This window comes from Onychomys torridus, chromosome 6 (assembly GCF_903995425.1).
Source record: "Onychomys torridus chromosome 6, mOncTor1.1, whole genome shotgun sequence".
Classification (NCBI taxonomy): Eukaryota; Metazoa; Chordata; class Mammalia; order Rodentia; family Cricetidae; genus Onychomys; species Onychomys torridus.
Window position 1 is genome coordinate 70,383,985 of NC_050448.1, and position 141,923 is coordinate 70,525,907.

Below are 141,923 nucleotides of genomic sequence, written 5' to 3' on the forward strand. Positions count from 1 at the left end.
CACACACCACACACACACACACATACACACACCACACACACACACACACACACACACACACACACACCACACATACACACACACCACACATACACACACACCACACACACACACACACACACACACCACACATCACACCACACACTCACACACACCACACATACACACACACCACACACACACATACATACACATACACACATACACACCACACACACACATACATACACATACACACATACACTCATACACACACACATACACACACACCACACACACACACACAGACCACACACACACACACACACACACATACACACACCACACACACACACTACACACACATATACCACACACACACATATACACCACACACACACACATACACACACACACACACACACAAAATTCACATAAACATAGGCAAAACACTCATAAAATTCTTTTTTTAAAAAGTCAAGCACAGAAGCTGGAGAGATGGCTCAGAGGTTAAGAACAATTCCCAGCACCCACATGGTGGCTCACAACCATCTGTAATGAGATCTGGCGCCCTCTTCTGTGTACATAATAAATAAATCTTTAAAAAGAAAAAAAAAGGCAAGCTGTTTTTGAACACCTTTTTTTTGGGGGGGGGGGTGGAGCTGAGGATCCAACCCAGGGCCTTGTGCTTGCTAGGCAAGCACTCTACCACTGAGCTAAATCCCCAACCCCTTAAACATACCTTTGAAAATGTGGAGCAAAAGGAACACTCCTCCACTGTTGGTGGGAATGCAAACATGTACAACCACTATGGAAATCAGTATGGCGGTTTCTCAGAAAATTGGGAATTGATCTACCTCAAGACCCAGCCATACCACTCTTGGGCATATACCCAAGGAATGCTCAATCACACCACAAGGACACATGCTCAACTATGTTCATAGCAACATTATTTGTAATAGTCAGAACCTGGAAACAACCTAGATGCCTGCCAATTGAAGAATGGATTAAGAAAATGTGGTTCGTATACACAATGGAGTACTACTCAGCAATAAAAAACAATGACATCATGAAATTTGCAGGCAAATGGATGGAACTAGAAAATATCATCCTGAGTGAGGTAACCCAGACTCAGAAGGACAAACATGGTATGTACTCACTCATAAGCATAAAGGTGGGGTCTATTGACTGAGAATGCAGAGAACATGGGACCTCTTTCATGAGGATGGGTTCTGCTGACTGAGAGACAATGTTCAGGATTTTTGGGGATTCAGGTAAAGGCTGGCTCCATAGGACTACGAAAGATCACCAGGTGCTTAGACAGCATCCACTCCAGTCTTCCTGGTTAACAGGTATCATTTTCTTCCTTTGAGGAAGAAAGCCTGCCTGTTTAACAATTCTGGTTTCCCTGGTTCTTTCTGTCAACTGTGCCCTCTACACTCACCAGCCCTGGAGTCTGTTCCCAGTGCTCTGTAAACTGGGGGTTGAAGGATGACTTGCTTGCTAGTCAGTTCCCTCAATATGCCAGGCTATAATGGAAAGTTAATATGCCATGTTTTGGTGGTATAGTGATCCCTCTGCCCACACTGATATTTCTTCTGATCTTGGGAAAACCAATTTTGCCTAAGTCTATTTTCTCAACTTAAACAATTTAAACAGCAACAACAACAATGCTTAACACCAGAAAAAGAGAGAGGTGAAGATGGGGAGGGGGAGAGAGAATGCAGGAAGGGATGGTATCTGTCTCTCTCCCAAGGTTCTTAGAGAAGCGATGAAAATTCTTGGGAAAAACAATTTTTTTGTTGTTTTTTGAGACAGGGATTCTCTGTAGCTTTAGAGCCTGTCCTGGACTAGCTCTGTAGCCCAGGCTGGCCTCGAACTCACAGAGATCCACCTGCCTCTGCCTCCTGAGTGCTGGGATTACAGGTGTGCACCACCACCGCCCAGTGGAAATTTTTTAATGTGAGGAAGAAAAAACAAACATGGTAAACATTAGAGTAAGATTTTCAACATTTTGATCCTGAAAACAAGATCCTAGTCCTCATTATTCCTCATACTGAACTGTGTATGTGTGTGTGTGTGGGGGGTCTCTGAGACCACCAAGGCCAGCAGAGTGTTGTCCGAGAGAGGAAAGGAGACAGTTCAGTCCAACAGGACTCAGTAGCTGGTGTTGGTTCAAACTTCCCGAGTCTGACACCAGGTAGTCTATTTTAGGCATATTTAAGTACAGCACGGTGATTTGGAGCAACGTTTTCTGGTGATACTCAATCCCGTGTACACAATAAAGCTTAAGACATGACAACATCAAAACTCTTTGTAAGGTACAAGTGACATCTTCCATAAAGAGACTAACTAAGGAAAAGGGCTCAAGATAACAGACTCATGATAAGTGTCTGGGGAGGATAACAGTACAGATTAACTGAGACAAACTCGTGATAAGTGTCTGGGGAGGATAACACTACAGATTAACTGAGACAAACTCGTGATAAGTGTCTGGGGAGGATAACAGTACAGATTAACTGAGACAAACTCGTGATAAGGGTCTGGGGGAGCTAGTGTGGCCTAGCCACACAAATAGTGAAAAGGTCACCTCATCTGTCCCCAGCCTTCTGGGTGGAAAACAGCAGGTACACATTGCTCCTTAGAAAAGACAGCCCTGTGTTCTTTTTTTTTGAGCTGGGGATCGAACCCAGGGCCTTGCATTTGCTAGGCGAGTGCTCTACCACTGAGCTAAATCCCCAACCCCAAGCCCTGTGTTCTTACTGTTTCTGTTTTCCTTAGTGCTTAACTGTGAGCACCAGGACCTACATGCCTCCTGCACTGGGCAGACCTTTTCCTATCTGTGGCGTACATTTTCGCTTGTTGAAAATATATCAAAGTCTATGAGACAGTACAAAGTAAGAGAAGAAGCTTGCACTACCCCACAATCTCCACCTACCCTTCATCCTATTTTTTCCCCCATGGTTAAAACTACTCTATTGAGGTCTGGAGAGAGAGATGGTTCACTGGTTAACTCACAGGGCACTGGGGTTCATTTCCCGAAACCCTCACGGTGACTCACACACAATCATCTGTAATCCTGGTCCAGGGGATCCAATGCTCTCTTCTGACTTCCAAGACCACCAGTCACATACCTGGTGCACATACATAGATGCAGATGCTTATACACACAAAATAATAAATGCAAACTTTGAAGTTTGTTTATAGATGGCAGTTAACACTAGTTAGTAAGTGCTAATCCCCCCCCAAAATGCTCAATGACAGAGATTGCTGGTCCACAGAGAATAATAAACCTGAACAAAGCCAGGACTGTGATGACTAAAGCCTGTCCTCCTCCTTGCAGAATGAAATGGCGATTGACTGATACATGGCATATGCTGTCCCACCAACTGTGAGAACCAGAGTCTCCATATCCAGCATCCCACCCACAGATGCATCGGGTTCCATTAATCTTCTCCATGGTGTTGCCTTCCTAATGTTTATTTGTTTGTTTATTTATTTATTATTTTTATTTTATTTTTTTGGAGATGAGGATCGAACCCAGGGCATAATGTTTATTTATTAATTTGCCTCTGTGGGCACACATGCTAAGGTGCACATGTGGAAAGCAGGGAACAAGTCACAGAATCAGTTCTCTTCTCCCACTTGGTGGGTTCCAGGAATACTTAACAATTCATCACACTTGGTAGAACGTGCCTTTATGCACTGGGAACTGTGTTTTGAAAACAGTTGTGTGAAGCAGTGATGACGGTGCTCTGGGCTGCCTGAGAAAGGACCAGCACTTCGGCAACCACCCACAAACTTGAAAGCCAGTACTGAAAATCACCGCTCCAAAAATAGAACTTAAACTTTTTCCTAAACGAGACATAAATTGTTTTCAAAGCTACCTACCCTCTGTGCCCTGTTGGATTAGTACAAATATCTAAGTAAAGTAAGATGCTGGCCTATGCCCGTACATCTAGTATGGGGAGGGGTAAAAGCAGGGAGATGGCCATTCAAGACTAACTTCGGCTAAACAGGGAGAATTAAGTCTCAAAAACAAAAGTACTGGTGAGATGGCTCAGCAGTCTAAGCGCCTGCTGCCAAGCCTGACAGCGGAGTTAGATGCCTGGGACCCACATGCTGGAAGTGGGGGCTGACTTCAAGTTAGCCTGATTACCCCACCTGCTGCGGTGTGAGCATGCCCACACATTGTCCTCTGAAGGAACGCCACAGGGCGCACACACGCGAATAACACTAAAAATTAAAGCTACACAGAGAAACCCTGTCTCGAAAAACCAAAACAAACAAAAACAACAACAACTTATTAGGGTTGGGGATGTCGCTCAGTGGTAGAGCGCATGCCTAGCAAGCGCAAGGCCCTGGGTTCGATCCTCAGTTCAAAAAAAAACAAAACCAAAAACCAAAAACAAACAAACAAAAACCCCGAGGGGCTGGAGAGATGGCTCAGCGGTTAAGAGCACCGACTGCTCTTCCAGAGGTCCTGAGTTCAATTCCCAGCAACCACATGGTGGCTCACAGCCATCTGTAATGAGATCTGGCGCCCTCTTCTGTGTACATAATAAATAAATCTAAAAAAAAAAAATAATAGTAATAACCAACAGAAAACAAACCCAACATTTAAAAAAAGAAAAGAAAAGAAAAAAAAAACTTATCAGCAGAAATCAAAGTCATCAGCCTGGTAGCGCAACGGACTTCCTCGAAGACACCGCGGTCTGTCCGGCGGGAGTGTGCAGCAGACGGAAGGTCCGCCAACAAAGACCCGAAGCCAGAAAACCACGCACACGGGGAGCAAGCGCGCCTGGGGGCGGGGCGCCGGCAAGGCTTCCGGTTCACGACCTTTGACGTGAGCCCTGCTCGCCGCGCGGCACGCAGGGCTCCCGGCAGGCCTTGCGCGGCTTTAGGCGGGAACGGCGATCCCGCCGGAAGTCAAGGGGCGCTGCACGTGCCGGCGACGGTTGGCGCGCGTGCGCGCTGCGCCTGTGCTGCCGCGAGGGCCGCCCGCCGCGCCGCTTCTTCCCTGTGGCTGCCGCCTGCGTCTCTGAGGCGTCGCGTAATACCTGTTTGCTTTGGGGTGGGGTCTGGGGAACGTGTGGGCCGCCGTCCCCGCCGCGGGGCCCTCGCCCTCCCCCAGAAGGCTGGCTCGGGCGGCCGGAAGGACGGGGGCCACACGGAAATGGGCCGCCCGGCGTAGTGGGGTTCGGGGTCGACCGACAGGCCCAGGCTGGCCAGAGCCGCACGGAGACCGCGCCTGGGAGTCCAGAGGACGCGGGGCCTGGGGGTGGGGCGGGAGCGGCATCTCTGTGAGTTCGAGGCCAGCCTGGGCTACATAGGCAGCCTCTGTTTCATTCTTGGCTGCCTAGAGTTGGAGTCAGCCTGGGCAACATGAAGGTCTATTTTGTTTGTTTGTTTTGAGACAGGGTTTCTCTGTGTAGCTTGGGTGTCCGTCCTGGGACTCGCTCTGTAGCCCAGGCTGGCCTCGAACTCACAGAGATCCGCCTGCCTCTGCCTCCCGAGTGCGGGGTTGAAGGTGTGTGCGCCACCCCCGCCCGGCCATCTCAAGAATTTTTCAAAACCTGTTTCTGAAAAAAAAAAAAAAAAAAAAAAAATTCTGTTTATTTCTGTTACCTTAAAAACGTCTAAGTCACGTTTTATGGGAGGTGGTAGCATACACATCTGCTCTGACAAGTGTGGACGTCCGAGGACTTGTGGGAATCTGTCTTCTCCTTCCACCATGTTGGTCCTACCAACTCAGAGCATCGGGACAGTGGCAAGTTCCTTTACCAGCTAAGCCTTCTTGTGGCCTCCCTGCTTTGCCGTTTTATAGTTCCAAAGTAGACAATATATACTGAGCCCTGATGAAGGAGTCACCTGATTTGAATTTTTTTATATAAGTATATTTTAAATTATCAGGCAGAATCTGCCCCCCTAAACAAAACAAACAAACAAAAAACCACAGGGTCTCAGGTAGCCTCGTCTGGTCTGCAACTCTCTAACTAGCCAAGGCTAAACTTGAACTCCTGATCTTCTTGCCCCCAGCCTACCAAGTTTTATTCTAGGAATGCACTATAGTACTGGGGCTATACATTGTCTTTTTGTTGAGGGGGGGGGGGCGGGTTTCGAGACAGGGTTTCTCTGTGTAGCTTTGCACCTTTCCTGGATCTTGCTCTGTAGACCAGGCTGGCCTCGAACTCACAGAGATCCACCTGGCTCTGCCTCCCAAGTGCTGGGATTAAAGGCATGAGCCTCGTCATTTTTAAAGGTTCTATTTTAAGTAAAATTCTGAAATTTATTAAGATGAAAACCTCATGTAATAGAGTTTTAGAGATAAAAAATTAAATCTGAAATTAAAATTTGTATTTGTGTTGTGTTACATGGTTGAAGAAAACATTTTATTGGAAGATGGCTACTATGCAGTTGCGGAGGACAGCTTCCATGGTATGATTTCTTATGACTTAGTATGTATTAATTTAGCTGGGTTTCTTCTTTTTCTTTTCTTTCTTTTTTTTTTGGCTTTTTGAGACTGGGTTTCCTTGAGTAGCCCTGGCTATCCTAGGACTCGCTCTGTAGCCCAGGCTGGCCTCGAATTCACAGAGATCTACCTGCTTCTGCCTCCTGAGTGCTGGGATTAAAGGCATGTGCCTCCAGGGCCCACCTTAACTGAGTTTCTTGTTTCTTGAAGCCATAAATATTTTACTGTTTAAAAGAATCAAATATTTGCAGCTTTAATGATATCAGGACACCTTGTACTTTAAGGGAAAAAGGAATGTAGAATTCTTTTGGACATTTGGTATGTTACCATAAACTGTTCGTTCAGTGGCATCTCCTTTTTCCTTGGAGCTCTCACCAGCTGAATGTGACATTTGTAAAGTACAAGTAAGGTTGAGTCCTGTTTGCTTCCGCTCTACCATCTGTGTATGAACCCAGTGCTGGTGTTTTGTTTTAGGGGATTTTTTTTCTTAATGAGTTTAGTCACTGTTCATGAAAAGAGTAAATACTTAGAACTGTGCCAATAATTAGAGGAAATCCTATCTAAGAAAGTGCATTTCTCTGTTATTACTATTTTTTTGTTTTTGTTTTTGTTTTTCAAGACAGGGTTTCTCTGTGTAGCTTTGCTCCTTTCCTGGAACTCACTTGATAGCCCAGGCTGGCCTTGAACTCACAGAGATTCCCCTGACTCTGCCTCCTGAGTGCTGGGATTAAAGGCATGCGCCACCACCGCCCGGCTATTTTTGTTGATATTATTATTATTATTATTATTATTATATTTAAAGATTTATTATGTATACAGTATTCTGCCTGCATGTATGCCTGTGTGCCAGAAGAGGGCACCAGATCTCATTACATATGGTTGTGAGCCATGTGGTTGCTGGGAATTGAACTCAGGACCTTTGGAGGAGCAGCTAGCTAGTGCTCTTATTAACCTCTGAGTCATCTCTCCAGCTCTGCTATTATCATTTTCGACAATATCTCACTATGTAGCCCTGGCCGTCCTGGAACTCTCTATGTAGACCCAGGCTCTGCTCACAGAGATCCACCTGTCTCTGCCTCTTAACTGGGATTGAAAATGGATATGATACCACATCTGGCTCAAATGTATTTCTTTTCTACTTATTTATAATGTACAGTGGTTTGTCTTAATATATGTCTGTGCACTATGTTGGTACAGTGCTAGCAGATCCCCTGGAGCTAATGTTAGACAGTTTTTAGCCACCATGTGGATGCAGGGAATCAAACCAATGCTCTTGACTGCTGAGCCATCTCTCCAGCCCCGAAAGTGCATTTCTTTACATAGTCTATCATACCATCCTTTGGATCCTTGGCTTGAAAAGTTGAATCAAGTCTCAAATAATGCCTCTTCACTTGTATCCTGAGTACTCTAGCTGTGGGCCAGCACTGTTATACCTCTGGATGTAAAATAGATACACCTGGAATTACATAAGCTATAGTGACCATGCTTTGTTAGAGCTGCTTTTAACCTTAGGGGAGCTTTGTTTTCAACAAATGTCGATTAAGATGCTTTAATTTCCCTTGAATTTCAGAGTGCATTGGTATTTCCCAATAAGATCTCTACTGAGCATCAGTCTTTGATGTTTGTAAAGAGGCTCCTAGCAGTTTCAGTATCCTGCATCACCTATTTGAGAGGAATATTTCCAGAACGTGCTTATGGGACAAGATATCTGGATGGTAATTTATAATATTTAAGATTCTCTTTGTTTTTTACTTAGAGTGATTTTTATTTATTTTATGTGGTTGTTTTGCCTGTATGTATGTATATGTACCATGTGTGTACCTGGTGCTCTTGGAGACCAGAAAGGTCATCAGATCCCCTGAAACTAGAGTTACCATGAACTGCCACTTCGGTGCTAGGAATCTAACCTAGGTTGGGTCCTCTGAAACGGCAGACAGTGCTCTTAGTACTGAGCTATTTATTCTGCCACTCCCCACCCCCTTTTTTTTCAGACAGTCTTATTTAGGTAGTCCAGCTGGCCTTGCACTGGTTATATAGCTGAGACTGGCCTCAAACTCTAGGTTCCTACTTCCTCTACCTTCTTCTGAGTGCTGGGATTGTAGGCATGCACCACTACACCCAGTTTATGTGGTGCTTGGGATTCAACCTAGAATTTGCTAATGTGAGGCAAGCACTTACAAACTACTTACCAACTAAATCACAGAAATAGGAGAAGTTTTATCCATTAACTTAAATTCTTAATCATAATGATAGAATTTTATAATGAGTACCAATTATTTCAAAGCTGCCACTAATAATATGCATAAATGAGCCAGGTGGGTGGCAAACACTTGGGTAATCCCAATATTGGACAGGCTAAAGCAGGGGAACTGTTGACTTCAAGACCAGCCTGGGTTATACATAGTGAGACCCTGTCTCAAAAAATAATATACCTATCATTTATAGCTAAAGAAAGTAAATATAATTTAAAATTTACTGTTGAGGCTGACAAAATGGCTTAGCTGTTAAAGACACTTGCCACCTAACCTGATGATCTGATTTGGATCCCCATAACCCACATGGTAGAAGGAGAGAACCAGCTCCCCAAAGTCTCTGACTGCCACACATATGTGTTTTGACACATGTGTACTCATACACATTTGCATGTAACACAAATAAATACAAGTAATTCATTAAACCAACTGTTTATAAGTACTTCTATATTTATTTCATTTTTCATTTAGATCTTTGTGTCAAAATTTTGAAAGAAGATAAAAATTGTCCAGGTTCTTCACAGTTAGTGAAGTGGTAAGTAAAAGAATGCCTAAAGGCAGAAAATTATTACTTATCCTTTTTTGTCGTTTTGTTTTGTTTTGTTTGTTTGTTTGGGTTTTTTTTTTGTTTTGTTTTTTGATCTGAGGATTGAACCCAAGTCCTTATGCTTGCTAGGCAAGCGCTCTACCACTGAGCTAAATCCCCAACCCTTGTTTTGTTTTTTGAGACAGGGTTTCTCTGTGTTACCCTGTCTGTCCTGGAACTAGTTCTGTAGACCAGGCTGGCCTCCAAGTCATAGAGATCCGCCTGCCTCTGCCTCCCAAGTGCTGGGATTAAAGGCATGTGCCATTAAACTTGGCCTCCCCACCATCCCCAGCCCCCTCTGCCCCCCCCATTTTACTTTTTGTTTTTTGTTTTTGTTTTTCCAGACTGGGTTTCTCTGTGTAGCTTTGAGCCTTTCCTGGAACTCACTCTGTAGCCCAGGCTGGCCTCAAACTCACAGAGATCCACCTGGCTCTGCCTCCTGAGTGCTGGGATCAAAGGCGCGTGGAACCACTGCCCGGCAGTATTACTCTTTTAATCATACTTTTTGTACCTTTCAATGTATAACCAGATTTTAGTGACTAACCCCTTTAGCCCTGGGTACCATGCTTTTAGGTCTTTGGATTTATATTAATTTTTTTATTTCATGTTCCATGTAAATAGGATTCATTTTACTATTATAACTCTACAAATAGCTATTTGATATTTTATACTTTTCCTTCTGTCCTCCCATCTTCATATTTATGGTCTGTCTTTCTTTCTTTTTGCTTTTTGTTTTGTTTTGTTTTTCGAGAAAGAGTTTCTCTGTGTAGTCCTGGCTGTCCTGGGACTCATCCTGTATCCCAGGCTGGGCTTGAACTCACAGAAATCCACCTGGCTCTGCCTCCCAAGTGCTGGGATTAAAGGCATGCACCACCACCCGGCTGGTTTTTCTTTTTTGAAGATTAAAAAAAAAAAAGTGTATGTGCCTGAACATATGTATGTGCACCATGTGAGTTCAGAAGCCCAAGAACAGCAAAAGAGAATATATATATAAGACCTTGCAACTGTAGTTACAGGCAGTTGTTAACTGCCTTGTAGGTGCTGGGATCAAAACCCAGGTCTTCTACAAGAGCAGTAAGCACTGTTAACCACTGGGTCATCTCTCCAGCCCCTGTTTCATTATGTTTTATTTTGTTGGGTTTTAATCTAGTTAATAAGAAAAAAATGCGGGCTGGAGAGATGGCTCAGCCATTAAAGGCTAGGCTCACAACCAAAAATATAAGAAAAAATGCTTTAATTTAATCATTAGCTTTATTTTGTAAGGATAAATACAGAGATTTATGAAAACTATTTTCTGAATATGCATTAAATATAAAAGTGAACCTTTGACTTTTTTTAGGATGCTAGGATGCTACGATGCTTTACAGAAGAAATACGTAAGTTTTTGCCATCTCTTCTTCCCTTCCCTATAGCTACAACAGGAGTTATCATGTTGTAAGAGTAATTTAAACTATCTTGATATAGATCAGTCTCAATTACTGAAAAAAACTGAGCATTGGAATAATTTAAAGAATTACTTTTAGCCAGGCGGTGGTGGCGCACAACTTTGATCCCAGCACTTGGGAGGCAAAGGCAGGTGGATCTCTGTGAGTTTGAGGCCATCCTGGGCTACCAAGTGAGTTCCAGGAAAGGCGCCAAAACTACACAGAGAAACCCTATCTCGAAAAACCAAAGAAAAAAAATTTTATTTATTTATATGCATTTGTATGTGTGTGTTCCTGTCTGATTGTTCCCATGAAGGTCAGAAAAGGGTGTTAGATCTCATGGAGATACAGGTGGCTGTGAGCCACCCATTATGGCTGCTGGGAACCAAACTCTGGTCTCGAGAACAGCAAATACTGTTTTGGGGTTTTTTTTGTTGTTGTTGTTGGGGTCTTGCTATGTTGCCCAGGCTGGAGTGCAGTGGCTATTCACAGGCGCGATCCCACTACTGATCAGCATGGGAGTTTTGACCAGCTCTGTTTCCAACCTGGGCCAGTTCACCCCTCCTTAGGCAACCTGGTGGTCCCTTCGTCCCCCACACCGCTCCCAGGAGGTTGCCCTGTTGATGCCAAACTTGGTGCATAGCTCACAACAGCCCAGAACTCCTGGACTCAAGTGATCCTCCTGTCTCAGCCTCCTGAGTAGCTGGGACTACAGGTGTGTGCTATTGTGCCCCGCCAACAAGCACTCTTAACTGCTCTTGACTACTGAACCATCTTTCCAGTCCCACATTTGAATTTTTTTTTATTTTTGCAACAATATCTCACTATATAGTTCTGGTTGGCCTTGAATTTGCTATGTAGATCAGACTGGCCTTGAACTCACAAGAGATCAACCTACCTTTGCCTTCCCACTGCTAGTATTAAAGACATAGGTCACCATGCCTGGCTGCATTTGAATATTTTAAAATCCAGTCTTCAATTCATTTAAACTAATGCAGTTAATACTAAATAAATTTTGCCAAGCTGGGTTTAACAAATTAGCACTCACTTATTAGCATTAATAGCACATATTAACTTACAAAAATGAATTTAAATGTTTTAAAATATTGTATTAGTTTTACATGTATTCTGCAACCATGCTTATACTAGTATTTTAATAATTTGTTCTGGTTTTTTGTTTGTTTGTTTGTTTGTTTGTTTGTTTTTTGCCAGAGCTGAGAATCGAACCCAGGGCCTGGGTTTTGTTTTTGTTTTTGTTTTTGTTTTTTGTTTTTTTGAGACAGAAGAAAACAAAAAGAAAAAAAATGTACATGCACACTCTTACTTCTAGCACTCTGGAGGCAGAAGTAGACAGATGTCTGAGTTCAAGGCCTGTCAGGGATACACTGTGAGACCCTCTCTCACTTATTAATAATAAGTATTGTTACTTACTGCTAGCCATGATGGCACATGCCTACAGACCTAGAACTTGAGGGACAGAGATGAGAGGATCAGTAGTTCAAGGCTGTTTTCTACCATGTAGTTAACATAGCAATATTTACTTCTTTTACTGACTGTTAACCATTGCTCACTTACCAGTGCTCCTATGTGCCAGAATGTATATGGTGTTCCATATTTACTGTCTTAATGGAAAAGTTAAGGACTAGGGATAAAAATTCACCTTCAGAATTCTGCTAGAACTGGACTTCTCTCTCTCTCTCTCTCTCTCTCTATATATATATATATATATATATATATTGCTTAAAATGATACTATGTAAAAGGCTTGTAGTCTATTGTAAAATCTTAATTAAAATTTCACTATTTCGGGGTCATGGTGGTGTATACCTTTAATCCCAGCACCAGGGAGGCAGAGACAGGCAAATCACTGTTTGAGGCCAGCTTGATGTAGACAGTGATTTCCAAAACAGCCAGGGCTACACAGAGAAATCCTGTCTTGAAAAAAGTCCCATAAATTTCACTATTTTCACATACACAATGAGTTCAAATCCAGCCTAGGCTATGTAATGAGTTCAGGCTAGCTCTGGCACAGAGTGAGACCCTGACTCAAAACTTGAAACAAGGGAGGCGGTGGCACACATTATTAATCCCAGCACTCAGGAGGCAGAGGCAGGCAGATCTCTGTGAGTTCAAGGCCAGCCTGGTCTACAGAGCAAAACCTGAAACAAATATAAATTTAACCATTTCAGAATTTGTGCCAACTTAACTTGAACTGCATGGGAACATTTATTTTTGATGTGCTTAGAACTGAATTCAGGGCCTTGTACATGTTAGATAAGTACTCTGCCACTGATCTACAGCCTCAGCACAAGGAAACTTATTTTAAGATTCTAATTAAGAAATATTACTGGGTAGTGGTGGCACAGGCTTTTAATCCCAGCATTCGGGAGGCAGGGGCATGCAGATCTCTGTAAGTTTAAGACCAGTTTGGTCTACAGAGTAAGTTCCAGGACAGCTAAGGCTACACATAGAGACCCTGCCTTGAAAAACAACAAAAAGAAGCAAATTCTTTCCAATAGTGTTAAATGCCATTATAATTTTTAGGAAAGCTATAGGGAATTGGAATAACTTTAATTATTTCTTTTTTGAGTCAGGGTCCCACTCTGTAGCTCCGACAGCCTGGAACTAACTATATAGACCAGGCTGGCCTCAAACTCACAGTGTTCTGCCTTCCTCTGCCTCTTGAGTGCTGGGATTAAAGTGTGTGCTACCATACCTTGTAACTAATTCTATTTTATTAAGTCAGTGAAATAAAATGCTGACATGAATTTTAGCCATTAGAAAGCCAAGTGAAAAGAAATAATTTGGGAGAATAGACATGATATCTTCTACAATGGTTACTTGCTTTTAGAAATACATGTTGAATTCTGGGTGTGCTGGTACTGACCTTTTTTATTTCCAGCACTCAAGGGGCAGAAGCAGGTGGATCTCTTAAGTTCAAGGCTAGCCTGGTCTATATAGCATGTTTCAGGACAGCCATCAAAAAGTGCCACACACACACCCAAACCCCCTCCTCCACCACACACACATGAAAGAAATGTTGAGATAGAACAAAAATTCTTCCTTGGGGATGGTGAAGCACTAAAGAGTAAACTCACAGTCATGTGCAAAATGGTTGCTCTACTGCTAACCTATGCCCCAAACCCCTGAATGAGTGCAAAGAATTTTTATGATCCATCATAAAAACGCATTTTACAGAATACAATTAAGATTTGTTCTCTTGTATTTCAGCTAAGGATGATCATTCTAGCTGTAAGTACTTTTAAATTGTATCTTTTAACACTGTCAAATTTTTCCCTTTATTAAGTGACACTGAAATTGTCAGATGATTTGTGTCACTTTATTCAATCTGCTGATGTATCCAATGGGGAAAAATAAGTTAACTTTTTAAAGATTTATTTTATGTGCATTGATGTTTTGTCTGTATCTATGTCTATGTGAGGGTGCCAGATCCCCTGGAAGTGGAGTTAGAGACAGTTGTGAGCTGTCAAGTGGGTGCTGGGAACTGAACCTGAGAACTCTAGAACAGCCAGCACTCCTAACCACTGAGCCATCTTTTCAGCCCTAGAGAAAAGGAAGTAAACTTCTTATTGGGAGGGTCATTTTGTTTTTTGTTTTGTTTCATTGAACAACTCAATACTATAATGTCCAATTTTATTCTTTCTGAATACTTAGTTTCACTTTACTTAATTGTAATGCATTTTTCCATAGGTATACACCAATCCAGAAGATCCTCGGGTAAGTGTGCTTGAGTTAGAAGTGTTAGAAATGTAATGCTTCTGATATCTAAACACAAATTCTTTTAATAGTTAATGCTTCTTGGGTTTTTGTTTGTTTGTTTTTCTTTGTTTTTTGAGACAGAGTTTCTTTGTGTAGCTCTGGCAGTCCTGGAACTCACTCTGTATACCAGGCTGACCTCAAATTCACAGAGATCCACCTGCCTTTGCCTCCCAAGTGCTGGACTTTAAGGTGTGTACCACAACTGCCTGGCATGCTTTCATATTTTAATCAATATACTTCTATATTTTTTTCATGTTTAAACCTTGTAAAACTTCTGCGGTAAGGCATGGTTTGTATTGTTATATTTTAAGAGATTAATATACTCATTACAAGAGATTTTGTAACTGAGTTTAGCCCATGAATCTAATAAACTATTTGAAATAGCCTATGTTACTTGATTTCTGACTCCATACAGTATTTTTTTGTGGTTGAGACAAGGTCTCCCTATGTAACCTAAGAAGGCCTCAAACTTGCTGAATAGCTGAGGTTATCTTGAACTTCTGATCCTCATACCTCCTGAGTTCTGGGATTTAGAGACTTGTGCTACCAAGCCAGGTTTCCTGTATGGTAGGCAAGCCCTCTACCAATGAACTATAACTTCAGTACCTTCCTCATCTTTATTAAGACAGAGACCTCTTCCTTAGCATAGGCTTGCCTGAAACCCAGTATGAAGCCCACACTGCCCATGAACTCCCAGTGATACTAGTGCCTCCACCTCCTTGGGTTGCAGGCATAGGTGACCACACACAGTTTGGGGAGGTTTGTTTGTATTCATTTTTTTAATTGTTTTATTTGGGTTGAACCTAGGGCCTAGAACGTGGTAGGCAAGCTCTCTACCACAAACCACGCCCCTAGCCTTCAGAAGATCTTGTGTGCTTATTCTATAATAGGCTTACTTTGGGTCTTTATGGGCATTATCCCTCAATTATTCACCATAACCTAATTAGAATTATCATCACCACTTTACAGATTAGGAATGTGTGTTTTGTATATCTGTGGTGCATATACACAAAGGTTGTATGTACATGTTGGGTGTTCTGCTTTATCAGTCTCCTTATTCGTTTGAGATAAGTTCTTTCTCTGAACCAAGAGCTAGGCTGTTGGCCAGCAAGTCCCAGTAAACCTCCTGTCCTGCTTCCTCACAGTGTTAGGATTGCTAGTTCATGCAACCACACTCAGCAGTTTTTACATGGGTTCTGGGAATTAGGAATCTGTTGCTCATACTTGTATACCAAGTTCTTTTATAAGCTGAGCCATTTCTCTGGATTCAAGGTTTCTTACCTAAGTTTGTGTGGCAGAGAAAACAAAATCAAAGTTTGGCCAGGCAGCGGTGGCGTGCGCGCGCACACACGCGCGCGTGCGCGCGCGCGCACACACACACACACACACACACACACACACACACACACACACACACAGGCCTTTGATCCCAGCCACTTGGGAGGCAGAGGCAGGCGGATCTCTGTGAGTTCAAGGCCAGCCTGGTCTACAAAGTGAGCTCCAGGAAAGGTGCAAAGCTACACAGAAAAACTCTGTTTTGAAAAAAAAAAAAGAAAGAAAAGAAAGAGAGAAAGAAGGAAAGAAAAAGACTTAAAACAGCAGCATTTAATATACTAAGAGAATTGATACTATCATGTCTTCTTTTTTCTTTTTTTCTTCTTTTTGGGACAAGGGCTCTCTGTGTAGCTGTGGGTGTACTGGAACTCACAGAGATCCACCTCTACCTCTTGAGTACTGGGGTTCAAGGCAGACACCACCATAGGTGCCTTCTCTTTTTTCCCTTTACTTTTCCCACTTTTTTTTTTTTTTTGATAGTCTTATGTATTCCAGGCTGGCCCCAGACTGATATGTAGCTGAGAATGAACTTTTGATCCACTCAGGTGCAGGGATTACAGAGTTACACAATTATACTGGGTTTATTTGGTTTTTTTCTTCAGAGTGGGTCTTTCTATATAGCCCTGGCTATCTTAGAACTCACAATGTAGACTAGGCTGGCCTCAAACCCACAGAGATCTGCCTTCCTCTGTCTTCCAAGTGCTGAGATTAAAGGCATGTGCCACCATGCCCAGCTTTATTACCATATTTTTATGGTTATGCATTTTTCCATTAGCAAGTAAACTGCCTTACTGTGCACCTGAGTGGTACTTATTAGTTATTGTGTGCTATCAACTTTGTTAAGGGCTCTATAAAATAGCTGTTTGATAATAACATGGAATTATTAATAAGACTCCTTTCTTAGGTAGGGAAATAGAAAGCTTAAATGGTTTGCATGTGGTTATAGTATAGCCAGAGTTTTTTTAAAAAAAAAAAACAAAACTGGGTGTGGTGGCACAGGCCTCATATCTTTGATCCCCACACTCAGGAGGCAGAGGCAGGCAGATCTCTGTGAGTTCAAAGCTAGCCTGGTCTACACAACCACTGCCAGGCCAGTCAGGGCTATATAGTGAGAACCTATCTTTTAAAAAGTTTTTTTTAAATCTGTTTTTACTGGTTGTGGTGGTGCATGGCTGTCATCATAGTATTTAGGAGGTAGAGCCAAGAGAGTTGAAGGTCAATCCTTGGTTACATAGTTCAAGGCAAACCCGGATTCATGACAAAAAATAATAATGTAAATTATAATAAGCAGGGTGCTGGTGTCTCACGCCTTTAATACCAGCACTAGGGAAGCAGAGGCAGACTGATCTGTGTGAGTTCAAGGCCAGCCTGGTCTACAGAGTGAGTTCTAGGACAGGCAGGCCTCTTACACAGAGAAACCCTGTCTTGAAAAACCAAAATAATAATAATAATAATAACAACAACAACAACGAAATAAATCCTATGCTTAGTATCTGTCTTAGTTCCTTTTATAGAGATTTAGTAATTTATAAAGAATAAAAGTTTATTCCATTTATGATTCTGGAGGCTGGGATCTAAGGTTTAGAATTTATTTCTTAGTTGTAGAGTCTGGGAACAAAATATAGTCCAAACAAAATTTAGTAATGACCTTCTTTCTCTGTCTCTGTCTGTCTCTGTCTCTTTCTCTGTCTCTGCCTCTCTCTGTCTCTGTCTCTCTCTCTCTCTCTCTCTCTCTCACACACACACACACACACACACACACACACACACACACGGAAGAGAAAAACATCTTTTTATAAGGAACACACTTGCACAACATTTGACCCACTTCTGTGATAACCAAATTATTTAATTAACTCATGAGGACAGGATCATTTTAACCCAGTGGTTCTCAACCTGTGGGTCAAGACCCCTTTGGAATCAAATGACTTTTCATAGGGGTTGCCTAAGACCATTGGAAAACACAGATATTTATATTATGATTCATAATAGTAGAAAATTTATAGTTATGAAGTAGCAATGAAAATGATTTTATGGTTAGGGGATCACCACAACATGAAGAACTGTACTGAGAAGGTTGAGAACCACTGCCTTAACCTAATTATTTCTTTAAGATCATGTTCCTTTCCCCTGGATAGTCAATTATAATCTAACTGTGTCAACTCAAAGCAGCAACTTTTCTATTTGATTGCCCTGTATAGTGGGTTCATTTAGGCTAATAACAAAAATGCTATCGATTTGATGGGTGTCTACCCAGTGCAGTCTTTTTGCTTTTGTTTAGCACTAGTTGATCAAACTGGCTTCAACTGCTTTTTCTGATAGAAGCAGCATCCTAGATACTGTGCAAAATCGGTGTCAAGCATCTTGACTTCAATTAAAACAGTCAACATTTTTTTGCTTCCAGAAAAAAAAAAAAAATCCCGTTCCTCAAATTATTGCACTGGGGTCATGTATTTCCACTTTTTTTTTTGGAGCTGAGGATCGAACCCAGGGCCTTGCGCTTGCTAGGCAAGCACTCTACCACTGAGCTAAATCCCCAACCCCATGTATTCCCAATACATAAACTTTGCAGGCAGTTCACACCACAGCCCTTACCAACTCTGCTGAGGTGTGGTTCCTTTGCAACTTGCCTGCTGAAGCATTCCTACCATTTAGTATCTATAACAGACATAGTAGTGAGTCAGAGACAGCCTCCCTCCCTCTCTCTCTCTCCAAAACTGAAGTACCAAATCCCATTCCATCAACATTAACTATGAGAATTGAAAACTCCAGTGGACCAATAGGGGTTAACACATTAGAGAAAACTACTGACTGAATGTTTGAAGTCATATGAAAACCATGGCAGTCAGAACTATGCATCACTTACATAACTGCAATGTTTTCTATTTAAGACAATCTCAGAATGTTACCAGTTTAAGTTCAAGTACACCAAAAATGGACCAGTCATGGACTTTATAAGGTATTGTTTTATAGTTTTATTTTTGCATTATCATTTATCATTTTTATTGCTATTTAGCTAGACTCCAAGGTTATTTCTGAAACTTCTCAAACTCCCAGTTAGCAATTTGGCTTTACAAAATAGAGTAGTAGGATGTGAGGTCGATATGGCTGTGACATCTGTCAACTGTTGTTGATCCCCAGGATTAATTTGACTGTTATGGGTGCCTCACTTGGTGCTTCCTTCCTTTATCACCTGTCAGGTGATTCCTTCCCAATGCCTCACACTCAGTCAAAGAGGGCGACCTTCCCTGATAGTGGAGGATTGTTCTTCATTCAGGGTTTATGAGTAGCTGTGATTTTTCTGCTAGAACCCCCAGACAAGTTCTCAAAATGGAACAAAAGTTAGAATGCCACAAGATTATGTGTTATGTACTATTTTAATTACAAAAAAGGGATTTGAGTGGTTAGAAATATAATTAAAATCCATCGTTCATTTCCTTTACACACCATATATAAACTGTATTTGTTATACTTATGTAAAATTTGTATTTAGTTTATAAAATGATGTTAATAATACTAAATTTTTATAATAGTGACATGAAAATATTTTTGTGATAACTTTCAATCTAGTAACAATGTTTTAAAAGAATAATCTCAAATTGTTAAAGTGTGAGATAATATTAGAAGTCATAAGTCTTATGAAAGAAATTTATTTCTGATTCTTTTCTAGCAAAAATCAAAACAATACATCTAGTACAACATCTGCTGACACCAAGAAAGCAAGTATTCTTCTCATTCGGAAGATTTATGTCCTCATGCAAAATCTAGGACCTTTGCCTAATGATGTTTGTCTGACCATGAAACTTTTTTACTATGATGAAGGTACTACTACTTGCAGTATGGCTTGATTTAGTTTTATATTTCAAAAATTGGTTTCTGCTTATAATGTTTTGTCACCTAAATTGTTACAGAGTCTTGGAAATTAGAAAGCTTGCATTTAATATGAGTATTTGAAAATGAAACCCTGGAGGCTGGGGAGACAATTCAGAGGTGAAGAGCACTTGCTGCTCTTACAGAAGACTAGGGTATGGTTCCCAGCACCAATTGTGGTAGGGGACAGAATTGCCTGTAACTCCATGTCCAGGGCAATCCAGTGCCCTCTTCTGGCCTTCTCAGGTACCTGTGGACAAAGACAGGCAGTCACACATACAAAATGAATAAAAATAAAATAAATATTGAAAAACAAAATTGTTGCTGGGTGGTGGCAGCACATATCTTTAATCCCAGCGCTTGGGAGGCAGAGGCAGGTGGATCTCTGGCAAAAGTGGATTTAAAATGCATTTGTTTGGGCTGGAGAGATAGTTCAGTAGTTAACAGCAACCATGTGATGGCTTACAACCCATCTATAGTGGGACCTGATGCCCTCTTCTGGCTTAAAGTCAGTAGAGCACTCATATACATAAGATAAACCTTTTTTTAAAAATGCATTTCTCTAGAATTAGAAACATCTATAGGAAATGCAACTTACTCACAATTAAAGAAATAGAATAGTAAAATGTTACTTTTTATTTACCAGATTGATAAAACTTGTGAACCCGTAATTGAGAAAATATGTGCTCTTAAACGTTCTTGAGTGAATGCATACAGGAGCAAAATTTTCAGAAGACACTTTGTCAGTGTTTTTAAAAATGTTGGCTTTTTGGGGGGTGCTGGAGAGATGGCTCAGTAGCTAAGAGCACCACTTGCTCTTCTAGAGGACCCCGATTCAATTCCCAGCACCCACATGGCAGCTCACAACTGTCTATAACTCTAGTTCCAGGGGATCCAACACCCATGGCAAAACACCAATGCACATAAAGTTAAATAAATTTTTTTTAAATGTTGGTTTTCAACATTGCACTAAAGAGCTGGGCAAGTCAGCCAGGCTACATTCAGTGTGACATTGAGCTGCCACATTCTAAAGTACTAAGTACCAGCCACCCTTGTTTTGTTCTCCTCTCCATTAGTCATGCAGGAACACCTGAGCTTGTTAACCACACAGTGGATTACCATGATGTAGAAGCCAGATGTTTCAGGGAATTATTCTTTTTTTCTGAAGTAGTTGGGTTTATCTGTGGATAGGTGGCTGAACAGTTTGAATGGCCTGTCTATAAAGTTATAGGCAGATTTGCTTTCTCATGTTTGCTGACACTTCCTCTGTGGCCCTATCTTACAAACATCCCCAAATGTTTACCATGGGCTTAAACTGCCAAGTTTGAGACAGGATCCCTTTATGTAGTTCAAGCAGTACTCAAACTCTCTATATAGACCAGACTGGCCTCAAACTCACAGGGATCCTCCTAAGTGCAGAAATTAAAAGCATGCACCACCACCATGCCCAGCACCACCTATGTTCTTACAGACAGCTTTGTAAAGGTTTAGTTGTCTGTGTTTCATTTCTAATCTGGTTGTGTTTTAATTTTAAAATTATTTTATATCATATTTTCATATTTTTCTAGATAACAGAAAAATAAGTATGCAGTATTTCTTTCAGGTATACATAATGAATAAACACTTCATAACTGGGGAAAAAAGGTTTTGGTTTTATGGTACTGGGGCTTGAACTTAAGGTCTTATGCATACTAGGCAAGCATTCTACCATGAAGCCATATCTCTCGCTCCAAAATATAATATTTTAACTTACAAGTGATATACCTAGAAAAATATTTTGAGACTAGCTTGCACAAATATTCAAGATTATGTATTTATAAGAATTTTCATTATAACAGTGGTTAAAATAGGAATGAAGTGTAAACAAATAGAGTATCTTCCTTGGAGACTGGAGTAAGTAAGTTATGTTGCATCTATATAAAAAAATATATATTAGGGTTGGGGATTTAGCTCAGTGGTAGAGCGCTTGCCTACCAAGCACAAGGCCCTGGGTTTGGTCCTCAGCTCCAGAAAAAAAAAAAAAGTTTATGAATGTTAAAATCACAGAGGGCTGCAGCAGTGCTCTTTTTACCGACCAGCCCCTCGCACTTGCAGAGTACTGAAAAAAGAAGAGCGAGGCATGATCCTCCTGAATTTTTTTGTTGTTGTTTTTTGTTTTTTTGTTGTTGTTTCTAGAGACAGGATTTCTCTGTGTAGCTTTGCACCTTTCCTGTGACTCACTTGGTTGCCCAGGCTGGCCTTGAACTCACAGAGATCCACCTGGCTTTGCCTCCTGAGTGCTGGGATCAAAGGCTTGCTCCACCACCGCCCAGCCTCCCTGAATTTTTAAATGATGTTTAAGGATATATAGTTCATAGAAAGTATGCAAACATGAAATATTACTGTTACATGTATAATATTTTCTATGTAAACATAAAGCATTCTTTTTATTATATGCATGATATTTTTTAGAACATAAGGCAACAACAATAACACCTTTTAACAATTACTTGTTGTGTGCCTGTTCAGTTCTGAACATTTTACACTTTACTATTTTATATCCACAGCGACCTCTTATGGGTAGGTATTGTTATTTTCTCCATTTGACAAAGAAAATAAACCAAGAATGATAAATAATTTGCTCACAGCCATGCAGCCAGTCAAGAAAACGAATGTTACCCTTAAAGAATGAGGACTTATATATAGGAGGTGGATCTCTACATTTTTAGCTTAGGTTTTTCTGTCTGAATTTAATCTTGTTGTGTTTCTATATGACTATTTCAGCTTCTTCAGTTTTATAAATGGTACAGTTTATACTTCCTTTTTTGTAGTTACACCCCCAGATTACCAACCTCCAGGTTTTAAGGATGGTGATTGTGAAGGAGTAATATTTGATGGGGACCCTACATACTTAAATGTGGGAGAAGTCCCGACACCTTTTCACACCTTCAGATTAAAAGTGACAACTGAGAAAGAACGAATGGAAAATATTGATTCAACCATATTAACACCAAAACAATCAAAAATACCATTTCGAAAATTCATAATGGACAAAGATGATGTAGAAGATGACAATCATGTAAGTGGAACATAGTTAATTATAAAGTGCAATAGCAGCAAACGTTAACTTTGAGGACTTTGATAGATCTTACTGTTTCTATAAATACTGCAGTAAAATCTTCATTCTGTAGAAGAACTTCATTCTGAGACAGGATCAGATGGCTGGTTACACAGGAGATCAGATTCTGACTGCTAGGCCTGCTCCTTGAGCCCTTTGTCTGCTGCACTATCTCACAGACTTTTCTCTTTAAAAGACAGTGTTCAGGCTAGCTGCTAACTTGCTGTGTAGCTGAGGCTATCCTTGAACTTCTAATCCTCCTGCCTCCACCTCCTAAATGTTGAGATTGCAGATGTGAACCGCCATGCCAGCTAGGAATTTTGTAGCATTCTTTAAAATATTTGAGTCTCAGGATGAGAGATAAAGTTCTTGCTGCACAAGCATAAAGATGTGTATGATCAGTTTCCTAGAACCCATGGAAAAGCTGCAAATCACTGTGCAAATCTGTAACTCTTGCACTGGGGAGGGTAGGGACTAGAAGCAGGATTCTAGGAGTTTGCTGTCCAAAACACTCAGCTCCAGGTTCAGTTAGTGATAGACTGTCTCAAAACACGTAAATTAGGTTAGCATGGTAGTGCACACCTTTAAATCCCAGCACTCAGGAGACAGACATATACAGATCTCTGTGAGTTCGAGGCCAGGCCGGTCTACAAAGCAAGTTCCAGGACAGCCAAGACTTTTACACAGGTGAATTCTGCTTCAAAAATAAATAAATTAATTTAATTTAATAAAAAACAAAGTTGCCTTGTGGTAGTAATTCTAGCATCATTTGTATTTCTAACAAACTTAAGATACTTGTAGTTAACCTTTACATAAAGCAAATGTGTTCATTAATATTCATACCTAATGTTTTCATTTATCCTTAAAATGTATTCAATTTTTCTTCATATTTATATAGAATAATTTTGACATTAAAACTAAAATGGATGAACAGAAAGAAAACTTGGAAGCTTCTGAAATTAAAGGTAAGAATCTAAACAAAAATGTTTATTAACTGCCAATTCAATTTTATACCATTTTAACTTTATTTTTTCTTAACAGAACCAAATTTAGATTATAAGGAAGAAGAAATTATGCAGTTCCAAAAAACCACAAGTCCTTCAATTTCTCATTGTCAGGTATAAATTTGGTAGTTCCATCTGCCTTTCAATTTTTATTTTGTCTTGTTTTACTTTACCTGTTTGTTTGAGACAGATTCTTGGTGCTGGTGGCACACATGCCTTTCTGGAGCTCTCTGAATTCAAGGTCAGCCTGGTCTACAGAGGGAATTCCAGGACAGCCAAGACTGTTACACAGAAAAACCCTGTTTTCAAAAGAGGGGGGAGGGGGAGAAAGAGAAAGAGATAGATCTTACAATGTAGCTCTAGTTAGCCTAGAACTCACTATGTAGGACACACTGGCCCCAAACCTGCAACCATGTTCCTACCTCTGCTTCTTGAGTGCTGGGATTATAAATGTAAACTATCACATCTGGCCTTAAATTATTTTATGTGCATGAATATTTTGCATATATATATATTGTACATCAATGTCTGGTGCCCATGGAGGGTAGATGAGGACATCAGATCCCTTGGGACTAGAGTTACAGCCAGTTGTGAACCACCATGGAGGTGCTAGGATCCCTTGTCTTCTGTAAGAGCAGCCAGTGTTCTTTGCTATTGAGCCATCCAGCCTGTTTTAATTTTTTTTAAAAGATGATTGCTTATATGCTTATTTCATTATTGCTCAGGTTTTCTTATCTTTTGTGTTATAGAATAAAAGTAGGTATTTAGATAAATTACTATATAAAATTATTAAGAAGGTTTTTTAGTATATCATTGTGAATTTATTTAATAATAAACCTTAAGAAGTTTGTAGAGGGCTGGTGAGATGGCTCAGAAGATAAAAGGAATTGCTACCAAAACTGATGACCTCTGATTCCCAGAACCCACGTGATGGAAGGAAAAAAGCCAGTTCCTTCAAGATGTCTTCTGATCTCTAACATGTGTACTATGGTGTACATGCTTCTTTCCCCAATAAATAAATGTAAAATAAAATTAATGTTCATAGATTCTAAGAATTTCAGAGCTAGATAAAATTTTACACATTGTTTGTTGGTTTGTTTGAGGGATTGAGAGATGGTCCTAGTATGTAACCTTAGCTAGCCTGGAACTCACTAGACTAAGCTGGCATCAAATTTATGGCAATCTTCCTTCTGCCTCTTGAGTGTTGTGACTAGAAGGGTGGGCCACGCAAGTCAGTGGTGGCACACACCTTTAATCCCAGCACTCGGGAGGCAGAGGCAGGCAGGTCTCTGTGAGTTTGAGGCCAGCCTGGTCTACAGAGTGAGTTCCAGGACAGACAGGGATACACAGAGACACCCTGACCTGAAAAAAAAAAGAAGTGTGAGCCACTATCCAGCACAAGATACTAAACTTTATATGATTAATATTTTGGATCCCACTTATTATGGTATGCTATATCATTTTGTGAAATATCTTTTCTAGGTTGAACAGTTAGTCAGTAAAACATCTGAACTTGATGTGTCTGAAAGCAAAACAAGAAGTGGGAAAATCTTTCAGAGTAAAATGGTAAATATAATTCCACCTTCATGTGTGAATTTATTTTTCTGTATTTTTGGGTTTTTTTTTTTTTTTTTGGTTTTTTTTTTTTTTTTTTGGTTTTTCCAGACAGGGTTTCTCCGTATAGTTTTGGTGCCTGTCCTGGATCTCTCTCTATAGACCAGGCTGGGCTCGAACTCACAGAGATCCGCCTGGCTATGCCTCCCCAGTGCTTAGATTATAAAGGCCTGTGCTTCTGGGTGCTGATCTCCCACTTCTGGCTATTTTCTAGTGTTTCTCTTTTTAATGATTTTTTAAATTAATTAATTAATTAATTAATTAATTATTATGTATATGGAAGAGGGTGCCAGATATCATAACAGATGGTTGTGAGCCACCATGTGGTTGCTGGGAATTGAACTCAGGACCTCTGGAAGAGCAGCCAGTGCTCTTAACAGCTGAGCCATCTCTCCAGCCCCATATTCTCAAGTATTTCTTAAGTAGCTGTTTATTGTGTGTCACACACACACACACACATATATACACATTTAGAAGGATGGATGGATAGATGAAAGAGAGAGAAATAGAACAATGGCATAAGGTCATTATAGAAGTTTTAATAGCTTACATGGAGGTGCAAAGGAAAGAATAGAAATTTTAACCAAATACATCAGCATGAAGAATCTGAAAAAAGTTTTGAGAAATATTCTAGAATACCAGAAAGTTCCCATGTTCTATTTTGTAAATTGGTTATTTATAAAATTGATTACATTACAAATTAATCTTTTGTAGATATCTTGCCTAAAACAAATATTATTAAGAAAAAATCAGTTTCAGCTTTCATAACTAATTTTACTAAATAGAAGTTTAGATTTTATTTGCTTTTTCAAGACAAGGTATGAGGTCACCCAAACTGGTGTTGAACTCACTGTGTAGCTGAGGATGGCCTTAAATTCTTGCCCCTCCTGTTTCTGCCTTTAGTGCACAGTGACTATAGCTGCATCCTCCATGCCTAGCTCATATTTTATTTTAGACATAAAATACTCTCAAAGATTTAGTTCTATGCTAGAACATAGCTTCCTAACATCTTGCTCAGTGACATCATAATGGCAGTTTGAAATTGGACATTAGGAATATTCACAGCATGGAAATCAACAGATGTCTCAGGATTTCTCCCATAGAGCTAATGTAAAACATCTCCCAGAGTCGCAGTAATTATGCTACCTTGTTTATGTGTCTTTCTTCCCCACATTCTCAGTAGGAAGTTAGTACTAGCCGAAGGCAATATTCAAGCTAGTATACTGATGGAAGCAAGAAACAAAGAAATGTAAGCTGGGTGTGGTGGTACACACTTGTTATCCCAGCCTTTGAGAAGGGGGATGTAGAAGATAGCTGTGAGTTTGAGGCCCTCCTGGGTTACATGGCACATTGCAGGCCAGCATGAGCTACAGGGTAAAACTTTGTGGAGTGGAAGGGCTCCCAGAAATTAGAGATGTCAAGAATTATCACTTCAGCAACACAATTCTTTCTAGCCAGTTTCAGTTTAGGATGACTGTCTTTCCCTAGGATATAAGAAGAGAGGCAGAAGTTGGGCAGTGGTGGTGGCCCTTGTTTTTAATCCCAGCACTTGGGAGGAAGAGACGGATCTCTATGAGTTCAAGGCCAGCCTGGTCTACAGAGTTCTAGGACAGCCAAGGGCTGTTACACAGAGAAACCCTGTCTCAAAAAACCAAAAGAAGGAAGAAATGAAGAAAGTGAGAAAGGAAGGAAGGAAGGTAGGTAGGCAGGCAGGCAGACAGACAAATGGATTTTAGCAGTGTTGAGAATCCAGGGCCTCACATATGCAAGATACTGAGCCATGCCTCCTGCTGAAAGGGCAATTTCAAGCATAAAAAAGATGTATCAAGTATGGTACCAGACACCTATAGTCTCAGCACTCAGGAGGCAGAGACAAGAAGATTGTAAATTTTCAGCCAGCCTGGGCTACATGGCAGATTTGTGTTGACATAGTAAGACACAGTCTCCAGAAATTTTGTGAAAAAATTCTGTTAAATAATGTAAAACAAGAAGTATGTCTTTTTTAAGAAAAGTAAGGTTGACAACAATTTTTTTACTTTCCAACATTTATCTTAATAACTATGCATATGACATTACTCACTATTGTCAAGAAGTAGAAAAAAAGTAATGTCCGTCAACAGATTGGGTAAATAGTTATATATAAACAGAATTATTCCACCATAAAAGGAACAAAACATCTATATACATGCAACAACTAATTGAAAGAAGTCAACCACAGAGGCCACATACCATGATTCTGTTCATATGACAGTCATAAATTGCTCAGAGAAATATTGTCTCAAACAAATTAAAAAAAAAAGTAAGTCAGAATTTGAGGCTGGACAAAATGACATGTCTTTAGTTCCAGTACTAGGGAGGCAGAGGCAGGCAAATTTCTAAGTTTTTAGGATAGCTAGTACTACATAGAAAAACCAATCTACTCTGAAAAACAAACAGAAAAGTCAGAATTTGGAAAGCTATTGAAACAAAGTATTAGGAATGGCAGGAGATTAAAGGATAGGAGACTGATAGCTGAAGATGGGCCGGCCTTCTATAGGGCTTCCAGAGTGATGAAATGTTCTAATACTGACTATAATAGTAAATTCTACTCTGAATACTCTTAAAATTATTGAACTGTACACTTAAAATAGAAAAATCATACAGCATCTGACATGTGGCAGTGCATAGGGTTGAAAAACATTGTTCTTTGAGAAATAATGAAATAGTAATTTTTCTATCTTTGGGAGGTAAATGGAAATCAAGGACAAACTTCTAAAGAAAATCGAAAGAGAAGTCTTCGTCAGCCTGGGAAAACAGTAAGTCTAATGATAGTGTATGGATTGAATAAAATGGCAGATATCTGAATGTCATGACTATAGATTAAGATAACAGATTTAATATTCCTGAACATACTTCAAAGCTCTGATACTCAAAACTTGTTCAAATATCTGAGGCTGATGGGTGTGGTAGATCTTTCCTGTAATCCTAGTTCTTAGGAGACTAAAGAAGGATTACCAACAGTTCAAGTTCAACCTGGCCTACATAGTAAGTTCCAATCCAATTTGAGCTATAGTGTGAGACACTGTCTCAAACAAATGAATAAAATGTTTTCTAAATGTAAGTAGCTCCTGTCCATCCCATGAGCAATTCAGTTATTAAAGAAATTTATAAAATAGAAATCTGTATCTGGAAAAATATAAGTAGAATGATACAGTGACCTAAGAATATTCATGACATTTGGGCTACATAATTGAACAGCGCTTTCCGGAGATCAAAACTAAGAGAAATAACAAAGTTGCCATATCCACATGTTTCTTAAAAATATAGTACCTCAGGAGAAAGGAAACTACTTACCTAAACTCTGTAGTTTTATTTTTGGAAACTTATTTTGCTGAATCAGATAATACATTTGTCCTTTTAAAAAATGTTTATATTTTAACTAAGGTTTGAATAATATTATTAAAATTAGACAATTGAAGGACTGGGATGTTAGGAGTAGAGTCCTTGCTTAGTATTTGTGAGGCATTGAATTTGATTTCCAAGAACACAAAGAATTTAGACACCTGAAGTCTTAAAACTATTTGAAAGGTTTAAAAGAATCTACATTATATCGGTGGCTAATTAATGTTCTTTCGATTTAGAAACAGGTCTATGTAGTCCAGGTTGTCCGACACTGAACTATTACTCCTTCTTCTCCTGAGGGGTGGGCTACAGGCATGCACCACCACACCCAGTTTATGCAGTGATGGGGATAGAACCCAGAGCTTCCTGCATGTTGGGCAAGCATTCTACTGACTGAGCTACATCCCTAACTGGTATTTAAAAACAAAACAAAAAAGATTTTATTACATTTAATTATGCATTTACTCATTCATTCTGCATATGTGGCTAGGCTTGCGTATATGTGTGTTCACTTGCCACAGTACCCATGTGGAGGTCAGAGTACAACTAACTTGCCAGAGTTGGTTTCCTTCTTCTACCACATGGGTCCCAGGGATCAGACTTAGGTCATCATGCTTAGTGGCAAGTACTTTTACCTACTGAGTCATTTCACCCCCCACCCCTACCCCCAGTTAGTGTTCTTTTTTTAAAAAACTTTGTGTGTGTGTGTGTGTGTGTGTGTGTGTGTGTGTGTGTGTGTGTACTTCATTTGAGTATATGACTATACACCACATATATGAAGTACCCATGGAGGCCTGAAGAGGGCTTCAGATCTCCTGGAACTGGAGTGAGCACTAGAAGTCAAACCAGGGTCCTCTAGAAGTGCATCCTATGTTCTTAACCACTGAACCATTTGTCTGTATCCCTTGTCTTAAGGTTTCTGTTGCGGCGATGAAACGCCATAACCAAAAAGCAAGTTGAGGATTAAAGGGTTTATATTGTCTTACACTTAGCATTGTTCACCATCAAAGAAGTCAGGTCAGGATATCAAACAGGGCAGAATCTTTGAGGCAGGAGCTGATGCAGACACCATGGAGAAGTGCTACTTACTAGTTTGCTTCCCCTAACTTGCTCTGCCTGCTTTCTTATAGAACCACCAACCCAGGGATGGCACCCCCACAGTGGGCTGGGCCCTCCCCCATTGACCACTAATTGAGAAAATGCTTTACAGCTGAATCTCATGGAGGCATCAACGGAGGCTCCTTCCTCTCTAATGATTCTATTTGTGTCAAGTTGACACACAAAACCAGCCAATACACCCTGCCAGTCAGTATTTTTAGTACACATAATTTCAGAAGGGAATGAATGGAGCAGGATGAAGTGACATACTCCTGAATTTCTCAGCAGTTGAGAAGATGAATCAGGATGATCATGAATTTGGGGCCAGTTTAGATTTCAGAGTGAGTTCCATGCCCTGGGCTGCCCAGTGAAAAAGAATAACTTGATATCCCACTAAAGATGGTAGGTTTCAGGGCTAGAGGGATGGCTCAGAGGTTCAGAGCACTGACTGCTCTTCCAGAGGTCCTGAGTTCAATTCCCAGCAACCACATGGTGGCTCACAACCATCTGTAATGAGTTCTGACGCCCTCTTCTGTATACATAATAAATAAATCTTTTTAAAAAAAGATGTTAGGTTTCTTTCATTTCTCCATTTTTAAAGAAGATTTATATGGCAAGGTGGTAGTGGTGCACACCTTTAAGGGAAGCAGAGGCAGGTAGATCTCAGTGAGTTCAAGGCCAGCCTGGTCTCCTGGTCTACAAAGGAATTTCAGAACAGCCAGGGCTGTTACACAGAGAAACCCTGTCTTGAAAAGAAAAAAAAAAAAGATATGTGGAGTTTTGCCTCTGGGTATATATATGCACTGCATGCATGCCTGGTGCTTCTGGAAGTCAGAAGAGGGTGTTGAATTCCCTGGAATGGGAGTTATGGATGGTTATGAGCCATGTGGGTGCTGGGAACTGAAATGCTCTTAGCTACTTAACATCTCTCTAGCCTCCCAAAGATTTATTTTTTGTTAAACATATATGTATGTGTGTATGTTTGACCAGGCACAGTGGTCCATGCCTTTATTTCCAGCACTCAGGAGGCAGAAGAAGAACCCTTGAGTTTGAGGCCAGGCCAGTTTATATAGCGAGTCTCAGCCCAGACTGGTTTATATAGCAAGTTCCATGACAGTGAGGGCTATATAGTAGACCCTGTCTCAAAAAAGAAAAAATAAAAAGGATGGCTGGACATGGTGGCACATGCCTTTAATTCCAGCACTCAGGAGGCAGAGGCAGGTGGATCTCTGTGAGTTCAAGGCCAGCCTGGTCTGCATAGTGAATTCCAGGACAGCCAGAGCTATGTAGAGAAACCTTGTCTCACAAATAAAATAAAATATCCCCCTTCTCTCTTCCCTCTGCTCAGTCTCTCTTTCTTCATCTCTCTCTCTCTCTCTCTTTCTCTCTCCCTCCCCCTCTCCTCCTCTCCCTCTCCCTTCTCTCTGACCTCCACTCAGTCTCTCTGTCTCTCTTCCTCTCTGTCTCTCTCTCTCCCTGTCTCCCCCTCTCTCTAGAAAGGTAAAATAAATAAATAGATAGATTTATTAATCAATTAATTAATTAATTTAAAAGGATGTTTATGTGTTTGTGTCTCTGCATAGATAAATGCACATAAGTGCTGGTACCAAAAAACCAGATGTCCTGTACCTGTAGTTACAGGTGGTTGTGAGCCACCTGACAGGGGTGCTGGAATGGAACTTAGGTCCTGGAGGAGCAACCTCTTAACCACTAAGCCATATCTCCAGCCTTAATTTTTCTCAATGTTTTAAACCTTGATACTTGATGCTTTCTTAGGAACCACAATCCAATTTGTCATTATACTTTAACTTTTCCAGAAAATGAAAGTCCAATAAAGAAATTTTGTTAGTTCTCTAATTCATTATTTCATTTATTCAAACTTACACTCTGAAACTAAGGATATTGTACTTAACCCTTCATTTGGGAGGGTTTAGGTTTTTATCTTTAGCACTGCAAGAGAAAAAGAAGTCAAGAAAATAGGTTCACTGAATGTCTAATTTTTATCAAGACATGATGGGGAGTTAAGTGAGATCATGTAGCTGAGGCTGGTCTTAGATTTGTGATCTTCCTGCCTTTGCCTACCAATTGCTGCAGTTATAGGTGTGAGCTACCCTATCTGCCTTAAAATATGATTTAAATCGTACATGGTCCCAAAGTAAAATGTTTTCCTGTTATGGTTAAAATCTTTATTCCCTTTTCATTTCTCCAATTTTTTTACTATTCATTCAAATTTATGAATAATGGATGTCACCATTGATTCTGCTCATTATCCACTGAATTCAATCTGCCTTCCATTTTATGGAACTATGAACACTATGTATTCAAAGATACAATGTTATAATTATTTTTCCTTCTAACTCTCTTCAACAACTCAAATGAATATCTTACCTTTTGTGAGTATATACTGTTAGCAGATATTCATAGGTAAGTTATAGGTCAATAATAAATTGTGCTCTACTTAAAAAATACCCTGGGTATCCTATTTTAGTAGAAAATACCTATGCTGGGCTGGAGATGTAGCTCATTTAGTAGAGTGCTTGCTTGGCATGCATAGAGCCCTGTGTCAGACCTTCTGCACCACATCAACCCATATGTAGGAGCACATCACTGTGATCCCAGCGCTGAGTATATCATGAGAGATGAGAAATTCAAACCAACCTCTGCTACATAGGGGATAGAAGCAATCCTGGACCATGGGAGACTCTTATCTCAAAAATAAGATCAGGGTATTGGTGGTGTATGCCTGTAATCCCAGCACTCGGAGGGCAGAGGCAGGCAGAGCTCTGAGTTCAAGGCCAACCTGGTCTACAGAGAGAGTTCCAGGACAGCCAGGACTACACAGAGAAACCCTGTCTCAGGGGAAAAAAGGAAAGAAGGAAGAAAGGAAGGAAAGAAAATTAAACTGGAAAGTCTCTAAGTAGTTGTTTTCTTTTGACAGGTCCTTCATCTCTTGGAATCTTCTAGTCAAGAGTCAGTGACAAAAAGAAAGAGAGTTAGTGAACCAAAGGAACAGACCTAAAAATTATTTTTCTTACGCAGATTTGTAGTTCTCCACATTTAAACTAAAATATACTGTATTATTATTTGAAGGTGTGCTTTCTGTACCTCTGAAAATTATTTTGTGGCTCACACAGTTGTTACACTAATGAAAGTTTTAGCTATTATATTGTTTACCTGAGCTAAATGCAAGGGAACTTTTGATTAAACCAAAGTATAAATGTCACCATTGATTCTTCTCATTATCCACTGAATTCAATCTACCTTCCATTTTAAAGAAAGCTTTTTAAAAATATGTATTAACTTTTAAGGCTCTCTAGAACCATTTCTGAAATGTTTATTCTAGCATTAAAATTTTGTAAGGATTCACTTTTTATATATGTTAAAACTGTACCATTTAATTGGTGTTATTAAAATAATGTTTGATATTTTGATATAGTGTGTTATTAATATAATATACAACATTCAACTTTTAAACATGTATTTACGGCAAAAAGATGCCTGAAAGCAATGGCTAATAAAAAGACTGGCGTTTTACTAGTGTGTTAAGATATTTAGTGTGCAGGCTCTTTCATGACTTCTAATTTTGTTTAATTAACACAAAGTGTTTAGCTATTAATTTTGAGAGAATTTAGGTAAGCATTATCTTGCAAGAGTTGAACACGCTTGGAACTTTTGAGTGGTAGCATGAGCGATTTCTTTGATGAGAGCTGGGACCTAGTTACAACCTTGCCATTTATTTCCTTTGCTTCAGAAAAGGAAGACCTAAAACTTTAACTGTTTGTGTCTTGTAGTTTCAGCAGCCATATTCCATACACACAGCAGCACAGTATTATCAAAGTGCTCCATAGGGGTATTGTGTGGGTGATGGTAGGAATGTACCCATCCGTTCAGTGTAAACCGGATAATGTCCACAAACTGGACAGATCAGGTTTTTCTAGAGTCAGAGTTAGGATATGGGGGAGGAGGGTATTTGATTTTAGCCTTATTTTGCTTGAATGCCAACATTTCGTTGTGCCAATACTCAAAGCTACAGAAACACACCTGCTACACTGAAATTGGCCAACAATCCTTTCGTGATTGGCAGCATTTGTTGTCTCGCGGGATACTTGGATTGGGTAATTTCATTGGGGTGGGGCGCAGCCTTTTCCTGGCTTTCACGGAGGTTTCTTCATTGGATTGACCAGCTGTCAGGTTGGACCCAAACCTGCCTCCTTCTGGTGATGTTTGTCTGGATCGCAACACAATAGCCGGGAGGGCCTCCCCTCGTAAGCCCCGATTGGCCAGACTCAACCTTGGGGGATTCTGATTGGCTCAGTGAAGAAACACCAAGGTAGGTTGCCTAGTGATCCTGAGGAAGCTGATGTGTTATTCCCTCTCTGCATCGAAGGATCAGGAAGTTTGTGCTCTCTGCGTGGCTGAGAAGTTTTTCACCTACTAGTACCGGGCTGGGGTAAGGGAAACAGGTGCCCTCCGAAAAGAGAGTGCGAACTGCAGCCTACGTCCCACTGCAGCCCCAGAGCAACGTCAGGTAAGGAACAGAAAATAACACTTCTTAACGTCCCACAGAGCTGCTCAATATTTTACTTTAGAGAGAAAGGGTGTTTTTTACCACTCATTGTTGGTCATCATGTCTTCAGATGAGCTGTTTTAAGTAGTAGGTGTCCACGGGGAAATGATCATTCCGCAAAGAGAATTGCCTCCATTCCCTCGAGGGTGTAAAGTTTCTTGGATTGGGTTTGGAAATAACCCCATTCAATGCCAAATAGAATTAGTACCCTAAGGCATTATTCCGTGTTCTGTTCCTTCTTCACTTTTCTTATTTCCCACCAAAAATTATATTTGAAATGTACCCTTGTACATTTATTTGTAAGACACTTAGTGCGTATTTCTATTTTTAATGTCCACATGCCTTTCTGAGTATCCATTTTACTGAGTATATATTTATTGAGCAGTTACAACATTAACGATATTGTGCTAGTTGCTATGGAAAATATAAAAGCTCAAGATGACAATATCTCAGCCCTCAAGAAGTTTAGTTAACATACAGCCGTAACAAAAGAGGGACTATAATAAATATGGAAAGAGAGTAAGTATGAATAAATTTCTGTACAGCTGAGAGAGAAACCAGTTCTAGCCGTGGGACATATGCATAATGGAGAGGTAGAAATTCACCTTAGGGCCTCACAGTGAGTCTTTGGTAGGCCTTCAAAGACTGGGCAACATTTAGGGAGAAAAGGAAAAGGGAAAAAACCCCAGAATAACAAGGATCAGAGGCAGAAAGAAAACAAGAAAAGCTTGATAAAATTGTTATAAGGTAGAACGAGGTGCAGCCATAGCATCTTTCTCTTTCTTTTTAGCTGAGGATCGAACCCAGGGACTTGTGCTTGCTAGGCAAGCACTCTACCACTAAGCTAAATCCCCAACCTTCATAGCATCTTTTAAATACTATTTATTCTTTTGATCTCAAAAGTATATCATTGCTGATATGAAGTACTTGTTTTTAAGGATAAAAACTGACATTCAAATTTGTAGGAGATGTGCTAACTTTAAGCTTTATCGCAGGTGATTTAGAGTGTAATGTTGAATAAAAAGGGTGTCTACTCTGATTTTCTCACCATTGCTGGGAATGGCACTTAGGACCTTACACACGCTAACACATGCTGTAACACTGAGCCACATCCCATCCTCGTTTTCTTTTGAGAATTTGATAAGCTTTTCACAATCTTGCTGGATTTTTTTTTTTGTAGCTATTTGTGTATTCACAAGATAGCCAGATGGAACAAGGATGCTAAGTTATTATACTTGATATTCACTTAAGTATTATACTCTAGTGATTTCCAAAATGAGTGCATGAAATGATTTGTTGCGATAGAAAAAAGAAAATATTGGAGAGTTGGCTTAGTGGTTAAGAGCACTTGTTCTTACAAAGGACCCGGGTTTGATTCCCAGAATCCACATGGAGGCTTACCACTTCCTCAGGCACCAAGCATGCATGCAGTAATACAGACATACCTGCAGGCAAAAAACTCATTTACTCAAAATAAAATACCTCTTTTAAAAAAGAAAGAAAATATTAAAACTTGGGCATGGAGAGATAGCTCCGTGGGCAAAGGAAATTACTGCACAAATGGAGCAACCTGAGTTCAATCCCCAAAAAAAGTAAAGGTAGGAGAGAGGGCTCCAAAAAATTGTCCTCTGACCTCCATATGTACACATGGCACAAGCACCCACAAATATTATGCATATACAATAATTTTAAAGTATTGAAATGTAGTTTTGTTAGGTTTATTTTTGTATGTTTCATAATGTGCCAATAACTGTTTACAGAAATTATAAATTATGTGTACTCAAGGCCACATGTTCATGAAGTTTTGCTATTCCATCTTATTTAACTTGGGGACTCATTTTAGGAAAGAGGGGTAATAGTGGTAGAAATTCACTCCTGGGTTGTAGGTGAAATATGCATACTGAAAAGATGGTCATTTCTTTTTGTTTGGTTGGTTTTTGGTTTTTCAAGACAGGGTTTCTCTGTGTAGCTTTGCGCCTTTCCTGGAACTCACTTTGGAGACTTGCTTTTGAACTCACAGAGATCCACATGCCTCTGCCTCCCGAGTGCTGGGATTAAAGGAGTGCGCCACCGCCGCCTGGCTAAGATGGTCATTTCTAATGGACTTTCAAATTACTGTTGATCACTTTTCATTGCTTTCTGGAATTTAAGCTGCTATGCTTTGAAAAAGAGAGCATGTTATCCCGTGTTCCTATTTACTACATCTTTCTGTATTTGCACTTATATATTTTCCTGTGTGTATAGTGTGTGGGTAGGTCTTCTGTGGACTTACATTTGTTCATTTGCTAAAACACAGATGCTTTCGCACCTCTCCTGTCCAGGTGAGAATGACCACATTAACTCACCGTGCCCGTCGAACTGAAGTCAGTAAGAGCGCTGAAAAGAAGGTAGAAAGTGAAGAAGACACAAATCAAGAAAGGAGTCCAGATAGTGAAGACCCTGGAGACTCTAAGGACATCCGCCTAACTCTTATGGAAGAAGTATTGCTCCTGGGACTAAAAGATAAAGAGGTAATGCAGTAAGTTTGCTAAGTTTAGCTCAAAGACACAAATCTTAGACTGTTTTAGGAAATAGGGTTGGGGATTTAGCTCAGTGGTAGAGCGCTTGTCTAGCAAGCGCAAGGCTCTGGGTTCAATCCTCAGCTCAAAAAAAAAAAAAAGAATGTTTTAAGAAATAAACTTTAGCCACGTTGAATTTGGAGGAACATGGGAAAGAGAATATCTGCAAGGTAAAATTCAAAAATGTAATTATTTGAAGTATAATTTAATTGAAAAATTATGGAGGACAGAGATGGATAACAGTGTTAGCACTTTTAGTTTCCCAGCTCAGTTTAATGGTTAATGGTGGAGTAATGATTTCTTATTAAAGCAAGAAAAAGAGGCCCATTCAGTCAAGTCTTCTTAAGCCTGGAAGAGAATTCTTTCATTGTTTTGTTGAGACAAGGTTTCTCTTTTGTAACCTTGGCTGTCCTGGATCTCACTCTGTAGACCAGGCTGGCCTGGAACTCAGAGATCCACCTGCCTCTGCTTCCCAAGTGCTGCGTTTAAAGGTGTGAGCCAAAACTGCCTGTTGAGGAATCTTAAAAGACAAGAAGAACAACAGCAGGTAGCATAGGCTTGTGAGCTTAGTATTCAGGAGATAGGGGCAAGACCATGAGTTCAAAGCCAACCTGATATACCTAATAAGTTATAGGCTAATCAGGGCTATATAGCAAGACCCTATCTCAAAATTAAATAAGCAAATAAAAATAACAGAAAATATATGTGACTGTCTGTTTTATGGAAACAAATAATGATTGAGTTTCTTATAGTAAAAATAGTATTTTTCAGCCTAAGATTGATGATACAGATCTATAATTCCAGCACTGGGGAGGTGGAGGCAGGAGGACCAGGAGTTCAAAGTTATCTCACCCACTGAGTTGAACTGAGGTACCTGACAGTTTGAAACCCTGTCTCATAAAACCAGAGGGGATCTGGGTGTGGTGGTGACACACACCTTTAACCCCAGCACTCAGGAGACAGAGGGAAGCAGATCTCTGAGAATTCTAGGCCAGCCTAATGCCCATATTGAGTTCCAGGTTAGCCAGGGCTATGTAGAGAGTCCCTGTCCCCCACAAAAAAGGGGGTTAGGGGAAGGAGAACAGTATGTTTTATTTTGTTTTCTTGTTTTTTCATTTTCTTTTATGGATCTTTAAAAATAACAATTGATTAAGGGCTTGTTTTTGTTTTTGTTTCTCATTTGTGTATACATTTATGTGATTATATTCTATTTGTGTGTCAATGCCTGCAGAGACCAGAAGAGGGGTCAGATTCCCCTAGAGCTGGAGTTATAGACATTTGTGGGCTGCCTAATGTACATGCTGGGAACTGAGCTCAGGTTGTCTGGAAGAGCAGAAAACAGTCCTGTTGTAACTATTGAGTCATTTTACCAGCCTCAGTGGAGATTAATTTTAAAAAATCATTTTTCAACAACAACCCCCATTTAAAAAAAAGTAATGCCTATTATCCCAATACGTGGAAGGGTTGTTAGAGAGTCCAAGGCTACCCTGTACTACATACATAATGAGGCCAAGACCACCTACGTGACATGTCAAGACCCTGTCTCAAAAGCAAAACAAAATAATAATTTCATTTCTCTATTTGTAAATTTTTCCTTACTCATAGAAAATTTAGGCCAAGTGTCATGGTGCAGTTCTGGCATTCAGGAATCTTAAGGCAGTATAATCAAGGATTCAGTATCAGCCTGGGCTACATAGCAAGTTTGGGGACAGCCTAGATTACTTGGTGAAACTTTGTTTCAAAGAAAAAAAGAACAATTTTATTTTTTTTATTATTTTTATTTGAGTCTCATGTAACCCAGACTGTCCAAAGACTCACCATATAGAAGGTGGCTTTGATGATCCTCCTGTCTTCACCTGCAGAGTTCTGGGATTAAGGCATGTGTCACTGTAATTCTGGGAATTGAACCCCGGGCTTCTTACAAGCTAGACAAGTACCTTATCAAATGAGTGACATTCACCAGTCCAACAATTTTCTTACATTGTTTTTTATTGGAGACAGGTTTTGCTATGTATTCTTTTTTTATTAATTTGATGATGATGATGATGATGATGATGTATACATGTATGCCTGTAGGCCAGAGACGGCCCCAGATGTCATTGTAGATGATTGTGAACCACCATGTGCTTGCTGGGATTTGAACTCAGGATCTTTGGAAGAGCAGCCAGTGTTCTTAACCTCTGAGCCATCTCTCCAGCTCCCAAAAGGTCTCTCAGAGCACACATTTTTTTTTCTTTTTTTCTTTTTCTTTTTTTTTTTTTTTTTGGAGACAGGGTTTCTCTGTGTAGCTTTATACCTTTCCTGGAGCTCACTCTGTAGCCCAGGCTGGCCTCGAACTTACAGAGATCTGCCTGCCTCTGCCTCCCAAGTGCTGGGATTAAAGGCGTGTGCCACCACCACCTGGCTTTGCTATGTATTTTTTCTTTTAAGTTTTTTTTTTTTTAAGTTTATTTATTTATTTTGTACACAGAAGAGGGTGCCAGATCTCATTACAGATGGTTGTGAGCCACCATGTCGTTGCTGGGAATTGAACTCAGGACCTCTGGAAGAGCAGTCGGTGCTCTTCACCTCTAAGCCATCTCTCCAGCCCCCACTATGTATTCTTAACTGTCCTAGAACTCACTAGCTATATCAGACCCTCAAACCCACAGCAATCCTCCTGTTTCTTCCTAGAGAGAACACTTACTTGTATTAGATTGGTCTTGAGATAGTTTTCCAAGTGTTGGGGTTAAAGACATGTGCCACCACTGTCTGGCTGAGAGTGTTGATATCTATGAGAGTCCCAGCACTTAGGAGGCAGCACTAAGTAGGCAGAGGCAGGAGATTTCTGTGAGGCCAGCCTGGGCTACAGATCAAGTTCCAAGACTGCCAAGGCTACTCAGAGAAACCCTGCCTCAGAAAAAAACAAAAGCAAAACACCTGTAAGAGAAGCGAGCCTATTAGTTTTAACTTGGTAATAATTTTTAATTTTTTTTACAATTGTTTGTGTGAGTGGTGTGTATATTGTGTGTGTGTGTGTATGTGTGAGTATGTGAGCATGCCACAGTGTACAGAGGTCAGAGGACAATTTGTGACAGTTGGTTCTCTTATTCTCCAATGATAAATTGTTTTTACATTTATTTAGAGTGTGTGTAGTTGTCTCCTTCCACTGTGTGGGTCCCAGGGATGAAATCTAATTTGTCAGCCTTCATGGCAAGCACCTTTACCTGCTGAACCATCTCACCACCCCTTTGGTGGCCATTTTTTAAACTTAGGTTTCCAGAGTCAGGTGTGGTGCTCATGCCTATAATTTCAGCACATAGGAGACTAAGGCAGTGCTACATAGTATGGCCCTGTCTCACTCAACCACAACTTGAGCCAGGAATGCAGCTCACTTGATAAAGTGCCTGCTTACTATACAGGAAGCCCTTGGTTTGACCCTAAGTACTGAAACCCCAGACCATTCAAGAAGTGGAGTAAGGAAGATCAGAAATTTAGGGGTATCCTGTTCTACAGAGGGAGTCTGAGGGCCGCATAAGCTACATGAGAACCTGTTTCAAAAAAAAATTTTAATGAAAAATTTAAAAAATTGAAAGTCTGCTGGGCAGTAGTAGTGCACGCCTTTAATCCCAGCACTTGGGAGGCAGTGGCAGGTCAATCTCTGTGAGTTCGAGGCCGGCCTGGTCTTCAGAGTGCATTTCAGGACAGCTAAGGCTGTTACACAGAAAAACTCTGTCTCAATTTTTTGAAAGTCTAATTTAGGTCACTACCTGCATTTTCCTTTTAGTTTCCTGATTGTGTAGAATAAACACTGAGTCTCGCCAGTAGTTATTGCTCATTGTGAATAGTGCAAGTATATTAGAAGGGCCATTTGCCTTTGTGTGTGCACTTTACATGGGCTATTAAAAAAGTACTTTGTCTTGCTCATTATTATATCCAGTTTTAAAGCCCAAAGAAATGAGCCAAAGATCAAAGTTCTATTTTGACAGTAGGAGAATAAAGCTTAAGCTACTTCCTTCCTGGTTCCTCCCAGTTCTAAAATGCACACTGTTCTAAAATATATGATACCAAAATTAAGATAAATCCACCTACCATTTAAAATTGGGCCTTTGGCTATAACCACTGAGCCTGTAAATTTACTGTGAGCCTTTCATCTTTTTCATAGTCTGATTATCTTGAGCGCTTTTTAAATGCTTTACGTGCTTGACCCTGCAAGGTAGGGAATATTCTCTCTTTATGAGGGTCGAAGCAAAATGATCATCTGGGAGTTTATTGTTGGGGTTTACATTTAAATTTACTCTAAGGTTGACAAAGGAGCTTGAAAACAAATATCATACAAACACATATTTAAAGATTTATTTTTATGAGTATGAGTGTTTGTCTGCATGTATGTGTATTACCATATGTGTGCAGAACCTGCAGAGGCCAGAAGAAGGCACTGGGTCCCCTGGAACTGGAGTTACAGATGATTAGCTGCCATATGGTGTAAAAACAGCCAATGCTGTCTGAGCGAGATAGGAGAGAACTGACTCCACAAAGTTGACCTTTTGCCTCCATACATGCACATGGTATGACTGCCTGCACATACATCATGCACACTCACAATAATAAATTGTTTATGTGAAGAATTGTAATGTTGACTCTTCAGAATAGAAAGGGGGGACAGTGGTTCTGCTCTGGAATTATTGCTGTTAAAATGGCTGCTTTGTTTCCTTTACTGTGGCTGTGATAAAATACCCTGACCAAAGCAACTTAAAGGAGACAAGTTTATAATTCCAGGTTATATTCCATTCTGTCAAGGATAGGAACTTGAAGCAACTTGTCACATCATATCCAGTCGAGAGCAGAGAAAAATTAATACATGCATTCTAGTGTTTAGCTTCCTTTCTCAAAAGAGTTCAGAATTTCCTTCCTAAGTAATAGTACCACTCAAGGTGGGTTCTTCACAGGTGATTCTAGATTGTGTCAAATTGACAATTAAAACTAATCATCAGAGATGGAGAGATGGTTCATCCGTTTAGAGCACATACTGCTTTTCCACGTGACTTGAGTTCTGTTCTCAGCATCTTTTTTGGGAACTCACAGCAGAGGTCAATGTCACAGACCTGTAGTCCCCGCTGTCTGAATGTTAAAGGCTAGCCTGTTTTACATAGTAAGTTCAGACCAAACAGGAGTTACATAGCCAAACCCTGTATCAGGATTTAAAAAAAAAAAAAAAAAAAAAAAACAAAAAAAAAAAAAAACAGAAGGGAATCATGGTTTAAAGTAGAGAGGATTGAATTACATTACATTCCCAGCATTTTTTATTCAACATAAGCATTTTCTAAGATTTGGGGTAGGGAGTTAAAAATATTCTTCTTTATTTTTAATGTATGTATATGGGTGTTTTGTCTGCATATTATGTCTCTATACCAAGTGTGTGCAGTGTCTATGGAGGCCAGAAGAGGGTGTTGGATCCCTGGAGACTGGAGTTACAGACTTGTGAACTGCCATGTGGGTGCTGGAAATCGAACCAGGTCCTCTTAACTACTGAGCCATCTCTCTCTCCAGGCCCAGTTGGTTTTGGGTTTTTTGTTTTTGTTTTTGTTTTGTTGTTGTTGTTGTTGTTTTGGTTTTTTGAGACAGGGTTTCTCTGTAGCTTTGGAGCCTGTCCTGGACTAGCTCTGTAGACCAGGCTGGCCTCGAACTCACAGAGATCCACCTGCCTCTGCCTCCCGAGTGCTGGGATTACAGGCAAGCACCACCACCACCCGGCTGGTTTTGGGTTTTTTAAATGGTCTCACTGTGTTGGAAATCACCATGTAACTCAGGATGGCCTCTGGTGTTTGGGGTAGTTGGTTTTGAGACAGGGTCTCTTGTAGTTTAGGTTGGTCTTGATTTCTGTAGTCATGGATGACCTTGAACTCCTGACCATTCTGCCTCCACTTCTCCAGTGCTGGGGTTATAGACCAGCAGCGGCACCATTCTCAGCTGGATGCCTGGTTTTTAATGATGCTTTTTTTTTTCTTTCCTTCCTCATTTCCGTTTGCCACCCTCAGCTGCCAACTCTAAGGTATTTAACATTCATGGTTGTTTTAAGGTGTGTCTTCCAGGATGTTTGACTAAGGAAGGGCACTTTGAATACTTGACTAATTGGAAATTCCGTATAAAGTGTTGACTCTTTGTATGTCATGAACTCCTATTGTTCAGGCTTTTTACAGTATCAAAATTATCATAATTATGTATAATCTTTAACTAAAATGTTTCTTTTAGGAGTTTATTTAGAAATACACTGACAAAAGAATATTTCTTTTCTTTTCTTTTCTTTTTCTTTTTTTTTTTGCCAGAGCTGAGGACCGAACCCAGGGCCTTGAGCTTGCTAGGCAAGCACTCTACCACTGAGCTAAATCCCCAAGTCCTTATTTTTTTATTTTAAAGACAGGTTTTCATTTACACCAGGCTGGTCTCAAAGTCACAGTGTAAATGACCTTGACTTTCCTTGAAATTCTTACTAGAATTTCAGGTAAGAACCACTAGACCCAGTTTGGTTTTGTTTTTATTTTTTATGCAGAGCTGGGGTTCAAACCCATATTTCTTCCAATCTAGACAAGAACCCTACCAACTAAGCTACATGCCTAGCCCTCCTTTTTTTTTGTATTCAAATAAATATGTGTTAAATTAGAAAAATTACCCACTAAACTAGTTATAATAGTCACCTGAAGGAGGTTTTTTGTTTTTTGTTTTTCTTGGCTTTTCAAGACAGGGTTTTCCTGTATAGCCCTCCCTGGCTGTCTGGTTGGCCTGGAACTCACCATGTAGAGCTGGCTGACCTCTAACTTAGAGATCTATTTGTCTCTACCTCCAAAGTACTGGGATTAAAGTTGTGGGCCACCATGCCTGGTTTAGGCTTTCACTTTTTAAATTAAGTGTTTTCATGTGGGCTTTTTTTCTTTTTAAAAGTTACCTATTTTTATAATCAGTACAAAACAAAATCACTATCCAAAGACCTCATTCTGACCGGGTACTGTGTTGCATGCCTGTGATTACAACACTGGGGCGTAGAAGTAGCAGGATAGCTGATCTACACGGTAAATTCAAGGCTAGCCTGGGCTAATAAGTAAGACCCTCTCTCAACCCTTCACCCAAAACAGGAGTTTTTTAGTGGTGGTGGTGTGGTTTTAAAGCTGTCAGCCTGCAAGTGTCCTGGGACAGTCCCCAACTGGTACTGGGGTAGTATGCAGTTTCGTCTATCTCTTTCTCACAAGCCCCAAAATGTTTTCTTTTTTCTTCCTCATATATGTAGCTTTTGGTAATATATTTTAGTGATTCAGTGATGACCTTTGTGTGTGGTAGTTCTTCCTGCTCGGGCATTCCAAAGCATTGGCCCTTTAGCATAGCATCTTAGCTGTGTATGCATAGTATGGGTAGTTTGAGATTTCACCAAACTATGTACATGAAGAGAAAATAACCTTGGAAAGGTAAGGAACAATGTGTTCCTTTCTCCCAGGCTACTCTACATCTAATTATGACACGGGATTTAGCTCAGTGGTAGAGCGCTTGGCCCTGGGTTCGGTCCTTGGCTCAGAAAAAAAAAAAAAAAAAGATTTTACCCTAGTAAATGATATGATGGTCTGTATTGTCATCTGTGGTCTTCATAGCTGGGACATATGCCTACTGCTTTTTTTTCCCTCAGTCATTATCTTTTCTAAATTGATGTTATAGTTCCACAAGTGCTTTTAATTTTTAAGCTAAGTGTTTTTACACTTTTTTTCTATTGCGTATTAATTAGTTTAATGACTCATTTGGAGAGTTTCACATGTTTTGAGATGCTGTAATGGGACAGAGTAATATTTAAAGAGTTCCTATGAGCCTGGAGTATAGCTCAGTTGGTAAAAGTCCTTGCTGAATGTTCACAAAGCCCCAAGTCCAATCACCAGTAAATAGTGGTGCACACCTACAGTTTAACATTCCAGAGGTAGAAGTAGCAGTAGGTTCCATTCAGAGTTATCCTCAACTAACCATAGTGAATTCAAGGCTAACCTGGACTATATGAGACCCTGTCTCAAAACAAAAATAAAAAATCTACATCCTGGTTGCCATTGTGTCCTTATTTACAGTGCTTCTCTTCTATACTTCTGTTGACAATCTGAATTGTCCTTGAAACAGACGCTACATGTGGCAAGGAAGAAATGGAAAAGGAAAAATTCTCTCCAGTTAATTCTAGCTATGATATTTGCACACCTGTTGAGGATATATATGCTGTGCTTGAATCAACTGTTCTGAAGTAAATTATAGTTTAACAATCTAATTGAGCAGCTAAATTGTATAAAAATCAAATATTAAGCTAAAAAAAATCTCAATGCTTTCCTTAAAGAGGAATCTAGTGTGTCCCTGGAGTGGCCATGGCTTGGGCAGGAGAGAAAAGTAACCCTGCCTTGGGTCAAAGATCTCAGGCCCTCCGGAAATACAGAGATGTCTCATGAATGTTTAGGACCATAGCTGAGGTTTTTGCAAGCTAACATATTTGCTTACTTGCTTTTTCCTACTTTAGATTTTTGAGACAGCATCTCATGTAGCCCAGGCTGGCCTTCAATTCCTGATCTTTCCACCTTCCAAGTACATGTGCCACTGTGCCTAGCCCTAACAAATATTTCTTGAATTCATAAATTTATAATTGAAAGTTTGTGCCTTAGGTTTTATCCCCACCACTACAGGAAAAAATAATTTATTGAGCAGATAATATATGTAATATCATAATAGATATTATAATAGATAATATCATAAAGGATATCATTCTCGTTCTTTTTTGAGTCAAGGACTGGCTTTGTGCTCATGGAGATCCACTTAAGTGGATTAAAGGCAAACATCACCATGCCCAGCAAAGATATTGTATTCTTAAGGTATAGTAAAGACAAACAAGCTAGCTGTGATATAATGTAACAGAGACTTAGAAAAGAAGTGTGTGTACAGGCACATTCAAGCATAACCCAGATGATGGAGTGGAGAGAAAAACGGCTTTAGAAAATGTTACATAGATGTGATCCCTGCAAGAAGGGCGAAGGGCTAGGTGTGATACAGTTCAGTGTCTAGAGTACTCATGAGCATGCATGAACCTCTTTGGTTCAATCCCCAGCAATACAGACACCAAGAGAATCAGAAGTTCAAAGTTATCCTCAGTTACATATTGAATTCCAGGACAACATAGGCTACCTGAAACCCAGTCTTATTAAAAAATAAAGAAATAAGGGTTGAGGATTTAGCTCAGTGGTAAAGCACTTGCCTAGCAAGCGCAAGGCCCTGTGTTCGATCCCCAGCTGAAAAAAAAAAAAAACCAAAAAACAAAAAATAAAGAAAGAAATAAGAAAGAAAAGAATACTGGGTGGTGGTGGTGCATGCCTTTTTTGTTTTTTGTTTGTTTTTGTTTATTTTTTTAGACAGGGTTTCTCTGTAGCTTTGGAGCCTGTCCTGGGACTAGCTCTGTAGACCAGGCTGGCCTCGAACTCACAGAGATCCACCTGCCTCTGCCTTCTGAGTGGTGGGAATACAGTCGTGCGCCGCCGCCACCACCACCACCTGGCATCCTCTTTTGTTTTTTGTTTTTGTTTTTCAAGACAGGGTTTCTCTATGTAGCTTTTGGAGCCTGTCCTGGAACTCTCTCTGTAGCCCAGGCTGGCCTTGAACTCACAGAGATCTGCCTGCCTCTGCCTCCCGAGTGCTGGAATTAAAGGTGTGCGCCACCACTGCCCAGCCATGGTACGCACCTTTAATCCCAACACTCGGGAGGCAGAGGCAGGCAGATCTTTGTGAGTTTGAGGCCAGCCTATTCTATGGATCAAGTTCCAGTACAGGCTCCAAAGCTACACAGAGAAACCCTATCTTGAAAACAAACAAACAGAAAAGACAAAGAAGAAAGAAAAGAAAGGAAAACATCCAGAGCACTCAATAGAAAGTGGAGTTTGCGAGAGTGGGTAGGTAGCTTAAGTGCTAGAGGGCTTGCATACATGAAGCTCTGGGTTTGATTCCCAGCACTACATATACTTATATCATGCTGAATGCCTGTAATCCCAGCAGTTGTGAGGCAGGAGAATTGTCATGAGTTCAAGGCTAGCTTGGTCTGTATAGCATGACCCTTTAAGGGAAAAAAAAGTCAATTGATATAAATAAAATTGTTAAAAATATATAACAAAAATATGGGGTTGGAGAGATGGCTCAGCACTTAAGAGCACTGACTGCTCTTCCAGAGGTCCTGAGTTCAATTCCCAGCACCTATATGGTAGCTCACAACAATCCAATTCCAGGAGACCCAACACCCTCTTCTGGCCTCTGTGGGCAGCAGACATGCACATGGTACCCAGACATACATGTAGGAAAACCACTCACATACATGAATAAATATAAACAAAAACACTTAAAGTAACTGGTGATAGTTGAAATATAATGATCCAGAAGAGGGAGACCTGAGAGCAGCTGGTCTCTTTCTATAGCTCTGTTGATAAAAATGAAGCCCTGGCTAGATCCGCAGGGCTGCATAAACTGCATAAAGCTAGTGTGGTGGCACATGTCTCTGGACATGGAAGTAGGAAGAAAAAAAAATTTTTTTGAGACAGGATTTCTCTGTGTAGATAAAATTAAAGGTGTGTGCTATCATGCCCCCTATAGGAAGAAACGTTTAAGCTATATAGTTTGAGGCCAGCCTGGGCTGCATTAGACCCTGTCTCATAAAATATAACTAAGTAGATGCTAGAGAGATGGTTCAGTTGTTAAGAGCACTTGTTGGTCTTACAGAGGACTCAGGTTCAGTTCTCAGTACCCACCTCCCAATCATCCATAGCTCCAGTTCCAGGAGGTCTGACGCCCTCTTCTGACTTCTGTAGGCACCAGGCATGCACATAGTACACATGCATACAAACAAGCAAAACGCTAAGACACATAAATAAATATTTGTTTGTTTGGTGGGGGTTCCTTGTTTATAATTTTATTTTATGTGCATTGGTGTTTTGCCTGCATATATGTCTTGTTGTGAGGGGTCAGATCCCTTGGAACTAGAGTTTAAGACAATTGTAAGCTCCTATGTGGGTGCTGGGAATTGAACCTGGGTTCTCTGGGAGGGCAGTCAGTGCTCTTAAAGGCTGAGCCATCTCCCCAGCCCCATTTTTTGGTTGTATAGGGTTTTTTGTTTTTTGTTTTTGTTTTTGTTTTGAGACAGGGTTTCTCTGTGTATCTTTGACTGAGCTGCAACTGGCTCTGTAGACCAGGCTGTCCTCAAACTCAGAGATCTGCCTGCCTCTGCCTCCTGAGTGCTGGGATTAAAGGAATGCACTACTACTGCCCAGCTTTTCACATAAATAAATCTTTTGTTGTTTGTTTGGTTGGGTTTTTGTTTTGTTTTGTTTTGTGGGGGTGTATTTTTGAGATAGGATTTTTCAAGATAGGGTTTTTCTGTGTAACAGCACTAGCTGTCTTGGAACTAGCTCTGTAGATCAGGCTGGCCTCGAACTCACAGAGATCCACCTGTCTCTGCCTCCCAAATTCTGGGATTAAAGGTGTGCACCACCACCACCTGACATTTTTGAGACTTTTTAATTTATATGTATTGGTTACAAACTAAACTTTTATCAGCTGTTTAAGCCTATTTCTTCCACTCTTTCAGTTCAGCTTTTATTTAAGTTTCCAGCTAGATTCTTGGCTCCTTTTGGTAGTGGCTGTCTTACATCTTGTTTTGTTTTGTTTTGTTTTGGAGACAGGGTTTCTCTGTGTAGCTTTGCGCATTTCCTGGAACTCGCTTTGGAGACCAGGCTGGCCTCGAACTCACAAAGATCCGCCTGCCTCTGCCCCCCACCCCAGTGCTGAGATTAAAGGTGTGCGCCACCAACGCTGTCTTACATCTTTGTGTATGAACTAATGTGTATTTTTTGTAGTCCATGCCTTATGCTCAACCCTTCCTCATATAGTTCATTTTATTGAGTCCTCACAACAAATTATAAAAATAGGTATTAATAGCCAGGCAGTGGTGGCGCACGCCTTTAATCCCAGCACTCGGGAGGCAGGGCCAGATGGATCTCTGTGAGTTGGAGGCTAGCCTGGGCTACCAAGTGAGTTCCAGGAAAAGGCGCAAAGCTACACAGAGAAACCCTGTCTTGGGAAAAAAAAAAAAAAAAGGGCATTAGTGTCCCATTTTATCAAAAAAGACATTGAGCTTCAGAAAGGTTAAGTAACATACCCAAGGCCCTTAACTAATTAGTGGGTTTGTCCAGTGCCTATATCACAGTAGTTTGTTCAGATGGCGATGTAACTTAGCATGTACACAGCCCTGAGCTCAGTCACAGTACACACACACACACACACACACACACACACACACAAAGGGACAGGGAAAGTTTGCAAATAATACATACCTAAATGTGGGATATTTGTATACTGTGTGAATATGTACTTGCTGTGATTGGTGTGGTAAAAAGCTGACGAACCAATAGCTAGGCAGGAGGCATAAGCAAGATTTCCAGGGAGAGAATGGAAGAGGAGGAGAATCTAGGGCACAGAACACCAGGAGACATGGAGAGGAAACAAGAGGTGCAAGATGGAAGAGAGGTAATGTCACATGATAGAACGTAGATTAATATAAATGGGTTTAAGAGCTAGTTAAGAACAAGCCTGGGGGCTGGAGAGATGGCTCAGAGGTTAAGAGCACCGACTGCTCTTCCAGAGGTCCTGAGTTCAATTCCCAGCACCCACATGGTGGCTCACAACCATCTGTAATAAGATCTGGTGGCCTCTTCTGTGTACATAATAAATTAATTAATTAATTTTTAAAAAAGAACAAGCCTAACAGATGGAGATATCTGAGCAGAGAGTAGCCATGAGAGCTGGCATTCCATGGAGCAGGAAGGATTATTTTGGAGGAGATTGGTAGATGCCTTCATGCCTTACGTTTCCAGGTGCAGCATTCGAACAAGTGTATGGCTTTGGGGAACCTCAGCACTTGCTCCACTCATTACAAACTGGTCTGAAGCCATAGAGTCAGGCTGATATTGGAGGTGATACCTATTAAAGCTATGGTCTTGTGTTAAAAAAAAAAAAAAATGCCTAAGTGAAGTTTCCGTGTCATTATTTGGGAATTGGCTGGTAGGACAGAGAAAGACTCGTTACACCTAGGAAGAGCAACAACAACAAAACAATAGACTTAGCTTATGCTTTCATTTCTACCTTTCCTGTGCACTGCTCTGCAATTCAGAGCATCCTGCAAACCTTTCCAAACGAAAGCTCCTGCCATGGAGATGGCTCAGTGTGGAAAGGCAACTTAGTACCAAGCCACATGATCCTCAGGACCCACATGGTGAAAGGAGAGTCAACTTTTGTAGAGAGTCAACTTTCAGCCCCTGAAAGTTGTCCTCAGACCTCTGCATGTCCCTACCTCACCCCATAAATAGATAAATGTAAGAAAAATGTGTTTCAAACCAGAATTCAACTGCAATCAAAATCTGACATGCCAGTTGTCCACTTATATCAAGTCATAGGAAATGTAATCAGATGCTTCCTGTCCCAATTGACCAGTCCCAAATAACCTACTCAGAGGCCGAATATGAATAATAAATGTTTGGCCTATAGCTCAGGCTTGTTACTAGCTAACTCACAGCTTTAAATTAACCAATATTTCTATTTATTCTTTGCCATATGGTGGTACCTTTATTAGCATGGCAAGTTCATCTCTTGCTCCCTCTGCATTTGGCTGGTGACCCCTCACTCCACTCTTCTCCTTCCCATCCTTAGTTTGGTCACCCCACCTGTATACTTCGTGCCTGGCTACTGGCTAATCAGTATTTTATTAAACCAATTCAATAAGTTTTTACAGTGTACAAGAGGATTGTTCCACAGCATTTCCCCCTTTTGTCTAATTAAAAAGGAAGGTTTTGGGGTTGGGGATTTAGCTCAGTGGTAGAGCACTTGCCTTGCAAGCACAAGGCCCTGGGTAACATAGTAAGATTATATACAACAAAAAGTTATCAAGTAAGAATTACAGTTATAATATCTAGTCTATTTGTATTTTGCAAAATTGGAGAAAATACTCTATTATCTAATCTTTGTGAGTCCAAAGTTTTGTTCCTAATTTATCTTTTATCATAACTAAAGAAAACTATATCTAGTCTTCAACTCCATCAAAGACCCCAGAAGGGTGAAATATTACCTAATGACAGAGACATCAGGCTGCCTGGAAAGTTACCCAAGGTTCCTCTGCAACGTTGGGGTATCCATCTTTGGCCTACAGGCCTAGCATATCTGATAGACTCCTCTGTGAAGCAGGACTTTCTAAAGAGCCTTCCTACCTTGTCTTGGCAAGGATTGGCAGTCCTTTTGTGCCCTGCTTGTCCATTTTGGACAGGAAACTGTCAGCAGTCAAGGTAAGGACACTTTCTTGCCCAGTGGCTAACTTTTGCGACACAAAAAAGTAAACTCTATGAAGTTTCTTCAGTGCCCGTCATCTTCTCTGAAGTAGATTGGTGCTGCCAGGAGCAGTCATGTCTCATAGTCATAAGAAAAGGAAAAAAATCTATGTTATTAAAACATCTTAAATGCCATATTCTATAGATCTCTGAAATATTTGAAGATGACCTGTATATCTAAGATATATCTATTTGATCTTGAAAACATACCTAACATAACTACAAGTTTGATTGTAATGACTAACTACTTTCATTTCTTTATATCCTAATTAGTTGGTAATAATAACTTTCAAGGACTAGCAATTTGCATTACATTGTTAAATGAACTGTATAAGTACAATACCTTGAACAGATTAGAAATATATATACAGTATTTTCTAACAAAATCAATCTCAAATTTGCATCAATATATATAATTTGTATACAATATACAAAAATCCAATCCAATGTAAAATATTTAAAATAGTAGTTGCCTTTTAAAAGTAGATTCAATAATCTACCTTTTTATCTTACCAGAAAGTCATTAAATAACTCAAAAGTCCAACAGAAAATAGTATTTTGGATATTTAGATTAAGGCAATTAGAGCTGGTTAAATGGTTCAACAGAGAAAGGCACTTGCTGCCAAACCTAATGACCTGAGTTCTATCCCCAAGGCCCACATGGTAGAAGGAGAGAACTAACTCTCAAATTGTCCTCTGACCTCTATAGGCTCACCCTGGCACTAATGTAGAATAAACAAAATAAATATAATAAAAATTAGATTTCAGTGACTAATGAAATATTCTAGTGGTCCCATATAGAGCACTTGTTAGTATGTGTAAGGCCCTATGTTCGGTCCCAAGCACTGCTCAAACAATAGCACAACATGCCCTCATCTTACTCTGTACCTTGCTTTGAGTTCATGCAGTGTGATGTGAAGGGAATCACAAAAATATCACACCTTATTCTTAAGTTACTGGCTGGAAGTCAGTATTACTTTCAGAATATTCTTTATTTTCTTTTCCCTCTCCTAGGGCTATACATCTTTCTGGAACGATTGTATATCCTCTGGGCTTCGAGGAGGCATCCTGATAGAGCTGGCCATGCGGGGTCGAATCTATCTGGAACCTCCCACCATGCGTAAGAAGCGACTCCTAGACAGAAAGGTACAATATCCTCTGAATTGTGGAGAGTCAAATAACAACAGTACATTTCAGAAGAATAAGAATATTTGAGAGCTGAAGAGATGGTTCAGCAGTTAAAAGCATTTGTTGTTGTTACAGAAGACCCAGGTTTGGTTCCCAGCACCCACATGGTGGCTAACAGCTGTCTCTAACTCCAATTCCAGGGGTCTTAGTCTCTTCTGGCCTCCGCAGGCATTGCACACCTGTAGTGTACAGAGTACATACATACAGGCAAAATACTCATACATAAAAGAAAATGAAAATTTGAATACTTAGACAAGATAAACACTAATTTTGCTGTCCCATTGTCCGCTTGGTTTAGTTATCTTATAGGGAAAAAAAAAACCGATATCCTTAAAGAGTCATGGAAGCATAGTTTTGTCTTTTTTTAGCACAGAAAAGTCACATTTTAGGGTGCTGTTGATTATCTTTCCCCTCTCTATGTATGAAATAAAATATTAACCTAGATTGAGGAAATTATGAGTCAGGCCTATCTTAGTTATCCCAGGATATTCTCTGATAACCATTCAAATCTGTTACATTTACTGAAAATCCCTGTGCCAGGCTGAGGTGATGCATGCCTTTAATCCTAGTACTCAGGAGGCAGAGGCGGGAGTCAGAGGCAGGTGGATCTCTGAGTTCGAGGTCAGCCTGTTCTACAGGGTGAGTTCCAGGGCAGCCAGATAAACCCTGTCTCAAAAAAACAAAAAAAAAGAAAGAAAAAAGAAAATCCCCTGCAGCAGATGAGTTGTCTCTTAGACACATAATACATAATTCTTTTTTTAAAATAATTTATTTAAATTTATTTCATGTGCACTATATAAAGGTGTTAGGCCCCTGGAACTGGGGTTACAGACAATCATGTGCTGTCATGTGGGTGCTGGGAATTGAACCCCCTTCCTCTGGAAGAGCAGTAGGTGCTCTTAACCACTGAGCCATCCCTCCAGCCCCAGCACGTATTTCTTAGTCGTTTCTTTTCCACTCACAATGCCTGTCATTCCAAGTACTCTGCTGAAATTACATTCTTTGTCCTATCTCCTTTTTTTTTCTTTTTTTGAGCTGAGGATTGAACCCAGGGCCTTGTGCTTGCTAGGCAACCGCTCTACCACTGAGCTAAATCCCCAACCCTGAATTTACATTCTTAAATAGAACCATCTTTTTTTTCAGTCTTAATCTTTTTCTTTTAAAGTACATACTATATTTGGCACTTGAGTTTGAGATAGGCTCTCACTATGTAGCTGTCCTGGAACTCACTCTGTAGCCCAGGCTGGCCCTGAACTCTCACAGATCCGCCTTCCTCTGCCTCCCAAGTGCTATAGTCAAAGGCATGTGTCATTACACCCAGTACATTGGGCACTTTTTACCACTCCCTACTTGACATTCTTGGCCTTTTTCAGATTTTTTTTTTTCTCTGACTCTACCTTGTTTCCTTTACTTCTCCATTCCCTGATAGCCAAGTATCCTGTTAGGTAATTTTTCTAGCCTTTTGGAAATGCCATTCACCTTTTCAGTTGTATCTGTTACCTCCCGGAAATTCACTTCCAAATTTGTAGACATTTCTTTAGCTTTAGCTTCCAGGAACATATTAACTATTGACTAGACATTTTAACTTGGCTCTCCCAAAGCGTCAAAGACCAGGCTTGACAATGTTCCCCCAAATTAACTTACTTTTCCTATCTTCTTTCCTTTATTAGTGGTTTCACAAAGTGGTTTTCCAAACTCAGAAAGATACTATGGAATCTTTTGTCCATTTTATTTATAGCATTTGCTACTAGGTCCCAGTTCAAATGTAGTTTTGTCTTCCTCCTATGAAGTCATACTACATATTAAACTCTTCATGACATGGGCAGTATGTTCTGCTTCCTGACACCACCTAACCAGCAGTGTGTATATTGTACACAGAAGGATTTTCATCTGAGTAAAGGAGTGTCCTCTGTTTCTTTCTTTAAGGTCCTGCTAAAGTCAGACAGCCCAACGGGTGATGTTTTGCTGGATGAAACTCTCAAACATATCAAAGCAACTGAGCCAACAGAAACTGTCCAGACATGGATAGAGCTACTCACTGGTGAGCTGACTGAAAGCCACGCCCCAGCCCCGCCCTTGGTCATCTTAGCCTACACTAGTGAAGTCAGAGGGGAATAGACAAGAGCAGCAGCTAGGTAAGGAGAGTGGCTAACCAGCACCTGAAGCCTTCACAAGCATGGCAGCTTAGCATCTGCGATCCTACTCTGAAAAGGTTTTGTTGTCTGACAGGATCTCAGCCCATGCTTTCCTTGAACTTGCTGTGCAGCCAAGGATGTTCCAGAACTTATCCAGCCAAGGAACTCTTTTTTTTTTTTTTTTTTTTTGAGACAGTAACTCCTATGTCCCAGATTGCCTCAAACTTGCTATGTAGCCAAGGATGACCCTGAAGTTCTAATCCTATTGCCTTCGCTTCCTAAGTGTGGGATTATAAGCATAAACCATCACTCTACTTCCTTATAGTGCTAAGGATCAAACCCAGGACTTCAAGGATGCTAGGAAAGCACTGGACTGACTGAGTTTTATTTCCAGACCTTCCCAAGAAGCTTTGTATTTATATATTTTTTATGATTGTGTATGTGTGTACTGACCTGTGGGAGTGCACACGCCAAGGTCAGAGGATAACTGTTTAGAGGTGGCTCTCCTGCCACCTTTATGTGGTATCCCAGTATTAACTCCAGTTGTGAGGCTTTATGCTAAGTGTTTTTACTTGCCAAACTTACTTCACCAGCCGTTTTTAAAATAAACATTTGTAGTTAGAGTTTTCCTGCCTGGCCACAGTCTACGACAAATCTCTCTTACCCGCCAGTCCCACAGTCGCTCAGACCCAACCAAGTAAACACACAGAGACTTATATTGCTTACAAACTGTATGGCCGTGGCAGGCTTCTTGTCATCTACTTCTTCTATCTTAAATTAACCCGTTTCTGTTAGTCTATACTTTGCCACATGGCCTGTGGCTTACCAGTGTCTTTACATGTTGCTTCTCATGGCAGTGGTGGCAGTGTCTCTCCCCAGCCTTCTACTTCCCAGAATTCTCTTCTCTCTTGTCCCGCCTATACTTCCTGCCTGGCCACTGGCCAATCAGAACTTTATTTACACACAGCGATATCCACAACACTTCCCCTTTTCTTTTTTTTTTTTAAAGGATGGTTTTAACTTTTACATAGTAAAATTACATATAACAAAATTATCAAGCAAGAATTACAGTTACAATATTAAAGAAGATATCCTATCTATCTTATATTTGTGAGTCTAAGGTTTTATATCTAACTTATCTTTTATCATAACTGAGGAAATTATAACTATCTAGCCTTCAACCACATCAAAGACCTCAGAAGGATATAATATTACCTGAGAAATGGGAGAAGGATGCAAGCAACTTTCGGGAGTCTTGCAGGGTTGACAGAGACAGCTGGCAGCCTGGACAGTCACCTAATGTTCCTTTGTAAAGTTGGGACATTTGTCTTCAGCCCACAGGGCTAGAGTCTCTCAGTCACTTCTCTCAGTGTCCTGTAGAATTTCTGGCAGCTTCCTCTGCGAAGCAGGAACCTGAAGGACCATTTTGTCAAGCAAAGTTCAGTGGTCACCTTTCTATGGGTCCTGCATGTCCAGTCGATCAAGCAGTCCAGGCAAGAACAGTTTCTTGCCCAAATGGCTATTTTTGCCAAGGTGAAGATAAACTCCATATGAAGTGTCTTCAATGCCCATCCTCCTCTCTGAAGTAAATCGGTGCTGCCAGGAGCAGACATGTCTCACTGTCCAGAAAGTCTAAATTTTAAAAATATTTTAAATGCCATATTCTGTAGACCTTTGAAGTGTTTGAAGATTACCTGTCTATCTGAAATATCTCTGTGTATACCTAGAAGACTTAACTAACATGGCTATGAGTATGATTATCATAGATGACCAGTTATTAATCTATTTTTAATTATCCATTACAATTTTAAATGAGCTATACAAACATAATACCTTAAACATGAGTAGAAATATGCACACAGTATAACAAAATTAACTTTAAGTTTGTATCAATAGACTAAAATCTATACCAATGTAAAACATTTTAAACAAGTTGTTGTTCTTTAGAAGTAAGTTCATTAATCTACCCTTCATCCTATTATATCTATATCATATCCCCTCTTTTTCTTTAGAAAGAGATCACATTTATAATCAACCTGCTTTAAATAAAAATATTGGTTTTTCTCTGTCCCACACCAGAGGGCTCTTCTGATTTGGGACACAAGAATCTCTTAACCTTTTCTTTTAGCAATATGTCTGGGTTTAGAGAAGGAGTGAGCCAATTCCATCTCCAAAGCCAGCTTGATAATTTTGGGAATGTGGGCGTAGTTTTTCTTACTACTTCCTGCTGGACGGGGGCGCTGTATCTTATGGGGACACAAAGAAAATTTTAGGATTATGGAGTAGTCCATTAGGGTGAACCTCTGAGCCAGTTGCCTTGAAACCATTCTGGATGTCAGATCATCTGGGCCATGGTGTCATCGGAGACCTTTCAGGTGGTCTTGGCTGATCAAACCTGATGTATCTTAATCTGGAACAAATCCATAGCCTCTGGCTTTCTGTGGAAACAAAAGCAGAGACTCTTTTCCAAAGCAACATATTCTTATATCCAAATTTTGAAGTCAAGTTACCTTTAAAATTTACATATTTGTTTAACTCAACAGTTTTTATGATCAGATCTTTTTTTGTGGTTAAAAATCCCAAAGACAAGACAAACCAGATTCTCTGTGTAATATCCATCTTTATAAGACTGAAACACCGCTGTGGCTGCTGGCTCCGCCCACCTCAGCTTCCCAACATGGCGGTGGTACAGTTTACTGCCAGCTCTGGGTCTGGAGCCATATATACCATCAACTATCAGAAGCAGTTCTATCAAAGCAGTTCATAGCCCAGAAACCTTTTGTTGTTGTTGTTTTTAACTAGCAAAGGCTAAATCTACCACACAGCAGAGTAAAGTGCCGCTTGTAGACTCCTCATTCCCGCCACACTGCAGGTCAGACGCACACGCCAGGAACCCGCCATAGTAGCTCAAACTGGCAGGCTGCCACTAACTTGAGGAAGACAACTAGGAAGCTGTTTTTAGCTCCATTTAGAATCTTTTTTCTCAGGTTCTAGGTGGAAACTCTTGCTAACATGTTGGACGCCATTTGTAGTTAGAGTTTTCCTGCCTGGCCCAGTCAGGACAAATCTCTCTTACCCGCCAATCCCACAGTCGCTCAGACCCAACCAAGAAAGCACACAGAAATTTACATTGTTTACAAACTGTATGGCCGTGGCAGGCTTCTTGTCATCTACTTCTTCTATCTTAAATTAACCCGTTTCTGTTAGTCTATACTTTGCCACATGGCCTGTGGCTTACCAGTGTCTTTACATGTTACTTCTCATGGCAGTGGCGGCAGTGTCTCTCCCCAGCCTTCTACTTCCCAGAATTCTCTTCTCTCTTGTCCCGCCTATACTTCCTGCCTGGCCACTGGCCAATCAGAACTTTATTTACACAGAGCGATATCCACAACAAACATTAGTAAAGCTTAGTAAACTTTTTTGTTTGTTTGTTTTTGAGCTGAGGATTGAACCCAGGGCCTTGCGCTTGTTAGGCAAGTGCTCTACCACTGAGCTAAATGCCCAACCCTAAACTTTTTAAAAAAGCATTATTAGCCAGGAATGGTGGTATATACCTGTAACCCTAATACTTGTAGAATTACTGATAGTTCAAGGCCAATCTGGGTTACATTTGGAAACACTGTTTAAAAAACACCAAAAAATGGGTTCAATTCTCAATACCCTCCCCAAAAAAGCATGTGCATAAAAACTAAAGTAAAAATTGGAGTCTGGAGAGATGGTTCAACAGTTAGAATGAACACTACTCTAAGAGGATTCGAATTCAGTTCCTGAACCCATGTCTGGAGACTTACGACTCCTGTAACTCTAGCTGTCCTCTCTGGCCCCTTGGGAATGCACATGCTTATAAGTGTGTGTGCGTGCGTGCGCGCGCGCGCGCGCGCGCGCACACACACACACACACACACGCACACGCACAAGATAAATTTATTTTAAAAAGAGTTAAGCCAGCTGTAGTAGCAAAAGCTCGTAACCTCACAATGTGGGAGACTAACCAGAGAGTTTCAAGATCAGCCTGGTATTCATAGTAAAACCCTATCAAAATAATAATAATATTTATTAGATGATAGCCAGGACATTGACATAGTAAGATCTTTCCATCTTGAATATCCCAGAATTATCTGTGGGGTTTTTTTGGTTTGTTTATGTTTTTTGGTTTTTTTGTTTGTTTGTTTGTTTTTTCGAGACAGGGTTTCTCTGTAGCTTTGGAGCCTTTCCTGGAACTCACTCTGTAGACCAGGCTGGCCTCGAACTCACAGAGATCCACCTGCCTCTGCCTCCCGAGTGCTGGGATTACAGGCGTGCGCCACCACCACCTGGCTGAATTATCTGTTTTTACAGCTAATATTTCATTAATTTATGTGCCACATTTGTTTGGTCATTTAGCTGATGGATATTTGAATATTTGAGTTACACTGCTTTTTTCTTTTCTTTTTTTTTTTTAAACACTACTTTTTAGCTATCGGGACCAAGGCTACGGTAAACATTTGTGAACAATTAAAAAAATTTTTTCCAGCTGGCTGTAGTGTAGCATGCCTTTAATCCCAGCTATCAGAAGGCAGAGACAGGCAGATCTCTGTGAGTTCAAGGCCAGCCTAGTCTACAAAGTTGAGTTCCAGGACAGCCAAGGAAGGCTGTTACAGAGAGAAACTCTGTCTAGGGAAAAAATTTTTTCTTGCTTTGCTTTTTATGCATGTACATGCCCCTTCCCCCAACCCCCACCAACATACAACATAGTGCACATGTGGAGGTTAGGGGACAACTCTGAGGAGTCAGTTGTCACATTTTACCTTCTGGGTCCAGGGATTAAACTGAGGTAGTCAGGCTTGGTTGGCAAGAGCCTTTGCCCATTGAGCTATCTCACTGGCCCCATTTGTGGACAACCTTCTAAAACCTTGTATCAAAATCAAGGTTTTGTTGTGGTGGCACACACACACACCCCCCCCCACCCCACCCCCCCACCCCCCACCCCCCCGAGACAGGGTTTCTCTGTGTAGCTTTGCGCCTTTCCTGGATCTCGCTCTGTAGCCCAGGCTGGCCTCGAACTCACAGAGATCCACCTGCCTCTGCCTCCCGAGTGCTGAAATCAAAGGCGTGCACCACCACTGCCCAGCAAGTGGCACATTTTTAATCTTAGTACTTGGGAGATGGAGGTTAGTTTCAGGACAGCCAGGTCTACGTAGAGAAACCTGTGTAAAGAAAGAAAAGGCTTTGGGCTGACAGTTTTGTTAGTCAGTGCTTTGAACTAATCATTTTACTTTTTGGACCCCATTTCTTCTGACTCTGAGTCAGCTGTTGACCTCACTGCAGCTCTGATGTGACAAGTCGTTTTTATCAGCCCGCCTTCCAAGACTGCCTCTTAGTACCTGGCATTAGATATAATTCTCTCTACATGTACCCTATGTGGGGTTCATTGAGGTCAAAATGTTTAGGAAAGTGTTTTCCATGGAATATGGGATTTATTATTCCGCCATTTTTATTTCCTCTCCCTTTCTTTCCATTTCTTTCTCTGTACTTTTTACACAGGTGCCAGTCCTGAGGGCACTTCACATTTCTCTGACTACATAATCTCATTTTGTATTGTTAAACAGGATTTCACATAGCCTGGGGTGGCCTCAGACTTACTCTGTAGCAGAATATAACCATGAACTCCTGATTCTCCTGCTCAGGAGCTTTACAGGCATTCTTCACAATGCCCAGCTCAAACTACATAATCTCTGTTGTCTCTAAGACTGCTGATTCTTTTGCTAGCTCAATTTTGTTGTTGACCTCTTAAGTAAATTTTTTATTTTGCTTAAAATAAAAACTCCAGAATTTCTGTACGGTTGTATAGCTTCTGATATCACTGTTGAGATTTTTTTCTCTAATTTTTATTTTAGTTATGAGTCTGTGTCTGTATGTGGAAATGTTCGTGTGAGTGCTGATGCCTACAAAGGCCAGAAGAGAGTGTAAGCCCCCCGCCCCGCCCCGCCGCTGTCATATAGGTAGTCATGAGACACTTGACATGGGTGCTGGGATCCTCTGCAAGAGCAGTATTCATTCCTAACTGCTGAAACATCTCTCCAATGCTCTCAGTCTCTATCTCTCTCCCTCCCTCCCCCTCTTTTTCCCTCCCTCCCTATCTCTTTCCCCCTCTCATTTCATCTTACCTTTAAGTCTTAAGGGTTAGAATAAGCCACTGTTAGTCAAAGGTTTTGCCAAAGACCCTGTATTACTTTTCTTTTCTTTCTTTCTTTTTCTTTCTTTCTTTCTTTCTTTCCTTCTTTCTTTCTTTCTTTCTTTCTTTCTTTCTTTCTTTCCTTCTTTCTTGTGTGTGTGTGTGTGTGTGTGTGTGTGTGTGTGTGTGTTTGGTTTTTTGGAGACAGGGTTTCTCTGTGTAGCTTTGTGCCTGTCCTGAAACTCACTTTGTAGCCTAGGCTGGCCTCGAACTCACAGAGATCCACAAGGCTCTGCCTCCTGAGTGCTGGGATCAAAGGTGTGTGCCACCACCACCCGGCTACTTTTCTTATTGCTGTGACCAAGAAGCAGTTTAAGAGAGGAGAATTTATTTTGACATAAACATTGGGAGGCAGGAATCAGAGATATGAATGCTGGTGCTCAAAAGGCTTTCCTTTGTCTCCTTTTACTCAGTCTAGGTACACATCCAATGTCTAGGATGGGTCTCTCCTTTCAGCTAAACCTCTTGGGTATGCCCTCACAGACAGGCCAGCAGTGTGCCTTCTAGGCAATCCTTTTTATTGTTACTAAATTTCTGTTTATATAGTTGGTGTGTGGGATGTGCACAAGCATGCACCACAACACACATCTGGAGTCCAAGGACAACTTATAGGAGTCAGTTTTCTTCCGCCATTCAGGTCAGAGTCCATATCAGTTTGTCAAGCCAGGCAGCAAGTGCCTGGACCTACTAAGCTATCTCAATGGTCACTCCTTATGAGAGAGAGAGAGAGAGAGTGTGTGTGTGTGCGCGCGCGCGACTGTACTCACGGGGAGGTGAGAGGACAGCTTTCGGGAGTTGATTCTCTCCTTCCACCATAGGTTCCAGGGATCAGCCCCAGGTCACCAGGCTCTCCCAGCAAGCACTTTTTACCTGCTGTACCTTCTGGCCAGCCCTCTCCTGGGATTCCAAATCAAGTCAACAATGAAGAGTAACTGTCGCCGGGCAGTGGTGGTGCACACCTTTGATCCCAGCATTCTGGAGGCAGAGCCAGGCAGATCTCTGTGAGTTCGAGGCCAGCCTGGTCTCCAAAGTGAGTTCCAGGAAAGGCGCAAAGCTACACAGAGAAACCCTGTCTCAAAAAAAAAAAAAAAAAAAAAAAAAGAGTAGCTATAGTACCCCCTTTAGCCAATTATATTTTGGTTTTTAATGTGTATGAGTGTTTGCTTACATGTAATTAGTATGTACTACATGTGTGCAGCGCCTTTGGAAGTGAAAAGAGGGTGTCAGATTCCCTGGAACTGGAGTTACACACAGTTGTGAACTGCCATTGTGGGTGCTGGGAACCAAACCTAAGTCAGAGCAACAAGTTCTCTCAGCTCCTGAGCCATCTCTCCAGCCCCACTTTTTGGAGTTTTGTTATTACTGTAATTGTTGTTTACTGATACAGGGTCTCATGTAGCCTAGGCTGACCTTGAAACTCATTTTATAGCTGAAAATGACCCTGAAGTCTTCATGTTCCTGCTCTGCCTCCCAAGTGCTGGGATTGCAGACATAGGTACCATACCTGTCCCAGTTAAATGTTACTGTTCTTTTCTTTTGGGGATTCATTTTAAGGCCTCACACATGCTAAACTACTGAGCTGGACTCAAGCCCCACTCATTAGATTTTCTTACCCTTTTACTGTTGAATATGTATGATATGTGATTTTGACACAGGTAACATAATTCAGAAAGTTTACCTTTTTTTGCCCCATACAAGAATAAGGGCTAGTAGCTTGGAAATTCCTTTTCTGTTTTCTTCTGAGGAAGACTAGTGTTTTGATTATGAACACAGCTTGTCCCTTCCAGTACAGAATGTCTCCTCAAAGTTAGAAGGGGACAATTAGGGTCCCAATGTTGCCAGCCTACCATATCAGGAGGACGGCGTCTGTCCTTTAAGCAGAGACAGCACACCTCAGTCTTCTCAGCTTCACCAGTCAAGTAGAGCTTCTGCATTATAGAAAATCAACCTTCCAAGGGAGCCTGGAAGAGTCTACCAGAGCCGCAGGATTTTTTTTTTTTTTTCCAAAGCTGAGGACCAAACTGAGGGCCTTACGCTTGCTAGGCAAGTGCTCTACCACTGAGCTAAATCCCCAACCCCTGCATGATTATATTTTAAGCCTAGTGTCTTAGAGTTACAGCAACTTATTATCTGGGCATGGAAATGCCCACCTGTAATCCTAGCACTTGAGAAGCTGAGGCAGGAGGATCACTAGTTTGAGGCCAGCCTGAACTACATAAGGAAATCAAAGCCACCCAATATATACTGAGATGCTGTCTCTGGAAGGATATTTGGTGGTAAGTAACTACAGCTTACTGTTATGTGTTCTGTCAGAGGTTATGCTTAAACCCCTGGTGTCAGTGACATCCTCTAATCAAGCCCCAGATCCTGTTCCAATTGCTCCTGAGTGTGTGCATCTAGTATAGGTACATACCCTTGCACCCACCAGGGCCGACCATGATTCCAGCAGGGTTCTCCTGCTTTTTCCTCTGGCTACTGTTAAATTCCAGGAGGCTTTGCCAGTTGATATTTGCTCTCAGCATCCTGACAATTATTCTGCACCAAGAAGATGTCTGCGGTTTTCAGCAGCACCTTTAGATTTAGGATTCTCTACACTTGATCAAATGGACTTCTTGGATACAGCTGTGGAACCCTTCCTCCTTTAGGCTTTTAGTCTGTTTCTCCTAGTGTGACACCCTCTTGCTATGTTAGTAGTGGAATGGTGGCCTCTCGTCCTCTTGGCTTTCATTTTCTAATCTAGGACCTCAACTCTTCAAAGAAGATAGAATGGGGTAGTTTGAGCCCCAACATTGCTAGTTCACCATTCCTGGGTAGGCCTTCCACCCAAGAGACGCTGTCTGAAAGAAAGGGAAGGAGGTAAGGAAGGGCTGGAGGACACCTGAGGCTGTTCTCTGACATCCATGTCCACACACACACACATCCAAGAACAATTAGCAACATCACAGAGAAGTCATATATGAACTGAAATAAGGGGCCAGAGAGATGGCTCAGTTGTTAAGAGTGCTTCCTGCTCTTTCCAGAGGACCTGAATGCAGTTCCCAGAACCCATGTCAGGTGGCTCACAACAACCTATAACTCCAGCTCCAGGGGATTCAACACCTTCTTTGGACTCTGGACACGTGCATACATACATAAGTACAAATAACAACAAAAAAACTATAATGACAAAAATAAAAATCCAGAAGACTGTCAAGATGGTTTTATCAAGTAAAGGTACTTACTTGCTGCCAAGTTTCACAACCTGGGTTTGATCCCTAGAAGCCACAAGGTGGAAGGAGAGAATCAGTTCTGACCCCCACACAGGTACCATAGCACACATGCTTTCATGAACACTAAATAATAAATGAGTACAAGCATGATATGTGTGCTCTTGCGTGCACATGTGTGTGTGCAGATATTGTTATCTGTGTGTACACATGTATATGTGTATTGTACATGTGTGTGCATGTGCATCCATGTATGTGTGAGGACAATTTTTGAAGGTCGTTTAATGTAAAATACATTTGGAGTCAAACCAATACATAAAGCACGAAGGATGGTTTTAAAAAAAGTTGACATTGTTCCGCCACGGATGGGGATTGTGCTTTTAAATTTTTAGACAAGGTTCAAATAACAAACTGGCCTTTTCTTTTTGTTTTTCTCTGTCTGTTTCCCAAAGGTGAGACATGGAACCCCTTCAAATTACAGTACCAGCTAAGAAATGTGCGAGAGCGAATTGCCAAGAATCTAGTCGAGAAGGGTATTCTAACCACGGAGAAGCAGAACTTCCTGCTGTTCGACATGACCACTCATCCAGTGACCAATACAACAGAGAAACAGCGGCTGGTGAAAAAGCTTCAGGACAGTGTGCTAGAGCGGTGGGTGAACGACCCTCAGCGCATGGACAGGCGAACACTGGCACTGCTCGTGCTGGCCCACTCCTCCGACGTGCTGGAGAACGTCTTCTCCTGTCTGGCGGATGACAAGTATGATGTGGCAATGAATCGCACCAAGGACCTCGTAGAACTGGACCCCGAAGTGGAAGGGGCAAAGCACAGTGCCACAGAGATGATCTGGGCTGTGCTGGCGGCCTTCAACAAATCCTAAAGCCAGCAGGCGGGTCTCCTCCGGTGGCTGTCAGAGACCCCATCACTGAGCTTTGTGTAGTGAGGTATTGTCGTCATCCTTTTCCTCTTTTTTGAATCAGACTCGTGACTTGAGGAGGACCGCCTCAGGGCTCTTCATGGCCACGACCGTTCTGAGCAGACTCTTTCTCCTCTACTTCCATTCTATGTCCAGATGAAAGCGGGGAGCCCATGCACATCCAATAAATCTCTCCCATTTCTGGGCTTAGTTTTAACCAATGTGCTTTTGGATCAACAGGAGTATCTATGTGGGGTTTAGAGTTTTCCAGCAACAAAATGTGAAGATGAAGAGCAAACTGTATATCCATTTTTTGCTCCCTTGTTCAGGTTTTCTCAGCCTTTGTCTCTTTGACTCTGCTAAACAACGATGCTTACTGACATCACTGTCTCTTTGAATGAGGGGCAATAGAAATAAGACTAATTTTTGGCCCTTGAGATTGTACCTCCTGCCCGTGCTTCTCTCATCTTTATCTAATGAAAATACTCCAAGTTTGATGACTTGACACCCATAGTTCTAGAAGCAGAAATGTATCCCATGCTCCTTTTTAGCACTATCCTGCTTCCACAATCCTTAAGACAAAGTCTGAATTTAAAGAGCAGTGTGCCTCCCCACCTCCTTCATGCAGCCAGCATTAGAGCCTGTAGAGAAGGGAGACCACAGGAGAATTCACATCATTGAAGCCAGGTGTAGAGGGAGTGGGGAGAAGGTGCCAGAAGGGTCTGGAGCTGAAGGTCAGTCTCAGCTAGACTAGTGAGTTCAGGGCTAGCCAGGGCTCTGTGATGCCACCTCTCACTCAAGTGTCAGGACTTTTCTTGGGACTGTCTCGTTTGCTCCAGACTACTTTAAATGTCTCTACTCTGGTCAAGAGAATTCTAAGTTTCAATTCCTAAATTACAGCACCGAGTCCAGACAATGCAACCAAACTCCATGTCTTCATAATCCCTGTTTTTATCTCCTATTTAAATTAGTAAATTCTCCCATATTTAAGGGCTTTGATAGTAATTCTGTCTATATTTAATCTATAGACACCCTCCAAATTGTGTCTCCTTTCAACACAGTCCTCATTCTGGCAGAATCTCTTTAAATGTTTTTGCTTCAGTAGTGAAGGTGAAGAGGGACTTCGTTTAGAGGAGATGCTATTTAGATGGGTAGTTGAGTGTCAATGGTAGCTGATACAAAGCCTAGGTTTAGGAGCTCTGAAGAGGCCAGCACTTGGTTGTGCTGATTTCAAGCACCCTGTCAACTGCTGGGGAGAAACAGACTGCCACACAGCCAATAAAGATCACTTGAACTCATACCAAATCCCCCAATCAGAAGTAAATTGCTCTAACTTCATCTGCTCCCCTGAACTACCTAGATCCATGAAACTTCTCTAATTCATTGTTATTGTTTTCATTTCATATGTCTCTTAGATTAGTTGAGCTATAAATTGTAATTTGAGAAGCAAGTAGAGCCTTAGTCTGGCTCGCTAGAAATATGAAAGTCAGCCCATGTGATATCCAGCGGCTTAGCTTGTCTTCCCATTAGAACAATTCGGCATGAATTGAAACCAGGTTTTCCTGTGGAAAGCTTCAGCTTGGTTGGGGGATAAAAGTTGAGTTCTTTCTTGCAACTCTCAGTGTTTATTTTTATATGTCCATAAAATGAGGATGTCGTCACTTCAAATCTGTGTAATGTTCACTGCCAAACACTCATTTAGTGTATGATTGCCACCACATTTCTGTATAATAAAGATCAATAGTTATGCCCCTGGTCTCTCTGTACATGGTTTATAACTTCATTAATTGTGGTATGTATTGACAGGGCACAGGAGTGCTGACTTGGGCTCCAGCTAACATCCCAGTAGGGACTCCATCTCAGTCAAAGTAAGTTACCCAGTAATACCATATTACCACTGAAGAGAATGAGGATGACTTCTGTGAACACATTGCAAATGGCCCAAGTATGTCTAAAGATGAACCTAACAATGTTAGGATAGCTAATGGAACTGCTTCTGATTGCCTTCTTACTCCTTCCCTCCCTTAGGATGTCTACAGCACAAGGAACAGGAAGAAATGTCCTTATGTGGACTGGCTATACTTTGCTATGTAAAATGAGCCATGTGAGAACTGATTCTCCACTAATACCTTGGGAGTCCCTGGGATTGAACTCCTACCATCAGGCTGAGCCATTTCTCTGTCCTGGTTCCTTGTTTTTAATTTACTGCTTCTACAGATAGTCGGTTGGAGAAACACAGCTTTCTCACCCCTTGTATTCAATCCATTGCTAAACTAAGAAATCACACGCACACATGCAGCCATTGATTCCCAGACCCTCTTTATTATTTTAAAATCTTTTTTAAAAGATTTATTTTGGCTGGGAGGATGGTGGCACAAGCCTTTAATCCCAGCAGGTTGATCACTGTGAGTTCAAGGCTAGCCTGTTCTACAAAGTAAATTCCAGGACAGCCAGGGATATACTGAGAAACCCTGTTTCAAAAACAAAACAAAACAAAAAAAGACTTATTTTCTGTGTATGGATATTTTGCCTACATGTTTGTATACCATATTGGTGTAATTACAATGGAGACCAGAAGAGGGCCTCAGATCCCCAAGAACTGGAGTTACAGATGGCAGTACATCTTGTGGATGCTGAGAACCGAACCAGTATCCTCTGTGAGAGCTGCCAGTACTCTTTAACTCCAGGCCTCTCCCATTGTTATTATTTTTTAAAATCTTAAAGATAGGGTTTAATTTTCCCAGGCTTGCCTTGGATTTGTAATTCTGTGTCAGCCCCCTGAACTGCTGACATTAGAAGCCTACTGCACCAGGTCCAGCTTCTCACATACTGTTGATAGGGTTAGTTTTGTATTTTCTTGTCTCCCTTAATTTCTCTTTTTTTAAGTCTATTTATTTATTTATTTGTTTATTTTGAGCTGAGGATCGAACCCAGGCAAGCGCGCTCTACCACTGAGCTAAATCCCCAACCCAATTTCTCTTTCTTTTTCTCTTCTTCTCTGCACCCTCTCCCACTCCCCCCCCCCCCCCCCACCCCCACCCCTGTGCGGTACTGAGGATTGAACTCATGGTTTCATGCATGCTGGGCAAGTGCTCTACCACTGAGCTGAGCTGTATACATACAATGCAGTTCTGCTTTGCTCTTAACGACCACATTTCTGGGTTAATTCTAATTATCTTTTAACTAATGATGGCAAGAGACTTGGGCTAGACGGACCATCTCTAGTGCCTTTCTGCCTAAATTTCTGAACATTTGTATTCATCACCACCAAATTAACCTTCCTGAAGGTCAGTTCTGCTTCTCATTCAATTAAAGCCTTTTACTGATTTGTCCTGGTATTTCTAAATGACCTTTGTTAGGAATACTTTTTTTTTCCTTTTTAGAGCTTTATTGGGAAAGAAGGAGAGAGAGAGAGAGAGAGAAACAGACCACGTGGAGGGAAGAGAGCGGAAAGAGAAAAAAAGCTACCTTTTTTTTTACCCTTACACTGCCTATGGGTCGTTTTAAAATTCCTATAGAGCTTTATAAACATTTTTATTATGCTTATCTTTGCCTTGTATGATAACCTATGTTTCAGTATTTCTCAGGTTGTCCCATGAGAAGTAAACCTAATGCAATTAGAATTGAACATGTAGCTCCCAAGCCCATCTGTCACAAGTCGTTGCCAAAAACAGTTTGTTGTTGCATGCCTTTAATCCCAGCACTTGGGAATCAGAGGCAGGTGAGTCTCTAGGAGTTCAAAGCCAGCCTGTCTACAGAGTGAGTTATAGGTCAGCCAGAGCTACACAGTGAGACCCAGTTTCAGAAAAAGAAAAAGTAGGGCTGGTTAGTGGTGGCACACACCTGTAATCCCAGCACTCGGGAGGCAGAGGCAGGTGGATCTCTTGAGTTTGAGGCCAGCCTGGTCTACAGAGTGAGTTCCAGGACAGCCAGAGCTACACAGAGAAACCCTATCTGGGGGAAAAGGGGGGTAACAGGGTGGGGGGCTGGAGGAGGGGAAGAAAAAGTGAAGCTGGCAGTGTTGTTGACTAGATATACTTTGTTTTTGTTTTGGAAAATTTAGTATACCACAAGAGAACAGTGGGTTGTTACAGTGCCTATATCCATTATTCCTTGTTTTTTTCTTTTTCTGTTTTGTGGCAGGGTCTGGGTTTGAATTCACTATGTAGCCAAAGATGGCCTTGAACTCCTGATCTTCCTGCCTATGCCTCTCAAGTGCAAGAATCACAGGTGTGGTCTAATGCCCAGCTGTTAGTGTAAGTAAGCATTGCAGCTCTGATGGAAAGGGATCCTGACAGTTGGGAGCCAAGAAATACCACAACGTCACCTAAGGTAGCAGCCCTGCTCCAGTGAAAGGTGTCCTTGATATCACAGCCTGCTCTGCTCCCCTTGGACTCCAGCGAAAGTTGTTACTCCTCTGCTTCACTCCACTCCTATGAAAGAAGGTCATCACTCAAACCTCCTTCAAGAAATTTATTGGGAGGAAAGAACCCAGGAGCGTAGCTGCCTCTAGAATGAGGAAGCAGCAAACTGAACAGAGTACAGAGTTTATATAGGGATTGTTGGGGTCAGTGGAACTTTCCAGGGTGTCTTGGGATTGGTGGGATTTCAATCCCTGTTCTCAAGTCAGGGTCAAGGTGTTTTTCCTTGACCCTTTTCTCCCTACAATTAGACCAATTATTCAGAATATAAATATGTAATACTTTTGGACTAACACTCTTAGAAGACTTAATCTTGAGAATTAAAATGCTTTGAAGGGCAGAGGCTGCCTTATGTATATATTCCTATAAAAGTAATACAGTACTATCTACTGACAGATACTAAAGAACTATTCTATTTCTTTGGTAATTTTTGGTTTTTGAGACAAGGTCACACTGTGTAGCCTAAGTTAGCCTCGAACTCAAGAGATCTCCCTGCTTCAGTGTCCTTTGTGCGAGTATTACAAGCAAGAACCACTACACAGGTTAAGAACTACTGTGATTCTATTTACATTAATAGGAATTTAATATATGTGCTAAATGTTTATCATGTACCTAGACTGCACTCCTAACTCCAAGGATTTAGGTCTCCACAGAATGACTTTTTTTTTTTCTTTGTTTTGTTTTTACGAGACAGAATTTCTCTGTGTAACAGTCCTGGCTGTCCTGGAACTCACTTGTAGACCATACTGGCCTCAAACTCCCAGTGATCCACCTGCCTCTGCCTCCCAAGTGCTGGGATTAAAGGCAGGCACCACCACCTGGCCACAGAATCACTCTTAATAATTATAATGCCTACCTAAAGACTAAAGTGTGGAACGAAAGCCATACAAAGAAAGCTGGTACAAGCTAGCACCTAGTCCCTGAAAAAGAAATTTGTCCTCCAATTTTATTTCTGGACGTCAGAAAATTTCTTTGTAACACCGCTCAAAGCTTAATCCTTTGCACCAGGGTTCCCATGTTGGCCCTCTGGTTTGACATTCGAAAGCCTGCCCAAGACCTGATGAACTGAAGGAAGATTCTTCCCACACAAGAAGCAAAAATACCAAAGCCAGCTGTCCTGCCCCTAAGCTCCAATTGGCTTCTAATTGGCTCTTGTGGCTTGTACTCTTTCTCAGTTGGTGTTCTGGCTTGCCTGTCAGCTCTGATTCCGCCCCCCCTCCAACCAAAGCTTATTGGTGTGTCGTTACGTCATTGCCCCACCAAGTCATCTTTGATTGGCTCCCATAGGAGGGGGCGGTCTCAACGTCACGCACTCGGGCCGCCATTTTGACTGAGCAACCATAGTGACAGGAGCCGAAGCAGCAGCTCAGGTTTTCCCCGTTTCCCCTCCCCCTCCCCTTTTCCGGCTGACTTCCCGGGCCCTGAATTGCACAGTCCCGGTCCTGCCATGTCACAGAAACAAGAAGAAGAGAACCCTGCGGAGGAGACTGGCGAGGAGAAGCAGGTGAGAGGAGGGGGAGACGGGGAGAGCCGCGCGGGCAGAGTCCGCCCCCGCCGCCGCTGATTGGCCGCCTCTGCCTCGAGCCTCACAGGGGTTGGCCACTGCTTATGTCGCACAGGCTGTATTTCGGCGCGGCCGGGTACCCTGATGTCGATTAGTCAAGCCGATTGTCATTCTGTGCGATGCCCTTCCTAATTGGCCAGTAAGCCTTCTAGTCAGGCCGTGGAAGCTGTTCTATAATTGGCCGAGCTCTGGCGGGGGCGGGTGTTTGGAAAGATGAGGCGAATGAAAGGGGGGTGGCTGGTGGTCCTAGGGTATAAATGGGCTGTTTGATTAGTAGAGGTAAGTGACCCCACCATCAGACTGGAACTCATCCTCAGCCAAAGAAAGATGCAGGTCAAGGTGAAGACGGTTAAAATAAACCAGAATTGGGGCAGGGGAGAGGAGTAACTATTACCTTGGCTAAGTTCAGGTGGCAACTTCCTCAGACCTGTTTTGATAGGGATGGTTTGTTCACCGTCAGTGCCTTGGAGATCCCCTCGAATTCCTCCTTAGTGGATGTAGTCCACCCACCATCGCATGATGAAAACGAGAATGCCAACAAAAACCCTTCTTGGGCTCTATATTTGAGTCCTTAACACTGAACTTGAGGACGCATTAAATACACTTTTGTTATATCAGTATCTGAGTTGTCAAGAGAAAAATCCACTAGCCGGGCAATGGTGGGTGGTGCATGCCTTTAACTCGGGAGGCAGAAGCAGGTGGATCTCTGAGTTCAAGGCCAGCTTAGTCTACAGAGTGAGTTCCAGGACAACCAGGGATACATAGAGGAACCCTGTCTGGAAAACAAACAAACAAAAACCCAAATCATTAAAGTGCAAGAAAGGAAGCTGGAACTGTAAGTAAATGGTGGACTGTTCAGTTAGCATAGCGAGGCCTTTTCACTCAGTACCGGAAAAAGCAAGCGTCAAGTGAGGTACACCCAGCACTCCAGAGGCTGAGGCAGAAGGAGCCTTGGGCGTCAGAGTGAGACCCTATCCCCCAAAAAATAATAATTAAATGGATAAACTAATAGACGTGCCCACAAGAAGCAAAAGACCAGCCAGGAGTAGTGGCATACATTTTTAATCCAGCACTAGGGAGGCAGAGACAGGGAAATCTGTGAGTTAAGACCAGCCTGGTCTACATAGAGAGTTCCAGGATAGCCAGGGCTACACAGGAGAGGAGGGAGACAGTGACGAGAACCTCTGTAAACAATTTGAGCTTTGGTGTTTCCCTAGACTTCTATCACCTACCTCACTCGGGTAAGCATTAATCTTTATATTTATTTATTTTTATGAGACTGATATATGAATACCACAGTGAAAATAGTTTCTTATTTTCTTGAGGTTAAAACTAATGTCACATTAACTCTGTTTACCTCTTGTCTGCCTACATTTATGGAAGTGGATTACTCAGGGGGATATCTTTGGAATAGGCCACATGCCTATCGCCCTCTACAGTGAGAACAGATGGCTTCTTAGAGTCTGAATGAGGACGGAGCCTCTCAGAAGACTCAGCTTCTTTGACCTGTAGGACGACCAGAAACTCTCCCACTTACCTGGTATTGCTAAAAGGGCTGGCCAGTTCCTTTTGTGTCTTTCCTGCTATTGGTGCTGAGTGAGCTCTAAGATTCAGGTACCATGTTTAGATATTGCCTGTAGCCTTGTGCTCACAGGTCATTGGGTGGTTCCCTGGGTGTAGTGTAAGAACTAGCTTGTCTTTTTCTTCACTAGATACAGTTATCTTGAACCTTGGGGATTTGAACAAGGGTCTAAATTTAAGATCAGAGGCGCTGGAAAGATGGCTCAGTAGTTAAGAGCAGTTGTAGTTTGTTTGAGACAGGGTTTCTCTGTGTAGCCCTAGCTGCCCTGGTACTTGCTCTGAAGCCCAGAGCAGGATTAAAGGTGTGCCCCACCACTGTCTGGCTGCACTTGTTGCTCTGCAAAGGATCTGGGTTTGGTTCCCAGCACCCACATGGTGGCTCGCAACCATCTGTAAATCCAGTTCTAGAAGATTTGATATCTTCTTTGGAACCCTGAGGGCACCATGCATACATGTAATACACATACATGCATGCAAACACATACATGTAAAAGAAATAAATCTTTAAAACATACACTCTCTAAAAAGAGCAGAGTGGAGATGGCATGATTACAAGCCGATCGGTCTTCAGGAGAAAGTTGATAATATAAAGGTTATCAGATATTAGAAGTCATTGTTTTTCAGTCTTTAATTTCAGTTGGTTTGTTTTCTTCAGGACACCCAGGAGAAAGAAGGTATTCTCCCTGAGAGAGCTGAGGAGGCAAAGCTAAAGGCCAAATATCCAAGCCTAGGACAAAAGCCTGGAGGCTCCGATTTCCTCATGAAGAGACTCCAGAAAGGGGTATGGGGCACCCTTTTACTGTGGCACCTTGGATGAAGTCTGTAGAGGTTCTGCGCATGTTTTTCTGTATGCGTGGTTATTGGGCAGTAGTAGGATGAATTAGAAACTTGGAAAGAGGAAAACAGACTATTGTGCATCCCTGCAATGATGTCAGTTCCCTTCTGACTACAGGGAATGAAGGCTTAGTGTTGGGCATTCGGGTGGGTGGGAGGTGGGGACTGCAGAGAGGGTGGAAGTGAGTCTTGTGCCATGCGTTTGCCTTGTTGAGTGAGTGGTGGTGGGGTTAAGGGCGTGTCCTTATTAAGTCTTAGAGACAAATTTTTAGAGTGAATCGTGTCAGAAGATTCACAGAACTTGAGCTTGAGCACTAGCTTTCTTCAGACTATTGATACTAGCACCAGACATTAACTATACTCCCCCAAGAAACTTACTGTAGCTGGGTGGAGCTCAGCACCTGAGCTGACGTAGGAAGATTACCACAGATTCAAGAACAGCTTGGTCTACAGAGTAAGTTTAGGCTAGCCTAGGCTAAAACGAAACCCTGCCTTTCAAAAGAAAAGGAAACCAAACAGAAAAAGAGAGGGGCTGAGGATGGCTCAGTGGTGAAGGACACCGACTGTTCTTCTAGAGGATCAGGTTCCATTTCCAGCATTCACATGGCACCTCATGACAATCTATAATTCCAAGATCTGACATCCTCACACACATACCTGTAGGCAAACACCAATGCACATAAAATAAAAGTAATTGAAAAAACAAACCAAAGCGCGCGGGGGGGGGGGGGGACACGACACGGACGACACAGAAAAAGAGGGCTGGGTCAGCAGTTGGAGAGCGGGGCTGCTGCTCTTCCAGAGAGCTAAAGCTTTGTTCCCAGCACCCACATCAGGCAGCTGACAATTGCCTGTGACTTCAGCTCCAGGAGGATCTGACCCCCTCTCTGGCTTCCATAGACACATGTACACAAATAAATAAAACAAATTTTAAATCTTAAAAAATAGAAAAGTACACGCCTTTAATCCCAACACTGGAGAAGTAGAGATAGGCAGATCTCTGGGAGATTGAGGCCAGCCTGGTCTACATAGTAAGTTCTAGGACAGCTGAGGCTACATAATGAGACTCTGTCTTTCAGGAGGAAAAAAGTAAATAAATAAAATGATAAACAAAACACGCAGACAGTTCTTTTTCATGTACAGAATGATAAGGGATGTAGCCCCAAGGGAAAGCACCTGTTCAGCCAGGATTCAACCTATTAGACCACAGAAATTTATAAAACCAACCAGTCAACCAGAATGGCCTTCCCGTCTGCCTCTAAGTCAGGTGTCTATCAGAGCTGACAGGCAGACTGAGGATTAAGCTGGAGTGTATGGGAGGAAGTGGCTGCCTCCGGAGAATCCCAGGTGCCCGTCTTAGTCACAGATGATGGCGTGGTGCAGATTTGCCACTTATCTCGTCTCCGGCAAGCCGGGCGTGGGCAGACTGTCTCACCATAGAACATGCGTGGGAGTGGTAGGAGTCCAGAAAGCACATTGCCTTAGGAGCAAGCCCAGTTCCTATTTCTGGTCTGAGAATCATTCTAACTCGGAGTTGGTTCAGGTTGGTTTCTGGTGCTGGTAGCCCCAGATTGACCCCTCTTTGAATCTTACTCATTTGTTTCCCAACACCAAGGTATTGCTTTGCCACCTAGTAAGGCCCTCCGTAAGCTGTTATTAATGAAGTAAGTGGTTCTGATTGAATGCATCCTGTGCCGAGTAAGATACAGAAAGGTGTAGGAGCTGTCACCAGGTTTAGGGATAGAACAGCTGCCCCTGAAACTATGAAGATAGACGTTTCTTCTAGGACAGGGTCAGAGCATGCTAGGAGAGAATGTCAGTACAGGTGAGCAGTGTGGGCCGTGTGCATGAGGAACTTGGATACCTGGGTTGTGTGAGAGCCTTGCTGGTGGACTGGAGTCTCTTGAAGACCACCGGAGTGGCCCGTTCATCTAAGTCTCCTTCCTGTCTCCTAGCAAAAGTACTTTGACTCAGGAGACTACAACATGGCCAAAGCCAAGATGAAGAACAAGCAGCTGCCGAGCGCAGGACCGGACAAGAACCTGGTGACCGGAGACCACATCCCCACCCCACAGGACCTGCCCCAGAGAAAGTCCTCGCTCGTCACCAGCAAGCTTGCGGGGTAACCTGGGCCCCTCTCTTCCCCTTCCTCACCCACTGGACTTTTATATATTATAGGCAGGGAATGGGCACCTAGTCAGAGCTCAGCTGGCCGTCCAGGAAGTCATCCTGCTGGGGCTTAGGTTGAAGAGGGGCTCTGAGTTCATTCCTTTGGGTAAATTGAAACTTCTACACCCTCACTGTAGCCCAGTAGAGACCCTAAAGTAGGAAAGGCTAGGACTGTACAGTGCTGCGGCTACTCCTGTGCTGAGAAAAGTGGAGGATGTGAGGTCTCCCTTTGGGAGGCCAAGTCCTGGCACAGGCTGACCTTGGAGCAGTGTGGCAGGTTCAGTGTCCCAAGGCTGAACTGACTGACACGTTGGGAAAGGTAGAGTGAAGGAGACGCTCTCTGTGCTTCTGAGTGTGTTGTCCTGAGGCCTCTGTGCTTTGTGTTCCCATTGTGGGTGTCAGGGAACCTTCGAAGCGGAGAAGGGCTTGGCTTGCCTAGAACCACAGTGCCCACCTAACCTCCAACTGTTGTCCTGCTGCTCAAGGAATGCAAAGTTTGATGGAAGTTACTCATGGAAAATTGGGATCTTTCCTTTGTTGTTTTTGAAAGTATTATGGGATAGGGGGCAGAGTTTAGGAGTCGAAATACCTGGGCTGTAGTGTTGCTCAGCAGCACCTGTGTATGAGCTTGGCCAGGTCACGTAACTGGATTCTGCTCCTCATCTCTAAAGAGAAGGGAAACGTGTGTAGGCTAATTCTGACTCTACATCCTACCCCTGCTGGAACTGCTGGTCTCATAAAACCACAACTGAGGCAGGCCTGTTGCCGCCTTCAGCTCTGTAAAGCCGGAGTACAGGGGGACAGGAGGGTGTCACCTGGGAAGAGAGGAAGTTTGAGATTGAAGGGCCAGACCTTCAGACTACAGAATCCCATAGGTATCACAGCCTTCTTGAGAGGGGGAGAGCGAGGGCAAACCTGAAGAAGCTAGCCCTGGAAGTTTTTTGACTCTACCCATTTTCCTGGGACTACAGTTGACCCTAGCTGCTACAAACCCGCTCTGGCAGCAGATTGGATGGCCTGAGAAGTAGGCTGTCAGTGGCATTCAGGCTTCAGATCTAATCAGATGCTGGTGTGTGTGAGGCATGGAAGAAGAAAGGGGATGAGCGGAGCTGGCCCAGGAGTTAGTGCTCCTGCCAGCTGGAGCAGCTGGTCCTTAGCCGACGATTCACTGGTGGAGGCTGGAGAGAGGGTGTGGGGAAGGAGACAGCAGCCTGGCTTGCTGTGTCATCGCTGGTTTGGCCTGGATCTTACTGAATGCCACCTGCTTGTTAACAGCAGAGTGGGCCCAATTGAGAACTGCTCAGAAGAGCAGGATGATGCAGCTGTCTCCTGTCACAAAGTCCAGTGTGCCCATAGAATGTCCGGCGAGTTTGTTCTGTGTGTGTCAGGGGAAGTGTGTAAATATGCTCTCCTCCTGACTGGCCGCTCTGGTCTCTGGCTGTCATTCAGATTGGGTAGGAGTAGGTTGGTGAGGAAGGAGTGGAGAGAGCAGGACCCCGGTCTCCCTGGCCCCCAAACTCCTTGACTCTCATTTGTAATTGTATATAATTTTTGTGTTTTTGCTCCATTTTCTCATGCTGTCATCCTTAATCTGAAGTCCATGTGGGAAGGGGACAATGCTGAACGTCATTGTACAGTTTCTTCAATGTCCCAGCCATGTTGTACATAGCTATGTCGTGTTATTATATATATAAATATATATATAATTTTGTACGTTTTCTTCATCTCCGATCTTCTCGAGTTCTGCACCTTTTCTGTCTGAGCTGCCTTCTCTATTGGTCAGTTTTGTGTCTTCAAGGCTGGTGTTCACGGTGAGTCTGGTTTTTAGGAAGGGACAAGAGGAATAAGAAAATCAAGCTCGCTTGTAATCCTAGCTGTTAAGAAAGCTGAGGCACAATGATTTAGTACTTCAAGGCTAGCCTGGGCTACAGAGTGTGTTCAAAGCTGGCCTTGGGAGTTTAGTCAGACCCTGTCTCAAATAAAAAGCAAAGAGGGCTAGAGAATGAAGTTTAGATGTACAGTGCTTTCCTGTCTTGCAGGTGCCCTGGTTTCCACCTCCAGTAATCCACACAGTAGCAAGTGGGTACACACGTGCGTGCACACACTCACTCATGAGCACAAGTGAGGACAGGAAAGGCAAAGAAATCAGAATCAAACTTAGTCTCACGCTTCCATGCTAAGGAAGCGGGTAAACTTTGCTTCTCAGGCTACTTTCTTAGCAAGGAAGGGTAATTGCATTTGATTAAACCCAGGCTGTTTAGCCCGCTCCGAACAAGTGTGCAGCCTGACCCTGGTGTCTGCGGTCAGCACGTCACTGCTGTGACTCCTTCTCCACAGCTGCTGGTGGCTGTGCCTGACTCCACTGGAGACTTCCAGTTACCTGATGTCTCAAGAGTCGTTTTTCTGTTGTCCATGAGTATACCAAAAAGACAGAAAACATTGTTTGTGAATTGGAAAAGACTAAGGTTTTGGGGTTTTTGTTTTTTCGACTTCCTTATGATGAATGTCCAGGCATGTGTCGGGTAGCCTAATGAAGTATTTGGAGAAGCCATGGGGTTGAGCCTGGGATGGAATTCAAGAGGGTCTCCCCTTTACTTGACAGCGTTTTTTGTGTGTGTGTTTGTTTGTTGTTTCTTGTGTTCATCCACAGCGGCCAAGGTGAATGATGCTGCCTGGGGCTCCACCAGATCGGGAGACGCCGCCCACTTGGGGTCCTGTGCTGGCTCCTGCCCCCACCCTGCTTTTGCAGCCAGGGGTCAGGAGGTGGCCTGGGTGCAGGCTAGAGAGGCAGAGATCCCTGCCCACTGGTGTCCCAGCACATGGAGCCCCTTGGGCTGAGCACCAAGACCTTGAACTTTTTTTTTTTTTCTTCCTTTTTTTCCAAATACTTGTTGGGAGAAATTTCATTGAAATCCCAAGGGTGGGGTTGAGGGGGTGGAAGATGTAGGGGGAATGAATTAGGATTTGTAGCTGATAAAAAAGAAAATTTCCTATCATTTCTCCTTAACCACAGGTTTGGGACGGTTGTAAGGTGAAGGGTTATCAGCAGACTGATGATAAGGCTTCTTGGTGCAACTCTGAAGTATAGTACATTATTTGAATGTGGCTGGTGAGCTGGAGTCAGAGAAAAGGAATTATGCTCTTCACAGTACACATAGTCTCTCTGGTTCTGCAGAGCCAGCTGAGGGTTCAGTGTTAATTGTTCCTTAAAAAAAGAGTACTGTCCCTTGAAACAGGTTTGCTCTGGGGAGAAGGGCAGTGAGTGGGGAGCCCCACAGACCCCTGGGGGATTTTTTTTCAGTATTTGAAATAAAACAAGAATAACAAAAAACACCCATGGAAAAAACCAAACCCAGAAATACTCTGAAGCAGTTGGTGTGTTTTATTGGGGTTTGGGAGGGTGAAAGTGTGATTGCGGGGAGATTGGTGTGGTCCCTGAGTTTGTAGGGAACAGAGGGCTCTCTTGGGGTAGACAATTTGACCTCCTGACTGTGTCACGGGAGAGGGAGCGGGAGTGTTGGTGTGCAGATCAGGCCTGTGCTAGCCACTGTCCATCCTCTAGCTAATACAGAAGGTGCATCATCCAAAATGAGAGGTTCAGGGTACTTGATTAAGTGGTATACTGATACCCACAGCTTAGTGCAGGCTCAGCAAAACTGGGACCCGTTCTTCCTCCTCCCCTTCAGTTTCTTTTCCTGCGTTCTGAGTCTGTGTGGGAGAAATTCAAGTTCTTAGTAAGAAGCAAAAGAAACTGGCCTTTCTGTTCCTGGCTGGCAGGAAGCAAGTGACTTATCCCCATGTGATGTCCAAACCTGCCTTCCTGAAATCCCGCCACTGAAATCATTTAAGGGAAGCACAAGAGACAGCTGAGTGAAATCCCCAGTATTCTGGGGTGGGTGGCTCTGCACTGGAGAAGAAACCTCACTCTCAGTGTCCATGACATTGTTTTTCTTCGTCAAGCTTGGCAAGTAAATTTGTAACTGCTTGAGATGTTCCTGGCTTTCTCTCTTCTGGGTTAGCCAGGGATTATGATACATCCTTAAAGTTTGTCCTGAACAGTGAGCCCGGTTGAATGAAAGAGCGTTAAAAAGAAGTGTGCTGACCTGCTATACTGGACATGCCTGAAATCCGCCATTGGGAGGTGCAGGCTGGAGGATCAGGAGTGCAAGGTCATCATCAGCTGCCTAAACATGAAACCCTGTTTTGAAAAACAACACCTGGACATGGTAGTGCTTGCTTGTAAACCTAGTACTCCAGAAGTAGACGCAAAGGATCGTAAGTTCAAGGCCAGCCTGCTCTATGTGGTGAGTTACAGGTCAGGGCTATGTGGTAGGACTCTGTCTCAAAACAAAACATGTTTGGTTAAGGGGACCTGCACCCAAGCCTAAGTTTGATTCCTGGAACCCACAACTGGGAAGTTATTCTCAGCACCCAGTAGAGGGCACTGTCACATGCACAATGACATGTATACACCCAACAACAAAAACACGTGCAAAAAAAGTTTATTATGTAGCTGAAAGAATAACAGGTGAGAAGGTTCAGTACTTTGACAGGAATAAACCAAAGGCTCTGTATTCCTGGTGTGAGCAGGGCTGCTGCTGCTGCTGCTGCATGGAGCCCATGAGATCTCTTAGTTCCCCCGCCTTTCCCCAAACAGGTGCATATGTCTGGGGAGTGGGAAAGTGTGTCAGAGCATCCAGTAGTGCAAGTTCATTTCCATACAAGTGAGGAAGTTGAGGTATGGAAATAAGTTGCTTGGAAAGCAGCAGGCCCAGGAAGAGCTTGCATTAGACCTGTGGTCTTATAACCTCTCTGCTCTTCTGGAGTCCTTGGACCTTAGGTTTAAGCTGCAACTTTGAAAATCCCTGGGTACCAAGAAATGTTTTTGAATACTTATGTATCAGTTTTAAATTTGCTATTTGGAGCTGGGCAATGGCGGTGCACACATTTAATCCCAGCACTTGGGAGACAGAGGTAGGTGGATCTCTTATGAGTTCAAGGACAGCCTGGTCTACAGAGTGAGTTCCAGGACAGCGAGGGCTACACAGAGACCCTGTCTACAAAAAATCAAAAACCCTAAAAATTTGCTATTTGGGGCTGAGGAGATGGCTCCGCAGGTGATGTACTTGCCACACAAGCCTGACAACCTGGTCAACACCCAGAACCCACATAAAAGTGGGGGCAAAGAGCTGGCTCCTCAGAGTATAGGTGCACACGTAGTAAAAAAAGTTGTTTTAAAATAGGGATGGACTTTGGCCTGGTGGCGCATGCCTTTAATCTCAGCACTTGGGAAGTAGAAGCAGATGGAGCGCTTATGAGGTTGAGGCCAGCCAAGTACTACATAGTGAGACCTGTCTCTAAATAAATGAATGAATAAATACGGGGCCCAAAGTAGTTGTGTAGGCTTTTGACTCAGCGCTTGGGAGGCAGAGGCAGGTAGACCTTAGAGTTCAAGGTCAACCTGGTCTACATAGTTCCAAGAGAGCCAGTGAGACTTTGTCACAATTTAATTATTGCCATTTATTCTTTATTCATACAAAGACCCAAGCCACCAAGGTAAACAAATTCTATAACTACCTTTTTTTTTTCAAAAACATTTCCTGTGTCACATAGGCTGGCCCCAAACTTGACTCCTGCCTCCTCCTGTGTGCTGAGGTTGAAGGCAGATCGCCACAGCTACACTTAGCCCTGCTGATTCTCTCAGCCAGCTGTTTTCTGGAGTCTTTATCTCAGAAGAGTTGGACGAAGGCTATTCCACTGCTGGAACACAGCGGCTGATGATTGTGACAACAGACCTGTCAGAGCCTTTGTACGTATGCACAGTGGCAGGAATCAAGTCACTGGCCCACCAGTATTGACTTAACTAGTGTGCCTACACATAGAGAAGATAGTCATAAGCCAGACAAGGTGGCACACACCTGTAACCCTAGTACTCAAGAGGATTGCCACATGTTCAAAGCTAGCCTGGGGTACCTAGTGAGACCGTCTCAAAAAAAAAAAAAGCGTAATGGTACACCCGTGATCTTAGCACTGAGGAGGCAGAGGTAGAAAAATCATGTCTTCAAGGCCCACAACATGCTAGTAACCCAGTTCTCAAAGGTAAAGGTAAGAGAACAGTTTACCAGCCAGGTCTACCTAGCAAGCTGCACCTGCCAATCAACTGCCTTGGAGGAAGCCAGAAGGGAAGGGGAGGTCTCTCTAGTAGGATGCTGTGTGGTGTAAAGTGGGACCCAACAGTGGGAAGTAAACTTGGGAAGACAGCATAAGCTTCACAGGAACCCCTACGTATAAGGTCAGGCAGGCAGGCTTGGCAGTACAGCCCTGAGGAAAACATCCAGCTTGAGAACACATGCTGACATACAAGCCTAAGCCTTGAAAAGGAGGGAGGGTTTCAGTGGTCCAGCTCAATGGCCATTTAGTAGTGCTCAGAATATGCCAGGCACCATGCTAAAATACAAGGTGGATGGTCCATGCCACTACTGTCAAGGAGATGACATTGAGGGGGGGCGGTGCAAGAAAATAATAAATGACATGGCAATGTTACATTGTAGCAGTGGTGGTCCATCTACACAGGGGATAGAAAAAAACATTATTTCCTATACTAGGCTTTCTTGGACTGGCACCCCCCAAATCATGACATGGAGACTTACAGTTATGAATGCTTGGCCTTAGCTTAGGCTTGTTTCTAGCTAGCTTTTTTTTTTTTTTTTTAAACTTAAATTAACCCATTTGTATTAATCTATGTGCTACCTCATGGCGTGTTTACTTTATCTACATATTGTCCATTCTGCTTTCCTGCTTTCCTCCATGTCTGCCTGGTCTCCAGCTGGTTGCCCTTTTCTCTCTGCCCTCTAGCCTTACCTATCCTTTCTCTGCCTAGCTGTTGGCCATTCAGCTTTTTATCAGACCAATCAGGTGCCTTAGGAGGCAAGGCAAAACAGCAACACATCTTTACATAGTTAAATACTCTGCAACACACCTTTACATAGTTTTTTTTAAAAAACATCCTATTCTAGGGCTGGAGCGATAGCTCAGAAGTTAAGAACACTGGCTGCTCTTCCAAAGGACCCAGGTTCAATTCCCAGCACCCATATGGCAGTTCACAACTGTAACTCCAATTCCAGGGGGTCTAGCATCCTCACACAGACATACATTCAGGCAAAACTCCAATGTACATAATGAGTAAATTTTTTTTTTTAAGTTTAAAAAAAATTACAGCCGGGCAGCAGTGGCACACTCCTTTAATCCCAGCACTCGGGAGGCACAGCCAGGCTGATCTCTGTGACTAGCCTGGTCTACAGAGCAAGATCCAGGACAGGCACCAAAACTACACAGTGAAACCCTGTCTCAAAAAACAAAACAAACAAAAAATCCTATTCCACAACAGTTTCCCAAATAGTTTGAGCAGTGTTGTCAAGCAGATAATTAGGATCAACTCATTTAATTCTAGTTCTGTAATATAGGTTCTTTTGCCTTGTTTTGGAGCATCTCCTGTGTCCCGGTCTGCAATTCCAGTTCCAGGGGATCCTACCACGTTCTGGCTTCTGTAAGGATCAGGCACCCATACATTGCACTCACATGTACAGACAAAACACTGTACACATTAAATAAACAAAGGAATGGGGAGTACAGGCATGGGGTGTGTCCTTGTCATCCTAGCACTTAGGAGGCTAAGGCAGGAGGGTTGGAAGTCCACTCAAGCTACAGTGTAACAAGGTCCTGTCTCAAACCACGTGTGGTAGCAAATGCCTGTATCCTAGCACACAGGTCACAGAGGCAGGAGGACCACAGGTTTGAGGTCAGCCTGGTCAACATAGCAAGTTCAAAGACAGTTAGGTCTACACATGTGTCAAAAGTGAAAAGGGGAAACTGAGCTCCAGGCACATGTGTCCGAGAGCAGAGGAAAACTACTGGGTTGATGACGGAGGAAGTGCCGACAGATGGGACAGCTCCAGGAGACAGAGAGGAGGAAGACACTGGTGGAGGCACAACCCTAGACGTGTGCAACAGCCTGGACAGAATCAAGGCCTGCAGACTCAGGGTCAGGCCAGGGTCAGGCCAGGGGTAGAAAAGGAGGCGGCAACCCCAGAGGATAATCTTCAGCGGGTGTGGGAGCCACCAAGGGATTGCAAGCAGGGATCTGCTCTGGTCTGTTTTAGATGGGCCCATGCCAAATTGTGGGGAACAGGAATTTATCTTTCGTTAATTTGATTGAGATGCACTTACATGTGTGTGCTGGTGCACTCACCTGTGTGTGTGCGTGCGTGTGGAGGGCAGAGGTCAATTGCAGTTGAATCAGCCAGCTAGATTTTTTGATTACATTGTATTTACTTAGTGGGGGATGGTAGGAGGAAGCAATACCACAGTACTAGCAGAGGTCAGAGGACAGCCGTGGGAGTTGGCTCCCCTTCTGCTTAGCTGGCCTGGAATTTGCTAGGTAGAACAAGTTGGCCTTGAACTTTCTAGATCCTGTGCCTCCCAAGTGCTGGAATTAACCGGCATGTGCCATCGTGCCTGGCTAAAGAATGGATTTAATGGCAGTGTGGCTGCTTAGTTTTAAATCCTGGTTTTGGTATTTTGATTTAGGGGTGGTCATGATGTGTGTGAATATGCAGGTGTGCATGTGGGTGGCAGAAACCAACCTCAGGTATCAGCCTCTGTCAGGTACATGCCAACACACCCAGCACTCACATGGGTTCTGGGAATCTGAACTCAGGTCCTCATGCTTGAGTAGCAAACACTTTATGCACCATGGGCCTGACTGGATTTTTTTTTTAAAACAAATTATTTTTATGTGTATGGGTGTTTTTCCTGCACATATGTATGTGCACCACCTTTATACCTGATGCCTGGGGAGGCCAGGAGGGGGCATTGGATTCCCCGAAACTGGAGTTACAGCCAGTTATGAGCCACAGAGTGGGTGCTGGGAACCCTGATTTTCTTTCTTTTTTTTTTTTTTTTTTAATACAATTTATTTATTTGTGGGGAGGGGTGTGTACATGAGTACCACAGCATATGTATGAAGGTCAGAGAAGAACCTTTGGGAGTTGGTTCTCCCCTCTACCATGTGGATAGCAGGGATTGCACTTAGGTAGTAAAGCTTGTCGACAAGGGCCTTTACCATCTCGCTGGCCCAGTCTTTTGCTTTCCTTTTGTTTTCTATTACTCTAGACAAGTTTCTTAAGCTTCCTCAATTGTGTATAGTGATGTGTGTATCTGTACAGAAGATACGATTAAGTTATATAAGACAAAGCATGTAAGACCCTTCAAGAGCCATAGCAGTGTACAAATGTGGCTCATATCCTCAAGGAGTTCACTGCCTGTGGGAATGTCATAGACAGATCTGAGCTAGGGATATAACTCAATGGTAAGGCACTCATCTAGCATACACAAAGTCCTAGGTTCAATCCCCAGTACCACATGCACACAGGTAGGTACGTAGGTAGGTAGGTATGTAGGTAGGTAGAATAAATACAGGGATTCTGGACTAGAGAGATGCTCAGTGGTTAAGAACACTTGTACTGCAAGCGTGAGAACTTTGGAGTTCAAATCCCCAAGTATGGCTGTGTCTCAGCATTGGAAGGATGAAATTGGCAGTCCCCAGGAACTCACTGTCCAACCCAGCTGAGCAGAAATACAACCCACTGTTCTAAGTGAGAGACCTCGTGTCGGCCCAGTAGGCAAAGATTGATAGAGGATCCAGCCTCCTGCTCCAGTCCCCATATGCACATGCACCATGTACACACACACGTCCAAAAGGACACAGAGCCTCCATGCTAAACCTGGAATAAAACAGCTTGCTCTGAGCATGTGCAGGGGCAGGCGCCCTCTCAATCTGAGGTGGTGTGGGGAGGAGCAGAAAAATGTTTTCAAAAAGGCAGGTCTTTAAGCACTCAGGCTGGGTGCTGAGCTTACAGGCTCCAACCATGTGCAGACTAGAAACTTAAATCCAGTTATTGAAGAGCTGAGGCAGTGAAGATTCAGCCTGCCTGTGGTGACTGCACATCGTCGGGAGCTAAGCAGATTAGGAGTCCTGGATGGGAAGGGGCATGTCACAGTAGACCCTCAGAGCTTCTTGGAAGAGAGAGCATTTGAGCCACTTGAAGAATGAACAGGAGATGAGGTGTGGAGAAGGTGTTTCATGGAGGTTGTAATTAAAGTGTCACACTTGAAGGGATCTCTGTAAGTGTCAGCACATACTAAGTGAGGTGAGATTAGTCAGGGAGGGTCACAGGATGGAGGGTACATGACAGACTTTTATGTAGTGCATGCTCACTAAGAACTCACTGGCTGGCCCTGGCTGAGCTCCTAATCCTTCGCCGTCTCTGCTTCCTGGTCCTGAGATTACAGGTGTTCACCTCCACTTCTGGGTCAGGAAAATCCTTGCACATAAGGTCTGTTGCAGCTGTGGGGGTGTCACTCAGTGAGTAGAGTGCTTGCCTAGCCCAGAACCTGAGTCCGATCTCAGAAGTCCAGTTCTCCCGTGACTACACAGCGGGTTCAAGTTCAAGGAAGGCTTAGACTACATGAGACCCGTCTTTTAAAAATGTTTTTCTAAGATGGGATGTGATGGCAAAGTAGGAGTGAAGCTTATGTAGATGCAGACGTTAGACCAGGGAAGTGTCACACGTAAAATGACTCAGAGATACTACCTTCTGCAAACTAGAAACAATTCATACAAGGGTGAGGCCAGAGATGGGAAGAAGGAGGCAAAAGAGAGATCATCAATGGACCTTTGAACTTCATCCTGGAAGCAGGGAGAACCTGTCTAAAGATTTTGTGCCAGGTGTGGGACACGCCTGTAATCGCAGCACCCTGGAAGGAGAGCTGTGAATGTGAGGCAGCCTTCACTAGACATAGTGAGTTTCCAGACCAGCCTGGGATGCAGAGACCTTCTCTCAAAAAACCAAAACAACACAATAAACGAACTTGAAATGGGCATGGAGGTTGAAACAAGAGGCTACAGTTGCAGGGCTGGAGAGATGCTCAGTGTAATGGCACTGGCCACTCTTGCAGAGGACCTGAGTTTGGTTCCCAGCACCCGTGTCAGGCAGCTCACAGCTGCCATAACTTCTAGATCCAGGGATGTGGCTTCTCTGGCCTCCCAAGGGCACATACAGACATACACGCCTCCACATAATAAAACTCTTTTAAATAAAGAACACTTAAAAGTTGTTTTAACAGGTTGGGGATTTAGCTCAGTGGTAGAGCACTTGCCTAGCAAGCGCAAGGCCCTAGGTTCGATCCTCAGCTCAAAAAAAAAAGTTTTAAAGAGGCTAGCCTGGGCTACATAGTGAAACTGTGCCGATACAGCTTACTTGGTAGAGTCTACACAAAGCCTTAGATTCATTTTCCAGTACCATCTAAAACCCTGTGTGGTGGCACATGGCCAGCATTTGGGAGGTAGACTCAGAGGATCAGAAGTTCAAAGCTACATAATATGTTCAAGACATGGGATACAGAGACCCTGTCTCAAAAAAAGAAAGAAAAAGAAAAATTGTAGCACCTAGGCATGGTGGTCCACATGTGGAATCTCAGGATATTCAAAGGTGAGATAGAATGATAAAGAGTTAAAGGTTAGCCTGGGCTACATACTAAGGGGGTTAAGGATGTAGCTCAATAGTGAGCACTTAGCTAATATGCACCAGCCCCTTGGTTTAATTCCTTTTGTGTGTGTGTGTGTGTGTGTGTATACAGATTTCTTTTCCTTTCTCTCTCTGTTTGATTTTTCAAGACAGGCTTTCTCTGTAATAGCCCTGGCTGTCCTGGAACTCACCTTTTAGACCTAGCTAGCCCCAAACTCATAGAGATCCGCCTGCCTGCCTCACAAGTGCTGAGATTAAAGGTGTGCGCCACCACACCTGGCTCAGATTTACATTTTTATATGATCCTACTCAAAACTCTTAAAAAATGCAAAAATAGTGATAGTATTTAAAGGGTAACCATGCAGGCCAGAGTGGTGGTGTACACCTGAAATCCCAGTGCTCAGACTGAGGAAGGACAGACCATTGCTGCACATTTGAGGCACTCTGATCTACAGTGAGTTCTAGGCCAACCCGGGCTACAGAAAACCTTTTCTGTACATCCATACATATGTACATACACAATGTGTATTTTGAATTTACTATACAATGTAGTTTGCTTGTTTTATTTTCTTATTTTTTTTATTTTTCAGAGCTGAAGACCGAACCCAGGGCTCTACCTCTGAACTAAATCCCCAACCCCTGTTTGTTTTACTTTAGTTTTTATTTTTTTAAAGATTTATTTATTTATTATTATGTATACAGCATAAATGACTGCAGGCCAGAAGAGGGCACCAGATCTCATTACAGATGGTTGTGAGCCACCATGTGGTTGCTGGGAATTGAATTCAGGACCTCTGGAAGAGCAGTCAGTGCTCTTAACCTCTGAGCGCCATCTCTCCAGCCCCTACTTTAGTTTTTAATTACATGGGGGAGTGGTGAGTCTATGCATGTGAATGTAAGTGCCAGTGTGGGTGAGGGGTCAGATCCTCCGGAGCTAGGGGAGCTGGGGTCACAGGCTGCCGGGAGCCTCCCGATATGGGTCCTGGGAATGAACTCGGGTCTTCTACAAGAATAGTATGTACTCACTGAGCCAGCTCCTGTCTGGGGATGGTATCTTACGTATTGCAAGCTGGCTTTGGATAGGAGCCATCCCTCACTCTGCCTTCCAAGGATTATCAGCCTTCACTAAAACCCCTGGTAAATTTATACCTGAGGCACAAATTAGGGGAAATTTAAGCTATTAAATACTTTCATAGCCAGTTCAAGTTGTTAAAACTGCTTTTTTGTTTATTTAGTTCATTGTATTTATTATTGTGGAGTGAACTTAGGCAGACACATGTCATAGTACGTGTGCGGAAGTCAGCAAACAGCTTTCAGAAGTCGCTCATTTCCTTCCTCCTTTCTGGGTTTCGGGGATCAAGCTCAAGTCATCAGGTTTGGCAGCAAGGGCTTTTCCCAATGAGCCATCTTGCCAGCCCAAGTTATTAAATGCTATTGTATTTATTTAATTAATTATTTTTTTTAAGACCTCAAACTTGCTGGCCTGGATCTCACTCTGTAGACCAGACTGTCCTCGAACTCACAGAGATCCACCTGGCTCTGCCTTCCAAGTGCTGGGATTAAAGGTGTGCTTCACTATGCCTGGCTTTTTCATGATTTTTTTAAAATTTATATGGGTTTGTGTGTGCATAGCACATGCATTGCAGGGCCCGAGGAGGCTAAAAGATGGTGTTGGATCATCTGGAACTGGAGTTAGAGGTGGTTGTGATCCATTGGGCATTTGTGTTAGGAACTGAACTCAGGTCTTCGGGAAGAGCAGCAAATTCTCTTAATCACTGAGCCATCTCTCCAGCCCTTAAATGATTTTGAAAGTAATGAAGATGAGGTCAAGGACACCTTGGGCTGCCTGAGACCCTGTCTCAAAAAAAGCAATGAAGATGAGCCGGTGGGGCGGCAACCGTTGTAATCACAGGACTTGGGGCGCTGAGGTAAGAAGCTAGTGAATTTACATAACATGACTACACAGTGAATTGGGGTCAGGGTGGACTTAATAGGGTGACTCTGCCCAGCGTATAGATAAATTATTTAAGTCAGATTTAAAAGATGAAATACTTAAGAGCATTGCTCCTCTTGCAGAGGACTTGGGTGTACTTCCCACCATGTCCAGCTGCCCAATCTTTTTTAACTACCAAATCGTCCTAGACCATCCAGTTCTACATGCAGGAGGACTTCACCTCTACCAAACTATTGGAACTGGTCTTAGGAAAGCTAGAAGGTACAGATCCGGTAGATACTCAGTCCAGGAGGCTGGTGCAAGGAGATCTCAAACGGAAAGCCAATCCGACCACTCAGCGAGTTCGAAGCCTGCCCAGTATATATAGGAAGAGAGTGGGGGTAGACACATTTGAGGATTGCGTGGAAAGGATAAGTAGACTTTGAGGCTTGTTCCGCAACGATAGTAACTCTAAACCTGGGCTCTAGAAAGCGAGAGTGTGGCTGTGAGTGCCCAGGCGCATGTGTTCAGTTACATAACAGCCTCGTTGAGCAGACTCTATTGAGCTCACTGTGTGCCAGCCTCTCCCAGATGCTCAATTTAGTCTGGGTGGGAAGCCAGTTGAGTGAGAAATTGGTTTTAACGAGAGGGTGTGACCCTCATCCTGTCTGGACTGACAGCAGTTCATGGTTGGAGGTAGGCAACCGATGGCCATTCTTCTCTGGCCATCTACACTTTTCTTCATAAAGAAGGCTGCAGACTGAACCCAGGGCCTCACTTCACCAGGCAAGTACTTTACTACTGAGCTAACAACTCCCGGCCCTGTGAAGTCAAATGTTCAAGATACTAGTTGAATTGTGGTAGAAGCTGGGAGTGTGAAAAAAACAGCCAGAGAAGGATGCGGAAGAGAGATGGGAGAAAAGGGAACGGAAAAAAAGCCAAGCAAAAACTAGGTGAAAAGGACAGGAAACCAGGGCGATGTGTGAGCGGCTGAGCCTGCTCGTGGAGGCTGTCTGAATTGAACAACCAAGGGCAGGAACAGGCTGGAAACGAGGAATGTGCGAGAGTGCCACAGGTAGGTTCTCTTCAGCAGTGCCCAGCTGCCTGGGCACAGGCGTGAAGCACGAGTGTGTGAGACCTGAGTCACAAGCTGTGGACACATAGAGTGGACTGGCGAGAGAGCAGAGGGGTAAAGGTCCTCATGACAGACGCTTTGTTCCTGGTAGATAAACCTAGAAGTGATGTCAATGGGCTAAAGACTAAATGATTCAGAGGGGACGGAAGTGGGTGGCCTGGAAGCCCCGACTGTGTCACCCAAGGGTTGTTGGAATCTCAGACTTGGGAGTTGCATGAGCTGGGTGTGGGAGGTGCAAGAGAGGTTCAGTTACTCAGGAACTTCTCACGTAAGGCTGTGACACTGAGGATTGTATACCTGCGGTCTGTTCTGTCAGTTTTGGAAGATGGGGTTTTTTGTTTTGAGAAGGGGTGTTGAAGCTGAGTCGGGCCCGGGTCTCCTTAAATAGTTTTGACCTTAAATGTCTCCTCACCCCCTACTCCCACCTCTGCTGGGACATAGGCTTCCAACCACAGCAGTTAAAATGCTTAATGGGGGTGGAGGGGCTGGAGAGATGCTCAGCAGTTAAGAGCATTGGCTGCTCTTCCCGAGGACCCGAGTTCAATTCCCAGCACCCACATGGCAGATCACAACTGTCTGTAACACAGACGTGCATGTGGGCAAAACACCAGTGAACATGGAATAAATAAATAAATCATTAAAAAATGCCTAACTAATACAGACTTTTTTTTTTCCCAAGACAGGGTTTCTCTGTATAACAGCCATGGCTATCCTAGGACTCACTTTGTAGACTAGGCTGGCCTTGAACTCACAGAGATCCACCTGCCTCCACCTCCAGACTACTGGGGTTAAAGGTGTGCGCCACCACAGACTTAGTCCAGACACTTTTAAAAAGAAGAGTTAATGGACTGGAGAGATAGCTCTTGCGAAGAACCCCGGTTCAGTTCCCAGCATGCACATGGAAGCTCACATCTGTGTGTAACTATAGTTCTAGGGGATCTAACATTGTCCTCCGGCCCCTGCAGGCACCAGGCACATGTGGTGCTCAGACAGACATGTAAACACACACATAAAATCAGGGTCTCTCTGTAGCTTTGGAGCCTGTCCTGGACTAGCTTTATAGACCAGGCTGGCCTCGAAGTCACAGAGATCCACCTGCCTCTGCCTCCCGAGTGCTGGGATTACAGGCTTGCGCCACCACCGCCCTGCTAATACTTTTTTTAAAATTTTTTTTAAATTTTTATTTTCTGAACCCAGGGCCTTGTGCTTGCTAGGCAAGCACTCTACCACTGAGCTAAATCCCCAACCCCTAATATTTTTTTAAAAGTTAAAATATTCACAGATACATCTAAAAAGGAGAAAAAAACTACATCTGCCTGATAGTCATTGGCCAGATCGTCATCTGGGTTGTTGAGTAGTTTTCAAGGTAGAATCTTAATCTCACTACATTGTTCTTATTAATATGTTAATGATATGTAATGATTTTGTTATGACACTTTATACATGTATGTTAATTCTGAATTTGAGAGAGAGAAACCAGTTCCACAATTTTGAGCCAAATTTGAAGCAAGCTTTAATTAAATACTGGCCAGGTTGATGGACTCTGGCCAGGACTATCCCTGGATTCCCAGGGAATGGCCACGAGTCACATTTTGCAGGGGCTTAAAAGGACAAACCTCACAATTCAACACATTTCCCATGGGGCAAGCATACATCCTGATACACAGTTTCCTCCCTCTGTATCTCCCACCTGCATGTGACCGCTCACATTCGGTGGTATAGCTGGTTCTAACAGTCTTGTTTAGGGGAGTGAAACGTGGCTTGTCATTTCCCAAGAACTACAGCTCCCAGCATTCCAGGAAGTTATCTTATCATTGGGCAAGTGGGACTTGCAGGTTAACTTTGGCTCTTGTGTATACATTTGGTTATCATATTGATCCCATTGCATCCCTCATCCCCTTATCCTGATCATTTCACTGATCCCGAGTTTAATTAGAGATGCTTTTCTTTTTACTTTTTATTTTACTTTGTTCTTGTTGAGACAGGGTGTCCTGTAGCCCAGGCTAGTCCATGTATCTGAGAATGACCTTGATCTCCTGCCTCTACCTCCTAAGTGACGATAGATGTAAGTAAGCCAAATCATGGGGGTTTATCTGATGGACCTGGAGCTGCATGCTTGCACCCTTAACTGAGTCTACCTCCCGACACAAATGTACTTTTTGCAAAGTGAAAATTAAAAAATCTAATTCAGAAAAAATGAAAGGACTTGGAGAACTGAGTCGGTGAGATATTGTGTGAGCTTGGGAGGAAGGGATGAAGCTGAGGGTCTGTCCTAGTGTCGGACAGGACAGAACATGTAGAGGAGCTTTGCCTGATGGAATCACCTCTGAAGCAGGAAGGGCTGGGTGCAAATGTCCAAGTGCAGCGAGCTACCTCAGCAGCAGCAGCCTTTACCAGGAAGGCCCTGAGTCCAGGCTCCAGGCTTTCAATAAATAAGAGTGTGTTGGAAGAGCCGCAGGGCGGCACATTCCTGCATCCAGATGAGGTAGAAGGGCCAGCAGTTCAGGGTCATCCTTAGCCACATGTGAGGTTCCAGTCATCTGGGTCACATGACACCCATCTAAAAAGACAAAATCAGTGGAAATCCAAGTGACTGGGCCAGAGCTTACAGGGACAGGAACAGATTGAGCCATGAATTAGCCTAAATTTTCCCGAATTTGTAAGACTGTCTCAAACAGAAAGAGAAGCAGAAGCCAGGGGCAGGGTGGGCTTGGGGAAAGTCCTGGACACCGGGGAACTGAACCCTGACAGAGTAAAGCTGCAACTTCCTCCTGCTGGAGCCACTGATGACCTTGGCCCCACCCACATGAAAATTCTAGACCTCACTGACAGGCTTCCCTAAGGGAAGCCTTGGCTTGGAGCCAACTGTAATAACAAGCTCTGAGTCGGGTGCTGTGGTGGGTGTGACTCATCCCAGCTACTACAACAGTTGAGGCAGGAGTGGGGGCATTCATAAAAGTCCTCTTAGTACTGACCACAGAGCCTTTGGTGGTTGCCTCTTAGCGTGCTGAGTGTAACGTTAAGTCCCACCTCTAAGAAGATGCTGGAAAAAAAGAAAACAGAAGTTTTGGGGGGAAAAGAGACGAAAAAAGCAAAACCAATGGAAGAGAACTTTTATTCCGTATTCAACAAACACAAAATTATTTTATTTATTTGTTTATTTATTTTAGATTTACTTATTTTGTGTGTCTGAGTGTTTTGCCTGCAGGTGTTCATGAGTACCACACGTGTGCCTGGTGCCTGAGGAGTCAGATTGTGACCCACATGTGAGTGCTGGGAACCAAACCCGAGTCCTCCTAACAGCTGAGCTATCCCTCCAGCTCTGAACACTTAATCTCTTTTGGTTTGTTTATTTGGTTGGTTTTTTTAAAAAATGATTTTATTTTATGTGCATTGATATTTTGCCTGCATGTATATCTTATGAGTGTCAGATCTCAGAGTTACAGACAGCTGTGAGCTGCCGTATGGGTGCTGAGAATTGAACCTGGGTCCTCCGGAAGAGCAGCCAGTGCTCTTAACTGCTGAGCCATCTCTCCAGCTCCCAAACACTAAACGATTTTGTGTGGCTTTGAAAGGCTTTATCATTCTAGGTTCTTCTCTCCCTAGGTTTGGTGTCTGTCTAAATACTAACATGCAACTTTGTGTCTCAAGCGACTGTGTTCCATATTCTCAGTGGCTTTTGGTTTTTAGATAGGGTCTCTTGTAGCTCAGGCTGGTCCCAATTCTCCAAGTAGCTAAAGCTGACCTTGAACTCCTAGAGTTAGAACAGGAGGCTTCCTTTAGGCCAGTCCCCCCCCCCTCCCTCCCCTCATATCCCCCCCTCCCCCTGGCATGAACCAAGGCTTGCTTCCCACAGCTGTCTCTGGGTCAGGGAATTAAGAAACTGTCTTGTGATGAGCCAGTGTCCTGACTTATGACCCTTTGTCATATCTGCTGTGCTGAACTAAATCACATGAAGTAGAACTTCCCACCATTCCTAAAAGGTTTAAAAAGCTCAGGTCTTTCCTTTGTTCTGGGGATTTTGGTTTGGAGACACTTTAGGGGGATTTTGCTTAGGGAGGTACTCTGAAAGCCTCTCTCTGAAGAGGCCCTCTGCTCTCTACCCATCCCCATGCTAACCCCCATGGTGGTGTGCTCTCTCTCCTCCCCTCCTCCTCTCCCTCCCTCCCCTCCCTCCTCCTCCCTCCCTCCCTCCTCCTCCTCCTCCCTCCCTCCCTCCCTCCCTCCTCCTCCTCTCCCTCCCTCCCTCCCTCCTCCTCCTCTCCCTCCCTCCCTCCCCCTCTCTCTCCCTCCCTCCCTCCTCCTCCTCTCCCTCCCTCCTCCCCCTCTCTCTCCCTCCCTCCCTCCCTCCCCCTCTCTCTCCCTCCCTCCCTCCCTCCCCCTCTCTCTCCCTCCCTCCCTCCCCCTCTCCCTCCCTCCTCTCCCTCCCTCCTCCCTCCCCCTCTCCCTCCCTCCCTCCCTCCCCCTCTCCCTCCCTCCGTCCCTCCCCCTCTCCCTCCCTCCGTCCCTCCCCCTCTCCCCTCTCTCTCCCCCTCTCTCTCATTCTCACTTTCTTTTTCTTTCCGGGACAGAATCCTGGCCTGCCTGGAACTTGCTCTGTAGACCAGGCTGACCTATGTAGACCAGGCTAGCATATGTAGATCGTCAACCTCTGCCTCCCCTGCTTGGATTACAGTCATGTGCCACTGTGCCAAGCCTTCATTCTCATCTTTTTTATTAGTTATTTGAGAACTTCACATAATATATTTCAGTCCCATTCACCCCACCTCCCTCCCCTAACTCCTCCTGGATCCATGTCCTCAACCCCCTTACTTTGTGTCCTTGTTAATTTACTTCATATTATTGTGTCGTATGGGTGTGGTGTTTTGTCTGTGTGTCTGTGCACCATTTGTGTGCCGGTGTCAACAGACGCCAGAAGAGGATATCAGAACTCCTAAAACTGGAGTTAGATGTGGGCGCTGAGAATCAAACCCAGGTCCTCTGGAAGAACAGCAAGAGTTCTTGAGCACTGAACCACCTCTCCAGCCTCTTTCTTATTTTTAATGACCTGTCAACTCTACTTTGTGCTGTCCAGTTATTCCTGGTGTGGGGCCATCCATGAGAGCATGGTCAACCCACAGGGGCACTTAAAGAAAACGTCACCCACCCCACCCCACCTCAGAAGCCATCAGTTTTCCACGTAGCTCTTCATTCAGGGGTGGAGTCCCTTCCCACTCCTTGCTGGGTTATTAACTGGCTTGACCTTATGAAGGCAAGCACATCTGCATTCATGAGTGCAGTGGGCCTGTCCACAAGACGCATTTTGCTCTGGTCCTCCCTGACCTATGACTCATACAGTCTTCCCCTAAGCCTCGGGAAGGGGTGTGATACGGATGTCCCATTGTGGCTGACAACTCCACAGTCACTTACTACCTACCTACACTTGGGCCACATGTGAGTTTGTGTGTTAACCACCACCCAGCACACAGAGGTCTCCAATGAGACCTGCACTTACCTGTGGGTAAAAGACACGATTCTGGAGAGCAGTTGGACGCTGCTAATAACAGTCCTGTGTTCACCCTGGGGCATGGGTTCTTGGCCGAGTTTCCTCTTGCGAAGGAGGCCTTCAATCCAATCAGAAAGTGGTGGGTCACCCCGTGACATTCATGCCGCTCTTGTGCCCACCTTGCCACACTTGCCTTCATTGCAGCTCACAAAGGTCAGGCTGTTGACCTTTCCCCAAAGCCTGAACATGCTAATGCCAATAAAAATATGTTCCTTAAAAGGCCCATAAATAACTGTTTCTGATCTTGCAAACAGTAGCCTTCCACATGGCCCCAGGGTCGAAACATGGCGCTACTTGTGGAAATGTCACATATGTACTTGTGGAAATGTCACATATGTAATTGTGGAAATGCCACATGTACTTGTGGAAATGCCACATATGTAGTTGTGGAAATGCCACATGTACTTGTGGAAATGTCACATATGTAGTGGAAATGCCACATGTACTTGTGGAAATGTCACATATGTAGTTGTGGAAATGCCACATGTACTTGTGGAAATGTCACATATGTAGTTGTGGAAATGCCACATGTTGCTCACTCACCTTTGAAAACCTCCAACAATGACGCTGGGCAGTGGTGGCGCACTCCAGCACCCGGGAGGCAGAGCCAGGTGGGTCTCTGTGAGTTCAAGACCAGCCTGGGCAACAGAGTGAGTTCCAGGAAAGGCGCAAAGCTACACAGAAAAGCCCTATCTCAAAAAACAAAAACAAAAAAAATCCAATAAAGAAAAGAAAGCCTCCAATGACAAAGTGTGAGCTCTCTGAGGAGGCTAGCTGTCAATCATGGCGCTACAGCACTCGCCTTCCAAGCAAGACTGGATACTGGGTCTGGGAGCATGAGATGGAGAGATGATAAACTGTCCATAGGAATGGATGTTTGTGTGGTCCAGCTGCGTGCTCCTGCACACGCATCCACAGACACCTGCTCAGCCATGTACTGCTGCACTAATCACAACAGCCAGGGAGTGGGAACAGCCCAGATGAATGCATAAAGAATGGAGTGTAAGCCGGGTGGTGGCGGCGCGTGCCTGTCATCCCAGCACTCGAGAGGCAGAGGCAGGTGGATCTCTGTGAGTTCGAGGCCAGCCTGGGCTACAGCTCGAGTTCCAGGACAGCCTCCAAAGCTACACAGAGAAACCCTGTCTCAAAAAAGAAGAAAGAGAAGGAGGAGGAGGAGGAGGAGTGTATATACATATAGTGGAGTTGATTCAGCCATAAGCAAGAATGAAATCATGCCAAGAAAGACAAATTTTACATTTTCTCTCATAATCAAAATCAACCGCACACAAGTACTTGATGTGAAAGTAGAAGGGAGCTGCTGGAGAAGAGGAAGGGCCAGCAGGAGGGGAGGGGATGTGTGCAAAGTACATGCATAACATACATATAGAAAAAATCCCACAATGCAACCCAGTGTTTTGTGCAATGAATCTATGCTAATCATTTTATTTTATTATTTATTTTTTTGAGACAGGTTTCTCTGTGCTAATCATTTAAAAAGAAGAAAAAATGGCCTTTTTTTTTTTTTTGAGGCAGGGTCTCATGTGTTCTTGTCTGGCTTAGAACTCACTATGTAGCCAGGATAACCTTCAACGTCTGATCCACCCGCCTCTGCTTCTCAAGAGCTAGGATTACAGAGGTGAAGTACCATACCGAGTATATACAGTACCTGGACACAAGCGCAGGGCTTGTGCATGCTAGGCCAGCTAGAGTAGCATTCTCTATTAGGTTATTATTAAATCTATTAAATTTATTAAAATCTAACCCTTGGCCAGGTGGTGATGGCACACCTCTTTAATCCCAGCACTCAGGAGGCAGAGCCAGGCAGATCTCTGTGAGTTCAAGGCCAGCCTGGTCTACAGAGCGAGATCCAGGACAGGCACCAAAACTACACAGAGAAACCCTGTCTCGAAAAACAAAAAATAAAAATAAAATAAAAAAATCTAACTTTTATTAAACCTATTAGAAGATTTAGCTGGGAAAGACCTAAGATGAATAGAATTTACATACTACATCAATTTTTCTCAACTCATTCCTGGATCCCTCCTTGGATCACACACTGGGCATCCTTTGGTGTATTTGAAACAAAATTTCAATACTAGCTCAGGCTGGCCTGGAACTTCCTGTCCTCCCACCTCAGCCTGATGAATGCTGGGAGGGTCATGTCTATGCATCAGTAGACAGCACACACTATTTTCAAAATAGCGTTTACTTATAAAATTACTTTTCATCTTTATGTGTTAGTTTGTGGGGAGGGGCACATTCATGTGCATGCAGAGGCCCTGGAAAGCCCAAAGACGGCCACTACAGGCTGTTCCGAGTTACCTGACAGATGTGCTGGGAACTGGGATTGTGTCCTCTGGAAGAGCAGCGAGTGTTCTTTTTTTACTTTTTTTATTTTTTATTTTATTTTATTTATTTATTTTGGTTTTTCGAGACAGGGTTTCTCTGTGTAGCTTTGTTATTTTTTTTATTTTTTATTTTATTTTATTTTTTGAGCTGGGGATCAAACCTAAGGCCTTGCATTTGTTAGGCAAGCACTCTACCACAGAGCTAAATCCCCAACCCTTTTATTTTATTTTTTATTTTTTGCAGTGAGTGTTCTTAACGGCTAAGCCACGTCTCCAGCCCCTACAACAAAACCGTATTACATTTTTGGTGTGTGTGTGTGTGTGTGTGTGTGTGTGTGTGTGTGTGTGTGCACTTCCACACATGTGGCTGGGGGGGGGGGGGGAGGGCATCGGTTCCCTCCCTCTACCATGGTTGGTCCCAGAGGCTTCAAGCTTCAGGCTTGAAGAGGCTCCAGTCTTCAAGCTGGACGGAGGTGACCTCACCCTGAGCTGTGTTGACCTACAGGACTCAAACATCAAAGTGGGGTGTAGTACCGCACACCTGTAATCTAGCACATGGGAGGTGGAGGTGTGAGCAGGAAGCTCAAGAGCCATCCTTGGCTACAGGGAGTTTGAAGCCAGCCTGGGCTACATGAAACCCTGGAGAGGAAGAGAGAGTTTTTTTGTTTTTTTGTTTTGTTTTGTTTTGTTTTTTTGGCTGAGACAAGCTGTGACTAAAGTCACCCCATGTGAATACTAACTCAGCTGTGTAAAGGAAAGTCCTGGCGATATTCAATTGTCATGAGTCTTACTTGACATTAAGGGTCATGTCAAAATGCTTTTTATGACGAGGAAAACCTGAGTCATTGTCCAGCTTCCTCTATTGGATTTCTGAGTCACTTCCTCTTCTATTGACCCAAACTTACAAGAAACACCCACGATGGGTGTGGTGGGACATGTCGTAGGGGCAGCTACTTAGAAGCTGGAGGCAGGGGAATGACTGGAACCCAGTGCAAGGTCGGCCCGGGCAACACAGTGAGATCTGCAAAGAGAACAGGGAGGGGAGGGGAGGGGAGGCCAGGAGAAGGGGAGCTCCTGGGGGCTCAGTGACAGTGCTTGCCTGTCGTGCATGAGTCCCAAGGTTCAATGCCACAGCCAGGGAGCGCAGAGGATGGGTCTGCGTTGGTAAAGTGCTTTCCTAGCATACAGAAAGCCCTAAATGCAACTCCACCTACATGGAGGTGGTGGCCCATGACCATAATCTCGAACTCAGAGGGTGGGTGCAACTGAACTCAGAAGTTTAGCTACATTGCAAGTTCTAGGCCTGCCTGAACTATTGAGACTCTGCCTAATAAAATAAACGAGAGAGAAAGTATGTCAAAAGTACAGGGTTTTCAGAACTTGGTCACTAGGAGGGCACTAGAGATGATGTAAACAAGGTTAGGACATCACTCCACTTTTCTGGCTGCATGGCCCCTGTCACGTAGCTCATCCTAACCAGAGCCTCCCCCCTACAACAGCTGACTTTTAAAAATATTTTTATTATTTTAATTATGTGTATGCATGTGTGTCTATTGAGGGATGCGCACATAAGTGCAGGAGCCCTTGGAGGCCAGAAGAGGGCATCGGACCCCAGGAGCCTGAGTTGCAGGTGGTTGGGAGACACCAGACATCCATGCTTCGAACCAAACTCAAGTCCTCTAGATAGAGCAGGAAGTACTCTTATCCACTGAGTTAGCTCTCCACCTCTGACTAACTGACTGATTTTTGGTTTTGGGGACAGGATCTTGCCCTGGCCTTGCAGCGGCCTTCCTGCCTCAGGCTCCAGGTGCTAGAATCACAGGTGTCCACTACTGTACCCCAGCTCTGAGTGAGTGGATCCGAGGCAAAGGTGGACCCCATTCGATTGTTGTTTTATGTTGGGAACTGACTCTGGAATTCCTCACTTGACCACACGCTGTACCCCAGGCTCCAGTGTGGACTATTTTATGAGAAGTAAATTACACACTACTCAAAATGCTGAGGCAGGAGGACCACAAGGTCAGCTTAGGGTTCCTGTCTTAAAAAAAAAAAAAAAAGACGGGGAAAAGAGAAAAAGAGGGGGAAGAAAAGAGACCACACGGGAGGGAGCATCTCTTACTGAGCCCAGCTGGGGTTTGTCAGTCTTGAGTTCTGAGGACTGCCCTGTGCCTTTCAAGGTGTTTACTAACATTACTAGCCAAGTGTGACTGTGACGTGGCTCACACCTGTAACCTCAGTACTCTGGAGGCAGAGGCAGGAGGATTACTGAGTTTGGGGTTAGCCTAGACTACCGTAGTACCAAGCCAGCCAGGGCTACAGGACAAGAGCCTATCTCAAAAAGGGGAAAACCACAGAACTTACCAAGCATTGTCAAATGCCCCTTGGAGTCCGTCGGCCTGTGTGGACTCCGGTGCTGGCTTGTGGAGGAGAGCCTGTCTTCACCCTGCTCTGTGCCCGCCCGCCTCTCTTCCCGCTTCCCCAGGGGCTACCACGCCAGCAGATGGGAATGTCCCGAGGCTTCGGAAATGCCTTCCTGGTCAAGAGCACTGACTGCTATGCTACAGGGTCAGGGGTTAATCCCCAGCACCCACAGAGCAGCTCATGTGCGACTCTAGTCCCAGGGGACACAATGCCCTTTTCTGGCTGCTGCAGCGCACATTCCAGACAAACACCCTTACAGAGGAAAACAGTGCGATGGAAGTCTCCCCTCTCGCTCCCCTCAGTGGGTGGCACCTGGGGTGAAATCCGGAAGCCGCAGCTTCTGCCCTTCCTCTTGCTCATGACGGGGATCCCCCAATTGGATAAAAGTTTACATAATTGGTAAAAATAACACAGAATATTTGCAAAGCTTAGCTTACCTGTGAGTGCTATAAATCAAGACCAGGGTTTGAGTCCCTTCTGGGCCGGGTACGGAGGTCATAGGTCAGCAAACAGTGCTTGCTTAAGTCAGGAGTCAGAACTCAGGACACAGAAGAAGGATGACCAGGAGAAGTTCAAGGCTGCTTAGACTGCATGAGACCCATCTCCCACCCCCACCCCCCAAAAAAGACAAAGAATGAAAGGGTGTCTTCCTGAGGCCCTGGGTTTGATCCTCAGAACCAGCAAATTCAAAACAAAGTCCTTGCTGTGGCGGTGGTGGCACACTCCTGTAATCCCAGCACTCTGAGGCAGAGGCAAGAGGTTCTCTGTGAGTTCGAGGCCAGCCTGGCCTACAGAGCCAGTTCCAGGGCAGCCAGGGCTTTGTAGAGAGACCCTGTCTCAAAATAAACAAACCCAAAACAAACAAAAAGTCCCTCTCTTACCACGAGAGGCAGTAAGGATAGACCAAGGAAACTGCCTTAGATTGGGAAGTTATATGGAGATATATATGTATACATCTTTCTTTTTGAGACGATGTGTCAAGATTTTTGTTTTGTTTTGTTGTTGAGATAGGATCTCACTTTGAAGCCCTAGCAAGCCTCAGACTCACAGAGATCCACCTGCCCTGTCTCCCAAGTACTAGGATTAAAGGTGCCACCACCATGCGTGGCTCCCTCAAGGTATGGTTTTTGTTTTGTTTTGTTTTGTTTGTTTTTGTTTTTTTTGAGACAGGGTTTCTCTGTGCAGCTTTGCACCTTTCCTGGATCTCGCTTTGGGACCAGGCTAGCTTCAAACTCACAGAGATCCACCTGGCTCTGCCCCCTTCTCCCCCACCCCCCCCAGGGCTGGGATTAAGTTTGAAGGTTGAGATAGGAGGAAAGGCGCCAGAAGAAAGTGAGGCTGGCAGGGAGCACAAGGTAGGCTCCTCTGAGGAGCAAACACTGGTTTTCCGGCCGTCTTCCTCACTCGGGGACCACGTACTTGCCCTAGCCTATGCTTATTTAGGTCCTTAGCCACACTTAAGCAATTCAAGCTGTGTAGTCATAGGAAGACAGGAAACAGATGGTTGCTATAGAAACTCGTCTCAATACACACTGAAACATGCACCAGGCTGAAGAGCAGTTTTGGTTTTTGCTCAGACTTACTTTTTTCCCTCTTAGCTTGCTATTTTTCTGTCTCATCTCTCTTTTGGTTTTTGGGTTTTTTTGTTTGTTTGTTGTTTTTTGTTTTTTGAGACAGTTTCTCTCTGTAGCTCTGGCTGTCCTGGAACTCTCTCTGTAGCCCAGGCTGGCCTCGAACTCACAGAGATCTTCCTGACTCTGCCTCCCGAGTGCTGGGATTAGAGGCGTGCGCCACCACTGCCCGGCTTTTATTCACATTTTTATGCTTGTGCTCCTGCTTCCCTGTGCTGGCCCCGACTTGCTGGCTCCAATCTGAAGCACCTCTTTTCCTTCGGGAATTCATAGTTTCAGCAGAATGACTGGGGGTCCGGGGAGGGAGATGAGTGACAGTGAAGAACAGTGAAATACATCTATGGAAATAACAAATCCATTGCATGCTAATTAAAAAACAACATTTGGAAGCTGGGGCGGTGGCACACACCTTAATCCCAGCCCTTGAGAGGCAGAAGCAGGTGGATCTCTGTGAGTTCTAGGACAATCAGAGCTGTACAGAGAGACTCAGGATTGGGGATTTAGCTCAGTGGTAGAGTGCTTGCCTAGCAAGCGCAAGGCCCTGGGTTCGATCCTCAGCTCAAAAAAAAATAAAATAAAATAAAATAAAAAGAGAGATACTCTGTCTCAAAAAACCTTGGGCTAGCTATGACGGCACCTTTAATCCCAGCACCACAGAGGCGGTCTGCATAGCAAGCCTCAGGCCAGCCAAGACTATATAGTGAACCCTGTTTTGTTTTGTTTAAAAAAACAAAAACATTAATTAGCCAATAGTTGTGGTGCACACTTTCAATCTCAGCACTCCAGAGGCAAAGGCAGGCAGATCTCTGTGAGTTGGAGACCACAAAGGGAGTTCCAGTCTAGCCAGGGCTACATGGTGAAGCCCTGACTCAAAAAGCACACATTAGGGAAGTAGGAAGCCTTCCCTAACAGTGGTTTGGAAGCCTCTGACGAATGTAATTCACAGCCATTGTCTGGGAATCCCAGATGGACCTGGCCAGTGTCCATCATCCTGGCCACTATTTACTAAAGTTGGCTGCTTCAGCTCTGGCTAAACAACAAAAACATTAATTACCTGGACATGGTGGCTTACTTATCCTACAGTCCCAACCCTCAGAGGTAGAGGCAAAGGATCATAAATTCAAGGTCCAGGCAGTAAGATCTCTCAGCACGCAGAGGCACTTGCTGCCAAGCCTGAGGAGTTCAAACTCCAGGACCCACAGGGTAGAATGAGGACCCCCAGATGGCGTCCTCTGAGCACACACACACTCAATGGTACACTCACTCACTCCTGCACACATGTGAATAAAAGAGACTAATATGGGGACAGCCTGAGCTACATAGTGAGTTCGAGGCTAGTTCGAGGCTAGTTCGGGCTAAATGATCTTGTCTGAAAACAGTCATAATAGCATGATATCATATCATACTTGCCTGCCTGTGGAAGAGGAGGAAGGAAGCAGCATTCTGCTGGGTTTTGGCTTTTACACTGCGCAAGCCCTATTCAGGAGGCCCGCTGCATACACAGCATGCAGAATCCGTGTGACCTCTATGGAAGGTTTTAGAAAGTCAAACACTTTTGTAGTTTCTTTCTTTGGGGGATGGGGTGAGCAGGGATGTTTGTCCCTGTTTGACAGGGTCCCACATAGGCTAAGCTGGTCACAAACTGGGGTGACCTGGAGCTTCTGAACCCGGTGTCCCCATCTCAACAGTCCTGGGATTACAGGCATAAGCTTCCACACCTCATCTGTGAGACACTACAGCTCAAACCCAAGGCTTTCTGGATGCTAAGGGAGTACTCCACCTGGTGAACTGCACCTCACCCAGCCCTTGTCTTTCATAATCCCAGATGACAGCCTTTTTATTTATGTATTCATTTTTATTTTATGTACATTGATGTTTTTCCTTGCATGTATGTCTGTGTGAGGGTGTTGGATCCCTTGCAACTGGAGTTACAGACAGCCGATATGTGGGTGCTGAGAACTGAACCCGGTCCTCTGGAAGAGCAGCCAGTGCTCTTAACTGCTGAGCCCCTGCCCAGATGACAGTCTTTTTTTTTTTTTTTTTTTTGCTGGAGCTGAGGACCGAACCCAGGGCCTTGTGCTTGCTAAGCAAGTGCTCTACCACTGAGCTAAATCCCCAACCCCCAGATGACAGTCTTAACCACCCAGAAGTAGGTCAGATTTTCTCTTCTTCAATTTGATGACCAGTGTATGACCTGGCCTGTAAAGCATATGGACACCAGACAGGGAACAGGGAAGGACGGGAGGTCGACTTTGATAAGGGAGACTATGTTTTACATGTAAAGTGTTCACCTGGAGCCAGTGGGGTGGCTTAGCATGTTCAAGCACTTGCTGCCAAGACTAACAACCTGGGTTTGAGCCCTCAGACCCACATGGTAGACATGGAGAAGCACGGTCCACAAGTTCTCCTCTGTGCACAGCCCCATACATTTATACATAGTGTAATACACTGTTAAAAGTTAAACTGGTTGTTTCAGCTGTGATACCAAGACATGCAGATCTGAATTCCAGTGGGAAACACTAACAGCAATGGAGATTTTTTAAGACAAATTGTCAAGGACTAGTTCCATGGGGCTGGAGAGATGGCTCAGTGGTTAAGAGCACTGACTGCTCTTCCAGAGGTCCAGAGTTCAATTCCCAGCAACCTCATGGTGGCTCACAACCATCTCTAGTGGGATCTGATGTCCTTCACTGGCATAAAGGCTTACATACAGATAGAGCACTCATGTACATAAAATAAACAAATCTTAAAAAAAAAAAAAAAATGAACTCGTTCCATAACTCCTGAGCCCTTTCATCCATTTCAAGGGTAGAAAAAGTAACTTTCTTTTTGTTTTTTTCTCTGAGACTGCATCTCATTCTGCGTCCAGGCTGACATGGAACTCACAATGTATCCCAGGCTGGCCTTGAACATTCCATAATCCTCTCGCTCCAGGCTGCTGAGTGCTGAGATTATAGACAAGTCACCAAGCTTGGGTCTTGTGTTACAAGCCTATAACACTGACTCTTCTGAGACCAAGGCAAAGGTCAGGACCAGCCTGTGCCACACAACAGCCAGATCCTATCTAGAAACAAAACAAAACAGTTCAAGGGTTGAGGTAGAGCTTAGAGGTGGAGCTCTTGCCTAGCATGCTTAAATCTCTGGGCTCCATCACACACACACACACACACACACACACACACACACACACACACACACACAAAAGCTCCCTTCAGAGACAACAAGAATTCCCAGTGAGCATGCTGGGAGTCATTTCTAATCCCTAGGAGAAGCACAGAATAATGCCTGAGACTTTCTAGAAGACTAATGGTCTGAGAAATTCAAAAGGCTGAATAGCAACCGAGCTTTAGGTAACAAAAATGAGAGTCTGGGACTGTACCTCAGTTGGTAGAGTGTTTGCCAAGTAAGCACGAGACTAAGAGAATCTGGAAGTCAAAAGCCATCCTTGGCTGCAGAGGAAATGCACGCCAACCCTGCCACAAGACCGGGTGAAAAGGTAGAGCGCCTGTGTCAGAGCCATCTGTCTGAGGAGAGTCCTCTGTCACCAGGATGAAGTTCAGAGGGCCAGGGGCAAGGCTAGAGCCTGATTCCCAGGGCATCACTGAATCAGTACTTGGAGCATTCCTAGTTAGTCAGAGCCTTGAGGACACCTGCCCGGAGTCCTCCTCAGTCAGGCTCTCTCCCCTGAGGAAGACAGCTTTACGAGGAGATTTCTAGCTGGCCAGCATCCCCACAGTTTTTCCTGAACTGTCTATTCTTTGTATTTGATTCCCATGAAACTGAGATTATTCCTTTTACTTAACAGTATGTCAAGGTACCTGTTGGCTAATACCTGCCCCCAAAATAAAACAGCTCAAAAGACAGGCATTTTAGGGAGTTAGGACTTGTCAAATATGGCTAAAGCCTAGGGAACTGAAAACAGACTCCCACTGAATAGTGACGTCATTTACATGAGGAAGCTCACTTCATCTGGAGGCTTCCACCAGCATGCCCAGAAGGTTTGCGTGATGTTCTGTGCGACATCCGTGGAAGAAACAGTGAAGTTAATGTGCCCTTCCTCAAGGATATCAGCAAGCTTGCTGAAGGTCTCTTCAGAAATGCTCTGGAATGCTCTAGCTCTTTAAAAATTCCATTTACTCAGTATGCTTGACAAGTCCTGCTTGAAAATAGCCTTGATCAGCCGGGGCGTTGGTGGTGCACGCCTTTAATCCCAGCACTCAGGAGGCAGAGGCAGGCGGATCTCTGTGAGTTCAAGGCCAGCCTGGTCTACAGAGTGAATTCCAGGAAAGGCGCAAAGCTACACAGAGAAACCCTAAGAAAGAAAATAGCCTTGATCAATGGCCCTGAGTTTCCCGTTGCCAGGAGAGTTAGAGGATACAGTCCATGGCAGCCTGGAAGTCGTGAGTGCTGTGTGAATCTTCCCACGGCATCCATGTCAGGTGATCATTTCCTCACACCACCACCAGCATCTTCACCTACTTTCCCCTCATTCTACCTTCAGGAGTTGAAAGACCACTTCTTCTCTCAGCTTGATAAAGCACTCCCTTCAGCTACTCCAGACCAAGTGGAAACATGGCATCACTCTAGACGCTCAAGTGTGTCGATGTGCCTGCCTAAGTGTGGTCCAGCTGTGACCTAAGCTGGCCAAGTAATGCTATCCATCACTATCTTGTAAGGACATGTTCCTCCATTCAGACCTTTTAGACCAGGCTGGCCTTGAACTTGCTGAGAGCCACCTGCCTCCTGAGTGCTGGGATTAAAGGTCTGATCTTTTTTAAAGCTGACCTTAAGTTTGCTATGTAGCTGAAGATGACCTTAAACTCCCAATCCCCCTGCCTCCACCTCCCAGGAACAGGGATTACAAGTGTGTACTGCTGTGCCTGGCTACACACTTAAAGTTTTAAGACATTAAAAATGCCCTAGTGTGATTTTTACCCCACCCTTCTTGTTTGAATGCCGTGGGAGCCTGGCCTGGCGCTGCAGGCCTGTGAGCCCGACTACTATAGAGCTGAGAAAAGATGGTGGAAAGTTCAAGGTTTCCTTCATCTATAATGTGGATTCAAGACCAGTCTAGGCATTTTATGAGACCTTGTCTCAAAAGCCCAAACAAGAAAGCTGGAAGGGACTACATGGAGTCAGCTAAAAGGGACCAGGAAAAGTGGGACAGGAGGGGTGGGGGAGGGGTAAATAGAATGCTGGGCTGTTGAGTGGTTAAGAACACTGCCGCTCTTCCAGCAGACCTGGGTTCCATTCCCAACACCCACATGGCAGCTCACAACCAGTAACTCCAGTTCCAGGGGATCTGATGTTCTCTTCTGGCCTCCATGGGCACCAGACATTGACATAGTACACATACACGAATATAGACAGAACATCCGTACACATAAAATAATAAAATGTTTTAAAAAGAAGAAATAGAATACATATATGTATGGAAGTGTCACAGTGGAGACCATTTCTTTGTATGTTGTCCAAAAAATTAATCTTTCTTTCTTCCTTCCTTCCTCCCTCCCTTCCTCCCTCCCTTCCTCTCTTTCTCTTTCTTTTTCAAGATGGGGTTTCTCTATGTAATTCTAGCTGTCCTTGAACTCACTCTGTAGACCAGGCTGGCTTCAAACTAAGAGATCCACCTGGCTCTGCCTTCCAAGTGCTGCAATTAAAGGTATGCACCACCACTATGTACCTCAAAAAGTTAATTAATTAATTAATTAATTAATTAATTTGCCAGAGCTGAGGACTGAACCCAGGGCCTTGTTAGGCAAGTGTTCTACCACTGAGCTAAATCCCCAACCCCAAAAAGTTATTTTTTAAAAAGCTAGAATCCCAAAAAAATAAAATAAAGCCAGCTGTGGTGGCTTTAATCCCAGCACTCAGGAGGTGAATCTTTGTGAATTTGAGGCCAGCCTGGTCTACAAAGCAAGTTCCAGGACAGCCAGGGCTGTTACACAGAGAAACCCTGTCTTGAAAAAACAAAAATAAAACATGCCAGGCACAGTAGTCTACATCTGTAATCCACAGTATTTCTTTTCTGTGGGAGCTATATGACATGGTACCTTGTGAAGGCCAGAGAACAACCTGAGGGACTCAGTTCTGTCCTTGTCCCAGGGGTCCCTGGGGTCCCTGGGGTCCAACTCAGCCCCTCAAGCCTGTTGGCAGCAAGCACTTTGACTCCAAACCATCTTCCAGTGTTTCTAAATGTATCTTTCCACATCTTCCTCTCATTAGAGATTCCTGCCCTTTCTCTTTCTTTCTGATGTTGTTTGGTTTTTAATTTGTACAGTTATTTTGGTGTTTGAGACAGGATCTCATGTAGCCCAGGCTGGCCTCAGAGTCATTATGTAAAAGAAGATGACCTTTGACTCCTGATCTTCCTGTCTCGCCTGTTAAGTGCTGGGATTACAGGTATACATCACCACTCCTAGAACAAGCATTTGTTTCTGTTTTGTTTTGTTTTTGTTTCTGAGAGACAGCCTTTCTATGTATCGTAGGCTAGATTTGGATTTGGAATCCTGTCCAGAATTCTGGCTTACAGGTGTGTACCACTACAGCCATCCAGAGCATTATTATTTGACTACTGTATGGCAGCAGAATCCTCCTTTGTTCCTTTGCCTCTGGTCCCTTCTGCTGATTCCTCCCAACCCCACAATTAAGTACTGAAACTGAATTAGAGCATACACTAACTGTGGTATCTAGTGTGATATTTCCCAGCTGCCTACAAGTCCTGTGGTGCAGCCTTGGAGGAAGAAACAGGAGGATTAATTATCTCAAGGCTATCCTCAGCTACAATGCAAGTTTGAGGCCAGCCTAGGCTACATGTGACCCGGTCTCAAAAATCTTTAAAGGGGGGCTGCTGAGATGACTTAGGGGTTAAGCTAGCATACTGCTCTTCTAGGGGACCCAGGTTCAGTTCCCAGCACCTAAGTTTGATGGCTCACAAACCCTGTAATAGCTCACTTCCAGATGCACCTGCACACATGTGCACATCCACTTCCTTAAAAATAATAAATATATATTAAGTTCAGGCTGAGTGTGGCAGCTCATATCATGACTATCCTCCCAGAGTGTAACACTCTGAGGCAGGGAGATGGCCTCCACTTGGAGGCCAACCTGGGTAAAACTCTCTTCCATAAGGCTTTCCTTCAGGTCACCTAGCCCAAATGAATGTCTCTAATTCCATCACTGAAATTGTTGATGCCCCCTGTGTACCCATTTCACATTGTGGTTAGTTGATCCCCCTGTGTACCCATTTCACATTGTGGTTAGTTGATGCCCCTGTGTACCCATTTCACATTGTGGTTAGTTGATCCCCCTGTATTCTCCATTCACATTGTGGTTAGTTGATCCCCCTGTATACCCATTTCACATTGTGGTTAGATGATGCCCCCTGTGTACCCATTTCACATTGTGGTTAGTTGTTGTGCATGACAAGAAGTTTCTTACAGGCCAGGATGTGGTGCACACTTTAATCCCAGCACTTGCGGGGCAGAACCAGGCAGATCTCTGTGAGTTTGAGGCCAGCCTGGGCTACAGCATGAGATCCAGGACAGGCACCAAAACTACACAGAGAAACCCTGTCTCAAAAAACCAGAAAATACAGAAATAGTCCTTAGTCACTACAATTACAAGATGCTTCCCTCCACACTCCCTGCCACATCCTATAAAACTAGGGTTCCAGATCCTGCTTTCAAACACTCACATGCCTCCGTGACTCCTTGCTGTGATTTAGTATTTATATATTTAATAAATGCGTGTGGAGGTCAAAGGACAACTTTCAGGAGTCAGTTCTCTCCTTCCACCGCGTGGGCCCAGCGATAGAACTCAGGTCCTCGGGTTTGGCAGCAGCTGCCTCTACTCATTGGCCATCTCTAGTCCTGATTCTTGTGCCTCACAAGTTCAGAAATTAAGGGAGTGCAGCCACTTTACAGTTCTGAACCTAGGGCTTAATGTTAGGCAAGCACTCCACCAATTGAGTCATATTCCCAGCCTGCAGTTTTTGGTTTTTGTTTGTTTGTTTGAGACAGAGTCTCACTCTGTAACTGTGGCTGGCTTGGAACTTGCTGTGTAGATCAGGTGTCTTAGGGTTTCTATTTGCTGTGATGAAACACCATGATCAAAAAGCTTGGGGAGGGAAGGGTGCACTTGTCTACATCAGTGTTTATTGAACACACCAGGAACCTGGAGGCAGGAGCTGATGCAGAGACCATAGAGTCCCTGCTTTCTGGCTTGCTCACCCTGCTTGATTATAGAACCCAGGACCACCAGCCTAGGAATGGCGCCACCCACAATGGGCTGGGCCCTCTCCCCATCAATCACTAATTAAGAAAACGCCCTACAGCTGGATCTTATGCCGGCATGTTCTCAATTGAGGCTCCCTTCTTATAGGTAACTCTAGCTTGTGTCAAGTGGACATTCAGCACACCAGGTTTGCCTCAAACGGAGATCCCCACCTTGTTATGAGGTGCTGGGGATCAACCCAGGACTTCCACAGGGCTAGGCAAGCTCTCCACCCACTGAGCTATACCCTTAGCCATCATGATGACTGTTTTTAGGCTGCAGGCTCATTATGTAGCCAAGGATGATCTTCTGGGTTTCCTGCCTCTACCTCCCCAGGGCCGGGCAGTCACACTACCAACTGGGCTACGGGCCCAGCCACCATAAATAATTCATGTTTAGACTTTATTATCTGGGGGAGGGCGAGTGAGGCGCTGGGCTCCTGTGGCTGCCATCGGACAACTCGGTGAAGCTGACTCGCTCCTTCCACCGTCAGGTGGGTCCCAGGTCCCCAACTCAGGTTTGGGTTTCAGTGGCAGAAGCCTTTCGCCAGTTGAACCTTTCCCCAGGCTCCACAGAAATAAACAGTGGTCGATGAAGCGTCCTCATTTTAAAGGACAGAAAAGGGGCGCCGGTCTCCAACAGCGTGCTCCCCTCTACTCTGATTTCGTAAACCCTCGCCCCAATTTCCTTCATCTTTCCTCAATTTCTGAGTGCATCAGTGGTCACGAGTGGTGTCCAGGGCGCTGGAGAGATGCCCGGGCGGCTAAGAGCCCCGGCTGCTTTTCCAGAGGCCTCGGGTTCGACTTCCAGCGCCCACACGGAGGGACACAACCACGCACAAAAATGTTCAAGCGGCGTGGCGCCAAGACGGGGCGGGGCGGGCAGGCCCGTCGTGCCAGCAGAGACAGGCTAAGGCGGGACGCCCTAATGTCCCACGGAGTTCCGGGGCAGCCCGGCGCTCGACAAGTGTCACAAAGCCGGCGCCCCCGAGCAGGGAGGCCAAGCGTTCGGCCAGGGGGGCGAGAGGGCTCCGGGCGCTGCAGGCCCGCGCGCCGCCCCGTCCCGTCGTTATGTAACCGGCGGCGGAAGAGCCGCCGCGGCGTCCGGCGCGGCTCTCCGGAAGTCACGCCCCTTTCCCTTTTACGGGAAGCCCTCCCCCCCCTCCACGCTTGCGTCAGAGCGGCCCTAAGGCGGCGGCCGGTTTCAGCCTGCCCCACTCCTGACTTCCGCCTGCCTCGAGTCGGGAGTCGCGGCCTTCCTAGGCGCTCGACCCCTCAGCCTGCGGCGTCCGACCGTCATGTTTGGCCTGCGGAGAAACGCGGTGATCGGCCTGAACCTGTACTGCGGCGGCGCCAGCCTCGGCGCGGGCGGCGGCTCTCCGGCGGGGGCGCGCCTGACGGCCGAGGAGGCCAAGGCCCGGCGCGAGGGGGGAGGGGAGGCCGCCCTGCTGCCCGGCGCGCGGGTGGTCGCGCGGCCGCCGCCCGTGGGCGCCGAGGACCCCGACGTCACCGCGTCGGCCGAGAGGCGGCGGCTGCGCTCGCCGGGCCTCCTCGCCGTGCCGCCCGACGAGATGGCCGCGCCGGCCGCCGCCGCCGCCATCATGTCCCCCGAGGAGGAGCTGGACGGCTACGAGCCCGAGGCGCTCGGCAAGCGCCCGGCCGTGCTGCCCCTGCTGGAGCGCGTGAGCGAGGCGGCCAAGAGCCCGGGCGCCGACGGCTCGCTGCCCTCCACGCCGCCGCCGCCGGCCGAGGAGGACGGGGACGAGCTGTACCGCCAGTCGCTGGAGATCATCTCGCGCTACCTGCGGGAGCAGGCGGCCGGCGCCAAGGACACGAAGCCGCTGGGCGCGGCGGGCGCGGCGGGCCGGAGGGCGCTGGAGACCCTGCGGCGCGTGGGCGACGGCGTGCAGCGCAACCACGAGACGGCCTTCCAGGGTAAGCGGCGCCCGGGGCGGCGGGGCGGGCGGGCGGGCGGGCCGGGGCGGCGGGGCGGCGGGCGGGCGGGCCGGCCGGCCGTGCGGGAAGCGCGAGCCTGGCGCGGCGACCCGGGTCCTGGCCGTGAGTCATTGTTTCCGCCCGTCTGGCAGTTAGTTGGGTTCAAAAGCCGGAAAGGGTGGGATGTCAGTGGCGGCCCGCGGGGTCCGCCTGAAGGCCCCTCGGCGCGCGGGTGGGCACCGGGGGTCGTGCCCCGCTGCAGACAAAAGGGAAACACAAACAAACAAAGGCCATGAGGCTGCATGCCGCTGCTGCTTCTTCTCAGGCATGCTTCGGAAGCTGGACATTAAAAACGAAGACGACGTGAAATCTTTCTCCCGAGTGATGGTCCACGTCTTCAAAGATGGCGTGACAAACTGGGGCAGGATTGTGACTCTTATTTCCTTCGGCGCCTATGTGGCCAAGCACTTGAAGAGCATAAACCAGGAGAGCTGCATCGAGCCGTTAGCAGAAAGCATCACAGACGTTCTTGTAAGGACAAAACGGGACTGGCTTGTCAAACAAAGAGGCTGGGTAAGTGTGCCTTGTGCTGCTCTACAGGGGCCGTGGAGGAGAAATGGGGTGCAGGATTCTGTGAAGGTGGGCGCAACTAAAGGTTGTTACACCCCCACCCCCGCTCCAGATCTAATTTATGTATCTCTGGTTGCTCGATGTTGGACGTTGTAAGTGATAGGTCCAGAGAGAGAGTGATAGGACGGTCTTGAATTGTACCAAAAGGTCTTGTATTCTGTAGGTTGTTCTTCTAATTCAGTTGGATAATCTTCAGAGCAGTGGATTCAAACCGTGAAGAAGTAAGAGTCACCTGTGATGACTGAATTTCATTCCCAGTGGGCCCCTCATTTTAATCAAACGGAGATGGGGTAGAGCCCGAATTTCAGAAGTTTAATACCCAAAGAGCTCTAGGTGTGAGGTGTACTCGACCTCATTAGGAAATACTGACCCACGGGAGAATGCTACAGAGGCATCTGAAGAGTGTGCTTAGAATTTCTTTCTGTCTTGTGCCGTGTTATGGGGGCCCTCAAAATTCTTTTGTTCGGATTGCAGCGCAATTGCTGTTAGTTTAACTGTTGAGTGGTTACTCACTGAAAAGAACTCCAGAAATGTCTCTTGTATCCCTGGACTATATAATTGGTTCACCATGGTTTTGGGGGATATTTTAATTCACCCTTTCTCTATATTTAGTGTTACAACGGCAGAAACCCATACTTGAAAATGTACTTTTCTTTTTTGTTTTCTAGGATGGGTTTGTGGAGTTCTTCCACGTACAGGACCTAGAAGGCGGCATCAGAAATGTGCTGCTGGCTTTTGCAGGTGTTGCTGGAGTAGGGGCTGGTCTGGCTTATCTCATAAGATAGCCTTGTGAGTGCAGTAGGTGACTCTTAACTCCAGCCACCAAACTACATGCTTCTGTGACAACAAATGTATTTATGAAGTTGGACTTGAAGCTGCCCCGGCTTTAACAATCCAGGAGCTCCACTCTAGCATCATAGCCAGAAAGAAGGCAGGTGGCTAACAAGAATAAATACATGGGAAGGTGCTCCCTCTGGAAGAGTACTGTCTGAAAGAAGCAGTTTTCACTCAGCAGACTTTGGAGGCCATGGAGGAGGACTGTAGATTGAACGGAAGTGGGTAGATGGACAGACTTGATTCCCTATCTAGAAGAGTGGCCAGTCAGGCTAGTCATAGAGCTCAATAAATGTGCAGGATCCACCACTCTCCTGTAGTGTTGAAAGAGAAGCACTAACAATGGCGGTGACCCATGTGAAATGGATTTAAGCTACAAGTGACCAGCTGTGACTAGAAGCCACAGCACTATAGGCGGATGCGAAGGGAGCCGCTCGCCGGTGAGCTTCCCCGGGTGCAGGCCTGGATAGCCCAAGTGCTCAGGACACGGAGGCCTGTCTGCTCCAGCTTGGTTTGGATGACTTAAGTTTATCAGCCTAGTTACGGCCAAAAGTACTTGACTCAAGGTTCGCTAATTAGTTACAAGACTGAGAAGCCTCAATTTTTAAGAAAAACAACTTATAAAAAAATGTATTTGTCTGTAAAAATTGTATATATTTTTACAGAAAGTCTATTTGAATATAAAAGAGGGAAGTCTTGGATTTAGTTTTTCCACACCCTTTTGAAATTTGCAACTTCTCTAGTTAGAAATCTATTTCTTAGAGCTTTTTAAAACTTCGTCATAATCAGTTCTAGAGTGTATCCAGAACCAGTTGTGTGTGTGGACTGGTTGTAGTGGAACAAATCAGATTCAGAACTATGCAGGCTTCATTTTCCAGTCTGATTTTGTATCACAGATAGAGGTAAGACATTTGATGTGCTGAAATTGTAAAGTGGTTTGGGAACACAGGCTAGACTCATAACCATGGTGCTATTCACAGGATTTACTTGTTTAACACAAGTTTAAGCCTGGTGGTGTCAATAAAACAAGTATGTATTTCTTTTCTACTAATGATTGCCAAGCTTTGTTTTGAATTTCTGTATTGGTCTGTCCGATGCCCCACCTGTTGTAGAGTTAACCTTTACTTCCTTTCCTTTCTTCACATACTGGCTTGTTATGCTCTCCCTGGCCCTCTACAGATACAATGGAAGTCTACATTGTCTCCCTGAACCCCCACCCTCCTCACCCCCCAACTAGGAACCTAAGTGATCTCCCCCTCCTGTCAGTCAGCAGAACTTTGTTTCCTTAGTGTAGTATACTTCCTCTGAGCCCTGTGACCAGCAGTGACAGGTGTGGGGGTGAAACTCCCTTCTCTTGGCAACTTCACTGTTTCTTGTATTGTCGAGAAAAGCGTCCCAAGTCGTAGCTTTAGCTACGGTTTGCTCCCGGTGTGAATCTGCTCACTGAAATTTAGAGAAAGGTGGTTCTGTTAAGCCTCAGTTACCTAGAAGCCACTGCTAAGCTGAAGGTGTTTGTTTGAGCTAGGGTCATTGGGAAGCTTCAGCCGCAGAATGTGACCTTTAGTCAAGACTGCAGATAAAAATAGGCATGAATCAGATGCCTAAGAATGTAATGGGGAAGAAGTGCCCTGCCTGTCCATCTCAGCCATAGGTCATCTTGCTGGAGCTATTTGTACCTATGTATTTATCCTTGGTTATAAATTGCTTATTTATGTTTATGTCTTGGACTTATAAGCACTTTATGTAGTTTAATTAACCCTACCGGTTAAGGTGACTAAAAGACTAGCCCCCATATTCAGTCGTGGAAGTTTGTGTTTATGCAGACAGGATCTTAGGTATTTTAGCTCCGGGGCCCTGAAGACATGGAGAGCTCAAGTGGTTGAGAAAAGGGATGTGTTTAGAGGGAGAAGAGAGGCTGGAGGTCTGAGTGCTGACTAGCTGAGTAGTTGAGTCATCCTCCACAGTGAAGAGGGAGGGCTGCCTGGAAAGGTGGCGCTCAGCAAATCCTGTTTGTCTTACACTTCTCTCAGGGAAAAACCATACCAGTCTTCAAGCATCCAGGTACAATCTGCCTGGGGTGGTGGATACCTTCATTCTGGTAGACCAGCGTTTCTAACATCTGTTCCCGAAAGGGTTAGGACCAACTGCAAGTTAATGTGGGTTGTAAAAAATGTGTTTCCCTCAACTTCTGTTTCTTCTGAGGAAAAAAAAATAAACCTTTTTTTTTTCTTCTCCAAAGTAAGGTGTGGCGTGGGTCTGTTCTTATCGCCTTCCTCCCCCCTTATGCAAGTCTTTTTTTAGGGAAGTCAGCTGAGCAAACACATGTAAGTGAACTAAAAGCAAAAGTTAGTATTAGTAGCAAAGGAATAGAGTACTTGCAATGTAAATTTGAAGTCTTGTGTTTAATGTATTACTGCTTAAACTAGTTCTGTACTTTTTTGCGTGGTGGAGGAGAATGCTTTTTACTTTCCTTTGAGACAGTCTCAAAATAGCCCAGGCTGGACTGTCTTAAATTCTGATCTCTTAGCACCACACCTGACTTTCTTGTTGACAGGTTTCTTGTCCTAAGTTCACTAGCCAAGGTTGACCTTGAACTTCCATGTTCCTGCTTCCACCTCTGATGGCCCTCTGCTTTAGCTGAGATGATGGGTGTATGCCTTCCTTGAGGTGTGTTATTCCAACCTGCCCCTGCAGGAAGTGTACTTGGACAAAGGAGCTTTCCTTCCCCACAACTCCCCAAGTGCTGGGAGTCAAACCCAGGACCTGTGTGTAGTAAACTGGCACTTGACTGAGCCACACTCAAACCCAGGGATCTTAGTTATGCGACACTGGGCCCAGTTTGAGCAGTGCTGGAGGATTTGGTGCAGGTTACACGGGCACTCACTCTTCCAGGTGAGCTAACAGGCACCGCCCACCAGGCGTGTTAACGCAGAAATGAGAAGCTCCTCTCTCTGTCCTTGTGAGTTTCCACCTGTCAGTGTACATGAAAACCATTTTATCTGAGGTCAGTTCAACTTGGAAGTCAAGGTTCTCCCACTGTGGGAGCTAGAGATCAAACTGGGCTTTGGTGGCAAGTGCTCTTACACACTGAGCCATCTCACCAGCCCTGTTTGATAGGGTGTTGTGGTGGTCATTTGTTTGCACGTAAAAGGGTTCACAAAGTGATGACTCGACCACACACACACACCCCTTTGAGATGAACAAGATTAGTCACCTGAGGTTTTAGTAGTTCTTAGCATCTGTTGGTGCCCCTCCTTCCAAGAAGGAGGTGAGAATAAGCCAGTTTGAAGAACTATCCTGCCTTTGTTGTCAAATACCTTGAAAGGAGCCGAGTCACCATGGAAATGTGCAAATTTGAGGTTTGCATAGCTGGTTTTCAGCCACAAACAGCATCCTGCACGTCTCCCGGTGTTGTCTGTCTAAACATCTGCTCCATCTCCCATGGCTGCATCACCACATGACAGTAACTATTGCTTTGTTTGCTCTCCACACACCTGGTTTCACTGTGCAGCCTTGGCTGTCCCGGAGCTCACTCTAGAACAGGCTGGCTTTGAACTCAGGTAATGCGCCCCAGCTGCTGCCTGGCAGTAGTGGTAACTTCACTACACAACTGCTTTGTGCCTGGCATAGCGGCTCATACCTGGAGCCCAGCCTGGCACTTGGGGCTGAGGCAGAAGTACTGCTGGGATTTAAGGCCAACATAGGCCTCATAGTAAAGTATCCTCTAAAGGGGGACAGTGGCGGGGCTGGAGAGGTGGCTCTGAAATTTGGGAGCCCTTCCAGAGGGCCAAAGTTCAATTCCCAGCTTCCATGTAAGGCAACTCAAAGTCACCTAAGTAACTTCAGCTCCTGGAGATCTGATGCCCTCTTATACCTTGAGTCCTGTTCACACACATTTCACAGACAGAAGGGAAAGAAGAGGACCGTTTGTTGGGAATGTGTTCGATTGCAGTCTATACACACAAGGTCCTGCGTTTGATTCCTAGCACCGAAGGCAGAGCTGTGTACAGAAAGGCATGTTGGATTTCATTCATTCATTTATTTATTTATTTTTCGGGACAGGGTTTCTCTGTGTATCCCTGGCTGTCCTGGAACTCATTCTGTAGACCAGGCTGGCCTCAAACTCAGAGATCCGCCTGCCTCTGCCTCCTGAGTGCTGGGATCAAAGGCGTGCGCCGCCACCGTCCGGCCTTTTTATTAGTTATTTTTTAAACAGGACCTAGGCTTGCATTGAACTTTGGAATCACCTGCCTTGGCCTTCTCTGCCACAATGATGGGCCCTCCTGATGCTCTATGACATGAAGCTTTCCTGAGCACTGTCCTTAAAAACCGGAATCAAGCCAGCTTGTGTACGACAGGCACTCTTGTAATCCAGCCCATGGGAGGCTGAGGCAGGGCTGTGTGCTGGAGGTCAGTCAGGGTCATATGGCCAGGTTCTATTTCCAAGAACAAGATCTTAGCTGTAAGGCCAGGAGTGGTAGTACACACCTAGGACACCTGAGACTGGAGATGGTGGCCTGAGAATCCGGTGCTTAAAGGTCAGCTTTTGCTACTGGATTTTGAAGCCGGTTTAGGCTGCCTGAGAACTTGTTTGTGGTAAACAGTAGAAAGTGGGTGTGGTGGCACATATCTTAATTTCTCTGCCACTTGGGAGGAGTTTAAGGCCAACCAGGACTCTTAATTCAAAGAGTAAGCTAGAGGACTCGGTAAGGAGATGCCCCCGACACAACTGACGATCAGCTCTCTTTTTCCCTGGCTGTGGAGACCCAAGTTCTGATCCCCTGCCTCAGCCTCTCCTGTGCCAGACAGGCATGTGCCCATGGCAGCTTCAGAACCCAGGGCTTCTGCGTCCTAGGCACACCGTCAGCCAGCCTCCAAGCCCTTTCATTTTCTGTTCTTGTTTTGTGATTTCCCGTTTTTTCCTGAGTTGTGCTGGTAAAGGGTGCTAGAGTTCAAACCAAAGACTCCTATACTGTGAGCTTCCGAGCTACACCAGCGGGTCCTTCAGTACTTGAGAACTGTCATTCTGTTGCTTGAGAATTTTTCTTACCAAGGTAGGGGTGTCACTCATTTGTTAGGGTGTATATATAACCTTTGCATCTCCACTGCCACCCAACTCTCCCCTTTTCTTGAAACTTGGTGGCACTCTAGCCCAGGCTGGGATCAACTTGAGAATAATAGTCTTGTCTTAGCCTCTCAAAGTTCTGGCCCCAGGTGGCCTTAAGGCCAGCCTAAAACCTTTTTCTGAAACCAGTTTGGGCATATAGAGGCTTTTACAAAAATTAGAGTGAAAAAGGCCTGTTAGCGTAGAGCGGGGCGGTGGCGGCAGCGTGGTCTCTCCTGCCTCAGGCTTCACTTGTTCAGTGACTTCAGAATCCTGCCTTCATGGAGCCCGACTCTCCACCCACCCCCCACTTAGCGACTTCTCTGGATGGAAAACTGGTTCTGCCCCAGTTCACAGTACTTACAACAGGGTTCGTTTAGCTTATCTCAGTTATGTGAAGCATCTGGAAGGAGGAGGGGCATCTTCCAGGAGGCCGATGAGTCAAACAACTCTCGAGAATTGAGTGGGTTTTTTCCTTGGGGGGAGTTCCAAGACAGAGTTTCTCTGTGTAACAGAGGCCTGGCTGTCCTGGAACTCGCTTTGTAGCCCAGGCTGGCCTCGAACTCAGAGATCCACCTGCCACCACACACCTAGCTTTTTTGTTTTGAGACCAAGAGTCACTGTGTTGCCCAGGTGAAACCAGGACTCCAGGGCCTCTCTTACCCGGACAGGAGAAGGGACTGATCAGGTCTGTCATTCTTTACTAATGATTTGAGATGGGCTCATGTAACCTAGGCTAGCCTTGAACTCCGATCTTCTTGGCTTCACCTCTCAGGTGCTGAGATTATAGGCCTGTGCTACTACACACTAATAGTTCTAATGGGGTAGAACCAGTTGACTTTCTGAAGTCTTTCCAAAGCCCTGACTGGCTTGCAAATCTATGTGTAGACCAGATTGGCTTCAAACTTGCCTTGTCTTCCTACCTCTTGCCTCCCACATGTGGTAGCTTTGTGTTTCCTCAAAATAATAATAGTTCCTGACACCTGGAAATGTGTTGGAGTCCCTTCTAAGTCCCATCAATCCTCACATTACCACAACCAACTTTACAGTGCTTTGAAAACTGTAGTTTTTGTTTGGTTGGTTTGGTTTGCTTGTGAGTTTGTTTGGGAGTGTTTTTTGTTTGTTTTGTTCTTAAGATTCTAATTTTATTTCAGTTTTTGAGATAGGGCCTCACTGTGTAGCTCTGGCTGGTCCAGAACTTGCTATATAGACCAGGATGGCTTCAAACTCAGAGATCTCCCTGCCCCTGCCTCACAGGTGCTGGGCTTTGTATGTGTCACCACACCCTGCTCTATTTTTGAAATGGGGCCCTCACTATATAGCCTTAGCGGGCTTGGAACTTGCTATAGAGACCAGTAGTCCATGTTGGCCTCGAACTCCCAGAGATCTGTCTCCCAAGAGTTGTATTAAAGGCTCATAGCCCAGCCTGATTGTATTTCTTTTTAGCTACCTGTGTGTGGGAGGGTTATGCAGATGTGAGTGGGTTGGACTCCTTGGATCTGGAATTACAGGCGTTTGCAAACCACCTGTTAGAAATTCTGGGAATGAAACTCTGGATTTCTGCAAGATCTCTTAACAGCTAAGTCGTCCTCACGAGCCCAGAAGAGTCTGTCTGCAGTTGTACTTTTTCTTTTGGGGAAGTCATACATAATGCTATATATCCTGGCAATTGGGGACATCTGCCTAACTCCTCTGAGTCATCTGCACTTCAGGAGGGAAACCGATAGGACCCACACACGCTACCCAGTGTACTGTGGGAGTGCAGTATTACATAGACCAGCTGTATTTAGTGCCTTGTCCTGCTTGAGACACTCTTTGTGATGGGCTCCGTCTTCCCAGTGCCGGCATTATTGCCATGTCCTTACTCATGAATAACCTATTATACTAGAGCTCACACCTCACAACTACCTGCTCCTTCACCTAGACTCTCACAGCCAGGGAAAGCAAATCTGTTTTTGAACGCAGGACCAAGAGCTACACTCTGCAGAACAAAATTTAGTAGGAATAACCTTTGAAAGTTACTAAATGGATGGTGTCTCTTAATCTTGTTCCCGTGGGAGACTCAATTACTGCTCTTCCCATCCTGATTCAGAAAACCAGTTTGTTCTGGCTGCCCAGACTTCCCCACAGACTGCATTTTTCTTGCCCATGAGCTCATTGTTTTGGCTTCTTTGCTGGTATAAATCCACCCAGCCTGTTGGGGAGATCTCAGCTTCTGGTCCCCTAACTGGCTGGGGCTGCATTCCATTCAGGATTTCACCACCCCCACTTGATGTGGTCACATGTATGTGTTTGTTTATTCAAGTTAGCCTGGGACAAGGTGTGCTGGGAAAGAGACCAAGAAAATAGTCCACGGAAAAAAAGCTTAACTGTTAGTATTATCCTGGATCGGAGAGGTTTGCAGCTTTTTTGAAGAGCATGGTTTGCTGTGTGTACTAGGTAGGACACAAACTTGTAGCAGTATCCTGCCTTAGCCACCACTGCATGCTAGAATTACAAGCATGAACCACCACCGTGCCCGGCGTCCCTATGCATATGTTATTGTGAATCTTCTCTACCTAGATCTGTCATTCATTCTTTGCTCACCTCCCATCTCCATTCCTTAGGTGCCTGGAGCAATCTCTGCCTTGGACATGGGGTTGGGGTGGGGGACAGCTGGGCTGCAGCAGAGAGGCAGCTGTTAGGTTTGTTGTTCACATTTCCTGAGGATGATAGTCCTGTTTATTTCCTTTTGACCCGGAGAACTCAGATCTGAGAAGCACAGTACAGCCTGCAGGTGAAGCTGTACGGAGCGTGGTTCTCCTGGTGTGTAACGTTCCGGATTAATAGGAGAAGCTTGAGGTATGTCCTCTTGCCCTCCCTCTGCCATCTCTTCATTAAAAAAAAAAAAAAAGGAAAAAAAAAACCATAAATGATGAAAAATAATTCCAGTCCAGCACCTGAGAGACAGACACAAAAGGATTGCCTTGACTTCAAGGCCAGCCTGGGCTACAAAAAGACCCTCGTCCAAGAAAAATAAAAATAAAAAATAAAAAAACCTGCAGACAACGGCTGTGGGAAGTGAAGTTTTGTCATTTCTCAGAAATCCCTCATGAGGCAGTGAAACAGAAACAGGGAAACAGCTGTGTTGAAATAGTGAGGGTGTGTGTGTGTGTGTGTGTGTGTGTGTGTGTGTGTGTGTACTCGCTGGAGATCCACTTGGGGCCCTTGGACATACTAAACACAGACTCTCCCACCAAGGTGCACCCCTGCCCTGATCCACCATCAGCTGCAGGAACAGACACTCTGCAGAGCACGTTGGTGATGTTGGGTGCAGGGAGCCCTTGTTGCCCCCTCCCCCAGTCTCACTTTGGTGGTTAAAGTCTGGTCTGAAATAGAATGGATGTCTCCCCCCCTTTCTGTTTCGTGAACTATAAAGAAGTCAGGTATGGCGGTGAAAACCCGCATAAGAGAATCTAGCCAGGAGTGGTGGCACACACATTTAATTCTCAGCACTGGGGAGGCAGAGGCAAGTGGAACTCTGGGAGGCCAGCCTGGGCTACAGAGTGAGACCCTGTCTTAAAAAAAGAAAAGGATTGGGGCTTTGGAGCTGGAGAGGTATCAGTTAAGAGTGTCAGCTGCTCAGTTCACCATACAGAGTGGCTCACAGTAGCCTGTAGGTCCAGCTTCAGGGGTGCCCTTCTGGCCTCTGCAGTTGCCTGTGCACACACATGACAAACATGTATGCACACATACGACAAACATAAATTTGAAAAAAGGAGAGAAGCTGTTTGAGAGAATTAAAGGGACGTGCGGTGGTGGCGCTCGCCTTTAATCCCAGCACTCGGGAGGCAGAGCCAGGAGGATCTCTGTGAGTTCGAGGCCAGCCTGGGCTACAGAGAGAGATCCAGGAAAGGCGCAAAGCTACACAGAGAAACCCTGTCTCGGAAAAAACAAAAGAAAACAGAGAGAAAGAATTAAAGGAAGAATTCATCAATACTGAGTGAAATAAAAACATGTAGCTAAGAATTTGACAGACAGTCCCAGATTAAGGTTATTTTCAGAAGAAATACCATTTTATTGCTTTTTAAAACAGCATACTAACTCATAGCAGTGAATTTGTAGGAAAAAAAAATGGATTCCATATTTTTTTGTTGGTTTTTCAAGACAAGGTTCAGCCCTGGCTGTCCTGGACCTCCCTTTGTAGATGAGGAGGCTGGCCTCTAACTCACAGAGATCCACCTGCCTCTGCCTCCTGAGTGCTACGTGGATGGATTCCATAATTCTTATTGCTTACAATAATAATGACTTTGAATTCTGATCTTTAGCCTGCCCTTATCTCCCAAATCCTGAGACTACAAGCTTGCACCACCGTCACCTGGCTTGCATTTTTAAAAGTCTGAAAAGTATTTTGTGATGTGTTGAAATATTCCGCAGTTGAAAGTTCCAGTGTCCTAAACTTAATGGGTACACAGCTTTGCTGTCTGTCATGTGGGTGCAGCAGCGTGCAGAGGTTCAGAGGTGCAGCAGAGATGATGTAGCCTGCAAACCCAACAGTGACCATGTAGTCGGATAGAGAAAAGCGTGTTCAACCCTGAACTGCACTAAAAACAAGTCTCATTTTGTGAGAAAGGCTAAGCATGGTGGCACATGTCTGTAATCCCAGCACTTGGGAAGTGGAGGCAGGAGAGCTGGAGATCTGGAGTCCAGTGCTGCTGCCTCAGCAACAAGAAACCCTGTCTCAGAAACAACTGGGCACACACCTTTAATCCTAGCGCTCGGGAGGCAGAGGCAGGGGCATCTCTATGAGTTTAAGGATAGCCAGGGCTACACAGAGAAACCCTGTCTTGAAAAACCAAAAATAAAATAAAAAATAAAAAATACAGCGGGGTTGAAAGAAACGGCTTGGGTTAAGAGCATTAGCTGCTCTTCCGGAGTTCAGTTCCCAGCACCCACATGGCAGCTCACAACTATCTAACTCCAGTTCTTGGGGATCCGATACCCTCACATAGACTTACATGCAGACAAAACACCAATGCACATAAAATAAAAACAAAAAAGAGGTGAACAGCCAGTGGTCAGACCTAAGGAGGGCAGCTGAGATGTAAGAGAAAAGGCAGCTAATTCAGGGGCAGATGGACCCGGTACCAGCACCTCCCTTGATCCGGAGCTCATGCACCTTTTTCTTAGCATAAGGAAGGACTCAGGCAAACCCTGGAATAACCTGACCTGGAGCCAGCAAGATGGCTCAGCTGCCCAGTGTTACGACTTGGGTTCGTATCCCTGGGTCCACATGGCGGGGAGAGAACAAACCTGATAGTTGTCCCCTGACTTCAGCAGTAGCACTTGAATGCTCCTTCCACACACAAATTAAACGGGTGGGTGGGGTGGTACTGGGTGGGTCCTCCACAGCTGAACCAACAGATTTTGGTTGGCACACAGGGAATGAATGCCGTGGTCCGTTTTACTTTAGTGGGAATGGAGCGAAGGGGAGGGTCGCACTCTGTAGCCCAGGGTGGCCTAGAACTCTTGATAATCCTCAGCTTCAAGTGTTGGGGCATAGTTGTACAGCATGCTCAGCTCTCTGCTTCTACACCATCTTGGGCAGACACAGTGGATGTTCTCTAACGTCATGCTGCGTCTCCAATCCTCCCACCTTCCAGTCTCAGTCCCACAACACCCGCCTTTGGAAATCTCCCCCAGCTCCAGGTCAAAGAGCCCAGATTGGTGAGCCCAAACTGTTTCTCTCTTGTCAGACTTAGGTACTTTCCTAAGACTTTCTACTTCCTGTACAGAGAAGGTGCTTTTTCCTCCTCTTCATCTGCACTCAGCCCAGAGATGGTGTGTTTGAAGGGTGTTGGGTGGAAAAGAGGACTCTAACAGGGGGCTCCTTGGCCTTAGAGAAGCACTCCTGATTCAGTTCACTGGTAGGAGAGGGGAAAGCAAAGTCTGTAAAACGTTGGGTTGGGCATGGTGGCACATGCCCAGCACTTCAGAGTCGCCATGAACTTGAGACCAGCCAGAGCTACGGAGGGGGCAGGCAAGAAAAAGAAGAGGACCAGCTGGAGAAATCCAGAAGGCTGCGGCCCTGCCTCCTTCTCCACCCCACATCCTGATCGTTAATGACCACTGGGTCCTCAGCTCTAGCCCGAGGCCCGGTTTCTGGAAAGAGTAGCTTGTGACGGGCACTGGGCAGCAGCCTGGTATTTTATTTTGTGCTCTGTTCCCTCCTAACCAGAAAGTGGGGTCTCCATGAGTGGACGTGGAGGGAGAGCTGGAACCCCATCAGGCCACCTTTGCAGCTGGGCGCACCTGCTTACAGGGTGGCCTAGCAGGGTCGGGGGGAGGGAGTCTGGTGGCTAAATTTAGTAGAAGGGCTGCAGCTTAAATTGAGTGGGTATTTACCCCAGGAAGTTGAAGTCAGGGGGAGGGGAATCCCTACCCACTGGAGCTTTTAAAAAATAATGCCTGGCCCAGGGCGTCATGCATGCAAAGTAAGCTCTCACCCAGCTAAGCCCCAGCACAGCTGAGCTGAGACCATCTTCGAGTTATCTGGAGACTAGAACCAGCTCCTCCCCCAGCAGACACTCAGGATCCTGTGGTCTTGAGTTGGCTTCTGCATGCTTGAGCTCTCTGTGCATGTCATTTGCTCCTGTCCCCACCCCCATCGCGAGTCTCGGGTCCAGTTCCTCTTAAGTCCTTCCCTAAATTCCCCCTCCTGCATGCATCAAAGCCAGGGGCTTCACCACGCCGAGCTGCCCTATGGGTCTTAACTTCCTTACTCAGACCCTCCAAGGGGTCAGCAAAGCAATGTCTGGCCACGCTGCCCCTTCTAGGGCACCAGGGGAGAGGTTGCTGGAAGTCAGGTTTCCTTCCCTAGGAATGTCTACTGCTCTCTGTGACCAAAGGACAACCCTTAGTTTATAATGAGGAAGAAGGCAGGCCCTCCCTCCCCAGAGTAACAGGCTGAAGGCTGGAAGCTCAGGGGCTATCAGAAAAAGAAAGGAGGTGTTCATGGTGTTGGGGGAACCCTAGAGGGCTGTGGCTCGTTCTCCACCTGTGATTGGCTCTCAAAGCCTAGACCAAACTCTGAACCTGCCCAGCAACAGCCCTAAGAGGCTTGAAAAGGGAGGGGAAGTCAGCTGAGCTGTGGCCTCCACCCCGGCCCTGCTTCCAGGAACTGATGGGAGGGCCTGAGACCAAGCCACCCTCCCTTGCCCTGGGACTCTGTCCTCTCTGCCTGTGTCTATATTTCCCTGGGCCCTGCATCTTGGACTTGCCTTCCAGGCTCACCAGAGAAAGAAACACACCAGACATGTCTTCAGAGGCAGGACATTCTTTTTTTTCCTTTTTCTTTCTTTTTTTGGGGGGTGGTGGTGGTGGTGGTTTCGAGATAGGGTTTCCTTGTGTAGCCCTGGCTGTCCTGGATCTTCCTCTATAGACCAGGCTGACTTTGAACTCACAGAGATCTGCCTGCCTCTGCCTCCCAAGTGTTAGAATTAAAGGTGTGCTCCACCACCACCTGGCAGAGGCAGGGCATTCTTGTAGCCTCCTTGCGTAAGCCCTGCCATGGACCAAAGTCAGGTTTTTTTTTCCTGGTGTTTTTTGAGACAGTCTCACAGTATAGCCCAGGCTGGCCTTGTGGTCTTACCTCAGCCTCTTGAGGGTGGGGGTGGGGGTGGGGTCGCCCTATGGCTTCATTTCCTTCTCCACCCACTCCCGTCCCTCTATGCTCTTCTTTCTGCTCAGCCACATACAACCCAAGGACAGCTCCAGCTCCAAGGCAGTGAGCTAAATCGGGGCTTGGCTACAACAGCAGGTCCTACTTCTAGGGAGCCTAGCCATGCTCAGAAAACAGTGGTCACCGGGTGAAGCTGTGTCTGCAGGCCTTTGCTAGTGGCCAAGCTCGGCTTGTTGGGGAGGCAGGGACAGGTTAGAGCTGCCTCCAGAAGCGAGACCCCAGCCCTCAGAACCGGAGGGTCGGGGACAGTTTGCACTGTTGAAAAAGCTGACCCTTCACATCACCTTTAGCAAGTTATTTACTTTGAAAGAAACACAGGGCGGGGAGGAGGGAGGAGGCCTGGTGAGACATCTCTGAGGAATGTGTCTCTGGCAGGACATCCGTTACTGCCTTGGCCCCGCCTCCCTCCTCCCTCCTCCTGCAGTCCGGGAGCACCAGGCGGGGCTCTGCTGAGCAAGGGGAGGGGGCAGAGTCACGGCCGCGGGCGCCCACGGGGAGCGCTAAGGCAAGCATTTCACTGGGAAGAAGCGGGTTCAAGAAGAGCTGGGGCCAAGGCCCGAGGACCCGGTCGGAGAGTCCTGCCGGATGCCTGGAGACTAGAGGAGGAGCCTACCCCAAAGCCACCGCAGGCTCTGCTGGGATCCCGGCGCCCATCACTGCTCCTAAACCGGGAGAGGTAGTGCCCTCTAGTGGCCGACGAGGCGTCTGCCGTCCCAGGGCCGGACAGGGTCCCCAGCCAGAGCCGGGCTGCTCCGACGCCTCGCCACGGCCCTGCCTCCTCCCATCCCTCAGTGCTGTGCCCGCCCCACACCGTACTGAGGATAACGGAGAGCGTTATTGTCACAATCCACTTTAATAAAAAATAAATTAGTTCTGGGATGGCCGTCACTTTCGGTGTGACCTGGGGGCTGGGGTGTCTTAAGCTGACGTCTCACTCCTTTATCATCCTCACGACTGGTCCCTGCTCTGGAGAGGTGTGGTCCTTCCTGGGCAAGGTAAAGCAGCAGCAGGGGTCCCCTAGCTAGTGGGGAGGTAGGGGTACAGGCTAGGGAAGAGAGGGGTAGGAACACAGGGCAGCGCAGGGGTGAGGCCTGACCTGGAAAGAGGATTGGGACACAAGATTGGAACCTACGGGCGCAGTCTAAGTAGCTCAGACTAGTCTGGAAATGGAGCCCAGAAAGCATCCGGGAAACAAGTGTCGCCCACCTCCCGCTCTTCCTCAGTCTGCTTCTGAGGAAGTGACACACCCAGGGAGACCAGGCGCACGTCTCGGGGCGCCACGCTGGAGTCCAAACCCAGCAGCAGGTCAGCAGGCACCTTCCCCTCTCACAGCGGAGGCCATCTCTGGCGACACAGACCAGGCGAAAAGTCAGAGGCTACAGAGTGGGCTAGTCAGTGGCTGGCCAGTGGTGGCTGAAGAAAGGACCTCTTGGACCCATTTCAAGCAGGCTCCAGCTGGGACCGCTCCAGGACGTGCGCACAAGAGCGGCAGCAGGTAGCTGTGTAGTAGGGGTAGACGCAGAGCCGGGCCTGTACCACCAGGGGGCAATGTGGAGAGCTGTCCTGGCATTGGTCATCTGCAGACAGAGGTCAGTGGCACAAGACAGGAGTGACGTCACCCCCCTGAAGGGTGTTACCGTTCCCACCAGCCCTTCTCACATCTGCCCGGATCCCGCTAACTCCCCTCTACTGGGAGTGGGCAGGGAAGCTCCTTACCAGGGCGCTGGTTGCAGGGTTGGCTGTTACAGGACCGCTTCCTGGAAGGTCTCAGGTGAGGAGGGCATCGGGTGCCGAGAGTCTGGTTGGCACTCAGGCACTGGACTTCCCTTGTCTGCATGCCTCCCTGGCAGGAGCGAGAACACTGGGGAACCACAGCCACCAGATCAGCTCTCCAAAGTTCCCAGGGCTGCTCCTCAGACCGCCCCCCCCATCTCTGAAAGATAGTGGTCGGGGGCTGCAGAGATGGCTCAGAGGTTAAGAGCACTGGCTATTCTTCCAGAGGACCCGGGTTCAATTCCCAGCACCCACATAATGGCTCACAACCATTTGTAATGAGATCTGGCGCCGCCTTCTGGCCTGCAGGCATACATGCAAATAGAGCACTGAATACATAATAAATAAATAAATCTTTATTTTAAAAAAGATAGTGATGGACTATTATCCAGGGACATTATAAAATCCCAGATGGAGAGGGTCCACTCAGCTGTCCTAGGCTGAGAGAGGCTTGGCTGAGTGGGAAAAGCCCTCTTTGCTAGAGGCCCAGGGCAAGGGAGCCAAGCACTCACCGGACTCCAGAGAGTAGAAAACCATCGGTCTTCACAGGCCTGCCCCTGACAGGGCTGCAGGGCCGGGGGCCTGGGTAGGTGGGAACAGTTACTGGGGAAAGTCACATTGAACTCAGCTCCTAGTTTGGACACACAGATGATGTCTCTGTGCTGTGTGCCAGCCCCACACTCTGAGGAACACTGTAAGGGGAGGAGAAGAGAGATCGCTCTTCAGTTCCCAACATGGGACTCACCAGGACAGGCTTTCCTCCTGTCCCCTCCGGAGCTGACCTCACTCCAGGGCCCTGTGTACCAGCGCCATGTCCTCTCACAGGGCCCCAAGCTGCAGGCACGCATGTCAGGAGGCCGGCTTCTGAGAGGACAGCCCTGCTCCATGCTTCCTGCTTCTGCTTCCTGGTCCCCCTGGACGGCCTCCCCACTCCTCAGGCAGACCACGGAGCGCCTCTGGATTCCTGTCCCGCACTCGGCTGAGCACTGTTGAGAAGGAGAGTGGCCTGTGTGAAGGGAGGCTGCTGGTGCCCGGAACTGAGATGTGGAGGGCCCACATCCAGGGAGTTCAGGAATGCCCTGGGGTACCAGCCTGTAAGAGGAGACAGACAGCTGGGTTTCCAGACTGGCCTCGAACTTGGTAGGAAGCTGAGATAACCTTGAATTTCTGATCCTCCTGGGTGCTGGGATCACAGGTGTGTGCCATTACACCTGGTTTATGGATACCGGAGATCCAAAGTAGAACCTCGACAGGCTAGACAAGCACACTGCCAACTTAGCGACACCCCACCTAATTTTTCTATGAAACTTTATTACTGCATTATGTAATTGCTTTTATTCTCACTATTATTTTAATAATCAGGGTCTCTTATGTAGGCCTGGCTGTCCTGGAGCTCTCTGTGCAGACCAGGCTGTCCTCGAACTCACAAAGATCCTCTTGCCTTTCCAGTGGTGGAATGAAAGGCATGTGCCACCACACCTAGCCAGTGTGTAATGTGTGAGTGCAGGTGCACACAAGTTGGTCCTCTCCTCCACTGTAGGATCCGGGGGCCTCACTCAGGTCATCAGGCTTGCCCAGCCAGTTCTCTTCACCTACTCAGCCATCTCAAAGCCAGTCCCTGTGGTGTTTGTTACTTTGTTATTTTATGAGTGTGTTTGTGTAGTCACACATGCTCACAGAGGCCAGAAGAGGATGCCACATCTGGCGCTGGAGTTATGGAGTTACATAAGCCACTTGATGTGGGTGCTGAAAACTGAACCCAGGTCCTCCAGAAGAGCAGGGAGTGGGCGTAACTACTGAGCTCCCTCTCTACCCCGTGTTTCTCTTTCTTGTTTGTTTGTTTGTTTGGTTAGTTTTTTTGTTTTTGTTTGTTTGTTTGTTTGTTTTGAGGTAGGATCTCATTTTGTAGAGCAGACTGGCCTCAGACTCACAGAGATCCACCTGCCTTAGCCGGGATTAAAGGTGTGCGCTGCCTTACCCAGCCTGCTTTTGTTTTTTAAAGACAGGTTCTGCTGTAGCTCACGTGGCCTGAAGCTTACTATGTAGTCTTGGACTCAGCCAGTCCTCTCAGATCCAAGTACTAAAATGACAGGTGTGAATGTAAGTTTTCCCCACTTATCTCTGAGGTCCTAGGTCAAGAAAAAAGTTTATCAAGCTGTTGTGAACAGGCGGTGACACCAGGGAAGCCTGACTTGCCCAAAGAAGTGCGGGGACCCACCTTGGAACCCCAGTCACTGTAGAACCAGGCTGTGGTACAGGGTCCCATGTCACAGGCCTCTCTGGTGGGGGGTGGAGGGGGCCCTGAAGCACACTCCTGCTTGCTCACTTCATCACCATTGCTTCCAACGCACCGAACTTGCCGGCTTCTCTGACCACGGCCACATCGCACAGAGCACTGAAGGGTGAGAAATGCCAGGCTGGGCATCAGCCACCATCCTCCGGCCCTCCTACAGAACCAGGGCTTTACAGACAGAGAGCTGAGCACAGGCCTCTAAGCGGCCCGTCCTGGTGCTTCTAGCTGACTAATATCGGGGTTCCATATCGGTCCTGTTTGTAAAGTTTCTGACGACAAAGAAAATGGTAAAAACAAAACAAACCCCCACTGCCCTAGCTCTTTGGAGCCCACTTCTCAAGGGTCCCCCCTCTCACCTGGCTCCAGGGGGAGCTAATCTCCCAGTGGCCACAGAGGTGCAGCTGACAAGGCTGAGTGATGTTGGGCCGGGGCAGATGTCCGCAACGCTCTGGGGGCACAGAGGAGCCACCGCCTCCAAATTCTTGTCTGCAGAGCAGCTGGCGGTGCTGGGTGCCAGGGCCGCAGGATCGGCTGCAAGACGTCCACTCACCAGCCTCCCAGCTGTGGGCATGGGTGGGGCAGAGGGAAAAAGGTGGAGAGGTGTGGGGATGCCAGGCTGGGGCCCTCAGAGGAGAAGAGGCGTATCTCACACTTGGAGTCTGCGTTTCTAGCTGGGAACGAGGCTGCCAGTGTTTCTCCTTACAGTCTAAGGGGTGCCAACCTTTCTAATCTACAGGCTCCTGCAGCCAGGAGCTATGAAGTTACTACAGAATCCAGGTGAGAACCTGAGGGCAGGGAGCAAGTCCAGGGCCACTGTGTTTTAAGTATCCTAATCTTCCCTGTGGACCATACTCACTATGGGGGACACGGGGGCCCATGGCAGGGTTCAGGGGAAGCTGGGGGTCTGGCACCCAGGGCACAGCTCTGTTCATCCAGCTCCTCTCCCGACTCACGGGAAATGCAGAGGAAAAGGGGGCGCCAGACACCTGAAGGGAACAAGAGGGCAGCCAGGGGAGGAGGCAGGAGCTCAGAGGCCAGTTCCAGGAATGTTCCAGACCCACGATCCAGGATGTAGACTCTGTACCGACACACAGAACAGGGATTTGGGGCTGAGGGGTCTGCAAGACAGCCGTGAAGTCTCACCTTTGCCGCAGGATGCTGAACATTCAGAGTGCCCCACTTGCTTCCAGTATCCAGCTGCAGTCCCCAGGGATGTCCTGGCATGAGTCAGAGCGGGCACTTGGGGGATTCGAACCTGGCGCTGGAGGGTACCTGGTGCCCGAACTGGGCGGGGAGCTGAAGCAAGTAGGGGCTCCCCCCTCAGCATCTCTGCAGGGGAGTCCAGGAGCCAGATTAGCTGCCTCCCAGCCACCCTGGAGCCCAGACAGCCTCGCCCTCCTCTTCTGGGTTGAGGATCCCAGTTTTACCAGGCTGAAGTTGAAGGACTGGAGACTTCGTGGAGGGACTCTCTAGGACCGCAGGAGGGGAAGAGATGACATACTGGTAAAAGACACCGGGATTGTCCTCTTGAAAGATCATCTGAGGAGAGAAAATACAAATAAACGTTTGGGGCGAGGAGAGGGACTTGGGCCACATCTCTCCCCCACTTGACCCCCACTGCGCTGCCCCCAGGGGCCTCCCTCTCCTACAGTCTAGTGCCCCACCCCCACCTCAGGCTCACATAGACATCCACAGGCTCGGTGGTAGGGCCTTCGGCTGACATGCTCTCCCCCTTGCCTTCCTCCCGAGGAGGACGGTTATACTGGAAGACAGTCCCGATGGCCGAATAGGACCCTGGGGGATCCACAGCCCAGTTTCCGTTGATAATGGAGCGGCCCCCAGGCCCTCGAAGTGCTGGAAGACAGAAGCCGGAGCTGAGTGATGGGGTCTAGTTTCCTAAGCCTTTGTGCATGCCACCTGCCCAGAACCGAGGGACCTCGGCCAGCCACCTTCCTACCCTCTCCACCTGCCTCTTCCTGTTTGGCCCCTGGCTGTGGAAGGCAGACCAAAGAAACAGGATGGACAGGGACTTAGAACCGATGTCCAGTTTCTCACCGAGGTAATTGGAACTGGGTCGGAGCTGGGAAATCTGAAGATGGGAAGCTCCCGCAGGGATCCACAGTATCTTCTGATAGCCCAAGGGGCCCCCTCGGTCAGTGAGGTTCCCCGAAACGAGCTGACAGGTAGAGCCATCACCGCCACAGACCCCACAACCATCTGGACGCCTGCCCGAGCCAAGGATGCCATCACAGCCCGGGCTCTGGGGAAAGTGAGGTGAGGCAGGGGCCACACAAAAGCCAGGCACACCTCATACCGGCCCTACTCCACTCAGGGGCCTCCAGCTCACCCCCTGCCCTGCTCTGTATGCTCCTCCATCCCCAGCCAGGTTTGGAGAGGCCTAGCCAAGCCTGGGGGGATCCTGCCTACAACACACCCCTTAGTGGCCACCTCAGGCTGGTGTTTTCACTGTTATATAATAATGAATTAAAGGAGAGGGTGTGTGTGTGTGTGTGTGTGTATACATACATATGCACACACACTCATATGTAAACCAACACCCTGCCCTCCCCCACACACACCTGCCCCCCCCCACACCTGCCCTCCCTCACCCACACCTGCCCTCCCTTACCAGGCAGCGCCCTGCCACACAAATGTCTAGGGATCCAGGCTGACACAGGGTCCCATCCTGGACCTTTTCGGTGTGACGGACATAGAACCGGAAGCCACGGGGACGGCAGTTCAGTTCACAGCGCTGGGAACCCTGAACTAAGGGATGAGATATAAGATAGCTGGGGTCCCTAAAGGAGGAAGCACCTCAGAGCCCTGGCAGCCACTCCGCCTTTGTTACACATGGAGCATCCTGAAGTTGCTGTTGGAGAAGTAAGAGGCAGTTTCCCATGCTGGGGTTTTATGTTTCTTGTTTTTGTTATGCTATATGGCCTCAAGTTTATGAATTTTGCTGATTCTCACACCTCATTCTCCTAGAAAGGGGAAGTTCTGCACCTGACCATCAAAAAGGATTTTCTGTTGTTTAGTTAAAGTGTGTATAGGAGTGGGGTGCTCATGTGGGAGTCAGGACAATCTGCAGGAGTGGGTTCTCTCCTTCCACCATGGGTCTGGAGACCAAACTCAGGTCCTCAGGCTTGAGGCAAGCTCCTTTACTGAGCCATCCTACCTTTCCTCAAAAGGGTTTTTGACACCTGTGATTATGAGTTCATGGCCCATGAAGGTTTGTCTTGGTGTCACGCTGACATAGGCCCAAATCCCAGTGGACAGTAACTTGGGAGCAACTGATATGACACCAGGAAGACAAGGGTTCCCTGCTGGAACCAGGAACTGATCACACTCACATCCCCTCCTGGATCACAGCCAAAAGGCATCTCTAGACAGCTCCCTCGCCCAGCCCGCCTCCTGTCCTGACCACCCACCCCTTACTACCTAAAAGCTCCTCCCTGCTCAGGCCACTGCTGAGTCTCTGATGTGACTGAGAATTAAGACACAGGAGGAAGAGGGGGCCACCCCACCCTGAGTCAGCCCTGCCGGGGGACTAGAGACCGCACCTTCAGTGAAGGGTTCCCACTGGTACAGCTGGCCCATGAATTCCTGGGAGTCAAAGGCGGCACACTGCAGGGCCCTGGGGTCTGGCTGCTCAGGGGGGCAAGGCTGAGGAGGCAGATACACAGCCATCAGGCCGGGCTGGACTAGGGGTCAGGAACTGGTGGGTCAGCTCCACAGAGCGCCACCCTTACGTCCAAGTCCACAAGCTGAGGACTCAGGTCAGGGGACCCAGAGAACTCACCTCTTGGCTGCAGGCTCTCATCTGCTCACTTTCCCCAGAACACTTTGGAACAGGGATACTGGGAGCAAAAAGGCTCCAGAGGGGGCTGGAGTCTCTTGTCAGAGGCAGCCAGCCATCTGGGGACCTGTGAGAACTCCCTGGGGGTCTCCAGTGCCCCCTGCTCTGCTGGCCTCTGCTCCGAGGGACAGAAGGTAAAGGATGAGGGCGTGGGCGTCGCCCTGCTCCCTGGGGACTGTCCCAACGGTGGGAGGTTGGCATTCGCCGCCCAGGAGACCCCTGGAAAGACCTACTGTCTCCAGAGGAGGATGTGGGTGAGGGGATCTCTGTGTCAGAGGGAACAGGACTGCTTCTGGGGGGCACCTCCGTCTGAGCACCTCCAGGCCTTGGGGTTTCAGCTGGGGGAGAGAGGGGGTCGGTATGCAGCTCAGGAAGCCGCATCTGAGCGCTGTGGCTTTCCGAGGCCGGCTCTGAGCTTGGAGGCTGGGATGGAAGGGTCTCAGCCCCTGTAGAAGAGTTCTTGGGTTGCTCGGGTCTACGGGGGTGCCTGCGGCTCCGGTGCAGCGGCAAGGCAAAAGGCACTCTCCCATAACCAAACATCCCTGGCTTGATAGGGTCTCGAACCCGGGACCTGAGAGGATGATGCAGACTTAGAGTCACTCTTAGCCTGTCTCCCCAATGCCTGTCCTGAAAGATCAGCCTGCAGAGGTGAAGCCCCCTTGCCCCTTTCTGGTACCCCACCCTCCCTGTTCTGCTCTGCCCTCGGGGCCTCACCTCTGGGCCCCTTGAGTCCCTTGGGGCTTCTCTCTCCCCAGTTGGGAAGCAGGACCTTGAAGAGGGCCACCCCTTCCCCGAGGCTGCGGCCTGTACAGGGACTGGGGGTCCCGGGGAGTCTGGGGTCTGGGCCGGAGGGCTTCTGGATGTCTTGGGGGCCGGGGAGGGAGGGACAGGCTTGGGTGCAGTTCACATGTTCGGCTCCTTCGCTGCACACCCACCCCACAAGGCTGGGAGCAGGGGGCCCACCGGCCCCAATGTCCCCAGAGACCCTCAGGGGCCTGGCCCTCCTCTGATGGTGTCTGAAGAGAAGGTCCAAACAGCTACACAGGGGGAAAGGTCAGAGTTAGTGTCAAAGTTCAAGGGTTGTTAGTTGTCCAAGGCCACATGTACTGGTAGGTCAGACTCCAGCTGTTTTGTGTGATTTAACTAAAAGAAGGCATTGGCAGGGAGACTGGGTGGGCCAAGCCGTGGGGCTGAAGTCTCCCAGTGGGAATGGGGGAGGCCGGGGCAGAGCAGGGGAGCCTGCGCAGAGTGCCAGTGGCTTCCTTGGTGAGGACTCACCTCCTGATGCTGGCAGAGCCGAAGAAGAGGCAGAAGCGGCATTACACACAGCCAGAGCCTGCACACCAAGGGGTGGGGACATCAGACGGAGCCAGAAATGTTACGCCATTACCCACCCCCCACCCAGGCTCCCCGCATCCTGGTCGCCAGCTTCTCAGGAAGTACAAGTTCCTTGTCACTTTCCAGGCCCTTCTAACAATCCACTACCCTCTCTCATTCTTTTCTTTTGGTTTTTCGAGACAGGGTTTCTCTGTGTAGCTCTGGCTGTCCTGGATCTCTCTCTGTAGACCAGGCTGGCCTCGAACTCACAGAGATCCACCTGCCTCTGCCCCTGGAGTTGAAGGCATGTGCCACCACCGCCCAGCCCCTTCCCTGCTCTTACTATTAGAGACAGAGCTGTCCTCTGCACCATGGCCCAGAGGCCACCATGTCCTCTTACCTGCCCAGCCACATCTCCATTGCTCTTCCCTTGACTGTCCCCGGGCTAGGGGGCGGGGACAGGATAGCTACTCTGGCATCTGGGCACGGAGGGTACTCTGAGGAGGAAGAAGCACAGTGGTTACCCCTCCAGATAGCCGGGAGACTGAAGGGTTGTCTCAACACAGCACCAGCGGAGTGGAGGGAGGACTGGTCCACCACCCCTTTAGGACCTAAGGGTGGGAGCAATAAGGAACGCTGTCTTTGCCATCTGCTGAGGCGAGGGGGGGTTGGGAGTCTGACCTCAGCCTTCAAGTTCAACTTAGTCCCTCCCTGCGGCCCAAGACAGGCTTAGCTCCTCTGGAAGCCTGAGGAGAGGGCAGTGCGCAGGCAGCTTGAACCAGGAGGTTCTTTCTCCCGGAGTTACTGGGCCTAGAGGAGGCAGGCTATGCCAGGCACCCCTGTGAGGGGCCAGCCAGAGGGCCCCTGGCACCAGGTGTGGGAGCAAAAGCGTTAATCCCACCCTTTGGGATGGGGAGCAAGAGGATCAGGAGTTCAAGGCCAGCCTGGCTGACAGGAGACCCCTACCTCAAAAAACAAAACAAAACAAAACAAAACCAACCTCCACCCTGCTCCCCCCAAAATAGTAAAACAAAACAAAAAACCCGAGTATTTGTTTCCTGACTCCCCCAGGCCTCCTAACTAAAGCTCCTTATGAAGGAACAGTCAGGGCATCTGGCTCACCACAGGCACTTTTTTGTCCAAGGGATAAACTAAGTGGGCTAATAGCTCCATCTCTAGAGAAAAGGCAGTGACTTAACCTCCCTGTGGGTGCCAGCATCCACGAGGCATTGGCTCATGGCGGCTTAGTTCATGTACAGCTAAGTTCTCTTCCTTTTATTTTTTCTTCCGATGCTCAGCCAAAACTGGCTGGGCCCCTAGGAAGCAGAGATGCAGCCATAGCTGCTCACACTTCCCAGCCACCCGCTTCTCCTTCTGGTCTACCCGGGAAGTCCACCGTGCAGTCTAGCCTGGAACACTGAGTAGAGAGGGGCTTCCAAACCCTGTCCTCAGAGCCTGTCTCTCGCCACCTCCTGCCCTCCAGCCCCTTCTTCTCTCTGAGGCCCTTCCCACCCACACCCATCATCTCATCTCGGTTCTGCTTTCCAGGAAAAACACTGTTTCTGTTGGATCCGAATGGCAGGCACCACCAAATGGAGGGTTGCTGGCCAAGGTGGGCCCGTTCAGGGCAGGCGAAGGACAGAGGGAACTAAAGCTAAGTTCTGCTCCTTCCCATCCCTAGGACCCCAGGACCTGGGAATTTGAAGAAGGGAGCAAAGTGACTGAGCCCTCTCCTTCCCCTTGCTGGGCCAACCACTGAGCCCTGATGGAAAAGGAGCCATGTTCAAGCCCCCTATCAACCTTCTACCTGCCTGCCTGAGGCTGGAAGAGGTGATGGACGCGACCTGTCTCTTCTCCGACGCTGGTCCCCTTTGCACCTCCCTCTGCTTCCCTCTGCTCCCCCAGGTCTGTCCCTGCTGCCTCTCCGCGGTCTACCCAGTACACATAATCCTGTCCTGAGCTGGCTTTGGCAGCTCTCTGGAGAAGTGAGGGGTGGGAGGTGACGAGAGCTCCTGGGGCCAGGGCCAGGCCTGGCTCCCTCTCTGGAAAAGTCCACCCCACCCTCCCCTGCATAGGGGAGCAGGCGCCGACTCCCCCTCCCTGCACAAATGTATGCTTGTTGTCCCTTTTCACACCCAGGGTGAGGAAGACAGAAGTTGGAGGTGGGTACCCCCGAAGTCAAGGTGGACCCTGGTAAGGACCAGTCTGGGCTGCTTCTGGTCACACCCCACACTGGGCCTTTTGACATCAAGGAAAGTGACCTGCACTGAGCTAACCCTTCACCCTCGGGCTGGCCTCGGGCCAGTGAGCCCTTGCTGGGGGAAATGAACACTAGTAAGGGCTGGGCTGGCAGAGGAGAGGTGCTGTCCTGTCAGAACTCCATCCCAACAGGTGTCTGTCTTTTCCCTCAGCCTCTCCCAACAGGCTGAGCTGTCGGAAGAGCATCCCTCCCAGACACCCTGTCCCTGCGTTCCCGGAGTGCAGGCGTCGGGGCGCATCCTCCCGGAGCCCCACGGGGAGAAGCGGGGCGGCGCTGGCGTGCAGGGAGGTCCCGCATGTTTTCCAACTTCACTATGTGACTTAACAGGAATCTTGGCTCCAGCCCTCGCCCGGGTGATGGGACCAGACCCCCTCCCCAGGAATTCGCCCCAGGGTCCGCTGTTCCGTGACCGTCGGAGCCCAGGCGGGGGTCGGGGAGGCTCTACCTTCTCTGCGCCCGCTCTCTCCAGCTGCCCTCCGCGGCGGCCACCGCGGCCGGGAGCCCGGGGACAGCGCCGCCCGCTGCAGGCTCCGCCCCGCGCCGCCCGCGCCCCGCCCGCCCCGCGCCCGCCGCAGCCCCCACCCGGGCACCCACGCCGCGGGCACCGTCCCTGCGCCCACCCCGGGGCTTGGGACCCCACCGACCCCGGCCGAGCGGCCTTTGGGCGGGACTTAGACCCCCAGAACACCGGCAAGCCGCCGACCAGGACGGGGATTTACAAACTGGACCCCGGTGGCCCTGCGCAAGCTCAGATCCACCCACGCCGAGGCCCTCTCCTCCACGCAACCCATGCCGTGCCCTCCGCGTTTCCCATGCTGGGCAGTGAACCGTGTGGCTCCGATGGCCGAGGACGTCTGTGAGCCTCGGTTTCTTCATCCATAAAATTTTACACCCCGGAGCTTAGCGGAAGGAATGTCCCGTTGAATTATGAGTCAGACGAATTTGGATTTGAATTTCAGCTTGAGCACTTGCCAGCTCTACGGTCTTTCACGAGCCTTCAACCTCAGTGCCGCAGTGTCGTCTGTAGAATGGGAGCATCTGATGTGTGTGTTAGGCTAGAAGTGTTTGTCCATCTCCACATGGAAGAACGACTCAGAGAAGGGGTGCCGGTGAAGAAGGGGTGAAAAACGCCTTTACTTTTTGAGCCTTTTATTCTATTTATATTCTGTCTGTATGCCTTTTTTAAAGATATTTATTTGGTAGCTTATTTTTGAGGCAGGGTAGTACTGTGAAGTCCTGGCCGGCCTGGACCTCATTGTGTAGACCAGGCTAGCCCCCAGTTCACAGAGATCCACCTGTCTCTGCTTCTGGAAGTGTTGGGATTAAACTCCTAGTGCACTACCACACCTGTCCAATCTTGTAAATTTTTTGAAAAACAAAAACACATAGGGCGTGGTAATGCATGCATCTAATCTGGGCACTTGGGGGACTGAGGCAGGGGACCACTGCACATTCAAGACCAGCCTGGAAACCCAGTAAGTTCTAGGGCAGGCTGGGCCACAGAATGAGACCATCCCAGTCTCAGGAACAATAAAAACACCCAAACAAGGTTAAAGAGATGGCTCAGGGGGCTGGAGAGATGGCTCCGGGGTTAAGAACACTGCCTGCTCTTCCAGAGGACCCGGGTTCAATTCCCAGCACTCACATGATAGTTCACAACTGTCTGTAACTTCAGTTCCAGGGCATCTGGCATCCTCATATAGACATATATGTAAGCTAAGCATCAATGCATATAAAATAAACAAATTTTAAGAGATGACTCAGGCTGGGCGGTGGTGGCGCATGCCTCTAATCCCAGCACTCAGGAAGCAGAGCCAAGCAGATCTCTGTGAGTTCGAGGCCAGCCTGGGCTACAGAGCGAGCTCCAGGACAGGCACCAAAACTACACAGAGAAACCCTGTCTCAGAAGAAAAAAAAAAAAAAACAGGGGGGGGGGGAGCTCAGCCATTAAAGACCAGGCTCAGAGCTAAAATGTCAAAACACCCAAATATAGAAGTACTAGCAATATTGTCTACAGAGACCCTTGGGTGCCCCACCTAACATTTCTTGGGTAGCTCTTTTTCTTTTTCTTCTTGAGACAGGGTTCTCTGTAGCTTTGGACCCTGTCCTGGAACTCACTCTGTAGCCCAGGCTGGCCTCGAACTCACAGAGATCCGCCTGCCTCTGCCTCCCGAGTGCTGGGGTTAAAAGGCGTGCGCCACCACCGCCTGGCTTCTTGGGTAGCTCTTGCTGAGGGCACAGATGTTAGTCTCTGTCCTCAAGGTGCTCAGTCTAGTTAGAACAGCCCCTGCCAGTGGTCACTGAGCACATGGGAGTCGGCATGGGGCTCTGGGGAAGGAAGCAGGAGCTGTCTGTCACAAAGATGATGGTTGTGTATCTGAAACAGTCCTAGGGCTGGGGGTGTAACTCAGTGAGCTTTGCACACAGGAAGCCCGGTTTCCATTCCAGCCCTGAAAAGGGCAGAACACTATTGTTTATTATTGAGACAGGGCCTGTGACCATAGACAGGCTGGTGGAAACCCACTATGAGGCACACACGGACCCCAGACTTGAACGCCTCTGGCTTCAGCCACCTGAGTCTGGGATTCCAGTCCCGGGATAAACCAGAATTTTAACCTTATTTGAAATTGAAGATACATATTTTGTTTTCTCAGCAAATCCCCACATTCTTTTGAGACAAGCACTGCTTAAACTTTAATTTTTCGTGTTCTGGATTCGTGCTTTGTAGAGTTACAAGAAATACATGAATCTGTGGTAATAAGTGTGATCCTAGCATTAAGGAGGCTGGGACCTGCAGGAGGATTGTGAGTTCAAAGCCACCCCAGAGGGAGAGGCTCAAGAGATGACTCAGAATTTGAGTACTTGCAAGGACCTTGGGTTCCATTCCCAGCATCCACGTGGTGGCTCACAACTGAACTCCAGTTCCAGGAGATCGAGTGCCCTCTTCTGACCTTCCCGGACACTAGGCATGCACGTGGTACATGTACATTTGTACAGGCAAAGCACTTACACACATGAAAATATTTTTGAAAAGGAGATGGAAGAAAGCAAGCTTGGCTTTAAAAGGTTGGGGGACAGGCTGGGTGAGGAAGAAGAGGAGCGGTAAGGAATAATCCCATTTGAACTGGTCAGGGAGCTGGAGGCATGGCGCACAGTTAAAAGCACATATTGCTCTTGCAGAGAACCCAAGTTCCAGTCCTAGAACTCAAGTCTAGGGCTTTGTAATCCAGCTCCGAGGGATCTGACCAACCCTTCTGCAGGCATTGCACTGAAGTGCAAATACCCTCCCCCACACACATGCAAACATAATTTAAAAATAGCTGGTCACTGTGGTACACAACCAGAGCTACATAGAGAGACCCTGTCTCAACCCCGCCCCCCCAAACATATTTATTTTATGTGTATGAGTATTTTGCTTACATGTATGGATACTCTGTGTATGCCTGGTGCCTGCAGAGGACAGAACAGGCCTTTGGGTTCCAGGTGGTCGCTGGGAAACAAACGAAATTGGAATTACAGGTGGTTGTGAGTTGCCTGACCTGAAGGTGGGAACTGAACTCAGGTCCTCTGCAAGAGCACCAAGCACTCTTACCGGATGGATAGCTGTCCCTCCAGCCACCCCACCCCCATTCTTTTTGCTGAGTCATAAAGTACTCTAATTTAGAACTTTTGACAAGTCACTAAAATACC

At 45.4% G+C, this 141,923-nt stretch overlaps 5 protein-coding genes across 6 annotated transcripts; 4 read left to right on the top strand and 1 right to left on the bottom strand.

The window, feature by feature from the left end:
- Positions 1 to 4,906: 4,906 nt before the first annotated feature.
- On the top strand, positions 4,907 to 33,324 carry Hormad1 (HORMA domain containing 1). Its single transcript, XM_036190909.1, has 15 exons — positions 4,907 to 5,032; positions 6,364 to 6,417; positions 8,022 to 8,166; positions 9,175 to 9,238; positions 10,629 to 10,665; positions 13,944 to 13,964; positions 14,424 to 14,450; positions 18,719 to 18,786; positions 19,498 to 19,649; positions 22,508 to 22,755; positions 23,693 to 23,759; positions 23,836 to 23,912; positions 25,281 to 25,364; positions 28,139 to 28,207; positions 32,830 to 33,324. Exons 2-15 carry the CDS (start codon positions 6,382 to 6,384, stop codon positions 32,908 to 32,910), a joined length of 1,176 nt encoding a protein of 391 aa, XP_036046802.1. The 5' UTR covers positions 4,907 to 5,032; positions 6,364 to 6,381; the 3' UTR covers positions 32,911 to 33,324.
- A 911-nt stretch (positions 33,325 to 34,235) lies between these two features.
- Positions 34,236 to 66,820, top strand: Golph3l (golgi phosphoprotein 3 like). The gene is made up of 5 exons (XM_036190277.1): positions 34,236 to 34,419; positions 36,780 to 36,968; positions 52,427 to 52,558; positions 54,527 to 54,641; positions 64,608 to 66,820. Exons 2-5 carry the CDS (start codon positions 36,786 to 36,788, stop codon positions 65,033 to 65,035), a joined length of 858 nt encoding a protein of 285 aa, XP_036046170.1. The 5' UTR covers positions 34,236 to 34,419; positions 36,780 to 36,785; the 3' UTR covers positions 65,036 to 66,820.
- A 3,971-nt stretch (positions 66,821 to 70,791) lies between these two features.
- On the top strand, positions 70,792 to 78,991 carry Ensa (endosulfine alpha). Its single transcript, XM_036190503.1, has 4 exons — positions 70,792 to 70,996; positions 73,293 to 73,418; positions 75,427 to 75,593; positions 78,291 to 78,991. The coding sequence occupies exons 1-4, from the start codon at positions 70,940 to 70,942 to the stop codon at positions 78,304 to 78,306; spliced, it is 366 nt and encodes a 121-aa protein (XP_036046396.1). The 5' UTR covers positions 70,792 to 70,939; the 3' UTR covers positions 78,307 to 78,991.
- Positions 78,992 to 111,750: 32,759 nt separating this feature from the next.
- Positions 111,751 to 114,957, top strand: Mcl1 (MCL1 apoptosis regulator, BCL2 family member). Of its 2 annotated transcripts, XM_036191177.1 has the most exons (3): positions 111,751 to 112,446; positions 112,772 to 113,019; positions 113,745 to 114,957. In XM_036191177.1, exons 1-3 carry the CDS (start codon positions 111,810 to 111,812, stop codon positions 113,859 to 113,861), a joined length of 1,002 nt encoding a protein of 333 aa, XP_036047070.1. In that variant the 5' UTR covers positions 111,751 to 111,809; the 3' UTR covers positions 113,862 to 114,957. The 2 variants fall into 2 exon arrangements, with proteins under 2 accessions (XP_036047070.1, XP_036047071.1); XM_036191178.1 differs by lacking the exon at positions 112,772 to 113,019.
- A 12,631-nt stretch (positions 114,958 to 127,588) lies between these two features.
- On the bottom strand, positions 127,589 to 138,769 carry Adamtsl4 (ADAMTS like 4). The gene is made up of 18 exons (XM_036191575.1): positions 138,679 to 138,769; positions 136,374 to 136,470; positions 135,935 to 135,992; positions 135,371 to 135,693; positions 134,600 to 135,227; positions 134,361 to 134,463; positions 133,430 to 133,566; positions 132,856 to 133,060; positions 132,482 to 132,654; positions 132,228 to 132,339; positions 131,944 to 132,129; positions 131,657 to 131,786; positions 131,157 to 131,361; positions 130,726 to 130,902; positions 129,290 to 129,493; positions 129,020 to 129,199; positions 128,451 to 128,595; positions 127,589 to 128,311 (listed from the first exon to the last, which is right to left on the bottom strand). Exons 2-18 carry the CDS (start codon positions 136,391 to 136,393, stop codon positions 128,175 to 128,177), a joined length of 3,123 nt encoding a protein of 1,040 aa, XP_036047468.1. The 5' UTR covers positions 136,394 to 136,470; positions 138,679 to 138,769; the 3' UTR covers positions 127,589 to 128,174.
- Between the last annotated feature and the right edge of the window lie 3,154 nt (positions 138,770 to 141,923).

Coding starts and splice junctions, on each gene's coding strand:
- Golph3l (XM_036190277.1), top strand. CDS start 36,786: ATGACCACATTAACTCACCGTGCCCGTCGAACTGAAGTCAGTAAGAGC. Junction 36,969..52,426: donor TGGGACTAAAAGATAAAGAG/GTAATGCAGTAA, acceptor TCCCTCTCCTAG/GGCTATACATCTTTCTGGAA. Junction 54,642..64,607: donor ATGGATAGAGCTACTCACTG/GTGAGCTGACTG, acceptor TGTTTCCCAAAG/GTGAGACATGGAACCCCTTC.
- Mcl1 (XM_036191177.1), top strand. CDS start 111,810: ATGTTTGGCCTGCGGAGAAACGCGGTGATCGGCCTGAACCTGTACTGC. Junction 112,447..112,771: donor CCACGAGACGGCCTTCCAGG/GTAAGCGGCGCC, acceptor GCTTCTTCTCAG/GCATGCTTCGGAAGCTGGAC. Junction 113,020..113,744: donor TTGTCAAACAAAGAGGCTGG/GTAAGTGTGCCT, acceptor TTTGTTTTCTAG/GATGGGTTTGTGGAGTTCTT.
- Ensa (XM_036190503.1), top strand. CDS start 70,940: ATGTCACAGAAACAAGAAGAAGAGAACCCTGCGGAGGAGACTGGCGAG. Junction 70,997..73,292: donor AGACTGGCGAGGAGAAGCAG/GTGAGAGGAGGG, acceptor TGTTTTCTTCAG/GACACCCAGGAGAAAGAAGG. Junction 73,419..75,426: donor TGAAGAGACTCCAGAAAGGG/GTATGGGGCACC, acceptor CCTGTCTCCTAG/CAAAAGTACTTTGACTCAGG.
- Hormad1 (XM_036190909.1), top strand. CDS start 6,382: ATGGCTACTATGCAGTTGCGGAGGACAGCTTCCATG. Junction 6,418..8,021: donor TGCGGAGGACAGCTTCCATG/GTATGATTTCTT, acceptor CTTGAATTTCAG/AGTGCATTGGTATTTCCCAA. Junction 28,208..32,829: donor TTCGTCAGCCTGGGAAAACA/GTAAGTCTAATG, acceptor TTCTTTTGACAG/GTCCTTCATCTCTTGGAATC.
- Adamtsl4 (XM_036191575.1), bottom strand. CDS start 136,393: ATGGAGATGTGGCTGGGCAG. Junction 134,464..134,599: donor TGAGAGCCTGCAGCCAAGAG/GTGAGTTCTCTG, acceptor CTGCCTCCTCAG/CCTTGCCCCCCTGAGCAGCC. Junction 128,596..129,019: donor TTTCTACTCTCTGGAGTCCG/GTGAGTGCTTGG, acceptor GTGGTTCCCCAG/TGTTCTCGCTCCTGCCAGGG.